The 144,179-nt window shown below is 42.3% G+C and overlaps 2 protein-coding genes across 5 annotated transcripts in view; both read right to left on the bottom strand.

The window, feature by feature from the left end:
* Nucleotides 1-29,130: 29,130 nt before the first annotated feature.
* On the bottom strand, nucleotides 29,131-110,135 carry LOC121579654 (calcium/calmodulin-dependent protein kinase type II subunit alpha). 4 transcript variants are annotated; one of them, XM_041894434.1, is made up of 19 exons: nucleotides 109,904-110,135; nucleotides 106,984-107,078; nucleotides 81,060-81,119; nucleotides 75,018-75,072; nucleotides 72,852-72,917; nucleotides 71,906-71,978; nucleotides 68,953-69,055; nucleotides 58,117-58,200; nucleotides 55,181-55,275; nucleotides 54,654-54,776; nucleotides 54,459-54,542; nucleotides 53,705-53,747; nucleotides 51,132-51,169; nucleotides 48,251-48,283; nucleotides 47,687-47,735; nucleotides 38,137-38,212; nucleotides 36,528-36,622; nucleotides 29,890-30,131; nucleotides 29,131-29,654 (listed from the first exon to the last, which is right to left on the bottom strand). In XM_041894434.1, the coding sequence occupies exons 1-18, from the start codon at nucleotides 109,963-109,965 to the stop codon at nucleotides 29,899-29,901; spliced, it is 1,467 nt and encodes a 488-aa protein (XP_041750368.1). In that variant the 5' UTR covers nucleotides 109,966-110,135; the 3' UTR covers nucleotides 29,131-29,654; nucleotides 29,890-29,898. The 4 variants fall into 4 exon arrangements, with proteins under 4 accessions (XP_041750368.1, XP_041750367.1, XP_041750370.1 ...); XM_041894433.1 differs by having other exon boundaries at nucleotides 29,903-30,131; nucleotides 109,904-110,129; XM_041894436.1 differs by lacking the exon at nucleotides 48,251-48,283.
* Nucleotides 110,136-139,818: 29,683 nt separating this feature from the next.
* LOC121579652 (arylsulfatase I-like) overlaps nucleotides 139,819-144,179 on the bottom strand; it is a 5,851-nt gene continuing 1,490 nt past the window's right edge. The window contains exon 2 of the mRNA XM_041894432.2: nucleotides 139,819-142,567. Coding sequence (XP_041750366.1) covers nucleotides 141,154-142,567 — 1,414 coding nt within the window. The 3' untranslated portion in view covers nucleotides 139,819-141,153. The remainder of the gene's footprint in view (nucleotides 142,568-144,179) is intronic.

The following is a 144,179-nucleotide window of genomic DNA, read 5'->3' as shown; positions in this document are numbered from 1 at the left end:
TGATGCAAGAAGCCACTTTACAAAAATAAAATGCATTATTATACCCATACCATTATTACAGAGAATCAGACAAATTATGCTACACTGCCTATTGGCTACTTATCTTATTCAAGCCTGACTCAAAATACAACACTGCCCCTTTAAGACAAAATAAAAAGCTCTTTACCTGACTCGCTTTTCAAAGATGCCTAGAAATGTATACGTTTTGTGCTCTTGTAGGAAGCAATCACTCCCCTATTATGGACTACAAATGATCTATAACTGAGCTAATAACTCACTAACTAGCAAAGGATTTTAACAAAATGTGCACACGTGGCTACACGCAGCTCTCGCTTTGATCTCAAAACAAGCGCATCTAATCACGACCGCTCATGCTGTAAACACAGTCCAGTTCAAATATGGCAATGGTCTATTTGCATATTGGCCTACTGCAGCTCTGATTATTTATGCCGCACTGGTCTGTGTAGAGTACGGGCTGAGTAGTGCGTGTCAATGCAATAGAATCCTACTCCGATGCGTTCTGCCTATAAGAAAATCTCTTGCATAGTTAGTTTTGTTTCGGCATGTTGCGTATCCTTACTTCAGGTCCTGAGCTACAGGCAGTTAGATTTGGGTATGTTATTTTAGGTGAAAATTGAAAAAAAGGGTCAGATCCTTAAAAGGTTAAAGGGAAACGTTAGTAGTGTTAACAGGGAAAACTCTACAACAGTGGTCAGCATCCTTTTTTGAGTCAAGATAACTTTGAGTCAAAATGCAAGCCGAGATCTACCACTCAGATTTTTTAAAATATGAAAAACTTAAGCCTATACAACATTAACCAATTAAAAACAGTACTGCAGAAATGAGGTTTGTGCAGTAAGCTATAGGCCTAATACATTATCACCGCACACTGGCTTTGCTTGAATTGCCCTACCAATGCATTGTTGTTTGGGCCATTTTTTTAAATTATATAACAAATGTTGAGGTAGGCTATATGATCACATCGGTAATAGATCTGTTGCTGTATGACTTATTTTATTGGGGTGATGGTGCCTGCATCTGATGGTCAGTCTCAGCAGAGGGTGTAAGGATTGGTGTGAGGTGTGACCCAGGTGCGTTGCAGGATAGACAGTAGACAGTAGGCAAGGATGGTGAAACAAGGATCTTTACTGGTGGTCCAAAAGCCAGGATACAAAACAATGGACTATTCACGAAAACAAATGAGAAGCACATAGGTCTCCAAAAAACAGGCTGACAGCAAACAATACGAAATACTAACTCTGACTGGAAAACACAATGACACAGAGAGAACACTTCTCGAGTACCTGTAACTCGGTCACGTGATCCGACACTGATACGTACTGCTTGTCATCAAGGAACTAGCAGAGAAAACTGAGCAAGGGAACACAGGGAAGTGAGGGCATAAATACACAGGTGAATCAGATAGACACAGGTGACACCAATAGGCAGATAATTAGTCCCGACTGTGAGTGAGGAGGTGCCTAAGGTTGTCGGAGGATGACACCTAGTGGGTCGCTCCGGAACTGCGACCCACTCCTGTAACAAAGGCAGAGAGCAGCAGACTGAGGGTCCGCCTCTCAACATCCCTCCGCTCTCCCTTTCCTCCGCTGACACTGACCACAAAGGAACACAGTCCTCCAGATGACGGCAAAACTCGAGTCGCACCAAATTATTTCATATCATGCACAAATTCATGTTGTTACTCCTATGAACAGAGAAAGTGAAATATTCCTCGATATTAAAAAAGACCCAAGCCGCTAATAATAACAACAACGCAAGCTTGTTGTAGCACTGAGTGGAAATAGGAAGAACGCGCATTTTATGGCTTATATATGTGTTGAATACAAACTGTTGACAGTGCTGAGTAAGAACTTAAACATGAACTCACTAATAAAAACAGCATCTCTTTGCAGTATGTGTTGACAGTCTCTCTCTGGTCATGGTTTTAAACGGTTTGAAATCTCACAGTATCAACTTTGCTGTAGCTTTCTTTTCTGCTTGCTACATTACTGCAGACACGGTCATCTGAGCAATCCGATTGGCCAGCGGTACGCCTATGGTGCACTTGATTTGGTCTTTGGGCCCGCAGGGAAGGCAGAGTTTGTACCTTCAGACACATGAAAGGGTTCAAAATGACAACAGTTCACCTACCCAGCACGCAGGGCAGCTGAATCGGATGCACCTACTGTCAAGAGAGAGGATTAACAAAAAATAGGAACACAAGCCTTTATCGTTGGGTTTTGTACAGAAACGTTTGGCGATCGACTAGGAATGACTTGGAGATCGACTAGTCGACCGCGATCGACCGGTTGGTGACCACTCCTCTAGAAAGTTGAGTGAAGTTCAACCTTGTTTTTCTCTCTGTGGGCTGATATTTCTGCCCTGCGTGCACAGTTTAGAGAGAACATTGCTCAGAACCATGTCCTGCTCACCAGGACCGGATTAAGAAATCATAGGCCACCATCATTTTCTGTAAGTAAATCTGTGCACCAAGATGTAATTCGATACGTGGTAAATTTACAGTTGAAGAAAAAGCCCCTTTCTAATAAAACCATAATAACATTTGCGATGAGGCATAAACTACAGTTGAGGATTTCCCCCAGTGGCTGTCGGTGCCATTTAAGATGAGGGAGGACGATATTTTTTTTTAATGAGCATGGCCTTATTTCTATTGCAGCATATTGTATGACTGTCAATCATATTCCATTCACCCAGTTCAATGTAACAGCGATAGGTTTAGGCTACTACATGATACTCAAATTGTCCATACACCCATCATGAGGTTGCTACAACCTAGCCTATGATTGAAAGTTTACAACGTAGGTGCATACAGGTCAAGAGAAAGATTTGAGGTGACAGACAGTGACACATGGACAGACAGTGGCACATTCAATACCGCCTTGCACACTCTTGTCTGCATCTAGCTGATATACTGTGTAATTATTAGTCCAACAGTTGCAAACGAGAGTTTCTATTGGTATTCAGGTATGTTTATCCCCGTTTCATTCCTTTTGCTTCCGTTTAAGAAACCTTTTTTCAACAGAATCGGCAGAATGAATACACCCCGATCACGCGTAAACACAGTTCACTTTCATAGCAGCCACGTTGTATTCCTTCTCGCATCTATGCGCTCTCCTCCTCTCACCTTTTCCCTTCGCTTGTGGACTTCAATGCACAACACATCAGCTGTATGCGACCAGGCGAAAAAACCTTTACAAGTCAAACCATATCATAACCGCTACACATAGCCTACATCGTCACCACATTAGCTAAAGTAACGTCATAGTCAACATAGCTAATAGAACTAACGCATTAGTAAACCCTCTACAATCATGCAGTAACGTTACAGTGTACAGTCAGTAAGCAGTTTAGCACTTACACCGGCGGCAATAAATTAATAAAACCAAAAGCTTACCTTGACTTGGAAGAGTTCCAGTGTTGTGATGGATAGTCATAGCCAGCTAGCTAACATAGCATCTCTCTGTTTAAGCAAGGTGTTTGAGTAGGCTAAACTAGCTAGCTGCATTTGCTAGCTAAGTAAGTGAAACTGAAAGTGAAAAAAAAATGAAGAAATATCTCTATCGATTTTTCTATTGCTTCTCCTTCATTTTGGAATAAATTAATTTGTTCAGAACTGTTCAAATATTGTCTTTCTCTCTCTTTGAGTCAACTACTCACCAGATTTTATGCACTGCAGTGCTAGCTAGCTGTAACTTATGCTTTCAGTACTAGATTAATTCTCTGATTGTGGTGATGTGATTTGTCAAGCGCAGGAGGGTAAATCACAGAATAACAGGTTTATTCCGTTGACACAGCAGTACGCAGCAATGCGTCAAACGGCTACACCATGGTGTTACCCTACAGAGTGGTGTTGAGGCTACTGTAGCCCTTCATTGCAAAACAATGTGTTTTAATCAATTATTTGGTGACGTGAATATATTTAGAATAGTTTTATCTAAAAAGCATAACTTTTGAAATGTTTTACAATTTAAATTTTTATGAAATTCAGTGAGGAGGATGTTCCTCCCCTTCCTCATTTAGGGAGGCTCCACTGGTTTCATTTACAGAGGGACTTTACAGTTAGTGCATACATATATATACAGTGGGGAGAACAAGTATTTGATACACTGCCGATTTTGCAGGTATTCCTACTTACAAAGCATGTAGAGGTCTGTACTTTTTATCATAGGTACACTTCAACTGTGAGAGACGGAATCAAAAATCCAGAAAATCACATTGTATGATTTTTAAGTAATTAATTTGCATTTTATTGCATGACATAAGTATTTGATCACCTACCAACCAGTAAGAATTCCGGCTCTCACAGACCTGTTAGTTTTTCTTTAAGAAGCCCTCCTGTTCTCCACTCATTACCTGTATTAACTGCACCTGTTTGAACTCATTACCTGTATAAAAGACACCTGTCCACACACTCAATCAAACAGACTCCAACCTCTCCACAATGGCCAAGACCAGAGAGCTGTGTAAGGACATCAGGGATAAAATTGTAGACCTGCACAAGGCTGGGATGGGCTACAGGACAATAGGCAAGCAGCTTGGTGAGAAGGCAACAACTGTTGGCGCAATTATTAGAAAATGGAAGAAGTTCAAGATGACGGTCAATCACCCTCGGTCTGGGGCTCCATGCAAGATCTCACCTCGTGGGGCATCAATGATCATGAGGAAGGTGAGGGATCAGCCCAGAACTACACGGCAGGACCTGGTCAATGACCTGAAGAGAGCTGGGACCACAGTCTCAAAGAAAACCATTAGTAACACACTACGCCATCATGGATTCAAATCCTGCAACGCACGCAAGGTCCCCCTGCTCAAGCCAGCGCATGTCCAGGCCCGTCTGAAGTTTGCCAATGACCATCTGGATGATCCAGAGGAGGAATGGGAGAAGGTAATGTGGTCTGATGAGACAAAAATATAGCTTTTTGGTCTAAACTCCACTCGACGTGTTTGGAGGAAGAAGAAGGATGAGTACAACCCCAAGAACACCATCCCAACCGTGAAGTACTGAGGTGGAAACATCATTCTTTGGGGATGCTTTTCTGCAAAGGGGACAGGACGACTGCACCGTATTGAGGGGAGGATGGATGGGGCCATGTATCGCGAGATCTTGGCCAACAACCTCCTTCCCTCAGTAAGAGCATTGAAGATGGGTCGTGGCTGGGTCTTCCAGCATGACAACGACCCGAAACACACAGCCAGGGCAACTAAGGAGTGGCTCCATAAGAAGCATCTCAAGGTCCTGGAGTGGCCTAGCCAGTCTCCAGACCTGAACCCAATAGAAAATCTTTGGAGGGAGCTGAAAGTCCGTATTGCCCAGCGACAGCCCCGAAACCTGAAGGATCTGGAGAAGGTCTGTATGGAGGAGTGGGCCAAAATCCCTGCTGCAGTGTGTGCAAACCTGCTCAAGACCTACAGGAAACGTATGATCTCTGTAATTACAAACAAAGGTTTCTGTACCAAATATTATGTTCTGCTTTTCTGATGTATCAAATACTTATGTCATGCAATAAAATGTAAATTAATTACTTAAAGATCATTCAATGTGATTTTCTGGACATGCAAATCGGCAGTGTATCAAATACTTGTTCTCCCCACTGTGTATATATATATATATTTATTTATTTATTTTAATACTTTCCACACAGGGGGAACATTTGTTAGCATTCCTGAAAAAAACTATGCCTTTTAAAAAGGCATTTCATGCAATTCTAAGTCATTTACATGATAGAAGACATTAGCTTAATCTTTTTTAATACCAAACAAATGACTGAAATAAATGGCTACTCTGACACTGACAACCTGAGATCAATCTGGTCTTGAATTCAAACAAACAATAGCTCAGGCCATATATATATATATATACAGTGAGGGAAAAAAGTATTTGATCCCCTGCTGATTTTGTACGTTTACCCACTGACAAATAAATGATCAGTCCATAATTTTAATGGTAGGTTTATTTGAACAGTAAGAGACAGAATAACAACAAAAAAATCCAGGATAACGCATGTCAAAAATGTTATAAATTGATTTGCATTTTAATGAGGGAAATAAGTATTTGACCCCCTCTCAATCAGAAAGATTTCTGGCTCCCAGGTGTCTTTTATACAGGTAATGAGCTGAGATTAGGAGCACACTCTTAAAGGGAGTGCGATTATTCGCAAATGGAAGAAACACAAAATAACTGTCAATCTCCCTCGGCCTGGGGCTCCATTGAAGATCTCACCTCGTGGAGTTGCAATGATCATGAGAACAGTGAGGAATCAGCCCAGAACTACATGGGAGGATCTTGTCAATGATCTCAAGGCAGCTGGGACCATAGTCACCAAGAAAACAATTGGTAACACACTACGCCGTGAAGGACTGAAATCCTGCAGCGCCCGCAAGGTCCCCCTGCTCAAGAAAGCACATATACAGGGCTGTCTGAAGTTTGCCAATGAACATCTGAATGATTCATAGGAGAACTGGGTGAAAGTTTTGTGGTCAGATGAGACCAAAATCGAGCTCTTTGGCATCAACTCAACTCGTCGTGTTTGGAGGAGGAGGAATGCTGCCAATGACCCCAAGAACACCATCCCCACCGTCAAACATGGAGGTGGAAACATTATGCTTTGGGGGTGTTTTTTTGCTAAGGGGACAGGACAACTTCACTGCATCAAAGGGACATCAAATCTTGGGTGAGAACCTCCTTCCCTCAGCCAGGGCATTGAAAATGGGTCATGGATGGGTATTCCAGCATGACAATGACCCAAAACACACGGCCAAGGCAACAAAGGAGTGGCACAAGAAGAAGCACATTAAGGTCCTGGAGTGGCCTAGCCAGTCTCCAGACCTTAATCCCATAGAAAATCTGTGGAGGGAGCTGAAGGTTCGAGTTGCCAAACGTCAGGCTCGAAACCTTAATGACTTGGATAAGATCTGCAAAGAGGCGTGGGACAAAATCCCTCCTGAGATGTGTGCAAACCTGGTGGCCAACTACAAGAAACGTCTGACCTCTCTGATTGCCAACAAGGGTTTTGCCACCAAGTACTAAGTCATGTTTTGCAGAGGGGTCAAATACTTATTTCCATCATTAAAATGCAAATCAATTTATAACATTTTTGACATACGTTTTTCTGGATTTTTTTGTTGCTATTCTGTCTCTCACTGTTCAAATAAACCTACCATTAAAATTATAGACTGATCATGTCTTTGTCAGTGGGCAAACGTACAAAATCAGCAGGGCATCAAATACTTTTTTCCCTCACTGTATATATATATATATATATATATATATATATACAGTACCAGTCAAAAGCTTGGACACACCTACTCATTCCAGGGTTCTTCTTTATTTTTACTATTTTCTACATTTTAGAATAATAGTGAAGACATCAAAACTATGAAAAAATTGGAATTTGAACATATGGAATCATGTAGTAACCAAAAAAGTGTTAAACATATATATTTTATATTTGAATTTCTTCAAAGTAGCCACCCCTTGCCTTGATGACAGCTTTGCACACTCTTGGCATTCTCACAACCAGCTTCATGAGGTAGTCACCTGGAATGTTCTTATTTTCCAAGATAATCCATCCACATGACAGGTGTGGCCTATCAAGAAGCTGATTAAAAAGCACAATCATTACACAGGTGCACCTTGTGCTGGGGACAATAAAAGGCCACTCTAAAATGTGCAGTTTTGTCACACAACACAATGCCACAGATATTTCAAGTTTCAATTGGTATGCTGACTGCAGGAATGTCCACCAGAGCTGTTGCCAGATAATTGAATGTTAATTTCTCTACCATAAGCCACCTCCAATGTTGTTTTAGAGAATTTGGCAGTACGTCCAACTGGCCTCACAACCGCAGACCATGTGTATGGTGTTGTGTGGGTGTACAGTTTGCTGATGTCAACGTTGTGAACAGAGTGGCTCATGGTGGCAGTGGGGTTATGGTATTGACAGGCATAAGCTACGGACAACGAACACAAAGTACTGAGTAAAGGGTCTGAATACTTACGTAAATGTGATATTTCAGTTTTTTATTTTTAATACATTTGAAAACATTTCTAAAAACCTGTGTTTGCTTTGTCATTATGGGGTATTGTGTGTAGATTGATGAGGGAAAAAAAACCCAATTTAATCAATTTTAGAATAAGGCTGTTATGTAACAAAATGTGGAAAAAGTCAAGGGATCTGAATACACTGTATGTCACCCTTTGAGCATGTTTGGGATGCTCTGAATCGACGTGTACAACAGCGTGTTCCAGTTCCTGCCAATATTCAGCAATTTCGCACAGCCATTAAAGAGGAGGGGGACAACATTCCACAGGCCACAACCAACAGCCTGATCAACTCTATGTGCAGGAGATGTGTCACACTGCATGAGGCAAATGGTGGTCACAGCAGATACTGACTGGTTTTCTGATCCACGCCACTACCTTTTTTTGAAGGTATCTGTGACCAACAGATCTGTATTCCCAGTCTTGTGAAATCCATAGATTAGGGCCTAATGAATTTATTTCAATTGACTGATTTCCTTATATTTACATTTTAGTCATTTAGCAGACGCTCTTATCCAGAGCAACTTACAGTTATTGAGTGCATACATTTTTCATACTGGCCCCCGTGGGAATCGAACCCACAACCCTGGCGTTGCAAGCGCCATGCTCTACCAACTGAGCTACAGGAGGGCCAGTATAAACTGTTATATAAACTGTAACTCTGTAAAATCTTTGAAATTGTTGCATGTTGTGTTTATAATTTTGTTCAGTATATTATAGGCTACAATAGGCTACTAAATAACATTTCCAGTGGCACACTGACTCACCTAATAATGAAGATGAAGCCATAGGCTACTACTCACGGTGATGGCCGATGCACAGGTCTTGGCAGTAGCCTATCTCAATATGAGTTAGGCTACTTTGAAAAACAGTGCTGCTGTTCACAAAAAAATGGGAGTTGTTGAGAAATTGTTTTTCTATTGGTTCTATAGACAGATTAGCCTTCTCTTTTCAGCAGTAGGCATTTGCTTTCCGAACTGTACGTTTTACCCGCGATTGTATTTTGACAATTGCAAAAGGCAAAAAGACAGCAGCAACCAACCATAGAAATATAATCCATAGATGGCAGTTCCCATTCACGTCAGGACTGGCAGCCATCGCTAGCTACCTAGGGTAAGAGGTTCCAAAACCCTTCTATGGATTATATGTCCATGGCCACAACGCAACAAGCTGTATATTTGGCACACATGCTGGCCAAATTGCAGCCTTCCCGACTGTAGGTAACCGGTAACTGCCAAAATAAAGGAAACACTTGAGTAAAGGAGGGATACAAATAATGTGTTATGGCAGGGTTCTTCAATTCCGGTCCTGGAGGGGCGAAACACTTCAGTTTTTTATTTCTACCTGGTAGTTAATTGCACTCACCTGGTGTCCCAGGTCTGAATTAGCCCCTGATTAGAAGGAGAGGATGAAAAACAGAGGTGTTTCGGCCCTCCAGGACCGGAATTGAAGAACCCTGTGTTATGGTGTGGGGTGCATTTTCCTGGGATGGTTTAGGTCCACTTGTAGAATCTATCCCGAGGCGCATTGAAGCTCTTCTGGCAGCTCGTGGTGGCCAAACACCCTTTTAAGACACTATGTTGGTGTTTCCCTTATTTTGGAAGTTACCTGTATGTGGTTGTGATAAACTTTTATCCACAGTTATTTTTTATAAACGATTGATCCTCTGTGGCTAAATTATGCTTTCTGGTTTATTTTGAACATTGAGAGCGGGCTCCTGTGGTTGGACAAATTTATTTTTTATTATGTATTATCATTTTCTATTTCTTGCCTCTTGGGCCCTCTATGTGCTTGGGCCAAGCCCCAGACTCACACAATTGATCAGTCACATTTATTTATTATGCAGTTAATGTATTTATTTTTTATTAATCAGTTACCCAATTACGGCAGGGCCCCCCAGTTACCCAAGAGGGCCCCCTACCTCCTCTCCTCCCCCCATCTGATGATTAGCACAGCGGCAGCAGGCAGCAGCAGGCTGTCTACACTCATTGAGAGCGGGCTCCTGAATCCTCCTGTGGTTGGCAGTTGCAGTAAAAAATATATATATATATATAATGGGACCCATGTCGTCCAAAAAGTTATACTTTTGAATCATTTGTCCATAGAACATTCTTCCAAGAGTCTTGATGATCATCCAGGTGCTTCCAGGTGCTTTTGGCAAACTTGAGTCAACTTTTTGGACATGGGTCCCATTATGCCTGGCGAAAACCAAAGACTGCATTCTACAGTAAGAACCTCATGCCAACGGTCAAGCATGGTGGTGGTGTGATGGTTTGGGGGATGCTTTGCTGCCTCAGGACCTGGATGACTTGCCTTCATAGAAGGAACCATGAATTCTGCTCTGTATCAGAGAATTCTACAGGAGAATGTCACGCCACCCATCTGTGAGCTGAAGCTGAAACGCAGCTGGGTCATGCAGCAAGACAATGATCCAAAACACACAATCAAGTCTACAAGAAAATGGCTAAAAAGCAACATTTGAAGTTCTGGAATGGCCCAGTCAAGGTCCAGACCTAATCCCAATTGAGATGTTGTGGCAGGACTTGAAACGAGCAGTTCATGCTTGAAAACCCACAAATGTCTCTGAGTTAAAGCAGTTCTGCATGCAAGAGTGGGCCAAAATTCCTCCACAGCGATGTTTGAGACTGATCAACAACTACAGGAAATATTTGGTTGCAGTCATTGCAGCTAAAGGTGGCACAACCAGTTATTGAGTGTAAGCAGGAAATTACTTTTTCACACAGGGGAATTGTGTTGCATAACTTTGTTAATTAAGGCCTTCCGAGTGGCGCAGCGGTCTAACTCACTGCATTGCAGTGCTTGAGGCGTCAATACAGCCCTGGGTTCAATCCCAGGCAGTGTCACAGCCAGCTGTGACGGGGAGACCGATGAGGCGGCGCACAATTGGCCCAGCATCGTTCGGGTTAGGGGAGGGTTTGGCAGGCCAGGATGTCCTTGTCCCGTTGCGCTGTAGCAACTCATTGTGGCGGGCCGGGCGCCTGCAAGCTGACTTTGGCTCCAGCTGTACAGTGTTTCCTCTGACACATTGGTGTGGCTGGCTTCTGGGTTAAGCAAGCAGGGTTGTGCGTACAGGAGCTACAGTGATGGGACAAGACTGTAACTACCAATTGGATATCACGAAAAATTTCTTAAATAAGTATATATATTTTTTGTTATTTGTAAACTCAGGTTCCCTTTATCTAATATTAGGTTTTGGTTGAAGATCTGATAACATTGAGTATCAATAATTTGCAAAAATAGAGAAAATCAGAAAGGGGGCAAATACTGTATATATTTCCTTTTTTTGATTCCTCTTGGGCCCCCCACAGGCCTGGGCCCAGGAGTTTCAGCCCCGGTAAGCCCCTGCATAAACCTGCCCTGCTGCTCAGCTCACCTTTCACTTCTTCTCTCCATAATGAGCAGGCTGACCACAAGCCAGGCCTAGCTGAGCTTCTGCGCTTTAGAAACAGCTACATTAAAAGCTGTGGTGTGGCAGAGGGACACTGCTCATGTAGTTCTGTTTCGTTTTGAGTCACTCTGCAAAACATTAACTCATTAACCACTCAAATATAGAATAACCTGCTAAGCCATGCAATGCATTTTACACTCTGGGCCTAGTTTAGCTAGTGTGGTTTCCCTTGCACTGATGAAGCGCATCAGATGTTTAATTTTTACATCAGAAGTGAATCACCTCGGACACTTTTACAACATCTTGCTATAACAGTGAACTTGCAGTGCAAAGTATCGTTACCTTTTTCTGATGCATATGATTCAAAATGAAAGCCATTTCTGAAAAGACAATTAACGGTGCAATGGAAGGCATTTTATTTTCTTAAACGTAATAGTCTGGCTACTGTACAACTGAGGTGCAACCAAACTGTTTACAGCAATGGGTTGCAAACTGGTAAAGTGTATTAAGCAATTATAGTAGCCAATATGCTGTGAGACATGAGGTAACCTGTATATGTGTTTTTCGGAGGTTATGAGGTCATGATGATTCATTACTGAAGGAAACACTTCTCCTTCTAACTTTACTGTAACCTGACTAAAGTATTTCCAGTACAATAGCAGGATGTGTGAACATGGTAGCTTAGTGGTTAAGAGCGTTGTGCCAGTAACCGAAAGGTCGCTGGTTCTAATCCACCGAGCCAACTAGGTGAAAGATCTGTCGATGTGCCCTTGAGCAAGGCACTTAACCCTAATTGCTCCTGTAAGTCGCTCTGGATAAGAGCGTCTGCTAAATGACTAAAATGTAAAACAGAACTGCATTGTTATTCATAGAGAAACTGAGGGAGACGATTTATAAAGCAACAGTATTTATTAAAGTATATGTACATATGAATCATGTAAAAAGGGTTTTCAAGTTGAAAAAGTTTGATATGTTAGAAAATATTACAGCAATTTTGAAAACTTTGAAAATGTCATACTTATGCTATTTTGACAATCATCTGATACAGCGTTTGAACAAAGTAATTTTCACAATCTCAAAACATGGTTCTTGCAAAAAAAAGATAATGCAAAATTCATGCAAAGTTGGAAAGAGACAGATTTCTGTAAGGATAATTAAATGTGTGTATGAAAAGTTGGGCTCATGTAAATATACAAATTATCATTAAAATGATCTAATCAGGCAAGTCGCAAAATAGGAATGAAGTCAACTGTGTTGACATGTTAAATCAAAGTGCTTTGTAACATTATAACTAGTGGCAACTGAGCTGCTACCACCTTAAAGGAGACGAAACCTTAACTTTGCTGGAGTATTGAAACATGGTTGTGAGGATATTGGGACAGATTTAAAGTGTACTGAAATATTCATCCTGAGGTGTTCTGAAACATATGGTTTGTTGTAACACCACTGAAGAGTTGCGCACTAACCTGGAAAAGGTTGAAAACACTATTATAGTTTTGAGTCCTGTGTAGTGCAGAATTAATCACTTCTCTTTTGGTGTTGCCACTCAAAAGCTGCTAAACACTATGATGGTGTTTTGAATCCTGTCTAGTGCAGAATTAGATCCCTTCTTCTGGAGTTTCCAAATACTGTAAATGGGAGTCCCTCTTATTGTATATTCCCTGTTCTTATGTGGTGTGTTGATTAACCCATCATTGGACAAATGTACAGTATTATGCTCAAACAAAGGACACAAGAAAATATAGTTTTGTAAAAGTAAGTTAATACGTTTGTCCAGGATAGTACAAAATTACTTTTTCAAGACATGATTAAAGCTTCAAATACTTTATTTTATTTGCAAATTATTAAATAACAAAACATTAACAGGTCTTTAACATATTTATATTGATAAAGACATTTCAAAGATCAATAAGGTATTTATATTATTCTGAAAAATCAACAGAAATGTGGCATTATATTTCACATTCATGGGGGAAAAAATGGAGGCAATGACTGCTAATGTAAGAAGTAGCACTCATAAATAACTGGTACAAAACTTCAGCCCAGGGCTCAATGCGATCCACCAGTCATCATTATGCTAATGTCCTGACCTGAGTCTTTACATTCATATGATGGTACAGTATATGGCATTGCAGATTCATCAGATTAATTGAATCACAGTACAGTTGAGTTGGCATTAGTCTGTGATCCTGGCGCCGACGAAGATGGCGGCCTCGCGACTAGCTCTTAGGAAACTTTGCAGTATTTTGTTTTTTTATGTAAATTTTTTTACATTATTAGCTCAGAAAGTGTTTTGCATCATTACATACAGCCAGGAAAAACTATTGGATATCAGAGCGGCGGTAACTCACCAGCATTACGACCAGGAATACGACTTTCCCGAAGCAGATCCTTTGTTTGCTCTCCCCAGGGCAACTGAACTGATTCCAGCGGCTGACCCAAAACATCGCCGGCGGAGGAGAGGCACTCGGAGCGGCCTGCTGGTTCGACTTAGGAGGCGCGCACACCACCCACCGCTTCCGAGTATATTACTCGCTAATGTTCAATCTTTGGTAAACAAACTCGATGAACTCCGGGCAAGGATTTCTTTCCAGAGAGACATCAAGGCCTGTAACATACTCTGTTTCACGGAAACATGGCTTTCTTGGGATATTCTGTTGGAATCGGTCTAGCCAGACGGGTTCTCAGTTCATCGCGCAGACAGGAATAAATATTTCTCCGGGAAGCAGAAGGGCGAAGGTGTGTGCTTCATGATTAACGACTCATGGTGTAATTGTAGCAACATACAGGAACTCGAATCCTTCTGTTCACCCGACCTAGAATATCTCACAATGAAATGCCGACCATATTATCTCCCAAGATAATTTTCTTCGGTTATAGTCACGGCCGTGTATATCCCCCCTCAAGCTGATACCACGACGGCCCTCAAAGAACTTCACTGGACCTTATGCAAACTGGAAACCACATATCCTGAGGCTGCATTTATTGTTGCCAGGGATTTTAGCAAAGCAAATTTGAGGACTAGGCTGCCGAAGTTTATCAACATATCGACTGTTGCACTCGCGCTGCCAAAATCCTCGACCATTGCTAATCGAACTTCCAGGATTGTTATAAGGCCCTCCCCCGCCCTCTTTTCGGCAAATCTGACCATGACTCCATTTTGCTTCTCCCTTCCTATAGGCAGAAACTCAAACAGGAAGTACCCATGCTAAGGACTACTCAACGCTGGTCAATGAAGTGCTTTGAGAGACTAGTCAAGGATCATATCACCTCTACCTTACCTGTCACCCTAGACCCACTCCAATTTGCTTACCGCCCCCAATAGATCCACAGACGATGCAATCGCCATCACACTGCACACTGCCCTATCCCATCTGGACAAGAGGAATACCTATGTAAGAATGCTGTTCATTGACTACAGCTCAGCATTCAACACAATAGTACCCTCCAAGCTCATCATTAAGCTAGAGGCCCTGGGTCTGAACCCCGCCCTATGCAACTGGGTCCTGGACTTCCTGATGGGCTGCCCCCAGGTGGTGAAGGTAGGAATCAACATCTCCACTTCGCTGATCCTCAACACTGGGGCCCCACAAGGGTGCGTGCTCAGCCCCCTCCTGTACTCTCTGTTCACCCATGACTGCGTGGCAAAGCACGCCTCCAACTCAATCCTCAAGTTTGCAGACGACACAACAGTAGTAGGCTAGATTACCAACAATGACGAGACCGCCTACAGGGAGGAGGTGAGGGATCTGGGAGTGTGGTGCTAGGAAACTAACCTCGCACTCAACATTAACAAAACAAAGGAGATGATCGTGGACTTCAGGAAACAGCAGAGGGTGCACCCCCCTATCCTCATCGACGGGACCACAGTGGAGAAGGTGGAAAGCTTCAACTTACTTGGCGCACACATCACCAACAAACTGAAATGGTCCACCCACGCAGACAGTGTGGTGAAGAAGGCGCAACAGAGCCTCTTCAACCTCAGGAGGCTGAAGAAATTCGGCTTAGCACCTATAACCCTCACAAACTTTTACAGATGCACAATTGAGAGCATCCTGTCGGGCTGTGTCACCGCCTGGTACGGCAACTGCACCACCCGCAACCGCAGGGCTCTCCAGAGGGTGGTGCGGTCTGTCGAACGCATTACCGGGGGCAAACTACCCGCCCTCCAAGACACATACAGCACCCAATGTCACAGGAAGGCCAAAAAGATAATCAAGGACATCAACCACCCGAGCCACTGCCTGTTCACCCCGCTATCATCCAGAAGGCGAGGTCAGTACAGGTGCATCAAAGCTGGGACCGAGAGAATGAAAAACAGCTTCTATCTCAAGGCCATCAGACTGTTAAATAGCCATCACTAGCACATTAGAGGCTATTGAATCACTGGCCACTTTAAGAAATGGAACACTAGTCACTTTAATCATGTTTACATATCTTGCACTACTCATCTCATATGTATATACTGTATTCTATTCTATAATATTCTACTGTATCTTAGTCCATGCCACTCTGTCATTGTTTGTCCATATATGTATATATTCTGAAATTCCATTCCTTACTAGTTTTGTGTGTTTTAGGTATATGTTGTGAAATTGTTAGATATTACTTGTTAGATATTACTGCACTGTCGGAGCTAGAAGCACAAGCATTTCGCTACACCCGCTATAACATCTGCTAAACACATGTATGTGACAAATAACATTTGATTTGATTTGATTCTATTTGATCCCAGTCGGCTTTGGTTAGGATTGGCCAGCCTATGGGTAATGTAGTATGCATGTATTTTTTTCTGCAGGGAGACAGAAATTGCTAATAATAACAAGCAATAATGATAGTACATAAGTGCATAATTACATTATCAAAAGCTATAACATTAATACATTGCAATATGAATAGAATTACTAAACATATCAATACCAATATGCAAAAAGCATACACGTGATTAAGCTATGCAAATATAGCATCAAGATAACAAAATTAATCTCAAAAGTGGGATGCAATAACATGTGGTGTGGTAGGCCAATGCTAGAGCAGGCTAAAATGGCAGTGGCTATTTAGTGTAGCATATAGCATGTGGGGTATGCATCAAACAGTAGATAAAACATATATAATTAGGAGGCAAACAAGCCAGCAGTATTAACTAAAAAGCAGGCCTTCATTTGCATAAAAGTGCACGAAGGTGCACACAATGAAGTGTCAATTAACTACAGTAAATGTAGCATCAAGAAAACTGATCAATGAATAAAAATGGCTGTTTTGGTTGGACTATTAGCATTAGCGTCCAAAATGCTACACAAAAGAAATGTTCTTATTGAGTGAATTCCATTTCCTTCAATCTGATAACATTTTGCAGTGTTTTCATTGACGCATACCTTCTTTCATCTGACGTTTGGTGTGATCTCATCTGTCTGAGTTCATGAAGGACCCGAATACAGGGAAGAGTTTGCTAGAGGGTACACCTGCCACGAATAGGGCATCCACCTCCATGCCGCAGACTGGGGGGATTATGAACAGTACAGGAGCACAATGTTTGAAGTTCACATTTTGCCTTTAATCTAAACATGTGTCTTCTGATATGAAGGTATGAAAAAATAAAGGTGGAATTTCACAGAATAACATTCTCCTTAGGCCCTATTCAGACTTGAAATAAGTTGATTTAACATGGACATAATAAGTAACTTTTTGGATGACTGACCAAATTCACATAGAATGTGAATTATAGATCTGTCATTCTCATTGAAAGCAAGTCTAAGAAGCGGTAGATCTGTTCTATGTGCAATATTTATGTGCTTCCCGTTCTTAAGTTTAGTTTTTGCTTCTTTTACTTTCGGTTTTGTACACCAGCTTCAAAAAGCTGAAATTACAATATTTTTGGTTATGGAAAAGATACTTCACAACGGTTTAGATGGTACAATGATTCTCTACACTATACTTGCTTGTTTTGTCACATAAACTGAAATTACGCGAACTATTAGAATTTTAGCACCCAGGAAATGGCGGTGTGATTTCTGCTTAGTGCATCTTTAAGTCTACTTATCTCAAATCGAAATGGTGCCCCATGTGATCAGCGTAACAAGGGTGGTTCAGCACAACACTTTTAGTCCTAAAGAATGACTGAGTGGACTGAGGCAGTGTTTTGACAAGCAGGAAACCCGGGTTCACATCCACCTCACATGAATACTAGTGATAATGGCCCACTTTATAAATGTGACCTCTGCCATAACTTACATAGCCCTAAACATTTTGATTGTAACATTATTTATAAATGCTTGGCAACTGTAGCCTATAATTAGCGCCAAAGTCTACCCTAGGAAAAGTATTCAATTCCCAGCACCTTCTTTAAAATGTTCATCAAAATATTGACAGAAAATGTAATCAATATTTATAACCAATCAATATTTATGCTATAAATCATTTGCAATTACAAATAATTGATTTTATGAGAGACACAGTCTGCCAAAATATTATTTTTGTGTTTTGATGCTGCCTTTTACATGCACTGAAACACCAGAAGTTGTTTCCACAACACTCTCTTAAAAAACACAATTATTCAGATTGAAGAGCCACTTTGGGTGTTTCAGAGTACTTCCATTCTGTTTTGAAATACATTCAGTGTATCATAACACTTACATTGGGTTTACATTCAAACACCCTCCAAACACTAGATCTCAGCTAAGGTGCATTACCTTTCATGGTTTTACTACACAATGATGGTGTTTTGTGTCTTTCTATTTTAATAGTTTACCTGGGCAGGCCAGGAGTTGAATAGGGGAGTTGCTGCTGCTAACTTCGTTCTGAACCTTACTGGTCAGGTCTCCTGTCGTATCACTCTTCGGTGTGATGACACTGCTCTGGTAGTGGTCATCATAGGTTACACTCCTGGTCAGTGTCAAATACACTTATGGTATTTTAATACTGTAGATATAATACTGGCAGTTAAGTTTTAATTATCTCCCTCACTAGGATGCATGAGATTTTGTATATCAAAGGTTCTGTACCTTGTATCTCAAGTTGCAATATCTGGTGAGCTAGTCCCAGACTGTTTGTGTGTGGTGGAGAGTGGAGGGCGGATTTGAAAGTGAAGATTGAACGTTATTGCTGTAGCGCTAGTGGTGTAGTTGCTGGTGTGTGTGTGTGTGTGTGTGTGTGTGTCTGTGTGTGTGTGTGTGTTTGGCTAGTGAGTGAGCACTGTGAGCGATAGTGTTAGGCTGGTTTTGAGGGTTATTCGTCGACACCCTTATTGGACATTATAGCCTGTTAAACAATTGTTGTTGAGTGATTGTGGAACGCCATTGTCACGCCCTGACTCTGAGGACTTGCATTTGTTGAGTCAGGGTGTGTATTTTCCGTGTTGTGTGTATCTATGTTGATTTCTATGTTTTAGATCTAGTATGTGCAGATCTATGTTGGCCGGGGTGGTTCCCAATCAGAGGCAGCTGTAGCTCGTTGTCTCTGATTGGGGACCATACTTAAGAAGCCTTTTGGCACCTGTTAGTTGTGGGATCTTGTTCCGTGTGAGGTATGTTTGTGTGCTACCTTGGACTTCACGTTTAGTTTGTTGTTTTTGTCGTGGGTTTATTCGTGTAAATAAACATGTATGCTTATCACGCTGCGCCTTGGTCCTTCTCGTTCGTAAACGATCGTGACAGCCATACTGTCACCAGTTCTCTCTGTCTTGCAGTTCTTATGTGGACGTTTCCGGGTGGAATTGACGCTACTCCCCTACATGCTTAGAAAAAAGGGCTCGAAAAGGGTTCTGCAGCTGTCCCTATAGAAAAACCCTTTTTTGGTTCCAGGTAGAATATTTTGGGTTCCATGTAGAACCCTCTGTGGAAGATAGCACCTTTTTTTCAAAGAGTGTAGAAGTCTGAACCAGTGCCACAGCCCATTCCTGGACTGAGTAAACCAACCTGGGCCTACAGATTACAGTGGGGGTGTCATAAAGGGGGTGTCGTTATATTGTTATTTTTCTGTGTTTCTTTGTCCAAATACTTGGATTATTTGCAACTATTTTATAAGAGACAAGTGTCCACAATACAATTAGTAACCTGGTTCTGTGTGAACCAGGTTGCAAGCTCCCACCAAATTGTAAAGTACCTGTGTGCTGTTATTGTATGGAAAGAGTTCCTAACTCTTAGCAAACTTAAGTGGCGTAGTGTTGGCTACACTTATTTCTCTACCGCCTCACATTCTGCTGATTTAAAATGTTACATTTGATTAACTTATAGTAGGTTAGATTTTGTAAACTTTTTTTTAACAACTAAAATATAGTTTTGTCTTAACTTTTATTATCATACGAATATAATCTTGTACCGTTATCACTGCAAAAATATACGTAAGAAAACACAAATGATATGAATAGCTCTAAAAACGTTAAACACTGTAAAAGATGTACAATGTATTTATTTATCTACAGCCCCTCATTAACAATATATTATATAACAATTGTAAATAAGTGTTTTAACACAAATAAACGTTGGTAGAACAATGTGGTTGCCTCAAAATAAGTAAAGGATTACATTTACAGTATTATGTTGCGGCTCAGTTTACAAGAAATGTTCAGATGCTTTCTCTCAAGCAATGAAGCTCTCCAGCACCCTAGTCGGGATCCATTCAAACATTGAAATACAGGAAAATTGATAGCATGGTTTTAAGGAAACATTTCTAAATACTTAAAAATTGGCATACCATTGTACCATACAATAGAAAAGTTTATACTTATTCATCTTAACAAACTCAAAATGACATGCAGTGCGTCTTTCTGGTTGACGTCTCTTTATGTTCACTAGTTCAATGGTCTGTCTGATCAACTCAACCAGGGCATGCATGCACAGAATGTTCAGTCAACCCTTGTCTTAGTTCTGCTTTAGAAAGTTACGTGTGGTTAAAATGTCTACCCTTGAGTCTATGGGCTGCCTGCCACATCCGGGTTCCCAGCCATTTCGATCTGTCCATACTCCACCATCTCTGTGGCAGGGGGCTTCTGCTTCCTTTGCTTGTTTATTGTCACATCAGCGTATACAAGATCCTCAGCCTCGTTAATGCTTTCTGAAAAATGGAAGGAAGAGGAAAGCTGTTGTACAATCTGGACATGTTGTATGTTCTGCACAAAAGTACAACTTTTTTTTATTTTACCTGAAGTATCATATCTGGATCGTAGTTTCTTGCATAGATGGTTCTTACCGACATACAGTGCAAGAAGTAGTGTGAGAGTTCCAACAGTCAAAGCCACAGCCACTGTCACAGCTACAAAAGGAAACTGGGAAGAGACAACTAGAAAGAAAACATCAGTACACGTTTGCATGATTCATGCAAATGAAATGATTTGTACTCTTAATTCAAAAGGTGGGAATGAAGTCAATTGTCCTGACATTACCTGGGCAGGCCGGGAGATCAATTGAAGAGTTGCTTCTGCTAACATTATTCTGAACAATGCAGGTCAATTCTGCCATATCACTGCTCTTCAGTGTGACAGCATTGTAGGCTACACTCAGAGTCGTGCCGTTCATGGTCCAGCTGTACTGAAGACCATCTCCTTCTGAGGAGCATGTGACCATGGTCTCTCCATGAGGCAGACAGAAGTGAGACAACACTGGCACTGACACTGGGGCTGACAGACACAAACACAGAGACACTATATAATCTACTGATTCATACAAAATGTATATCTAAAGCATTACAGTCTTATGTCTTAACAATATCCTCTTCTGTGTAGTATTACTGCTGCCAAGTATGCAGTATAAACCTATTGAAGTACTGACATCCTGGCGACCTTTCAGAAATCCCCCTCACCAGGAAAAGGATGCATTAAGTATTTAGGCCTAACTAAAAAACAAAAAGGTTTTGTACCTTGTATCTGAAGTCGAATGTTGAACCAACGCAACAGTGATCCCCTTGAGTTATATATATCCATTTGGTAATCTCCAGAGTCATTTTCCAAGACTCTGTCCAGCCTCAATGTTCCATTATTAAAGAACTCAGTGCGATTCACAAACTCCGAGTGCAATTTTGATTTCCAGCCTTTACCAATATTGTATTGCAGAATGCGTTTATCACCTTTCTTCAATCGTATTTCTTCATTACTACAGTCTGCAGTCAGGTGAAAGGACAAAGCTTCTCCCAAAGACCCATAGCATTGATGAGTTCCATTCCCGTGAGAGACATTACAGGCCGTGGCACCAACTGTGGAGTAATTATTTTAGGTCAGCATGTTAGTGCATGTCTGTTTGCATTAATGTACTGTAAGTCTGAAGGTAAATTTAAGTGGAAAATATTTTTTTAAATAAAAATATAACAATAGCACAATACAAAATATTCATATTTATGTTAAGCAAATATTTTATATACAGTGCCTTCAGAAAGTATTCACACCCCTTGACTTTTTCCACATTTTGTTGAGTTACAGTCTGAATTTAAAATGGATAAAATTTTGATTTTGTGCCTACACACAACACTCCATAACGTCAAGGTGGAATTATGTTTTTAGACATTTTTACAAATTAATTAAAATGAAAAGCTAAAAAGTCTTAAGTCAATAAGTATTCAACCGTCACACCCTGATCTGTTCCACCTGTTTTTGTGCTTGTCTCTACCCTCCACCAGGTGTCTCCTACTTTCCCCAATTATCCCCTGTGTATTTATACCTGCGTTTTCTGTTTGTCTGTTGCCAGTTCGTCTTGTCCTGTCAAGTCTTACCAGCGTGTTTCCCGTGTTTCCAGTGCTCTAGTTTAGGTTTTTCTTAGTCTTCCCAGTTCTAACCTTTCTGCCTGTCCTGACCCTGATCCTGCCTGCTGTCCTGTACCTGCCTGACTCTGATTTGGATTACAACTCTTGCCTGCCTTGATTTACCTTTTTGCCTGCCCCTTGTACTGTAATAAACTCTGAGACTCGTACTATCCGCCTCCTGTGTCTGCATCTGGGTCTTAGCCTGAGCCTTGATATTCAACCCCTTTTTTATGGCAAGCCTAAATAAGTTCAGGAGTAAAAATGTGCTTAACAAGTCACATAATAAGTTGCATGGACTCACTCTGTGTGCAATAATAGGCTTTAAGCTTTAACATGATTTTTGAATGACTACCCCATCTCTGTACCCCACACATACAATTATACGTAAGGTCCCTCAGTCAAGAAGTTAATTTCAAACACAGATTCAACCACAAAGACCAGGGAGGTTTTCCAATGCCTCGCAAAGAAGGGCACCAATTGGTAGATGGGTAAACATTTAAAAAGCAGACATTGAATATCCCTTTGAGTATGGTGAAGTTATTAATTACATTATGGATGGTGTATCAATACACCCAGTCACTACAAAAATACGGGCGTCCTTCCTAACTCACTTGCCGGAGAGGAAGGAAACCACTCAGGGATTTCACCATGAGGCCAATGGTGACTTTAAAACAGTTACGGAGTTTAACGGCTGTGATAGGAGAAAGCTGTAGTTACTCCACAATACTAACCTAAATGTCCGAGTGAAAAGAAGGAAGCATGTACAGAATCAAAATATTCCAAAACATGCATTCTGTTTGCAATAAGGCACTAAAGAAAAACTGCAAAAAAAAATGTGGCAATAAATTAACTTTATGTCCTGAATACAAAGTGTTATGTTTGGGGCAAATCTAATACAACACATCATTGAGTACCACTCTTCATATTTTCAAGACTGGTGGTGGCTGCATCATGTTATGGGTATGCTGGTCATCGGCAAGGAGTAGGGAGTTTTTAAGGATAAAAATAAACGGAATAGAGCTAAGCACAGGCCAAATCCTAGAGGAAAACCTGGTTCAGTCTGCTGCTTTCCAACAGACACTAGGAGACAAATTCACCTTTTAGCAGGACAATAACCTTAAACACATGGCCAAATATACACTGGAGTTGCTTACCAAGACGACATTGAATGTTTCTGAGTGTCCTAGTTTTGACTTACATTGGCTTGAAAATCTATTGCAAGACTTGAAAATGACTGTCTAGCAATGATCAACAATCAACATCACAGAGATTTGATAATTTTTTTAAAGAATAATGTTCAAATATTGTACAATCCAGATGTGCAAAGCTCTTAGCGACTTACCCAGAAAGAGTCGCAGCTGTAATCGCTGCCAAAGGTGATTGATTCAGGGGTGTGAATACTTATGTAAATGACATATTTCTGTATTTAATTTCCAATAAATTTGCAAAAATGTCTAATAACATGTTTTCACTTTGTCATTATGGGGTATTGTGTGTAGATGGGTGAGGAATTCAGGCTGTAACATAACAACATGTGGAATAAGTCAATGGGTATGAATACTTTCTGAAGACACACAGTTATTGATTATTTATTTAACAGTGAACCCACTCTTATAGATATGTGCTGCTTTTTCTTTTGGTAATCATAGAAACTGGATTAGCAGAACATTGGATTAGCAGAACATTTTCAACAATTAGCATAATTTGCAGATTGTTTTGGTTTGTTTGATTGTTATTATGGCTTGGCTAGGCCTTATACTCTGTTCTGTAATATAATGTCTTACCTTGTGTTGCTGCTGTCACTACCAGAACTATAATTATCAGGGGATCCATTTCTCTTTTGCCTGCACGAAATTAAGAGGAGTGAAATTAAGCATAGATCTCAGAGGAGAAATTAGCTTCAGAAAGGTGTCATTTGACTTAAACTGATCAACATGTGATGAAACTCTACAAATCAAAGACAGGCTTGTAGACAAGACAACGTGCTTGTTTGTCAGGGCGACAGACAGACTTTGCCCGTGCACATGCATGCTTGATGTGAATAGCAAACCATAAGTAACCTACTGTGCTTGCTTGCAAACTTTGTATTTTATTCCACTTAACATGGTTAGGCATTTATAACATATTCTTTAATGCCGATTGTCTAAAACATAATCCAAGGAACACAATCACTGTGCTGCCATATTTATAGACCTATCGAAGGCCTTTGATATTGTCGACCATTCACTACTCATTCGAAGGTTGTCTGAAATGGGCCTCAACCAGGAGTCTTGCAAGTGGTTTGGGAACTATCTGTCAGACAGGACACAGTGTGTGCTTTCTGATGGTTTCAAGTCAAGTTACCTTAAGTTATATTTCTAAAGGTGTCCCGCAGGGGTCGATTTTGGGATCTGTCCTCTTTACTATTAATATTAATAATATTGATCTATCTGCAAAAACTGCTGACCAGGCTATGTTAGACCTGCAATGTGATTTGTTGCCTTGCAGAAAGCCCTTGTTGATTTAAAATTGGTACTTAATGCGGGACAAACTAAATGTATGTTGTTTTCTAATTCTCATAGAAATATTTCAGATGGTTTACACATTTATGCATTGGATGGTTTTCTCATTGAGCAGGTTCCCTCCTCTAAATATCTGGGCTTTTTGATTGACAAAAATTGGACATTTAAAAAACATACGGATAAGCTAGTTAAGAAGCTGAGATTTAAAGTAGGCTTCTTTTATAGCAATAGATCATGCCTCTCCCTAAACAGCAGGAAGCAGGATGTACAGGTAGCCTTCCTGCCAGCTCTTGATTATGGTGACACCATTTATCAGAATGCAGAAGCCACTACTCTAAAACCCTTGGATGCAGTGTACCATAGTGTGCTACGCTTAATCACAGGTGACAGGTGTAATACTCATCACTGCATCCTTTATCAGTCGGTCGGCTGGACCTCTCTAAATTCCCGTAGATCACTTAACTTCTCCCTTTTTGTTTACAAAGCTCTGCTGCGCAAGCATCCAACATGTCTCACTTCTCTGTTAAATTAGAAAAATACGAGGCACCAAACCTGCTCACAGGGTTGGTTAACTCTTGAGGTCCCGTGTGTCTCTACCAACCTAGGTAAATCAGCCTTTAGCGTCAATGCTCCTATGTTTGGAATCATTTACAAACCTCATTACATTTTGAATCCCTTGTGCCAATAGGGCAATTTAGAACGCAGATGATGGATGAATTCACTGAGGTTTGTGTGGAAACTATACATAGAAAATGTTTCAGCTGCCCACGAGGCCTTAAGACATACAGGCAACAATCTGGTCACTGGCTAGTATGAGCGGATGTCAAGCATCACACACTGTTGCTGTATCTTGTAGTTTATTTTTGCTGTTTTATTGCATTATCAAGTTGATTTGTGAATTGTTTGTTCTCAGGGCACAATTGAGAATGAGACCCTGGTCTCAGTTGGGCTCCCCTGAATAAATACAAGTTACTTAATTTCTAGGCAAATGGTCCAGCATCGTCTGCCAAACTTTAGTATAAATGTTTTAATTTCCTTTCATCCTAGCGCAAAATCCATAGCCAAAACCTTAAAAATCTCCTGATACCACTGTGTAATCCCAGATTCTTAAAACATGGTCTATATTGTGTTTTTCCCAAGTGCATTGGTTGGTTTTTTAATCCAAATTAAATAACTGTTACTGTTTTTTCTTAATAAAGATTTTTTAAATTAGCAATGGTACCTTGGGAAGGTTAATTCTGTATGGGACAGTTTCCTGAACCGAGAGTAATCCTAGTCCAAAGCATTATCAATAAAGAATGTCCATTGAAATAGCTTTTCAGTCCAGGACTAATGTGTCCGGAAAACCGGGAAAGCATTCATATATATATTCAACCAAATAATGTCCCATTGTATTCGCAAATTATGATTAATTGCATGCATTTTATAGTAGCCTGGATCCTACATTATCATAGATTTCAGATAGACCAGTCTTTTTCCTCAAGTATCAACTGACATATCCATATAACTCATGCAGTAACTGTATAACTCATTAGATAGAGAAAATGCATACACATATACTGACCAGAATACCTTACCAAAGTCAAAATGGCAAAAAGTCCTGGAGTCCTGGAGTGAGCAAAATGTATGGTACCGTAGAGAATTGTTATGCTCTTTGAATAGCTATCATCTCTTCTACAGTGTGAAAATAAATGTGTGACGATTGACATCCGCTCATACTAGCCAGTGACCAGATTGTGGCCAAATTTGCTGCCTGTATGTCTAAAGGCCTAATGGGCAGCTGAAACATTTTCTATGTATAGTTTCCACACAAAAAAGAGATCATAAAAGTCCAAATATACAGTTAAACAGATCTTTCCATTTGTAAGGTGTTTCTTAAGTTAAGTTAGGTGTCCTCAGGATTATTCTGAGTTAGACAAAACACAAATGAAACAAAACGTTAATGAAACTAGTTTCATGCAAGGTAACAATACATCTTCATGCAAGCCTATGTCAAGCACACAGTTAGATTTAGTGGTATCCTGGTCTTTTGGGGAAAAAAGACTGGGATTCCACAAAAAGACTGGGATACCACATATAAATGATTAGACAGACTTTGTGGATTACAGATGGAATAGCATGCTTTGATTAATATTGTGCTTTGTTGAAAAACACCATTAAAGTTAAAGTGAATAAAATCTGGACTAGTTCTGTGTTAGATGTGCAGTCCTATACACAACAAGGACTCTAATATACACATGTAATAACAAGATGCTCTACTTTATGGCGCTTCATTCAAAAACAACATTAACTTTCATCTGGGTCTCAATAGAGGAAGGAAACCAGATACCGTAGGCCTAAACATGAAAACAGAGTGGAAGGAGCACCAAAGTGTAACTGGAGTGATGGGTCTCATTTTCCATCTCTCAGAAGTGGTTTCATAAAACTCGCCCTGCTCAAAGCGTGGAGCAGTTTGAAAAGAAATGGCATCCTGCTTTGAGAAAATAGGTCACACTCAATCGCCTTAAGGTCAAAGTTTCTAAGAAAGATCAAAGAAAGTAACATTATTCCACAGCAACAGGAAAGTGTCTTGATAATCAAATCAATGAAATTCATAAAAATAATACTATGATTGAAGGCCTATAGATCACATTACTAAAACGCTGATCACTTAAAACACTGTAAAAGATGTGCAATACATTTACATTATAATATGCTTTTATTTACAGCCCCACATTCACAATATATTATATAACAATTGCAAATTACTACTTTGACCCTTTAGAAAATGTCTTTTTCTAAACACACACACACATCAACTTCAGTACATTTCAAACTTGCATGCCTCAAAAGAATGAAAGTGTCACTTATCCAGAATAATAAAAAGCATACTAATATGGCGTGCTCCTATACAGTGCTCCTGTCAATGGTGCGAGGAAAGAAACAACAGCAACATCAGAGCAACAGTGTGATGGAAGTTCTTATGCTGTATTAAAGCGGCAGTAGGCCTGGCCATTATCACAATAAGAATAAACTACTGTATAAAACAAGTATACAATCTGTAGAATCAGTTCTAGAAAAGACACAGAGAATTTGGCTTTTGGGGTTCTTGGAGTATCCAAATATTTTGAGGAAAACGTGTCATATTCAGCAAATTTGTTCACAAATTGCTTTACAGTACAAAGTGTGATATAAATCTATATTGAACTGCCAATAGTATACAACTTTGAAAAAAATTATCAAAATTCAATTCTGGCAGTTTTTCACAGCACTATCAAACATTCTGTGAGGAATTCATTATTAGCACATAGGGAAACAAATACTGTAGCTTATAGAGTTTATATAACTTTCAAAATTGTCCAATTTTTACATTCTTCTGACAGTAAAAAGATAAAATAATTGTAAAATCTCTGAGAGTACATCTGAAATGTCACATTTAACAAATTTGAGGACTAGATACCCAAGCAGAGAGAACCAATGCTCATTTTACACTTGCATGCAATATACTGTGATTTTAACACTGGAGAGTAAAGACATGGAAGGAATGGAACACATCAACAAAACAAAGTCACTTAAAATCATTGCCATTTTAAAATCCACACCAAATCTTTATCAGAACACGCTATTCAGTATTTAAAAAAACAATCTAACTTATTGCAGAAAATCCTGGGGTAGTGTTAGTGGTCTTTTGCAAATTGCTTCTTACTTTGGACTGTAGTAGGCAGAATACTGTACTTTACACTGTCCGTTGCAAGTAAGTTAAACTGCTCTAACAAGCAAGAGGGTTTGTATTGATAACACTAAAAGGTAGGGAAGATCTATATACCCACAGTCCTCATTGGAAGAACCTAAAGAAGTGCTTTGATATTACTTCCACATACAGTACTCTACCCATGTTAACCCTCCCGTTGTCCTAGGGTCAAAATGACCCGCCACTGTGTTGAACCAACTTTATTTAATTTTTATATTTTTTGGATCATTTGTGAGAAGGAGGCAGTGATACTTTCTTTAAAGTCTCACTGCCTCCTTCTCACAAATGATCCCAAAAATAGAACAATTTAATAAAGTTGGTTCAACACAGTGGCGGGTCATTTTGACCCTAGGACAACGGGATATAGCTGTTTCTGTAGATGTAAAGATGTGTTTGTGTATAGTATTGAAGCACAGAAATTGCAGTTTGTTGCCCTAGTCATATAATCACATGAGGTGAGTGGATATTCAGACCAGCGGTCCACCATTTAACCATTTAAACCTGTGAGGGGAAAGTACGGTTTCCTCTGTTGTCTACGTTAGATGTGGTCGAGGCACCATGATCATGGGGTGGTGGATTATCAACTGTGGAATACACCATTAGACATTCATAATCTAAAGGAACATTTCACTGTCTGTGAACGCTTGCCCACTACTCATAATCCAATCCATGTCAAGTTAACAAACATATACAGTAGATATTTTGGCTTCAATGATACAGGGTACATCTTTAATGTTTCCATCATAGCTTTCAAGTCCGGGTTCAGAGAATTGCATTGCTGTGGGTAACGGTATGGTGTAAGTGCAACTGCATTGAAAAGGCCAAGTCACGTGTAAAAAAATCTAGGTGGCGATTACGGCAACTGCTTTAGAGATTCAATCCTACTCATATATCCATTTGTACTAATTGTGCCTCTGCCAAGAAATATGACAAGAAAAAAAGAAAGTCAGAGCAGAGACAGAATTACAAGGGCTGAGATGTTCCTGAAACGCACAGCATATATACATACATGAGAGCCTGACATGGTGTGACATTTATGCGATTTGCTTGTGACGAAGTTGAGAGGAGTAAACTGATTTCAAGTAAAGAGATGAGATGCAGTGGGCTCGTGGTTCCTCAGGCCGGTCGGTGGGCGTCCCTCTGTGTCCCCACGCAGCCAGCTGGTTCCCCACCAGTGTCACTCAGAGAGACGTCTCACTCAAACCCTCCCGCTCTGGAGCTCAGCTGGGCACAGGGGAATAGACAGAGAGGTTAACTTACCTCATTCAAAAACAAATAGGAGGGAATAGAATATATGAAAAAGAAACATTGAAAACATATTACAGTAGTCTATGCCTGTCTAGCTAACGTATCTCTGACATTGAGTAATAGTAGGCCTGCATGAAATTGCTACAGCTCCCACCAGATGGCAGGCACTGATCTGAGATGAGTGTCTCCAGTACAGACAGTAGACACTCACCAGACTGACTTACTTGGTGATGGCGGAGGGTGATCCGGAGCGGTGGAAGTGGACTATCTGCCACTTGCCATCGCGGCGGTGCCAGATGCGTGTCTCCTCAGACTGGGCGGTGCGAGGCATGCCGTTGGTGTCGATGTACTGGGTGATGCGGATGTAGGCGATGCAGGCAGCTTCCTCCCCTATCAGGTGGATGTGGGGGTTCAGGATGGTGGTGTGGACAGGCTTGCTGTTCTTAGACCACACTGGGGGAGGAGTAGCAAACACATAAGACAATGGTTAGTCAATGAATAAGTCATTCTATGACTACAGGAATGTTCACAGTGGTTTATGACTTGGTGTGCTATATTCTCTCTCACACTGATGATGTCGCTGTTCCATTATCAATGCTTTATGGAATTTACATTTGAGAGGGTTCATTAATGTCTCTCTCAGCCTGCCACGCTCTCATTATGTTTCTCTCCCTTTCTCTCCAGTTCTCTCTTCGTCACGTTCTCTCTTCCTCTTTCTCGCTCTGTCATTTTCCCAATTAGCCAATCAAGCCCATTAGAGCCGTTTCCACTGCCCGAGAGAACAGTGGCTGATATGAGAGGATTAGAGCGGAGCAGGGTTGGTCCATTACTCATCACAAATGAGAAATCAGGGAGCAAATGAACCAAAAGCGTGCTGTCGGCAGCCACGGCTGGCTACAGCCACTGCATCGGCTAATGAGCACTATATTCACTTACAGAAACTGGCCCCAAGGTTCTGTTCTCCACAACTTCCTGTAATCCTGTAATTGCCACCTTGGTGGTTTACTCCTGCAAATGTCTTTATAATTATTTGTTTTAAGTGTTTTTTATGTGCATTGTTTTTTATAAAAAACTTCATAAAGCCTTCATAAATACTACATAAATGTGTCACAAATCACACATTTATGTCATGCTCTATAAAGGGCATAACTGTGTGACATAACCACCTATGTCAAATGTGATATAACCATGTGTTTTATAAAGGGTGACATAAGCAACGCTTTATAAATCATATTAAATAGGCTTCACAAAGCATTTATAACCTTGTCATGCATCTTGGAAGAGCATTGCAACGCCAGGATAGTGGGTTCTATTCCCGGGATCATCCATACGTAAAAATGTATGCATGCGGGCCTGCCGAGTGTCGCAGTGGTCTAGGGTCCCCTGTAGCTCAGTTGGTAGAGCATGGCGCTTGCAACGCCAGGGTTGTGGGTTCGTTTCCCACGGGGGGCCAGTATGAACATGTATGCACTCACTAACTGTAAGTCGCTCTGGATAAGAGCGTCTGCTAAATGACTTAAATGTAAATGTAAATGTAAGGCACTGCATCGCAGTGCTAGCTGTGCCACTAGAGATCCTGGTTTGAGTCCAGGCTCTGTCGCGACCGGGAGAACCATGGGGCGGCACACAATTGGCCCAGCGTCATCCAGGGTAAGGGAGGGTTTGGCCAACAGGGATGTTCTTGTCCCATCGTGCACTAGCGACTCCTGTGGCAGGCTCGGTCGCCAGGTGTACGGTGTTTCCTCCGAAACATTGGTGCGGCTGCCTTCCGGGTTAAGTAGGCACTATGTCAAGAAGCAGTGCGGCTCGGTTGGGTTGTGTCCGTACGGGAGGTGCAGCGATGGGACAAGACTAACTATTAATTGGATACCACGAAATTGGGGAGAAAAAGGGGGTAAAATACCAAAAAAATAAAAAATGCATGACTGTAAGTTGCTTTGGATAAAAGCATCTGGTAAATTGTATCTACTATATTATATTACTCCAAAACATTTATAGGATTGCCCAACCTCTTTCCCTCTTGGGTGCATAGCCGATATTGAATGTGATCTCAACTTCCCCCCAAAATGCTGTGCTGCAGGATGACACACACTCTAAAGTGCAGTCATGCATAGCAAAAAACATTTGTAGGACCTTTTAAAATCCGTTTTAATTTTTTGCCTAATTCCATTTTGTTTCCCAAATTTTGTTTTCTCAGTTTTGTTTTTCCAGGTTTCGGATTTCCCCCATTTATTTCTGGTTGGCCCAATGTTTTTCACACTTTTTAAGTAGAAAAACAACTAAATTATATTTTCTTTGTTCACAACAGTGAACAGTCCCCGAAATCGGGCACTAGAATTACATAAAATAATAGTTACAGTGCATCCGAAAAGTATTCAGACCCCTTGACTTTTTCCACATTTTATTACGTTACAGCCTTATTCTAAAATGTATTAAATAAATGTTTTGCCTCATCAATCTACACACAATACCCCATAATGACAAAGCAAAAACTGTTTTTTAGAAATCTTCGCAAATGTTTTAAAAATAAAGAACAGAAATACCTTATTTACATAAGTATTCAGACCCTTTGCTATGAGACTCGAAGTTGAGCTCAGGTGCATCCTGTTTCCATTGATCATCCTTGAGATGTTTGTACAACTTGATTGGAGTCCATCTGTGGTACATTCAATTGATTGGACATGATTTGGAAAGGCACACACCTGTATATATAAGGTCCCAGAGTTGACAGAGCAAAAACCAAGCCATGAGATCAAAGGAATTGTCCGTAGAGCTCCGAGACAGGATTGTGTCGAGGTACAAAAAATGTCTGTGGCATTGAAGGTCCGTAAGAACACAGTGGCCTCCATCATTCTGAAATGGAAGAAGTTTGGAACCACCAAGACACTTCCTAGAGCTGGCCTCCTGGCCAAAATGAGCAATCGGGGGAGAAGGGTCCAAGATTGAAATCTTGGCCTGAATACCAAGCGTCACGTCTAGAGGAAACCTGACAACATCCCTAAGGTGAAGCATGGTGGTGGCAGCATCATGCTGTGGGGATGTTTTTCAGCGGCAGGGACTGGGAGACTATCGGGGAGGGGGATAAATGGAAGATGGCCTTCAGTACGATGTCTGGGCCCTACGAGTACTTGGTGAAGCCTTATGGATTAGCCAATGCTCTGTCGGTATTCCAAGCGACCGGGAGCTCCTGGCGGTGAAGTTGGCAGTAGAGTGGAGACACTGGCTGGAGGGCGTCACAGACCCATCCTCACAGACCATCAGAACCTGGAGTACATACGGAGAGTGAGGCGGCTGAACCCGTGCCAGGCAAGGTGGTCCCTTTTCTTTCTAGATTCAACTTCACCCTGTCATACCGCCTCGGTTCAAAGAACATCAAAGCCGATGCCATGTCCCGTCTCCATGATTCGGGAGAGGTTCCTGTCCTGAGTGCACCCATCATACCGCCCTCCCGGATCTTTGCCCCCATGCTTTGGGACATAGATGTGGACATCCACCAGGCTTTGGAGAGGGAACCCGCGCCTGCTACCTGTCCTCCGGAGCGCACCTACGTTCCCACGGAGGTAAGGGATCGGCTATTGACCTGGGCACACACATCCCTTGCCGCTGGACACCCTGTTATCACCCGCACCACTCAATCCATCTCCATTAAGTACTGATGGCCCACCTTGGCGCAGGACGTCACCCGCTATGTCAACTCCTGCTCCGTATGTGGCCAAACCAAATCTCCCCGGCACGCTCCAGCAGGGAAACTCTTTCCCCTCCCGGTGCCTCAGCGGCTTTGGTCCCATCTGTCCATAGATTTTGTTACTGATCTTCCCATCTGAAGGCTTCACCACTGTTATGGTTGTTGTGGACAGGTTCTCCAAATCTTGCCGTTTTATCCCTCTCTCTGGTTTCCCTACTGCTCTCCAGGTTGCTGAGACACTGTTCCAGCTGGTCTTCCGGCACTATGGTCTTCCGGAGGAGATCGTCTCCAACCGTGGTCCCCAATTCATGTCGCGGGTATGGAGAGCCTTCATGGAGAAGCTGGGGATCATGGTCAGCTTCATATCTGGGTACCGGCCTCAGTCCAAAGGGCAGGTGGAGAGGACCAACCAGGAACTGGGGAGGTTCCTGAGGAGTCACTGTCAGGACCAGCAGGGGGAGTGGGCCTGGTTCCTTAACTGGGCGGAGTATGCCCAGAACACACTTCATCACACCTCCACCGGGCTGTCTCCCTTCTTTTTTTTTTTATCAACTAGCTAGCTGTTTTGATTTGAAATACCAGCCTAGATCTTCCTAGATCATCTCATCGCCTGGAGCCATGTGTGTAGTTTTCTGTACATTGCTTCGGAATGGTTGCTTCAACTGCTGGACTGAGGTTTTTTTTCAATCAGAGGACTTTCAGCTGCATTTCTGCTGCTTTTGATGTGCTTCTCACCTGTGGTAACCATGGAAACTAAAGATGCAACTAGACACTGGTACACACGGGAGAGCCTGCTTCTTCTAAGACATCAATTCTACTCTCCACCAGGACTGAATGGGATGATGGATATAGTCAAGTCACAACAGCAATCCCATGTTTGGATAGGAAAGCCCAGGAAGCGAGGGAGAAGAGGGGGAGTGAGGCAGAGGCTAAGGAGACTCGCTGTGACTAACTCTGGTGGAGGGGGTGGTCGCTCCACCATCCGAGGCGGAGGCCCAACGCTGCGTGAAGATGGACAGTGTTGAACCCCTTGTGGGAGAGCGGACAGAGGACCAATCAATTGAGTCAGCAGCCTTCCTTGGTGAAAAGGAGAACTCAGGGGGTGAACTCAACCAATTGCCCCAAACGGATCTTCCTGAGGTAGACTCTTTCAAGCCCCTCGCCTCCAGAGATTTGCATTGTTTACATCTTAATGTACGTAGTCTACTGCCAAAAATAGATGAGATTCTGGACTGGATAACATCCCAGCTAGATTCAAGAGTGATGCTGCTGATCGTATTGGACCTTACGTAACCCTCAAAATCAAGAGGTGAAACATGCAAGAGTTGTTCCTTTGTGCAAGAAAGGAAGCAAAGTTGAACAAGGGTACTACAGACCAGTGTCAATCTTGAGTGTGTAGTCAAAGGTTTTAAAAAGAGCATTCCATGAACAGATCCTAAAGTCCATTGATGACCATAACATTTTACATGACCTTCAGTCCAGTTATATATTCTACCGACACTTGTTTACTATACTTGACAGATTTTATCAAGCAATAAATTGACAAGGGCAACTTCTTTGTAATGCTGTGAACCATGATATTTTGTTGTACAAACTGAAAGCAATTGGTTTTGGCACCAACTCCTTATAATGGGTGAATCCATACCAAACGGATAGGGTCCAAAGGGCAGGACATTGTCTGATGCTAAGGAGATCAAATGTGGTGTCCCCCCAGGGGACCATTTTGGGGCCTTTGCTTTTTTTGTTCTACATAAATGACATGGACTCCGCCTATTCATGCCCTCTGTTCCTGTATGTTGATGATTCTGCCCTCTTGGTTTCACATAAGAATAAGGAGACCCTAAGCAGCGAACTGACTAAAGTCAGTAAGTGGTTATCTGACAACAAACTGTCTTTGCATCTAGGCAAGACAGAATGTATCCTGTTTGGTTCCAAACACAAAGAGCTAAACTCTTCCAACTTCTCAGTCAAGTGTAATGGTGTAGCGGTGAAGGAAAAATGCTCTGTTACACACTTGGTATGTGAACTGGACCACCACATGATAGGTGAACTCATGGCTCTGAAGGTCATTGGGAAGGTTCACTCCAGGACAAAGTTCCTGGCAAGGGTAGCCAAGTTCTTGCATACAGAGACTATGAGGACCCTGGCAACATCTCTGATACAGTGCCACTTTGACTATGCTTGTATCTCATGGTTCAGTGGCATAACAAAAAATCTGAAAGACAAATTTCAAACGTCCCAAAACAAACTAATGAAAATTATACTCAAGCTCAGCCATAGGACGCACATTTGTCCTAATAATTTCAGGGAACTGAACTGGCTTCCAGTTGATCTGGTGGTGCAGATCAAACTGTTGATGTTTTTTAAAGTTATAAATGATCTTGCCCCCAGTTACCTGTCTGGTTATTTTAATTTCATTAGAGACTCTCATAGCCATCACACCAGAGCCAGAGTTGCCAATATCAGACCACTGCGATATAGGAGCATGGCTGGAAAAATCTCTTTCCTTAACACTGCTGCAGAGGAATGGAATGGTGTACCAAACCATATCAAATCCATCCCTACGCTAGGGAATTTTAAGATCAACTTTAAGAAATGGTTTATGGGCAAAATGCTTTAAAACTGCACAGGCTTAGAGAAAGTATAATTGTTTCAATGAATGTTACTTGGCAATCAATTTTATATTGATGAGATGTATTTGAGATATTTTGTTTTCATGTTATAATATTGTGTATATTTTGTTTTCATGTATTTTCATCAAGCATTTTGTGGTTGTATTGTGTTTAAAATGGTAAAATAAAATAAAATAAAAGTCTTAACCACATCTAATGAAATATAAATTGCATTTTGTCACTTATTATGGATACTGTTAGCTAGAGGTTATGGGCACAAAGGGGTTATTAAAGTGCATTCCAAAGATAAATTATACTATAGTGTCACTCTCTCCCTCACTGGGACAATAAATGGGTTGTTACTGCTGTATAGCAATAGTTTTATAGTCCTCCTGTGTACAGCCCTGGGATTTGATTACATATCCTTTCAAATTCAACACAGTTTTCCTATAGCGTGAAACTGTCTGTGTATAATGTAAAATGTATATGTATAATTTCAAAAAATATATGGTAGGAATGAAGGGGAGGCAGGGAGGGAGCAGAGCAGCTTACAGTTCTCAAAGTAGAAGCGATGGAAGTCCAGGCCCTCCACCAGGTTACCCAGAGCCTCTGGCTCAAACGCTGTCACACTGGGGTCACACATCTTCCTACAGGAGGAAGAGACGAGAGAGAGAGAAAGAAAGAGAGAAAGAAAGAAAGAAAGAAAGAAAGAAAGAAAGAAAGAAAGAAAGAAAGAAAGAAAGAGAGAGAGAGAGAGAGAGAGAGAGAGAGAGAGAGAGAGAGAGAGAGAGAGAGAGAGAGAGAGAGAGAGAGAGAGAGAGAGAGAGAGAGAGAGGGAGGGGAGAGAGAGAGAGAGAGAGAGAGAGAGAGAGAGAGAGAGAGAGAGAGAGAGAGAGAGAGAGAGAGAGAGAGAGAGAGAGAGAGAGAGAGCGAGAGAGAGAGGGGAGGGGGAGAAAGAGGAAAAAAGTGAGACAAAGAAATAGAGAGACAGAAGCAGACAGACAGAGTCAGGGATAGAGACAGTAAGACAACGGGAGAGAAATAGAGCAAGGGTTATCTTCTGTTCTGCTCTTTGAAATGCTTCAGTGAAGCGATGAGACTGACCCTCCAGTCAGAGCTGCTCATGCAGTATTTTGGGGCATGTGACTCACTCGACACAGTGTAAAAAAGTGCAGTGTTTTCCATTTCCATGGCAGATCGCCTCCTGCCCTGGATGGGAATTTTATACCCTCGGTTTTGAACAGGTGCTCTGATGACCCCCTGGCTGCAAGTTGTGACAGACATGCGAGGGACAGGCTGGGGGGTTGTTACTTCACTCAGAATGCCAAGTTTGGAGAAAAACTTGCTGCTGAAGAAATCTATATCTGGCACTGCGCAGTGGGCTGGGGGAGAGTCACACTACTCAGGCACTTCAAGATGGGATATTGGGATATTGAATTGATCACTTTGACCATTTACACATTTCTAGAGCTGCATATACTGAAATAAAACGTTATTCATATGGTTCACATGGAATATCTTACCATGCAGCATATGTACATCAAACTATTCATGATCAAGGGATCAGCTTGTTTAGCCTCCAAATGGCCTTGATTGGTCATGCAGACAGTTTTTTCCCCTCCTTGATTAGAGGAATTTAGTTCCAGACAAATGCACTGGGACTGATGCTCTATCTCTAAATCAGTAAGGACATATACCTAAGCAGTTTTCCCCTCACAACCACCTTAATGCCATCTTAGATTAACGTCTAAACCCTGAGTTATCAATTACACTGTTACAATTGAGCTAATCAGACTCTATCAGTGGAATTTCACTGAAACAGATTGTTACCAACATATGTTTCTATTCCATCTATGTTACTTATCTGCACTCTTAGAAAAAATGGGTTACCTGTAACCTACAGGGTTTCTTTGACTGTCCCCATAGGAGAACTCTTTGAAGAACCCTTTTTGGTTCCAGGTAGAACCTTTTTGGGTTCCAGGTAGAACCCTTTCCACAGAGGGTTCTACATGGAACCCAAAAGGGTTCTATCTGGAACCAAAAAGGGTGCTCCTGTGGGGACTGCTGAAGAACCCTTTTGGAAACCTTTTTTCTAAGAGTGTACAGCAAGACTGTGAGTGAACAGCAATGGGAAGGTACAGTATATGGTTTGTTTACTTACGTGTAGCTCTCGAAGTCTCCGTTGCTGATGGCTTCTATAAGCTGCTCTGTCACCTTGATGATCTCCTGTTTCCTCACTGTGAAACACAGACACAGCTCAGACACACAGCTCAAATGCACGGCACAAACACACAGCTCAAACACACGGCACAAACACACAGCTCAAACACACAGCACTAACGTACAGCTCTGCACTGAAACTACTGACAACAATCACCATGATGAATGGGACTGCAGTAAAATTCATTACTTTCCAATATGCCTGGCACTAGAAGAAATACATTTGATCCCTCCTTCGTAAAGCCCTGGGATTTGATTATATATCCTCTAAAATTCAACACAGTTTCCCTGCAGCATGAGACAATCTGTGAGGTACCATTTCAAATATACAGTATATAGTAGGAGTAAAGTGTGTGTGTGTGAGTGTGTATGTGAACATGCATGCATGTGTGTGGCCGTGTGTGTGTCCGTGCCTGTGTGTGTGTCCGTGTGTGTCCACGTGTGTGTCCGTGTGTGTGTGTGTGTGTGCTGCCTGCTGCCTCCCAGTGCTTTGCTGAGTGTGAGGGGGAATGTTCTCTGCCCACACGGAGAGCTGCTTCTGCCGCGAGAGCTTTACTCCCACCAGCTCTGGGTCATAGCTCAGAGTTTGGAAAGCAAGGTCGCGCCTTGCATATGGTAAAGAGGGGACGCTAACAGGGGTTACATCCTCACAGTTTGCCCTCCTAACTCACTTTTCCTCTTCAGTAAATACAGAACTGATAGAATTATATTTTGCTCTCTTTCTCTATAGCCTTCCTTCAGCCCCCTAACACCTCCTCCAACCACTGCAGAGAACACTGTTCTATCTCTCGTCTCACCCACTCCGCCCACACAGTTTCTCTCCATCACCCGAATCGCAGCTCTGCCACATGTATCTCCCTCCTCCCTGGAGAAATCACAATGCAATTTTCTGGAACTACTCTTGTGGAAGGAGATAAAGTGTTGAAATGTATACATTTGTTTCCAAAAAAATCAATGAGCTTCTCTAGTCAAAGAGGAGCATTAACTCACAGGCCCTTCTATTCTACACTCTTAATAATAAAGGTGCAAGTTGGAACCAAATAAGGTTCTTGAGAGCGATGCCAGAAGGGAACCATTTTAGGGTCTCTGAAGAATCATAAATGGGATGGTTCTTTGAAGATCATTTCAGCCCTCCAGGACCAGAATTGAATAGCCCTGCTGTACGGCTTTAAGCCTTATTTGCATATCTCCCAGGGTGCCTTTCGAGTTTATCTTAGAGTTACCAGTACCACACATGTCTATGTTTGCTAGCGACAGAGACATGGTGGTTGCATTCATTCATTTTCAGTCCTGTGGCCTTCACCAAGTGAGATCCTAAGTGAATATGTTGTCATTAAAATGTTATTATTTAAGACAATACAATACATATTTCATAAGGCCTTCTTTTGAGGGTCTAGTTTTACCCTAATACAGTGGCCTGAGACTCATAGTTTACAAGCCACATCAGATCTGCAAGTCACATTATGCTGTCTTGCAAAGTGATGTGTAATTCTTATTGGAATCCAGCCAGAGTGGGGATATCTAACATTTAGATTTTTTATTCAACCGCAACCAATTCAGAATGACTGCCATTGTTTGGAAGACTAATATATGAGACTACCTTAAACATCTAAACTGGAACAATCATTTCAGTAATGGGTGCGATAAATCCAAGTAACAGATTGGAATATTTTAGAAAAATGTATGTTATATATATTTGAGTAGCATAAGATTAATTAATCAATCAATGTTCATGCAAAAACATAGATACTAAAACAAACAATTGGAAAAATCTATCTGCAATAGAGCATGCTGGGAAATGAATGTATTGTAATATATGTATGAATGTGTTGTAATGTTTTTAAAATTGTATAACTACCTTAATTTTGCAGGACCCCAGGAAGAGTAGCTGCTGCCTTGGCAGCAGCTAATGGGGATCCATAATAAATACAAATACAAATATGATAATGATGGGCATGGTTTTGGTTAAACTCTGGTCATAGAGAGCAATAGTAATGGCATATTTTTGTAGGCACTAACTCCGTCATGGCTTGTTGGCCAAAGCCTATGGTAAAAGTCATGGAGTTTTTTTACGGTTTTTGGAGAAACACCGAAAATAAGATCTGTGGTAAACACAGGCTTAGGAGATCTTATGCGTTTTGTTCTATGAGATAATCTTCATCAGCTAACGTAACTTTTTGTGAATTTTGAAGCATTTATGTAATAAAAAAAGCACATAAATGCTGAATAATTCATAAAGGTCATGTTAACTGACTGATATTATCTCACAGAATATTCAATCTCTCCCTATCCCAGTCTGCTGTCCCCACATGCTTCAAGATAGCCACCATTGTTCCTGTACCCAAGAAAGCAAAGGTAACTGAACTAAACGACTATCACCCCGTAGAACTCACCTCTGTCATCATGATGTGCTTTGAGAGTCAAGGATCATATCACCTCTACCTTACCTGCCACCCTATACCCACTTCAATTTGCTTACCGCCCCAATATCTTGGGGTCTGGGAGGGAGAGAGAGAGGGATGAGGTTGGGGAAGGGAGGCTATTATTACCCCTCCAGATTACAAGTAAGTCAATTTCAGCCCCTGGATACCAGATAACTAATTTACCCTGGGAATCAGCTGGATCAGCTAATATAACAAGGAAAACCTGGCCTGGTCTGGTCGGGTGAGGTTGTTTCTTCTCTAGCGGGAGGTAAGCTTGGCTCCTTATATGGTGTCGAGTAAAGCTTAAACCATGTATTTAGATTGTAGGTAGTTATTGTAGTTAGGTATTGTAGGTAGTTTATCTAGGTAGTTATTGTAGGTAATTATTGTAGGTAAGTATTTTTATTCGGCTGAGCCCGGTGAAGCACGAGGCTAGCTAACCCACTACCTGGACCAATAAGCTAGCTAGCTAGCGGGTAGCTACTGGTAACTATTAGCAACTGTGGATAGTTGTTTCCAATGTTATTTCACGCTTAAGAGTACCTGTATTATGCCAGCTAGTTACCTACCATTCAGCTGTTTTTCTAACCTCATTATCTGAAGCGTTAACGTTAGGTAGTTAGTAGCTACTGTACTCGAAATGTAGCTAGCTTGTTGCTACCTGGATAGCTAACTAAACAATAGCTGGAACGACCTAGCTGTAATATTTGGAGATGCTTTCTCTCTGTTAGGACAGACGCGAACTGGCTGAATCAATTCAGTGGCTAGCTTTGCACTTAACTGGCTAACAGTAGCTACTAAGGGTAAGTTATAACCTACATTTATTTTTGTTTTGTTTTTACATACTGGTAACAAGAGTTGTTCAAGGGAATTCGGGACATGGGTGACTAGTTAACGTTAGCTTGGCTCTCTCTGTGTGTTTCGTGCCGTCGGAGGAGGGGTGGTTCGTTGGCAGAGAGCAATGGCTAGCTAGTATGCTAACTATTCTAGCTAACTAACTGGCTGAATAAGTTGACGACGTACTCACTCAAACTGTCAAAACTATCCCAAAACTTTACACAACGTTAGACACGGACATGAATGATCTGTTTGGCGTGTTAACACACTGGTTTGTTGTAACCGAGTATTGGTGCTAAACCGTGTTATTGGAGGCTGGCATGCTAGTTGGCTATGGCATCATAGGATTCGGTGCCCTGGACGGTTTTCACGGAAGAATACTGTACCAAGTTAGCTAGCTGAATAAACTAAGTTAGAGTCTATTCCTAGAAAACATTGAACCGCTGTAGTTTACAACAATTATAATTTCTAAAGTGGAAGTTGGGAGAGTTATATTTGAGTGTTTCAGTGAAACATAAGTGAGGGAGGCCCCGCTCTCTCACTTTCCCAGATGTTTAGTTCATTGCATTCCGATCTCCTTTGCATTATTGTAGCCTTTTTCTGTAGCCTGTCAACTACGTGTCTGTCTATCCCTGTTCTCTCCTCTCTGCACAGGCCATACAAACGCTTCACACCGCGTGGCTGCTGCCACTCTAATCTGGTGGTCCCTGCGTGCACGGCCCACGTGGAGTTCCAGGTCTCTGGCAGCCTCTGGAACTGCCGTTCTGCGGCCAACAAGGCAGAGTTCATCTCAGCCTATGCTACCCTCCAGTCCCTCGACTTCTTGGCGCTGACGGAAACATGGATTACCACAGAAAACACTGATACTCCTTCTGCTCTTTCCTCGTCTGACCATGTGTTCTCGCATACCCCAAGAGCATCTGTTCAGCGCGGCGGTGGCACAGGAATCCTCATCTCTCCCAAGTGGACATTCTCTCTTTTCCCCCTGACCCATCTGTCTATCTCCTCATTTGAATTCCATGCTGTAACAGTCACTAGCCCATTCAAGCTTAACATCCTTGTAATTTATCACCCTCCAGGTTCCCTTGGAGAGTTCATCAATGAGCTTGACAAGTTCCTTTCCTGAGGATGGCTCACCCCTCACAGTTCTGGGTGACTTTAACCTCCCTACGTCTGCCTTTGACTCATTTCTCTCTGCCTCCTTCTTTCCACTCCTTTCCTCTTTTGACCTCACCCTCTCACCGTCCCCCCCTACTCACAAGGCAGGCAATACGCTTGACCTCATCTTTACTAGATGCTGTTCTTCTACTAATCTCACTGCAACTCCCCTCCAAGTCTCTGACCACTACTTTGTATCCTTTTCTCTCTCGCTCTCCTCCAACACTACTCACTCTGCCCCTACTCCGATGGTAATGTGCTGTCGCAACCTTCGCTCTCTCTCTCCCGCTACTCTCTCCTCTTCCATCCTATCATCTCTTCCCTCTGCTAAATCCTTCTCCCTCCGATCTCCTGATTCTGCCTCCTCAACCCTCCTCTCCTCCCTTTCTGCATCGTTTGACTCTCTATGTCCCCTATCCTCCCGGCCGGCTCGGTCCTCCCCTCCTGCTCCATGGCTTGACAACTCATTGCGAGCTCACAGAAGAGGGCTCCGGGCAGCCGAGCGGAAATGGAGGAAAACTAGACTCCCTGCGGACCTGTCATCTTTTCACTCCCTCCTCTCTACATTCTCTTCCTCTGTTTCCGCTGCTAAAACCACTTTCTACCACTCTAAATTTCAAGCCTCTAACCCTAGGAAGCTCTTTGCCACCTTCTCCTCCCTGCTGAATCCCCCTCCTCCTCCCCCTCCCTCATCCCTCTCTGTGGATGACTTCGTCAACCATTTTGAAAAGAAGGTTGACGACATCCAATCCTCATTTATTAAGTCAAATGACACCGCTGGTCCTGCTCACACTGCCCTACCCTATGCTTTGACTTCTTTCTCCCCTCTCTCCAGATGAAATCTTGCGACTTGTGACGGCCGGCCGCCCAACAACCTGCCCGCTTGACCCTATCCCCTCCTCTCTTCTCCAGACCATTTCCGGAGACCTTCTCCCTTACCTCACCACGCTCATCAACTCATCCTTGACCGCTGGCCATGTCCCTTCCGTCTTCAAGAGAGCGAGAGTTGCACCCCTCCTCAAAAAACCTACACTCAATCCCTCCGATGTCAACAACTACAGACCAGTATCCCCTCTTTTCTCTCCAAAACTCTTGAGCGTGCTGTCTCTAGCCAACTCTCCTGCTATCTCTCTCAGAATGACCTTCTTGATCCAAACCAGTCAGGTTTCAAGACTGGTCATTCAACTGAGACTGCTCTTCTGTGTGTCACGGAGGCTCTCCGCACTGCTAAAGCTAACTCTCTCTCCTCTGCTCTTATCCTTCTAGACCTATCCGCTGCCTTTGATACTGTGAACCATCAGATCCTCCTCTCCACACTCTCCGAGTTGGGCATCTCCGGCACTGGTCACTCTTGGATTGCGTCCTACCTGACAGGTCGCTCCTACCAGGTGGCGTGGCGAGAATCTGTCTCCACACCACGTGCTCTCACCACTGGTGTCCCCCAGGGCTCAGTTCTAGGCCCTCTCCTATTCTCTCTATACACCAAGTCACTAGGCTCTGTCATATCCTCACATGATCTCTCCTATCATTGCTACGCAGACGACACACAATTAATTTTCTCCTTTCCCCCTTCTGATAACCAGATGGCGAATCACATCTCTGCATGTCTGGCAGACATATCAGTGTGGATGTCGGTTCACCACCTCAAGCTGAACCTCGGCAAGACGGAGCTGCTCTTCCTCCTGGGGAAGGACTGCCCGCTCCATGATCTCGCCATCACGGTTGACAACTCCACTGTATTCTATACTATTCTACTGTATCTTAGTCCATGCCGCTCTAACATCGCTTGTCCATATATGTACATATTCTTTATTAATTCCTTTGTTTGTGTGTTTTGGTTATATGTTGTGAAATTCAAATTCTAATCAAATCGATTCACATTTTATTTGCCACATGCGCCGAATACAACAGGTGTAGACATTACCGTGAAATGCTTACTTACAGCCCTTAACCAACAATGCATTTATTTTTTTATAAAGAAGTAAAATAAAACAACAACAACAAAGTGTTGAGAAAAAAGAGCAGAAGTAAAATAATCTGGGTAGCCATGATTAGCTGTTCAGGAGTTTTATGGCTTGGGGGTAGACCAACTTAATGATGGTGTTGGAGTCGTGCCTGGCCATGCAGTCATGGGTGAACAGGGAGTACAGGAGGGGACTGAGCACACAACATTTTTAGATATTACTTGTTAGATATTACTGCACTGTCGGAGCAAGAAGCACAAGCATTTCGCTACACCCGCAATAACATCTGCTAAACACGTGTATGTGACCAATAAAATTTGATTTGATTTGATTTAGAACAAAATATATAAGATCTCCTAAGACTGTGTTAACCTAAGACGTCAATTTAGGCTTCATCCCAAAACCTTATTCTTTCCCCATTAATTTTCCCCATAGGAATGGCTGAACGAACCTGAGGTAACTCATTTCCTGTTTTTAGGACTACAAGCTGGCGAGCTCTATTAACACCAACACTGGGGTTATTTTACACCACTGAATCAACACTAGAAATGTTACACTGAAGAATAAACACTAGTCAACACTGGCCAATTTGCTGTGTGCTAGGAAAGGGACACTTCTGCAGGCTTCCATACATTTCAAGAACCTTCTAAACAAATCAAATGTTGTTTGTCACATGCTTCATAAACAAGAGGTGTAGACTAACAGCGAAATGCTTACTTACGGGCCCTTCCCAACTACACACACCAAAAAAAAATAGAAACAGTAATTTATTTTTATTTTTAGAATTCTGAAGAATTAAAGGTTCTTTATTGGGCAAGAGTTCTCCAAGGAACCTTAAGAGCTGAGGAAGAACCATTGAATAACTTTTATTAATTGTTTCAGTGTAGTTGGAAAGAGGTGGAGGTTTACTGAGAGAGAAGATACTCTTTTTATCTACTTATTCCCATTCCCTAGAATACGGAGGCTCAAACTAATGACATAAGCAAAAGCAATGCAACTCCCCCACCAACCGTTATCTAACAGACTTACTCATATTCATTCATGAGGGTACTGCCTCAGTCAATATATAAAATGGGAGTCAATACAGTAGCTATTTGTATTGCTTTATGAACTGAAATGTTTTCACAGTAGTCAGTCGTCATGGTAGACCTGTCTCAAAAAACATACAGCAGACATTTTTTTATGTGCTCGCCCTCTCTGTCAGTCAGTAACCATGTACAGGACATTGGGAAAATATTCAGACCCCTTCCCTTTTTCCACATTTTGTTACGTTACAGCCTAATTCTAAAATGGATAAAAAAATGTTCCTCATCAATCTACACACAATACCCCATAATGACAAAGTGAAAACAGTTTTTTATAAATATTAACCAATTTCTTAAAAATTTAAACAGAAATACCTTTTTTACATAAGTATTCAGACCCTTTGCTATGAGACTCAGGTGCATCCTGTTTCCATTGATCATCCTTGAGATGTTTCTACAACTTGATTCAAGTCCACCTGTGGTAAATTAAATTGATTGGACATGATTTGGAAAGGCACAAACCTGTCTATATAAGGTCCCACAATTGACAGTGCATGTCAGTGCAAAAACCAAGCCATGAGGTCGAAGGAATTGTCCGTAGAGCTCCGAGACAGGATTGTGTCGAGGCATAGATCTAGGGAGGGGTAGCAAAAAATGTCTGCAGCATTGAAGGTCCCCTAGAACACAGTGGCCTCCATCATTCTTAAATGGAAGAAGTTTGGAATCACCAAGACTCTTCGTAGAGCTGGCCGCCCGGCCAAACTGAGCAATCGGGTGAGAAGGGCCTTGGTCAGACAGGTGACCAAGAAGCCGATGGTCACTCTGACAGAACTCCAGAGTTCCTCTGTGGAGATGGGAGAACCTTCCAGAAGGACAACCATCTCTGCAGCACTACACCAATCAGGCCTTATGGTAGAGTGGCCAGACGGAAGCCACTCCTCAGTAAAAGGCACATGACAGCCCGCTTGGAGTTTGCCAAAATACACCTAAAGGACTCTCAGACCATGAGAAACAAGATTCTCTGGTCTGATGAAACCAAGATTTAACTCTTCGGCCTGAATGCCAAGCGTCAAGTCTGGAGGAAACCTGGCACCATCCCTACGGTGAAGCATGATGGTGGCAGCATCATACTGTGGGGATGTTTTTCAGCGGCAGGGACTGGGAGACTAGTCAGGATCGAGGGAAAGATGAACGGAGCAAAGTAGAGAGAAATCCTTAATGAACCTGCTCCAGAGCGCTCAGGACCTCAGACTGGGGCGAAGGTTCACCTTCCAACAGGACAACGACCCTAAGCACACACCCAATACAATGCAGGAGTGGCTTCGGGACAAGTCTCTGAATGTCCTTGAGTGGCTCAGCCAGAACCCGGACTTGAACCCGATCGAACATCTCTGGAGAGACCTGAAAATACCTGTGCAGCGACGCTCCCCATCCAATCTGACAGAGCTTGAGAGGATCTGCAGAGAAGAATGGTAGAAACTCCACAAATACAGGTGTGCCAAGCTTGTAGCGTCATACCCAAGAAGACTTGAGGCTGTAATCACTGCCAAAGGTGCTTCAATAAAGTTCTGAGTAAAGGGTCTGAATACTTATGTAAATGTGATATTTCTGTTCTGTAGTTTTAATAAATGTGCAAAAAATTATAAAAACCTGTTTTTGCTTTGTCATTATGGCATATTGTGTGTAAATTGATGAGGGGAAAAAACCATTCTATCCATTTTGGAATAAAGGCTGTAACGTAACAAAATGTGGAAAAAGTCAAGGGGTCTGAATTCTTTCCGAATGCACTGTAAGTGGACTATAACTGAAGTAAGAGTGAACCCATTCATAGTGTGTTATGCTGGTGTTAGGGTTATTTATAGCATTTTTGAATGTCACTTTCTGAGCCAGAGAAAGCCATATCTCAACAGCTATTTGTGTGTGAGTGAGTGAGCGTAACATACAGTACATGATGCTCGTAGGGTATCTGTTTAGTTTAGCAGAGATACTGTATATTCCTCCTGAAAGCTGTCACCCTGTCCTATTAACACGTCTAGACTGCTAGTGGTGTGGCTGTGAGAGTTGAGAGGAGGGGATAACCTTACCTCTGGTGTCTTCGTCCTCAATAGTGGTGTTGGTACTTTCAGAGGATTCCTAGAAACAACACACAGACAGGTTCAGAGATTCACACTCAATTACAGCAGCTGTTGTTCTCTCCACACAAGGGTGAGTGGAAGATCCGAGTCAACACACCACACACACACACACACCTCAGACAGACAGCCATCCTCCTCCCTGTCTGCACCTTTAAGAGAGAGAGAACAGGCTATTTGGTTAATCAGAGGTCTGGGTGGTAAGAGGAGTAGGGAGAGAAATGGGAGGGAGGAACAGGTGGGAGGGAAACACCTAGAGAAGGAGATGGGTTACCCCACGATGACCTCCACCCCAAGAGCATATAAAAAAGCAGCGGGATTAGGCAACGTTAGAGATGGGATGTTCACACACAAAAATAAAAAAAGAAAGTCCAGCTCCATTTTGAATGACAGCTTTATTCGCTTGTTCTTTGGTTCGTTTGGATTTTTAAAAGCTATTATCACTTTCCCTGTTAGGCGGAAAGCCGAGCACGGCAGAGACGCGCGGTCAAGAGGGTGGGGGGATATCACACTCACCATCAGCTGGACGCTGGAACTGGACTTCCTTTTCTGGAAGAGAAATGAGAAGAGGTTAGACAGGAACACACAGAATGAGATGGAGACGGAAGCCAGGGAGCAACAGAGGGAGGAGAAGGAAACCTCCATGCTGCAGAGGGATGACGTGTGTGTGTGTGTGGGTTTGAGGCTGAAGGTGTTTGTGTGTGTTTGGGGTTCGTATTGCCACGGTGCCCTTGTCGTCTCCCCCGGACACCTAGCTGAGCCGTCTGGTTGGCAGGCCGTGTGGCGGTGTGCCAGTGTGTCATGTAGGAAACCTCCGGGCCAGGCAGGGCTGTGGTCAGAGAGGAATGCCTTTGATAAGGCAGAGGTGGCAGGTCTGAGTGGCCAGCACCATGCCTCACTAATCCCAGTATCAGACACCCTGGAATGGACTGGCTGCTCCTTAAGGTCCCCGGGGGAACTGGGGGATTACCACAGGTGGAGCGTATCCCTGATACATGTACAGTATCAGTCAAAAGTCTTGACACACCTACTCATTCCAGGGTTTTTCTTTATTTTTTACTATTTTCTACATTATAGAATAATAGTGAAGACATCAAACCTATGAAATAACACATATGGAATCATGAAGTAACCACAAAAGTGTTTGTGACAGCAACTTTGCCTTGATGACAGCTTTGCACACTCTTGGCATTCTCTCAACCAGCTTCATGAGGTAGTCACCTGGAATGCATTTCAATTAACAGGTGTGCCTTGTTAAAAGTAAATTTGTGGAATTTCTTTCCTTCTTAATGCATTAGAGCCAATTGTTGTCTTGTGACAATGTAGTTGTGGTATACAGAATATAGCCCTATTTGGTAAAATACCAAGTCCATATTATGGCAAGAACAGCTCAAATAAGCAAAGAGAAACAACAGTCCATCATTACTTTAAGACATGAAGGTCAGTCAATCCAGGACATTTCAAGAACTTTGAAAGTTTCTTCAAGTGGAGTCGCAAAAACCATCAAGGGCTATGATGAAACTGGCACTCATGAGGACCGCCACAGGAAAGGAAGACCCAGAGTTACCTCTGCTGCAGAGGATAAGTTCATTAGAGTTACCAGCCTCAGTAATTGCAGCCCAAATAAATGCTTCACAGAGTTCAAGTAACAGACACATCTCAACATCAACTGTTCAGCGGAGACTGCGTGAATCAGGCCTTCATGGTCGAATTGCTGCAAAGACACCACTACTAAAGGACACCAATAAGAAGAAGAAACTTTCTTGGGCCAAGAAACACAAGCAATGGACATTAGAACATTGGAAATCTGTCCTTTGGTCTGATGAGTCCAAATTTGAGATTTTTGGTTCCAACCGCCGTGTCTTTGTGAGACGCAGAGTAGGTGAACAGATGATCTCTGCATGTGTGGTTCCCACCGTGAAGCATGGAGGAGGACGTGTGATGGTGTGGGGGTGCTTTGCTGGTGACTGTCTGTGATTTATTTAGAATTCAAGGCACACTTAACCAGCATGGCTACCACAGCATTCTGCAGCGATACGCCATCCCATCTGGTTTGCGCTTAGTGGGACTATCATTTCTTTTTCAGCAGGACAATGACCCAACACACCTCCAGGCTGTGTAAGGGCTATTTGACCAAGAAGGAGAGTGATGGAGTGCTGCATCAAGTGATCTGGACTCCACAATCCCCCGACCTCAACCCAATTGAGATGGTTTGGGATGAGTTGGACCACAGAGTGAAGGAAAAGCAGCCAACAAGTGCTCAGCATATGTGGGAACTCCTTCAAGACTGTTCGAAAAGCATTCCAGGTGAAGCTGGTTGAGAGAATGCCAAGAGTGTGCAAAGCTGTCATCAAGGCAAAGGGTGGCTACTTTGAAGAATCTAAAATCTATTTTCATTTGTTGAACACTTTTCTGGTTACTACATGATTCCATATGTGTTATTTCATAGTTTTGATGTCTTCACTATTATTCCACAATGTAGAAAATAGTAAAAAAAATAAAGAAAAACCCTTGAATGAGTAGGTGTGTCCAAACTTTGGACTGTTACTGTATATAGTAACTCACACACACTAACTCACAGAGACACACTGATAATACTGGAACAGACAAACAACACCAACAAATAGACAAACTCTCCTTTTGGCTCTCAGACAGATAAGATGTCCAAGCACTAATCTCATTAGCTACCTATCTAATTGACAATATGCTGAACATTGAATTATGTTGCAGCAAAGCATGTTGTTGAACAGAGTTGATATGAATCTTCTGTTCCCCGGTGTACTACTGCATATGTTGGTAGGGGAATTAGTCAGGAAATGTGTGCGTTTACATCTTTGTAAACATAAGGACTCATGTCAAGAAAGATGACTGAACTTGGACTGCTTCTCCGCCAGCTGTCTCTGTGCATCTGAACAGTGTGGCATGAGGTCAAAACTAAACATAACACCTCTCCACTCCACCTCCCAGTCTCACTCCAAGGCATGGGGCCGAGACAATAGACTGTGTACAGGGGCAAACACACAGGGAAGCGGGGGCTATTAGCAGCTCCAGTTCTGCACACTGGGACTGTACTGGAGGAGATCAGGGCTTTGGGTGGGGCCAGCATGTTCAGAGAGAATGGAGCAGACAGTCAAACTCCCATAATCCTATATTGTACTTGGATCTGTGTTCACACGTTTTCAAAGAGCATGTTTGATTATTCCGTTTTGCAGTGAAGGTTTGATGTGAAAATATCTTTCACCTTTCACAAAATGTTGAATAACGTCCAGATTTTGAAATGACAATGGTCTATCGATAGCGTGTGATATATACACTAAAAGGCTAGCCTCCAAAAGTCCTCCTCCAGGTCAGGTTTATTCCACTGTGAGAAGAGAACCCTGTGGAGCTGGAGTCCTACCTTCACACCATCCGTCTTCTTGTTGGCCTTGTTACCTCCTGCGCGGGACACAAAGAGAAACAGGGACAGGGCGATCAAACAGGGCACAAAAGCCCAGAAGAGGAGGGCGAAGGGCATGGCCAACACTCTCAGTCAAATGCAAAGAGTTAGAAGAAAACGGAGTAAATCAGATCCATATGTCTCCTGGGAAATAAAATGTGATATTTTCTTCAAATCAAGCCCTCTTCCTGATCTCCACAGATCATAAACTCGATGAGACAGTCATATTGCCAAAGAGTCAATAGGAGTTTCCAAACCAAGCGGGTTGTTGAAGATTCTCTCAGGTCATTCAACTGGTCAAACAAGAGTTTTTAGGGAAATAAAGCACAAAAAAAATTAAAATAATAATAATAATCCAACGGTTTACTCTATTGTGTAACACCAGAGGTTCTGGCGATCCAGACTGGGCTCTGCTACAGAGCCTGGCCGGGTGGCTGAGAGGGATCCCTGATATAGGAGCACTTGAGATCGGGAGATAGCATGGGCACATTCCAGCCCCACTCCCTCACTCTCTAAAGTTTGGTTGTGACCAATAAAGGACACCACGTCCTGTTGTTCCTAGTGCTCTGGTCCAGTTTGTTACCCGCTCCCTCTACCTATCCTCTTCCCCTCCTCCTCCTCCTCGTCTCTGAGCTGGAATCATTTATTTTATGTCCTCTTCCTGAGAGCTGAGCCAGGGTGTTTCCCCCACTTTATTTTCATCAACATGGCTACTAATTTTAGCCCTGGAGTGGGCCTGGGCCATGTGGAGCATAGCCTCTCGTCAGCTGGGGCGTAGCCTGATCCCCAGCCTCGCAGCCCACTGGCACTGTGACCCCACTCTCTCCTGCTGCTGGGGTGTGTGGCTGTATGCCGATGGGATTTCCCCCTGGTCTGCTCCCGTCTGCAGTGGAATGGCTCTGGTAACCCCAAGCACTGGCCTGAGATCCGCTTTCCGTACCCTAATCCAAATCGCAGTAATTATCATCTTAAAAGCAAATCTGGCCTTGGACCAGCGTTTATACAGCACTTCCGACCCACCCCAAGCATAATAGGAGAAGTTAATAGGCTCGGAAAAAAAGCTATTAAAAGCTTAAAGGGGAGATTTGGCTCCAGCCACAATATCTGGATAGCGGGGGCTTTGTAAATAGGCATGAAGCTGTAATCTTGCCGTATGCAGTATCTGTGGACTGTAGTTCTCAACAGCTATCTGGAGGGTAAAGATAGACTGGGAAAAAGGGAAAGATGAACGGTAGTGCTTAGAGGTGCTGAGATGGTTTTAAGTCCACAAGGCATCTAGGGTCAGTGCTGTGGGGGTTGGCTTTCAGACAGAATTTCCTGGCAGGTGGGAGATATGGGGTGGGGGTCTATTCCTGACTGGTATGAGAATGCGACCCATGTAAAGATGGCCCCTCACTGCTATTACTTTCCCCTGTTGTCCCCTTCAGGTCCACGTATTTAATATAAGAATGGTTATGTGGAGCTATGAGGGGAGATAAACTCTGCTGGATGGAGATTGGTAGAGATGTGTAAACTGTGAGATTGGAAGGGGATCCCTCCATCTCTACGTCGGTGAAGGTGCCTACATTGATCCTGGGATTGTATGGCCTTATGTTGTAAGGGGAGCCTGCCAAAGACACATACAGTAAGGCTACATGCCAGATGGAACTCCATCCACGTTATTTCGAAACAATGTTCAACTGTGACTCCTTCATTAGAGGATTTTGACAAAATATTGCAGATTACAGCAACATAGGGATGGTAAATAGTCACATTATGTTCCACTAGTTCAGTGGTGGATTCCATGGCACAGAACCATCTGATTGAAGTCATGGAGGGACTGAGGACCCAAAAGCAGATGGCTCAGCCACAGTAAGTGGGTTGTGATGACAACAACACATGCACCTTTGTCAATCAACAATCTACATTGTGATAACAACTAGCCTTTTAGTTAACAGATGGACAGCCTCTTCTAGCCTCCCTATTATCATTAAGCTATTGCTTTACAGACTTAACACAAACTGTCCTTGAATGATTTTAGTCTCTGGAGAAAATTAAATGTCCTACAATGTGTCCGTTTTGAACAGAAATCACAGACATCATTCCAATGAATGTGACAGGGAATGTGTTGGTATATCCGGACCAAAGTGTCTGACAGGGGAGTGTCAATTGGCATGGGGAAGTGTCCTGATGCATGACCAGTGAGTTCCACAAGCTGTCATCATCTCCTCCCTGCTCTATGGGCTTGGAGCCCCCCAGTCTAGGAGCAGCCATCTGAGACCATGTCACTCCCCTAGGATAGTGACCTCCCTAGGGACACCGTTAAGCTGTCCTCTAGTCTGTAGCTCAGTTGGTAGAGCATGGCACTTGCAATGCCAGGGTAGTGGGTTTGATTCCCAGGACCACCCGTACGTAAAATAAAAAGGAAGCATGCATGACTGTATGTTGCTTTGGATGAAAGCGTCCGCTAAATGGCATATTATTATTATTAAGCCCACTCTCACTCAGGAATGGAGAGGAGGAACGTTCTGACAAGGCACCTCTACATGACTTACCAGAGAAGTTCCGGGTCGCCAACATGGTGGTGAGAATGGCACCCTTTAAACAAAGAGAGATGGATCGTTACATAAGATGAAAAAACAAAAGGATTCCTAAAAAATTACAGTTTATAATGCCACAGTGTTCTTGTTGCCAACCAAGCTTGGCGAGAATATATTGTTAACATCTTGAGTAGGTTGCTTACATGTAATATCAACAGCTTGGATTGCTGCTTACTGTCAAGGTAATGACCTAGAGTACTTCAACAGTTGCTATGTCTTAACAGCACCAAATAAAATGTGCATTGGCAAACTCTATTCAAAAAGCAGTGGGTATTACTGCATGAATGATATCACAATTCAGTAGTTTTAAGGTGTAGGTTGTTCAGATTTTCTAAGTGGAAGCTGAATGTATTACAATTAAATGGTTCTGCCTAAAAGGGGTTGTGTAAAAGGGCAAACACAAAAACTGTACTGACAAAACCAAATGCATTAGACAGTTTCCATGTGAAACAAATGAAACAAAGAGACGTCCTCTCATCTTGACTCGTTTAATGAAAGCCATTTTGCCTCAATAGATCGCGCCACGAAGGCCATTTTGCCTTGATAACATTTCCGTCCTCATTCAAACCGTCCTATTGGACTGAAACCCCCATCACTAGTGGCATAGTATGTCTGATATTTTTTCCCTACTCTGGACAATACAGAGATTACCATGTCATGTTCCAGTATCATATCTACACTTCATTTTGCTCCCAAAGCTCTACTATACCTTCAGCTTCCTTCTGGCGTTGAACTTTTTAAGGCATTCCACCGTCTCCTGTCTGTGCATGCAGGAGGCCACAGTGGAGCGGTGCTGTAGACAGAGAGAAAACGAGAAACAAAAGTCTGGTTAGACACAGGGCCGAATCTTACTGCACATTGTGATCATTGTGAGAATGTACGGATGTGCATGCTCTGTACTCACTGAGATCCACGGGTGCTTGAGGACCTCAGAGGCTGTGATGCGCTTGGCAGGGTTGATGGTCAACATCTTGTTAATGAGATCCTTGGCCTCTGGTGTAACAGTGTCCCACTCCGGCGAGGGGAACTACAGTATATATATAAGAGGAGACATAGCACAGAGCTGATGGCCTTTACATATACATAAATCATGGGAATTAAAGCTGGTGATTATATTCGAATGAGCGAAAATCCATTTTCCAAACGATTTTCCAAAGTCTGTAGGCAGAGCAGAGGAATAAGAAAGGGTGCCATGGGATACTATGACTGTAATTGAAGAAGAAAAAACATGCAGATCTTTTTTTCCTACCAGCAGAAAGCCACCATTATACCAGGCACTGAATTTAAGATGATTAATCTCCTTGGAAACTGGTGCGTTACACAATCCTGGAGAGACACTGCATTTCAACTGTTCCCCAGCAGCCGTGAGCAGTAAAGTAATGGAGGGGTATCGTATTGTTAAGAACAGGAGCTAGGAGGGATGTGACTCACATCGTAGGCCCCAGCCTTGATCTGCTGGTACAGTCTGTGTTGGTCCTCATCCCAGAATGGAGGGTAGCCCACCAGCAAGATATACAGGATCACACCTGGCACAGACATCATACATCACTATACAATAGGAGACTGTTCATCACTCTAGTTACTCAAGAATGAACTAGCATATATCACATACATCTCTCTATCTTTGGTGAAAATAAAAGGTTCTGCAGAAATCGATACTTCTGAACCTTGATCCCTCACATATGTATGTATGTACAGTATGTGTGTGTGTGTGTATGTGGTTACATTAATATCTCTGAGCAATTGTATTAGTATAAAATAATATAATTTCCCAATTTTTTTGAGCATTCAATATAGTTAGTATTTGTATTATTTATTTATTATTATTATTATTATTATTATTATTATTATTATTATTATAAAAAATGTTTTGCTCCTCTTTATCAAGGGTGCCAATAATTTTTGACTTGACTGTATGTCTTCCATACACCCCTCACTGCCAACTCCCTTGCCCTCGGTATCTCAGATGGGTTAACCATACACACAGTGGGGTGCACATATGGATCCAGTTCCGTATGTAATGTCAGGACATTAAAAATCTGAGAATGAACCCCTACCCATTTCATCTCCCCCTTCCCATACTGTAGCCCCCCTCAGCCATCAACCTTATGTCTCTTGTGGCTTCCTCTCACTCCTCCGAAGCCAACGAAGCTCACAGACCCATTGGCCATGAAGCCCACGTGCATCTCAAGGTGAACAGCAGCCCAAGGCCCATATCAAAAGGCAGGGAAATATAGCTGTGCATAGCGATGAGCCTTCTCCTGCTTCAGAAGACCAATGTGCACAGAGTGATAATTGATTTACATTTTTTATCAAACCACATGGTTAAACTGCTCATTCTAGATTATGCCGGACAACAACCTCTCCCTCAACGTCAGCAAGACAAAGGAGCTGATCGTGGACTACAGGTAACGGATGGCCGAGCACGCCCCCATCCACATCTACAGGGATGTAGTGGAGCGGGTCAAGAGCTTCAAGTTCCTCAGTGTCCATATTGCTAAGGAATTAACATGGTCGACACACAACAACACAGTCGCGAAGAAGGCACGACAACGCCTCTTCCCTCTCAGGAAGCTGAAAAGATTTGGTATGAAAAGATCTTCAAAAAGTTCTACAGCTGCACCACTGAGAGCATCTTGACTGGCTGCATCACCGCTTGGTATGGCAACTGCTTGGCATCCAACCGCAAGGCGCTAAAGAGGGTAGTTCATTCGGCCCAGCACATCACTTAGGCCGAGCTCCCTGCCATCCAGGACCTCTATATCTGGCGGTGTCAGATGAAGGCCCTAAAAAAGACTCCAGCCACCCAAGTCACAAACTGTTCTCTATGCTACCGCATGGCAAGCGGTACCAGTGTACCAAGTCTGGAACCAACAGGACCCTGAACAGCTTCTACCCCAAGCCATAAGACTACTAAATAGTTAACCAAATAGCTACCCAAACTATCTGCATTGACCCTCTTTGCACTAACTACTTTGACTCATCACATACATTGCTGCTAATGTTTATTATTTATCCTGTAGCCTTGTCATTTTACCCCTACTTATATGTCAGTGGACGCTCCTCAGGGGAGGAAGGGGAGGACCATTGGAAATGTGTCCACTATAAACTCTCGTTTGCAACTGTTGGACTAATGATTACACCCTATATCAGCTAGATGCAGGCAAGAGTGTGCAAGGCGGTATTGAATGTCACCGTCAGCCCATGTGTCACAAAAAAAAAACATCCTCCCTCATCTTAAACGTCACGGACCGCCACTGCTATATGTACAGTACATAGCTAGCTCAATTACCTCGTACCCCAGCACATTGACTCGGTACTGGTACCTCGTGTATATAGTTAGTGTTACTCATTGTCTCTTTTTTTCTATATTTTTCTCTCTGCATTGTTGGGAAGTGCCTGTAAGTAAGCATTTCACTGTTAGTCTCCACCACAGGAGGCTGCTGAAGGGAAAACATATCATAATAATGGCTGGAAAAGTGCAAATGGAATGGCATCAAACACCTGGAAACCATGTTTTTGATGTATTTGATACCATTCCAGTGATTCCGCTCCAGTCATTACCACGAGCATGTTCTCCCAAATTAAGGGGCCACCAACCTCCTGTGGTCTACACCTGTTTTTTACAAAGCATGTGACAAGTTTAGCTGCTCAGCTCAATGTGAAAAGTCCCAGTACCACTACATATTGTCAATGTTTATATATGATTTATTTGATATTGATATATACATTCAAGGTTAAAGTTGTCCACACATCGGGAATAATTTAGATCGTCTATCTAAATAGACCAAAGGATGGCCAATTGGAGCGTGAATTCTGCCACCTTGTTGACACAGAGGCCTGTGGTACAGTATGTACATAGACATACACTCTTAGGAAAAAAAGGTGCTATCTAGAACCAAAAACGGTTCTTTGGCTGTTCCAGGGAGAACCCTTTGGTTCTAGGTAGAACCTTTTTGGGTTCCATGTAGCACCCTTCCCACAGAGGGTTCTACATGTAACCCAAAAGAGTTCTACCTGGAACTAAAAAGTACCCTTTTGGAACCCAAAGAGTGGAGAGAGAGCTCAGATCAGATCAACGCACTGCTGCCTTCTCTCCTCTGCTCTGACAGAGAGCATATCTCTGAACCTTGGGATGAAACCGACAGACCCCCATAAATAAACTGGTGCACTAAATCATAGGTTTAGTAGGTTAGAATATGAAGCAATCCCCAGTCTGGCCAACTGAGATAACATAAAGCTTGAGATGTATAAATGAGGAAACTCATCACACCAGGTGTGAAGTCTTTTCTGTAGGGAGTAGCAACTCAGACGTAGACAAAAACAAACAAGGAAAGAGGTGGATATCTGAAAGTCGTCCTGCTTACCGCATGCCCACAGGTCCACAGCTTTGCCATATGGGTCCTTCCTCAGGACCTCAGGAGACAGGTAGCCAGGTGTCCCTGCAAAGCCTGCATCACATCCAGACAGAGGCAGTGAGTCACAGATAATACAGCTCAGTTGAAAATCAAATGCTAGTCAATAAGCAATGGGAAAACATGTCGAGATGCTTTTTCCCAGTGGAGATAAAGTTTATGAATTGCCTGGATGGGCTGTGAGACAGTGGATGCGGATTGATAATTCAAATGGAACCGCAGGCATTATCAGTGGATTATCTTGAATAACTCTTGAATAACATCCAGGATCCAAACTGACCATTTTATACATCTCTAGGAGGGATACTCTCAGTGAAAGTAAAAGAACAGGGTTATAAAGTATAGTATATCTATATAATGCTCTAAATACTGGCATCGTAATGCTATACAATACATAGTGATATAGGCTTCGATCAAAGGCACATGTTGTTTTATGTGTGAAGTGACACTAACCATATCAATCCATTATATACTGTAATACAGTACAGTAAAGTGATGAGAGATAAGCACCTTAAAATTCTTGAATGCATAGAATACTTCAACCTTCGGAGCAATATAACAAAGAAAAGACAGAAGTCTTCCTGGAGCCCTCAACAATGGATAGAAAATCCATTGAGCACAGTGTTAAAGAGATATGCTCTGATAATTATCTTCTCCGGAATGTAAGAGAGAGTAATTAACTTAATAACATCATCCACAGGTTCCTGGGGCCACCTGCCTCACATTTCTCTCAACAGGGCTTCATTTGTGGTATGCAGTCCATATCCTTATTACCTACCCTAACCAGACAGGTTTCTAACGTTCTAGTGTAAGTCTGGTCATTAACTCTTTCTGAGGGGTGATGAGACCTTTATTTCACTCTTGTTTTAATGATTCACATCGTCTTCTCATGTTCCAGCCTTGTTTTGTTCCAGACATTGTGACACAGCAGATTCACTAAACTAAATAAATTTGCCCATGGGAGAGACTATGGATTGCAAAGCATGTGAAATGATTATCACTGACAATTAACAAGGTTGCTTGCTACTTGGATAGATTATGGATTATATATCAATCATCAAACAGAGAAGAAGAATACATTCTTCCATTTATTCTCCAGACCCATGGAACCAGCCTGGGGTTTGACACACTGTCAGCAAAGGAAAGGTTGAAATATCGAGACTCATTTCCATGAATGTGTATGTGTTGGGTTGGGTAAGTTACTTTCTAAATGTAATTAGTTACAGTTACTAGTTAGCTGTCCAAAATTGTAATCAGTAACATTACTTTTGGATTACTTTCAGTTACTTTCCCCTTAAGAGGCATTAGAAAAAGACAAAGGATCCAAAGGATCCATCATAGGCATGTGTTGTGTCATCATAGTGGTCTCTGACTTGTGGTCAGACTCGCTCAGGTGGAACAAACATAAAGCTGCACCATTTTCTTCAATTCTGAATTGAATTTCATTGAGAAAACAGAAAGGTTTCATAATGTATATTTCTGCAAAAGTAATCCAAGAAGTAATCATTTAGTTTTTCAAAAGTATCTGTAATCTGACCACAATATTTTTGCTAGTAACGTAACTGATTACAGTTAAAACAAGTTTTTTTAATCAAATTACATGTAACTCCTTCCATGTAATCACTTACTCCCCAACCCTGATTATAATGAGCAGCAGAGCTGGATGTGACAGCTCCACCAGGCCCCCAAAGGATTTAGAACATCATCCTGATCTAAGAGAGGTGTGTCTTTAAAAATGAATTGTGGGTATTGGATAAGTGTCCTCTGGTTCATTAAAAATGAACTGAATTCTAAAAGACATTCCTAGTTCCTAGTTTTAAAACATTTATGGGTTGTTCAACCAAATGAGTGCCTTTTGCGTCTGTTTAATATTTTAAGTAGAAATTGTGCACCAATGTTTAATTTTAAAAGGCTGATATATTCAATGATGTGCCCTTTATTATAGACCACAAAGAGAATTCGATAAATCAGATTTGTAATATGAAAAAATACTTGCTAAAGTACCAAAAATCAGCATTTTCAGTATTCGTGCACCCTCTGTGACTTCCAGGAAGAGTTTAACCCACTTAACCCTAAAGTTTGTAAAGATCTAGTTATATTGTTGCTTTGACAAAGTCATTTCTAAAGATTATTATTTATATATGTGATTAGTGATTTCAATTTTTTTGATTCATTTTAAGTCAACCCTGTTACATGAACTGAACTCTCGTTTTAATATGGTGAAACTATACCTTTTTAAATATTTTTTTCAAAAGAAACATTGAATGTCTAATAGTGAAATCATAGTGTGAAAGCAGGTGAGCTGGTTCTACTCTTTTTGGCCATTTGTTTTGGTGGTGGAAAACTAGTGGGTTGAGCATAACACGTCACAATCCTGTTACCCATAGATAAACAGAAATGAAATGATTTTAAAGTTGTTGTTTTTTTTAAGCTTGCAGTCAATTGCCCCTCCCTGTTGCACACAACAAGTTTCCATTTACCCTGTCACAAGGGGATTTATGTCTGATTTAATAAAGATGCACTATGCTGAAATCCCTCCACCATTACCTGGTTGCTAAAATTCTAATAGTTCAATTAATTTCAGTTTATGTGACAAAACAAGCAAGTATAGTGTAGAGAATCATTGTCCCTCTAAACAGCTGTGAAATGTATTTTCCATAACCAAAAATATTGTATTTTCAACTTTTTGAAGCTGGTGTACAAAACCAAAAGTAAAAGACACAAAAATGAAACTTAAGAACGGGAAGCATAGAAATATCGCACATAGAACAGATATACCGCTTCTTAGACTTGCTTTCAATGAGAATGACAGATCTATAACTCACATTTCTATGTGAACTTGGTCGGGTCGCCCAAAAAGTTACATATTGCAGCTTTAAGATTAAATCATCAACCCTGTTACGGTCAACGCTGTTACGGTCAACCCTTATACAGTGGTTTGCAAAAGTATTCACCCCACTTGGCATTTTTCCTATTTTGTTGCCTTACAACCTGGAATTAAAATGGATTTTTGGGGGGTTTGTATCATTAAATTTACACAACATGCCTACCACTTTGAAGATGCAAAATATTTTTATTGTGAAACTAACAAGAAATAAGACAAAAAAAAACAGAAAACTTGAGCGTGCATAACTATTCACCCAGACCCCCCCTCCAGCTCCTTCAAGTTGGATGGGTTCCGCTGGTGGACAGCAATCTTTAAATCATACCAGGGATTGTCAATTGGATTAAGGTCTGGGCTTTGACTAGGCCATTCCAAGACATTCCCCTTAAACCACTTAAGTGTTGCTTTAGCAGTATGCTTAGGGTTATTGTCCTGCTGGAAGGTGAACCTCTGTCCCAGTCTCAATTCTCTGGAAGACTGAAACAGGTTTCCCTCAAGAATTTCCCTGTATTTAGCGCCATCCATCATTCCTTCAATTATGACCAGTTTCCCAGTCCCTGCCGATGAAAAACATCCCCACAGCATGATGCTGCCACCACCACACTTCCCTGTAGGGATGGTGTTCTCGGGGGGATGAGAGGTGTTGGGTTGATGGACAAAAAGCTTAATTTGAGTCTCATCTGACCAGAGTACCTTCTTCCATATGTTTGGGGAGTCTCCCACATGCCTTTTGGCGAACACCAAACGTGTTTGCTTATTTATTTCTTTAAACAATGGCTTTTTTTCTGGCCACTCTTCCGTAAAGCCCAGCTCTGTGAAGTGTACGGCTTAACGTGGTCCTATGGACAGATACTCCAATCTCCGCTGTGGAGCTGTGCAGCTCCTTCAGGGTTATCTTTGGTCTCTGTTGCCTCTCTGATTAATGCCCTCCTTGCCTGGTCCATGAGTTTTGGTGGGCGGCCCTCTCTTGGCAGGTTTGTTGTGGTGCCATATTCTTTCCATTTTTTAATAATGGATTTAATGGTGCTCCGTGGGATGTTCAAAGATTCAGATATATTTTTTCAACCCAACCCTGATCTGTACTTCTCCACAACTTTGTCCCTGACCTGTTTGGAGAGCTCCTCGGTCTTCATGGTGCCTCTTGCTTGGTAGTGCCCCTTGCTTAGTGGTGTTGCAGACTCTGGGGCCTTTCAGAACAGGTGTATATATGCTGAGATCATGTGACACTTAGATTGCACACAGGTGGACTTTATTTAACTAATTATGTGACTTCTGAAGGCAAAGGGGTGAATACATATGCACACACCTCTTTTCCGTTATTTATTTTGTATAATTTTTTGAAACAAGTTATTCTTTTCATTTCACTTCACCAATTTTGACTATTTTGTATGTCCATTACATGAAATCCAAATAAAAATCAATTTAAATTACAGGTTGTAATGCAACAAAATAGGAAAAATGCCAAGGGGGATAAATACTTTTGCAAGGCACTGTACTTTATTTGGCACTTAATAGGCACTTACTAAAGTCATTGTTTAATTAAACCTCTTGAGATGGGATTTTTTTGTATTAAGTTGCACATGATGATGATAGAATGAAACCAGTTCAAAGTAGGGTGACCCAAATATGACAAATGACTGTAGTTGGTACATTGATAAAGTTTGATCATAAAGTTACTGGTCCCCTCCCCTGTGTCAAACACTTGGATTCAGGAGGCAGGCATTAGGATTTACTTTTGGCTTCATGCAACGTCACAAAATAGGTCTGGCTGTACAGGTCTGGCTGTACAACCGATTGGCAAACATACTGCAAATTGAGAAATTATGTGACTAAACTGAATAAAAAGAAGAAGAAACTACACAATGAAACAAAGATAAATGACCATAATTATGGTAAAAAGCTTTGGAGCACCTTAAATGAAATTTTGGGCAAAAAGGCAAACTCTGCTCCATCAGTCATTGAATCAGATGGCTCATTCATCACAAAATCCACTGATATTCCCAACTACTTTAATGATTTTTTCATTGGCAAGACTAGCAAACTTAGGCATGACATGCCAGCAACAAACGCTGACACTACACATTCAAGTATATCTGACCAAATTATGAAAGACAAGCATTGTAATTTTGAATTCCGTAAAGTAAGTGTGGAAGAGGTGAAAAAAGTATTATTGTCGATCAACATTGACAAGCCTCCGGGGTCTGACAACTTGGATGGAAAATTACTGAGGATAATAGCAGACGATATTGCCACTCCTATTTGCCATATCTTTAAGCCTACTAAAAAGTTTTATTTTTATTTTTATTTAACCTTTATTTAACCAGGTAAACCAGTTGAGAACAAGTTCTCATTTACAACTGCGACCTGGCCAAGATAAAGCAAAGCAGTGCAATAAAAACAACAACACAGAGTTACATATGGGGTAAAACAAAAAATAAAGTCAAAAATACAACAGAAAATATATATATAGTATGTGCAAATGTAGCAAGTTATGGAGGTAAAGCAATAAATAGGATATAGTGCAAAATAATTACAATTAGTATTAACACTGGAATGATAGATGTGCAAGAGATGATGTGCAAATAGAGATACTGGGGTGCAAATGAGCAAAATAAATAACAATATGGGGATGAGGTAGTTGGGTGGGCTAATTTCAGATGGGCTGTGTACAGGTAAGCTGCTCTGACAACTGATGCTTAAAGTTAGTGAGGGAGATAAGAGTCTCCAGCTTCAGAGATTTTTGCAATTTGTTCCAGTCATTGGCAGCAGAGAACTGGAAGGAATGGCGGCCAAAGGAGGTGTTAGCTTTGGGGATGACCAGTGAGATATACCTGCTGGAGCGAATACTACGGGTGGGTGTTGCTATGGTGACCTATGAGCTAAGATAAGGCGGGGATTTGCCTAGCAGTGATTTATAGATGGCCTGGAGCCAGTGGGTTTGGCGACGAATATGTAGTGAGGACCAGCCAACAAGAGCGTACAGGTCACAGTGGTGGGTAGTATATGGGACTATGGTGACAAAACGGATGGCACTGTGATAGACTACATCCAATTTGCTGAGTAGAGTGTTGGAGGCTATTTTGTAAATTACATCGCCGAAGTCAAGGATCGGTAGGATAGTCAGTATTACGAGGGCATGTTTGGCAGCATGAGTGAAGGAGGCTTTGTTGCGAAATAGGAAGCCGATTCTAGATTTAACTTTGGATTGGAGATGCTTAATGTGAGTCTGGAAGGAGAGTTTACAGTCTAACCAGACACCTAGGTATTTGTAGTTGTCCACATACTCTAGGTCAGACCCATCGAGAGTAGTGATTCTAGTCGGGTGGGCGGGTGCCAGCAGCGTTCGATTGAAGGGCATGCATTTAGTTTTACTAGTGTTTAAGAGCAGTTGGAGGCTACTGAAGGAGTGTTGTATGGCATTGAAGGTCATTTGGAGGTTTGTTAACACAGTGTCCAATGAAGGGCCAGATGTATACAAAATGGTGTCATCTGCGTAGAGGTGGATCTGAGAGTCACCAGCAGCAAGAGCGACATCATTGATATACACGGAGAAAAGAGTCGGCCCAAGAATTGAACCCTGTGGCACCCCCATAGAGACTGCCATAGGTCCAGACAACAGGCCCTCCGATTTGACACATTGAACTCTATCTGAGAAGTAGTTGGTGAACCAGGCGAGGCAGTCATTTGAGAAACCAAGGCCATTTAGTCTGCCAATAAGAATGCGGTGGTTGACATACACAGAGAGCTAACATTAATAATATGCATTACAATCTCTGCTGGCTCAAAGTGGAGGAGAGATTGACTTCATTACTACTTGTATTTGTGAGAGATATTGACATGTTGAATGCACCGAGCTGTCTGTTTGAACTACTGGCACACAACTCGGACACCCATGCATACCCCACAAGTTATGTTACCAGAGGTCTCTTCACAGTCCCCAAGTCCAGAACAGACTATAGGAGGCGCACAGTACTACATAGAGCCATGACTACATGGAACTCTATTCCACATCAAGTAACTCATGCCAGCAGTAAAATTAGATTTAAAAAACAGATAAAAATACACCTTATGGAACAACGGGGACTGTGAAGTAACACAAACATAGACACATGCATACAAACACACGATAACATACACACTATACACACATGTACACATGGATTTTGTGTTATATATATGTGGTAGTAGAGTAGAGGCCTGAGGGCACACACTTAATATGTTGTGAAATCTGTTATGAATATATTGTAAAGTTTTTAAAATGTATAACTGCCTTAATGTTACTGGACCCCAGGAAGAGTAGCTGCTGCCTTGGAGATCCATAATAAATACAAATACAAATACATAATGCCGGAAATGTAATACACCAATGGTTTGATAATTTCAATATGTACCATCAACACATGTCTGCCTATAACTTGCTTTGGCTTTGTTTACAATCCGTAAGCTCAAGCAGAACATACTCCCAAAGATACTGGTAACCTTTCATCTGTGGTGTGACTGTTAGCTAGCAAGCTACTTGCTAGCATGCCAGCAAAAGCACACTGTGTTGTGACTGGATGCCATAGTGTAACTTTATTTTCTGAAGAATGAAGACATCCGACAGCAGTGGCTGCTTTTCATTTCGGGTGGACAGGCTGAACGGAAAATTACGATCTGGTCACGCATGTGCAGTGCACATTTCGAGTGAAGTTGCTTTATCAATTGGGGAGAGCATTTGACGGGTCTTGCCAGGAAGCTTATCCTGAAGACGGATGCTGTACCATCATTGACAGTGGATCTTGCAAGCGGTGACCATAATGTAAGTATCAAAGTTTGATAATTTTTCAGGGGGTTCTGCAACATCCTCAGCACCCCTACTTCCCGCGGCTATCATAAAGCCTCTCGTGTAAAAGCCAAACCTTGACCCAGAATTGTTTTGTTCACCGGACATTTACAACTATCGGCCTATGTCAAATCTCCCATTTAAAAAAAGCTTTTGCTCAGCAACTCAATGCTTTCCTGAAGAGAGTCTGGTTTTAGACCCCATCATACTACTGAGACCACACTCGTGAAGTTGGTAATTGTCCTTTTAACGGCGTTAGACCAAGGCTCTGTGTCTGTCCTTGTGCTCCTAGACCTTAGTGCCGCTTTTGACACCATTGATCCCCACATTCTTTTGGAGAGATTGGAAATCCAAATTGGTCTACGTGGACAAGTTCTTGCCTGGTTTAGATCTTATCTGTCGGAAAGATATCAGTTAGTCTCTGTGGTTGGTTTGTCCTCTGACAAATCAATGGTAAGTTTCAGTGTTCCTCAAGGTTCTGTTTTAGGACCACTATTGTTTTCACTATACAGTATATGCTACCTCTTGGTGATGTCATTCGAAAACACAATGATAACTTTCACTGCTATGCAGACGACACACAGCTGTACATTTCGGTGAAGTCCCAAAATTGCGTACTCTGGAAGCCAGTATTTCAGACATAAGGAAGTGGATGGAGGCAAATGTTGTACTTTTAAACTCGGACAAAACAGAGATGCTAGTTCTAGGTCCCTAGAAACAAAGAGATCTGCTGTTTGATCTGAAAATTAATCTCAATGGTTGTACAGTTGTCTGAAATAAAATGGGAAGGACCTTGGCGTTACTCTGGACCCTGATCTCTCTTTTGATGAACATATCAAAAATATTACAAGAGCAGCTTTTTCCATCTTCGTAACATTGCAAAAAATCAGAACGTTTATTGTCACTTCAAGATTAGACTACTGCAATGCTCTACTCTACGGCTACCCGGATAAAGCACTAAATAAGCTTCATCTAGTGCTAAAAATGGCTGCTAGAATCTTGACTAGAACCCAAAAAAAAAGATCATATTTCTCCAGTGCTAACCTCTGGCTTTCTGTTAAGGCTACGGCTGATTTCAAGGTTTTAATGCTAACCTACAAACTATTACATGGACTTGCTCTTACCTATCTCTCCAATTTGGTCCTGCCGTATATACCTACACGTACTCTACGATCACAAGACGCAGGCCTGCTTATTCCTAGAATTTCTAAGCAAACAGCTGCAGGCAGGGCTTTCTCCTACAGAGCTAAATTTTTATGGAATGGTCTGCCAATCCATGTGAGAGACACAGACTCGGTCTCGACCTTTAAGTCTTTACTGAATAATCATCTCTTCATCAGGTCCAATGAATGAGTGTAGTATGGCCCAGGGGTGCGAAGGTGAACAGCAAGACAATGGAGTGACAAACCCCCCTTGCTGTCTTTGCCTGGCTGGCTCCCCTCTCTCCACTGGGATTCTCTGCCTCTGACCCCATTACGGGAACTGTCACTGGCTTGCTAGTGCTCTCCCATGCCATTTCTAGGAGGCGTGCATCATGTCTTGCCAGGCTTTTTTTGTTGCTATACTCGACTTGAGTGGGTTGAGTCACTGACGTTATCTTCCTGTACGGTCTTGCGCCTCCTCGGGTTCTTGTGGTGGGGGAGATCTTTGTGGGCTATACTCCGCCTTGTCTCAGGGTAGTGGGTTGATATCCCTCTGGTGATGTGGGGGTTGTGCTTTGGCAAAGCGGGTGGGGTTATATCCTGCCTGGTTGGCCCTGTCTGGGGGTATTGTCGGACGAGGCCACAGTGTCCCCCGATCCACCCTGTCTCAGTACTCAGTATCTATGCTGCATTCATTTATGTGCCGTGGGGGCTAGGGTCAGACTGTCCTATCTGGTGCATTTCTCCTGTCTTATCTGGTGTCCTGTGTGATCTTAAGTATGCTCCCTCTAATTCTCCCATCTCTCTCTCTCACTCTATCCCCTCCCGGAGGACTTGAGCCCTAGAACAATGCCTCAGGACTACCTGGCCTAACGACTCCTGGCTGTCCCCGTCCCCAGTCCACCTGGTTGTGCTGCTGATAGAGTTTCTGCTGTTTTGCCTGCGGCTATGGAACCCTGACCTGTTCACCGGACATTCTGCTCCATGCGTCTTTGAACACAGCACAGTGCCAAGCGGCAGGCTGATGAAACATCTGAAAGAGAGACACTGTGAGAAATGACTGAGGACATCCTCAGACAGACATAGAAAACCACAGCATTGGGTCAGCAGAGAGAGACTTCCATCCTGGTTTAGACAGAGCTCCTATCCCAGGGGCTCATGGGATTGGCTGGATTAAAAATCATAGATTTTCTGTGACCTTCATGTCTTTAGGAGGCACTGTAACTAGCTTTCTTACAATTTGTGATGAATGAGTGTGTTGTTGCAGAAATAAATAGGCCTATGAGCACCAGCCCCTGGAAAGGTCTGAGCACGGCCCTGTTCTTGACCTAAGGGCACCAATCATAAGGCAGCACCAGTCAGTCAGTTAGGTTATTTAGAGCAGAGTGATGAAAAATGAGCTGTGCCTAACCTATTCTGACAAGATGGTTTTACACAGCAGGCCTCACCACTAATGAGTCAGGATGGCGCTGTGGTGACATTTCTACTTCTGGATGGCAATTCATAAATAAAACAAGCAGAAAGCAGCCCGTTTTCTCTTTCCCCTGTGGTAGTCATGACGCTGTGGAAGTTGTTTTTTCCTAACCTTGATCGTGTTCTTTTATGATATTTTTCCCTTTGTTTTTAGTTGTTGGTATTTCTCCAGAGTAGCTGTTTCTTTTTTTGAGGATGTTCGAGGCAAAGAGTTGTTTGATTGGATTCCACAGGAGTCTTTTAATTATTTATTTCCCTCTGAAGGTTCAGACTGGAATTCTTTGTGCTCAGAAAACTAATTATTCTTCATTCATGACTCTATGTGTCCCCCTATGCAGTTTCCCTGCTGATTATACATCCTAAATCTTGCATAAGTAGACATGCTTTAGAAGCCAGTCCATATTTGCATTTCAGTTTTTGTGTGTGTGTGTGTGTAATTACGATTCATATCAGCCATTAGCCATTACCGAACCAGGCTTGTTGTTCCCCCTCAACCTCGATGGCCAGGCCGAAGTCTGCCAGCTTCACTGCAGCTCCCTTGGACTTGGAGGCAAGCAGAAGGTTCTCAGGCTGGGTACAAAGAGAGAATAGCCAATCAGTCAGTGAGAGGAGACAAGAGACCTGAGCACAAGCAGGAATACGGTGGCAGACAGACATGATTCTGGGCCAGAACACACACACACACACTCTGCTACTGCTATGAGATGTTATCTACCCTCTGATACACATAGACATACACCACACACACACACACACACGTACACACACGCACAAACACACACACTTAACATCCCAGCCCACACAAATCCATTTTAGCACTCCATCTTCCCTCAGGGAGATGTAAAACGATGTGAATGGAACATTTATCTCTGGGGCAGGAGGAGGGTATCTTTGTACAGGAATGTGTTAGTGGATGTTAATAACAGTGTGAGTGCTGAAGCAGTCTGTAAGAAATATAAAAAAGATGGAATAAACAAAAATGTACCTTTGAAAGATTGAACAAGAAGGCTGCGTTTACACAGGCAGCCCAACTTTGATATTTTTTTCATTAATTGGTCTTCAGATCAGCTCTGAAAAAGATCTGATGTGAAAAGATCTGATGTGATTGGTCAAAAGACCAATGAGTTGAAAAAAGATCAGAATCAGGCTGCCTGTGTAAATTCTTAAACTGTATTGATATTTTCTCATGATGACTTTGTGCTTTATTGATTTCAAGTCCAGGCAAAAAGAGTGTGGGGTTATGGATAGCGGCACTTGAACATGTGTGATAATAAATGGGACAGTACTGGAACCAACCCTGTGCTTTATCTGTCCCTCATTGACACTACTGTAAGGTTCTGTATTTATTTTCTTAGTCAACCTTGTGTTCTTGAACGTAGCCCTGTTTCTTTGTGTTCTTGAACATAGCCCTCTTTCATTTCACCTGTGTTTGTTACTCACCTGGTCTCATTAGCTCCTTATTTAGTTCAGTTCATTCTGTTTGTGCCTTGTGAGGTATTGTTCGTTTTGACTCTACTAAGCCTTTTCATAGCTCGTTTGTGAGAACCAGTTATAGCCTTCAGTCCTAGTTTTGATTCTCCTGCTTGTTTGCCTACCTGTGTATGACCATTGCCTGCCTGTGATCACGATTCCTGCCTTTTGCGAAGGCGTAATAAACACCTTCCGCGCTCTGTGCGTGAATCTACACCTTTTTCTCCCTGAGTATTCATTACAACTACAACATTGCAGATACTGTATCACACACCAATGCTTTCTGATATGATGGAGATGGTGTGAGGGTTTGTTGCCGCTTTTACTGTAAATGAGAAACCACACTCTTTTAAGGGTCCCTCGAGCTGACATTGAGATATGAAGTACATGTACTGTACATGATAAGTTGACAACAGAACAATGGATTGATGGTTGTTGCATTGTAAGTGAATGCCTATTCAATCAGGTCAGCAGTGACATCCAGACTCCAGACATATGGAACAGACAGGACCAAACAGAGTGTTATCACGGTCACACAACCCCAGTCATGACTTTGAGTTGCAATCACCATCTCAGGTGATTGTGGCCTTTAAGCTAATCAGGCTTAATGGGACATGATGATGAGAAAATAAATATGTATACTGATTGACCGCTACAGCACGTTGTATTATCAAAATCGGTTTTAATAAATGTTTTGCCTGGACTATAAATCATGAGAAAATATAAATACAGTTTAAGAATGCAGTTGAGACTGTAGAGAGTTATGGCACACAAGAGGACGAAGTCATGAGGTGAGGCAGGTCAGGAGTCTTTAGTAACACCTGACTCAATGTGGGGACCAGAGGAGGTGACAGGTGGATTCTCTAATCAACCACCCATCAAGTCCCAGCTCCACCTGGACTGACCTGCTATGAACTTGTGGTGCTGAACCTCCCAAAATAAATGTCCCTGAATTGAATAAAGTATGACTTGAGCACTACAGAGGTATTGACAAAGTTATTATTTGCCCATATGCTGCCGACTAAACCTTATGTTGTATGACTAGTTCTCCCTCTTCCTCTCCTCCTCCTCCTCTTCCCATCAGACCTCTGTGAGAACAGCGTGGGGGTGTGATGGCTAGAAACAGATTTGCTAACATCCCATCCCATCTCATCCCACGCTCCCTCCCCACTGTAACCACAGTGCAATTATGTCACACATTTCACAGAGGTGGTCCTCTCAGAACCATTCAGTAGCAACAAAGCTTCTAATCACAGCCCAAATGGCCTGTTGTCCGCTGCCTGAGCAAACATTGAATACATAGATGTGTCCTTAAAGGGGTAATCTGCAGTTGCTACATCCATTTTTGGACTAACAAATTAATGATATACTGTATACCCATTGATTCTTGAAGAATATAACTTATAAATGCCTCATATGAGCTTAGTTCAACTGTCGTACCCCACCAGAACCCAAAATATAAGCTTGTTTTACTCCAACGTTTGCAAAGTAAACGTAAACAAACCCTGTATAGCTTCAAAACATGGTTCAAACTATACTTTTGATATCATGGATGGTGACTCCTTGCATCCATAGCTCCCTCTATGAATTTGAGAGTGGCTACGTCTCTCCATCCGCATCCCTCAGCTTTTTACCGAAACAGCGGCAGGCAGACCGCTTTGTTATTGTTTCAACTGCTGATTGTCGCTTTAAGGTTCAAATTAAAGAGTCTGGATGACTAAAATGAATGGTTGAAATGTATTTCAATTAATGAAAATATCAAACAAATATATAATCTAAAGATTCTGGGTATAGTTTCTTTAAATTCAAATCCAATGTGTTTAACGGAATTTTGATACACAATCAAATGACAACAATGTCATCAAAGTTAGTATATTGCAGTGGATAAACAGTCTGTGACTGTGCCAAATACCGTCTGTGTCTTTTAATTTATTCCTTATTAAATCTTACCTTGAGGTCCCTGTGAACGACTCCCATCTGATGACAATGAAGCACTGCCTCCAGAATCTGCTGAATACAATGACTATGAAAGGAGAGAGAGAGAAAACAGAAAGACTGAGTGGGCTGGGAGTTCGGCGGCGCTAAATTGAGTGCTATTGAAAATGGGCTTTAATTCAGCATTAATCCACACAGAATTTTGGGAGAAAATTGTTTATGCACCTCTAAAACGATACAAGACACACCGAGACGTTAGATATGTTCATTCATTTTTCTAAAGCTGTCGATCAACACAGTAGCATGGGCCAAAGCCTGTCTGATGAGTTTCTGCATGTTGGGCTGGGCGTCAGTGGGAGGCTAATTAGCCACTACACTCAGCTGTCAATCAAGCAGTGGAGCAGCGAGAGCCCGGTCCGCAGAAACCCGGAGTGAAACGTGTACATTGATTGGAGGTCGCTCCGACACCTCCGACACCTCCACAACCATCTGTTTCCATTTGATTCTATTCATTAATTTGTTTTGTAGCCCTGTCGCTCTGTCACTGCAAATCAATGGCCCAGTCAGTATCTTTCACTGGTTAGGTGAAGTGGGAAGACGCTCTATCCATGAATGGGCTTATACAGGTAAAGCTGTTCAATCCAAATGAACAGTCCAATAATTAAAGAAAAGAAAGAAAGGCCTCTGACTGACTACATCACAAAAAAGGGTTGTAAAGCCTTGAATGTACAGCATATCAGGGTTTTCTATCTATGCCTTTAGGTCCTCTCTAATCTCTCTGGTTTGGGAGTGCTGTGACCTCTGTATAATTCACTTAATTTAATACATGTTACACTTCAAGTTATTACGTTGAAGTCTCTAAATTGCTTTTCTCACAGATCTGATTTTGGGTGTATGCTGTGCATGCCGTGTGTGTTTGTTTTTGGGTGTATGCTGTGTGTTGTGAGGTGGTTTCACTGACCTGGCGTCGGCCTCGCTGTAGTACTCTCGAGCAACAATGTCTTCAAAGAGCTCCCCGCCCGTGACTCTGAGGAAGAGAGGGGATTGTTAGGCGGCCTGTCTCAAGAGGAGAGCAGGTGACCTGGAGCATGGAGCCAACGTGAGAGAAATACACCCTTCCCTGTACCCTTCATATCAGCCACTAAGACACATTGACAACTGAGTGTTGACATGGAACCTAACAGGCACCTCAATGGTACCTTTCTGACGTGAGAAAAGGCACAAGCAGTTGTCTCACTGTTGCAAAGTACAGACTATGTACCCTTTAAAATATGAATTTTATGTGTTCACGGCAACACATACCAGCTTGTGTAATGTATTGCAATGAGTGCAAGGGTGTGGGTGCTGACATTTCAAAGTTCAAAGCAGCCTTCAGTGTGGGAAAATTGCCTTGTCAATTTGTCAGTATGATGAACTCCATGCTCCCATTTAATAGGTGGGTGTGAGGCCATCCATCCATCAGACAGCCTCCACTAAGAGAGAGCCTGTGAATCCCAGAGCAGAGCTGCTGCTGCTGCATGGGAGAAATGTTGCACCTGGGAGCTGGGAGCTGGTTCCTGCGGTGCTGGTGAGTCACTGTCGCCCTGGGACACAGCCAAATGCTACCCAGTCATGCCTTCATAGGATACACACATAGACTGGCACACACTGACCAAGTATCGCCAAATATATGAATGTGGTACAGCATGTAAGCATACACAACATTATCGATAATAATAAGTAGATAAAGTTAGATATTTGTGGACCTATTTTGTAAACCTGCTAGTACAAAATGATTGGGCTCTGACAAAGCAGTTTGCTCCAAAATGTGTCAGCTTTAAAGAATATCCAAGATGACTTAGTTTGTATTTTCATAGTCTCTCATTTGTGTCCTTTTGAAACCTTCAGTAAGTATCTGTGTCTGATCTCATAGAATTAAAGGCCCAATGCAGCCATTTTTATCTCAATATTAAAACATTTCTGGGTAACAGTTAAGTACCTTACTGTGATTGTTGTCAATCAAAATGATCAAAAATAAACAAAAATAGCTTCTTAGCAAGAGCAATTTCTCAAGCAATAATTTTTCTAGGACTGTCTGGGAGTGGTATGAGTGGGGAGGGGAAAACTGAAAATTAGCTGTTATTGGCAGAAAGGTTTGGAACTCTCTTTCTTATTGGTCTATTAACAAATTCACTGCATGGTGATGTCACCAGGCAGGCCAAAACTCCATCCCACCACAACAGGCTGAAATTTCAGACAGTCTTTTCAAACAGCTCTTACTCTAAAAGGGCATTATCATCATTTTCACAATTTCGCAGCATTTTTCCAACCTCATAGTGTGAAAATATATATAAAACAGGGAAATCACATGTTGGACTGCACTGGGACTTTAAGCAAATGTGATCTCTCTGATAGGGCACAATAATCAAAGAGAATATATGGAGTTGTGCTTATGTGACTGCTTCTTAACAATACCTTGCTGTTTCAAATCAGTTAAGAACAACTTGCATTGTCATCTTCTTATGCAACACTTTGTCCTGCTGCTCACTGTCTCACACGTACAAAGCTGTTTTTCATTCAGAGACATTAACAGGGAAGAGGCAGGTAAAAGAAGATACCTCGTAACAGATGCAAGAAGAATTCTCTTAAAGTTACAATACTGTAGTACTTTTCCAATGTTAACATTTCCAGTTTCTGTAATGAAAAGCATTCAACACCTCCAGGGGACTGTAATCAATGTTTTGCAGACTGAAATCAACAGTTCTTTGAAAGGCATTGAAAGGTATTACAACATTAGAGTGTTTAAAATGCTTCTAGTAGTGACTTTTACAGAACTATGATGGAGCACTCAAACGGAGTACACTCAGCACTACTGGGCTCTTTAGCCATAATTAGCGGTTAGAAACCACAGCCTATAGTGTATAGCTTACTGAGGAGCTTATTGAATTCAGGACCTCTACTTATATTAATGGTTCCGTCTTACACAGGCTGCTCTGATCAGTGTGAGTAGGACACACATCAAGACTCACATCAAGCTACCTTCCAGACTAGAAGAATCATTGTGTCATTAATGTCAAGCCTCCCCGCTGTGTGTGTGAGAGCAGATGGAACAGTGCTGTAGATAGATTCACTGCAGTGCATTACTCACAGGTCAAAGATCAGGTAGTGATGCCCCTCCTCCGAGATGCTGTCATGAAGACGCACTGGATGGAGATAAAGAGAGAAAATAAGTCAACGTGCGGGGATTGAAAGCGTTAATATTTCCCACATAGACTGCATAGTCAATAAACTTCAAATGTCTAAATCACACATCTTAATCACCCAGTCCACTGCATATGTCAAATCACAGTGTCCCACATTCCCCAAAATAAACTATATGGCCAAAAGTATGTGTACACATTGTTCAGCCACACCCATTGTTGACAGGTGTATAAAATCGAACACACAGCCATGCAATTTCCATAGACAAACATTGTCAGTAGAATGGTCCGTACTGAAGAGCTCAGTGACTTTCAATGTGGCACTGTTATACGATAACACATTTTAGTCATTTAGCAGACACTCTTATCCAGAGCGACTTACAGGAGCAAGTAGGGTTAAGTGCCTTGCTCAAGGGCACATCAACAGATTTTTCACCTAGTTGGCTCGGGGATTAGAACCAGCAACCTTCCAATTACTGGCACAACGCTCTTAACCACTAAGCTACCTGCTACCTTTCCAACAAGTCAGTTCGTCAAGTCTCTGCCCTGCTAGACCTGCCCCGATCAACTGTAAGTGCTGTTATTGTGAAGTGGAAACGCCTAGGACCAACAACAGCTCAGCCGCGAAGTGATGGGCCACACAAGCTCACAGAACGGGACCGCAGAGTGCTGAAGCACGTTGCGTGTGAAAATCGTCTGTCCTCTGTTACCGAGTTCCAAACTGCCTCTGGAAGCAACGTCAGCACAAGAACTGTTCTTCGGGAGCTTAATGAAATGGGTTTCCATGGCCGAGCAGCCTCACACAAGCCTGAGATCACCATGCACATTGCCAAGCGTCGGCTCGAGTGGTGTAAAGCTCGCCGCCAATGGATTCTGGAGCAGTGGAAATGCGTTCTCTGGAGTGATTAATCACGCTTCACCATCTGGCAGTCCGACGGACTAATCTGGGTTTGGCGGATGCCACGAGAACGCTACCTGCCTGAATGCATAGTGCCAATTGTAAAGTTTGGTGGAGGAGGAATAATGGTCTGGGGCTGTTTTTTATGGTTCGGTCTAGGCACCTTAATGAAGGGAAATCTTAACACTACAGCATACAATTACATTCTAGACGATTCTGTGCTTCCAACTTTGTGGCAACAGTTTGGGGAAGGCCCATTCCTGTTTCAGCATGACAATGCCCCGTGCACAAAGTGAGGTCCATACAGAAATGGTTTGTCGAGATCGGTGTGGAAGAACTTGACCGGCTTGCACAGAGCCCTGACCTCAACCCCATCGAACACCTTTGGGATGAATTGGAACGCTGACTAAGAGCCAGGCCTAATCGCCCAACATCAGTGCCAGACCTCACTAATGCTCTTGTGGCTGAATGGAAGCAAGTCCCTGCAGTAATGTTCCAACATTGAGTGGAAAGCCTTCCCAGAAGAGTGGCAGGGAAGGGGGGACCAACTCCATATTAATGTCCATGATTTTGGAATGAGATGTTCGACGAGCAGGTGTCCACATACTGTTTTCAAGAATATCTAGGTTTTGATTATAAGTAGGCCTAACTGAAGGGATGTGGTACACACTGTTCATTAATTACTTTAGTCAAGCTTAGATAGTGCTTCTGGTGTCCTGTTGCTGTCCTTATGTTATCTCCATGATGGAGAGAATCTCTCTCTCTCTCTCTCTCTCTCTCTCTCTCTCTCTCTCTCTCTCTCTCTCTCTCTCTCTCTCTCTCTCTCTCTCTCTCTCTCTCTCTCTCTCTCTCTCTCTCTCTCTCTCTCTCTCTCTCTCTCTCTCTCTCTCTCTCTCTCTCTCTCTCTCTCTCTCTCTCTCTCTCTCCCCCCTACCCACCAGTGCCCAACACACTCCTCCCCTCCCCCAGCAGGCAGCGTGTTGTGCTGCTCCGTGTGCCTGTGTGTGGGCGTGTATGCACTGAGAGAGAGGGAGAGGACACGTGTGCGTTTGTGTGTGGGTGCAGAGATAGAAAGGATAACAAGTGGAAGACTGCGGTTTGGATACCTTCACCTGCCAACACCAATGCATAGCAACCGTCTCACCATTACATAAGCCTGAAACAGCAATCTCACTTCATTCCCTGAAAATACTTTGATTTGCATTCGCCACTGTCAACATTGCTAAACAACACCCCCACTAGTTTTTGTCTACACTTAAAGCATGTTTTATTTCCTAAAAACTGCAGAAATCCCATGCTAAACAGAGGTATAGAGAGGGAACTTTTTAAAAGAGGTAATGGAAGTAGCGACATCCTAAATGTCCTCATCCATTTTGATAGCCTTGTGATCCTGAGCTGCTGTTTTGTATGAGTGCACAGAGAGGATCTCGCGGAGGAAAAGGCCAATCTGGTGTTACTGACTGATGGTGGTGCTTTTGGCCTGTCACTGTCTGTGTTTGGTTCCCTTGGCAGGGCTTTCCATATCAGCAGAGAGAACACTCTTCCCTCTGTTATGGGATGTGACTAGGTTAAGTCACTAAAGAGTATATTTCTTGAGAGCTCTTGATGGAAATCTTTGATCTCAGCCTCCTTAAGAGTCTTTCCTTTACAAATCACTTGTCCAGGCTGTTGTTATCAATCTATCCCTACATGAAAGGTTAAATGAATAGAGATGTGTTTGGGTTGTTCTAGAATTACGGTGGCATTTGGGCATGGCATTTATTGTATTTTACCATAATGATAACCAGTAGAAGTAGTAACACCAACGAGACATTTTTGGTAAATTAGGATTTTCTGAAATCTAAAGTCATGAAACCTTTAAAAATAATTTACAAAAGTGATATGATTAATTATTTTGCTCACAATGTTATTTCCCTTCATTTAATTTGACACACCAAATTATCAATGACATTTTTCAGATGTATGAAAATTAAAAGGGTTTGATTAGCTAATAATTTATTTAATATAGACCCCTCACCTTATAACAGTTTGCCACTGGAGAGAATGCTCAAGGTCCTTGTATATCTTTGTAATCAGGCAGTAACACCAATGACATAAAACTGAAGGACACACATTATACTAGTAAAAATAGGTATTTTAAAAGCCTTTGTTTCTATTGATCTATACAATATATTAAATACTTTTGTCATAGATAGATTTCTCTAAATCCCAAAAACATATCACTACACCTCTACACATCACCAGTCGGACAAGCCAATTTACTAGCCCCCAGTAGTTTCTACAATGCATACAAATAGATGTTTTGCGGTATAACGGACTTACATATGCTTTCTTATTAAATAACTGTAAAATAAAATGGAAATGTATGCTTTGTCAATTTTTTGTCATTTTAAAGTGTTTTTACATGGTGTCAAAGTCAAAGGACAGCATTTACCACCACAATTCAAGAAGGAATTCTAGCTTAATGGGATGGGATGGCTAAAGTACTTTGTCTCTCCCACAAAGCATTATGACAACACAACAAGGAAAGCTTTATTACACGGGTGAGAGCCTCTACACTGATACATTTACATTTACATTTTAGTAATTTAGCAGACGCTCTTATCCAGAGCGACTTACAGTTAGTGAGTGCATACATTTTTTTCATACTGCTCCCCCGTGGGAAACGAACCCACAACTCTGGCGTTGCAAACGCCATGCTCTACCAACTGAGCTACACAGGACTGATACGTCAATTATCCCTAGCAGTAAACAATACCTTCACATGTGGCGACATCATCGTATAGGTAGGGACTGCTGTCAATCCACCAAGCATGATAAGCATGAGCCTTTAGGAAATCTCCAAACCATTATATGGGTGTCACTGGCATAATGGGTTTGAGTGGTTCTTCTACAAAATCCATTCCCAGGAATCGCACTATTTACAAAGAACAGGCGTATTCTGTGACTATTGAGAACCAAACGTACCAAACTTGGCCCCTAGCCCTTGGCGTGTTGAGCCTGAATTATGAGTATCAGAGCCAATTCATCCAACACGTTGGTTCTCTCCTCTCCTGGATCTATGTGGGCGGACTTCGGCTCTTTGACGAATAACCGCCCCCGGTTACTGCAGAGGAAGGCTGCCATGTAAAGAATGTGCCGATAAACAAAACGAGTCACTCTCAAAGCTGCAAAGTCAATTTGGAGGATCTAACTGCTGCTCTGCACCGTCTCAACCAGCATGGTGGATGTAGGAGCACATGAAGATCGCTGGATATGGGCCAGTTCTTTAATAGCCTGTGATGGTCGGTTAGGCTCAGGGATAGAGAGCACAGGATGAGGGCAGTGTGTCTCAGTGCATCCAGTTGATTCAGAAAAAGGCAGCTAGCTTACGTCAGAGCCTATACTTTACAGAACTGGGAACTTGACTTCTACATTGACAGGGGAGAGATTGACGCTGATGATCTTTATCCTATTGAGCTGCAGTCTGCGCAGGCAAATTTCCCACAAGGGCTTTAAAATGCATACACGGCCACAGGGGCAAATCTTCAGCGAGATGACAGCAGATAATGTATTCCTTTCCTCCCAGTCTGTCTGTTGAGGAGCAGGAGGAATCCTGTTCGTGTTGATAGAAGGCTGGATGTTTCAGCTTCCCCCTGTCTCTATCCCTCTCCCTATCACTGACAGATCACAAAACAGCATACAAACTTATCTGAAGGCATCCACAGGTCATACTCGTGTTGATTCTCTCTCTGACCACTCAGAGGCTGGGTTAGACATACAGTACAGTCGAGTCGTACTCCCTCTCTTCCTCTGTCATTCTCTCTCTCTCTCTCTCTCTCTCTCTCTCTCTCTCTCTCTCTCTCTCTCTCTCTCTCTCTCTCTCTCTCTCTCTCTCTCTCTCTCTCTCTCTCTCTCTCTCTCTCTCTCTCTCTCTCTCTCTCTCTCACACACTTCAAACAGATGAAAATATCTTTGGATTAATAATGCAGATATATTTACAATTTAGTAATTTAGCAAAGCAACTTACAATTATTGTATTCATCTTTAAATAGCTATTTTTCCTCAATAAAGAAGTTATCAACAAAGTCAGTGCTATTAGGAAAAGACAAGTGAAACTTTTTTTCAGGGGGGGATAAGACTGAGATGTCTTATTTAAGATACTTTTTGAAGAGGTGGAGTTTCAGACGTTTTCGGAAGATGGGCAGGGACTCTGCTGTCCTAGTGTCAGGAGGAAGCTCGTTCCACCATTGGGGTGCCAGGACAGAAAAGAGCTTGGACTGGGCTGATCGGGAGCTGACCCCCGTAAGGGGTGGGACGGCCAAAAGTCTAGAGGTGGCAGAACGGAGTGCTTGGTTGGGGTGTAGGGTTTGAGCATAGCCTGAAGGTAGGGAGTGGCAGTTCCTCTTGCTGCTCCGTAGGTAAGCACCATGGTCTTGTCGTGATGCGAGCTTCAACTGGAAGCCAGGGGAGTGTGCAGAGGAGCGGGATGACATGGGAGAACTTCGGAAGGTTGAACATCAGGCGGGCTGCGGCATTGTAGATAAGTTGCAGGGGTTTGATAGCACAAGTGGGGAGCCCAGCCAACAGAGAGTTGCAGTAGTCCAGACGGAAGCAGGCGGGATGCATTACTAAACACGAATGGGTGTCTATTCATCAGTAAATTACACATTGTGGTTCTTAGTCGGCTCTGACGGTGCCACGCCTCAGGCTGTCACAGAGTGAACCACAACAGTCAGCTAGCTGTCTGTCTCTCTGGATGACTGTCACACTTTCACTGGGTGCATGATTCTGCTCAATGGAGGCAGATTACATCAATGCTATACTATAGTGAACTATAAGTTTACTATGCTCCCAAAAGAATCTGACCCAAGGTTAGTGACTTATCTTTTTGAAATGTCCCAATCTGAACTACTTAATATTAGGTAGTGTTAAAGAATGTATATAATGTAACACATTGGAAAACGAATATCGTGGAATCAGCCAATCAATGAGACAGAATAACGAAAAATAATTTGAATGGATCATAGCGCTTCTGAGATACACTGAAAGAGTGGGAGTAGGATGAAGAAGCCAGCATGACCTGATTGGCCTCCAGAACTAAAGAACTCACCAATGTTTGAGTGCTTCAGCAGTCGGCAGATCCTGGCCTCTCTGTCCAGCTTCTGGTGATCTGAAACCAAGCACACAGACATGTTCATAATGCAGAATACAGTATGTCTCTTTCCCAGAAATTGGCCTTTTGTCAGGTTCCTTGTCAAATACAATGTACAGAACTGTGTAATAATTCAACTGTCAGGCCAGGGCTGGTCTGGCTCTGGTGCAGCAGCTCTGTGATGATGGAATGTCTATGGAGCTGGTTATCTGCAGATAGATGGCTAAGATGGCGCCGACAGAGGGTGCCTCGACTCGAGCTCCATAGACAGTCCAGCTGTTTTTTCTAGTGTTTTTCTCTAATTTTCTTAATCAGTTTGTTTCGTGATTACCATTTTCATTCTTTTATTTCACTAGTCCTGCATGTTGGAGCTCGAAGCCTAAGATTTTCACTGTACCCTACAATAACACCTGCAACCCTGTACATGTGACTATTCAACACTCTGTTTCTCTGAATCTGAAATCATTCTAGACCTCAGCTGAATCTGATAATGAATAATGTGGCTGATGAGCAAGTTGAGACAAAATGACTTGGTGTTACCTTGGATTGTAAACTGTCATGGTCAAAACATATTGATTCAATGATTGTAAAGATGGGGAGAGGTCTGTCCGTAATAAAGAGATGCTCTGCTTTTTTGACACCACACTCCACAAAGCAAGTCCTGCAGGCTGTATTTCTATCTAATCTTGATTATTGCCCAGTCACATGGTCAAATGCTGCAAAGAAGGACCTAAAAAAGCTGCAGCTGGCCCAGAACAGAGTGGCACGTCTTGCTCTTCATTGTAATCAGAGGGCTAATATGAATACTATGCATGCCAGTCTCTCTTGGCAAAAAGTAGAGGAGAGACTGACTGCGTCACTTCTTCTTTTTATAAGAAACATTCATATGTTGAAAATTCCAAATTGTTTGCATAGTCAACTTACACACAGCTCTGACACACACACTTACCCCACCAGACATTTTCACAGTCTCCAAATAGTATTATATAGAGCCATGATTGCATGGAACTCCCTTCCATCTCAGATTGCTCAAGTGAACAGCAAACCTGGTTTCAAAAAACAGATAAAGCAACACCTCTAAGCAAAGCAAATGTATGTAGTTCTGTCCTTGAGGTGTTCTTGTCTATTAATGTTCTGTATTATGTCATGTTTCATGTTTAGTGTGGACTGCAGCAAGAGCAGCTGCTGCTTTGACAACAGCTTTGACAATAAAATTATCTGTATGGTCCTTCAGTCAAGCAGTGAATTTCAAACACAGATTCAACCACAAAGACCAGGGAGGTTTTCCAATGCCTCGCAAATGAAGAGCACCAATTGGTAGATGGGGTAAACGTTTTAAAAAGCAGACATTGAATATCCCTTTGAGCATGGTGAAGTTATTAATTAAACTTTGGATGGTGCATCAATACACCCGCTCAGGGATTTCACCATGATGCCAGTGGTGACTTTAAAACAGTTACAACGGCTGTGATAGGAGAAAACTGAGGATGGATCAACAACATTGTAGTTACTCCACAATACTAACCTAATTGACAGAGTGAAAAGAAGAAAGCCTGTACAGAATAAAACATATTCCAAAACATGCATCCTGTTTGCAGTAAGGCACTAAAGTAAAACTGCAAACCATTTGGCAAAGAAATTAACTTTATGTCCTAAATACAAAGCGTTATGTTTGCGGCAAATCCAACACAACACAATACTCTTCATATTTTCAAGCATGGTGGTGGCTGCATCATGTTATGGGTATGCTTGTCATCGACAAGGACTGAGGAGTTTTTTAGGATAAAAAGAAAGGGAATACAGCTAAGCACAGGCCAAACCTGGTTTGACTTAAATAGGCTTGGAAATCTATGGCAAGACTTGAAAATAGCTGTCCAGCAATGATCAACAACCAACTAGACAGAGCTTGAATAATTTAAAAAATAACAATGTACAATCCAGCTGTGCAAAGCTCTTAGAGACAAACCCAGAAAGACTCACAGCTGTAATCACTACCAAATGTGATTCTAACATTTATTGACTCAGGGGGTTGAAGGCACTGTAGATGCTGATGGTTAACAGTGCTGGTAATGGTGTGGGGTGGTGTATAATGAGGGTGTGGTTGGCAGGGTGGGAGGAAGGGGGTGATGGTGGGCATGGTGCAAAGGAGGACGTTCGGGAAGAGAGAGAGGTCACATCGCCACGAGCCACTTTCCCCACTAATGAAAGTGAGGGGGAGTGCAGCCAGCGAGATAACAATGCCGCTTTGCCAAATAAATGCTACCTTCCTGTCCGAGAGTGGGGGGCTTTCTGCAGTATTAATGAGCAATCCAAATTGGCAGATGAGGAAGAGGAGACCCCCTTTTCCCTCCTAATTTCTACCCCTCTGTTCATACAGCCCTTCACTGTCTGCACAATCTGTAGAGCTCAATCAGGGATGGAGAAGGGCTGTATCAGTCCTAAAGTTGTGCAAAAGCATTGCCCCTTTATCAAGTTCATGATCGAATCGGAGATGAGATAAACCAAGCCTCCTCCATAATCCAGGATTTTCTTGTGTGAGCAGGAGCTTCACAAAATCCCATGTGCTGTGTAGCAGCTACATTTATCACTATCAATAAGTAATGTTTCAGTAATTCCACAATTAGCCATATAAGATATGAAACAAATATAATCTAATTATTTAATTCTATAATATTTGCTGTTGTACGAGGGTTTTAATAAGTGTATGACAATCATCCCTCTATACAGACCTCCTGTACTGTATCCACTGTAATGTATAAGCAAAGATATGCTCTGGACTTGGTGTTGCTAAGCAACCCTGCGCAATATACCAAAAATAGAATTATAAGATATATGAGTTTTAAAAAACTACAGAGGGAAAACTCACAGCAAATTCAGTTATCTAACCCTGTACAAATCCTCTAATAGGGAAGAATTCAAATAAAAGCTTCAACAGCACTGAGCACAAATCAATGGCAATATACGAAAGTGTGAGACTACAATGAACCTTACAAAACAATTTCCCAATAATTTTTTACCCAACAACAATCAAACAGCAAATGACATAAGCCATAGAAAATGATATGTCCAATACACTATGCCAGTGGAACTTTGTACAGTATTATTGGTGTTCACTGTTTAGTGAATGGATTTACAACGTAACATACAGTACCAGTCAAAAGTTTGGACACACCTACTCATTCAAGGGTTTTTCTTTATTTTTTACTATTTTCTACATTGTAGAATAATAGTGAAGACATCAAAACTATGAAATAACACATATGGAATCATGTAGTAACCAACAAAGTGTTAAACAAATAAAAATATATTTTATATTTGAGATTCTTCAAATAGCCACAGTTTGCCTTGATGAGAGTGTTGCACACTCTTAGCATTCTCTCAACAAGCTTCACCTGGAATGCTTTTCCGACAGTCTTGAAGGAGTTCCCACATATGCTGAGCACTTGTTGGCTGCTTTTCCTTCAATCTGCCGTCTGACTCATCCCAAACCATCTCAATTGGGTTGAGGTCAGGGGATTGTGGAGGCCAGGTCATCTGATGCAGCACTCCATCACCCTCCTTCTTGGTAAAATAGCCCTTACAGAGCCTGGAGGTGTGTTGGGTCATTGTCCTGTTGAAAAACAAATGATAGTCCCACTAAGCCCAAACCAGATGGGATGGTGTATTGCTGCAGAATGCTGTGGTAGCCATGCTGGTTAAGTGTGCCTTGAATTCTAAATAAATCACAGACAGTGTCACCAGCAAAGCACCCCCACACCATAACACCTCCTCATCCATGCTTTACGGTAGGAACTACACATGCAGAGAGACTCCAGACCAAAGGACACATTTCCACCGGTCTAATGTCCATTGCTCATGTTTCTTGGCCCAAGCAAGTCTCTTCTTCTTATTGGTGTCCTTTAGTAGTGGTTTCTTTGCAGAAATTCGACCATGAAGGCCTGATTCACATAGTCTCCTCTGAACAGTTGATGTTGAGATGTGTCTGTGACTTGAACTCAGTGAAGCATTTATTTGGGCTACAATTTCTGAGGTTGGTAACTCTAATGAACTTATCCTCTTCAGGAGAGGCAACTCTGGGTCTTCCATTAATGGTGGCGGTCCTCATGGGAGCCAGTTTCATCATAGCGCTAGATGGTTTTTGCGACTGCACTTGAAGAAACTTTCAAAGTTCTTAAAATGTTCTGTTTTGACTGACCTTCATGTCTTGAAGTAATGATGGATTGTCATTTCTCTTTGCTTATTTGAGCTGTTCTTGCCATAATATGGACTTGGTCTTTTACCAAATAGGGCTATCTTCTGTATACCCCCCCTACCTTTTCACAACACAAATGCATTCCAGGTGACTACCTCATGAAGCTGGTTGAGAGAATGCCAAGACTGTGCAAAGCTGTCATCAAGGCAAAGGATGGCTATTTGAAGAATCTAAAATATAAAATATATTTTGATTTAAAAACATAAAAAACATTGTTACTACATGATTGCATACGTGTTCATTCATAGTTTTGATGTACAGTGCCTTGCAAAAGTATTCCCCTTGGCGTTTGTCCTACTTTGTTGCATTAAAACCTGTAATTTAAATGGTTATTTATTTGGATTTCATGTAATGGACATAAACAAAATAGTCCAAATTGGTTAAGTGAAATGAAAAAAATTACTTGTTTCAAAAAATTCAAAAACACAAATAACGGACAAGTGGTGCGTGCATATGTATTCACTCCCTTTGCTATGAAGCCCCTAAATAAGATCTGGTGCAACCAATTACCTTCAGAAGTCACATAATTAGTTAAATAAAGTCCACCTGTGTGCAATCTAAGTGTCACATGATCTCAGTATATATACACCTGTTCTGAAAGGTCCCAGAGTCTGCAACACCAATAAGCAAGGGGCACCACCAAGCAAGCGGCACCATGAAGACCAAGGAGCTCTCCAAACATGTCAGGGACAAAGTTTTGGAGAAGTACAGATCAGGGTTGGGTTATAAAGAAATATCAGAAACTTTGAACATCCCACGGAGCACCATTAAATCCATTATAAAAAAATTGAAAGAATATGGCACCACAACAAACCTGCCAAGAGAGGGCCGCCCACCAAAACTCACAGACCAGGCAAGGAGGGAATTAATCAGAGAGGCAACAAAGAGACAAAAGATAACCCTGAAGGAGCTGCAAAGCTCCACAGCGGAGATTGGAGTATCTGTCCATAGGACCACTTTAAGCCATACACTCCACAGAGCTGGGCTTTACGGAAGAGTGGCCAGATAAAAGCCATTGCTTAAAGAAAAAAATAAGCAAACACATTTGGTGTTCGCCCTAAGGCATGTGGGAGACTCCCCAAACATATGTAAGAAGGTACTCTGGTCAGATGAAACAAAAATTGAACTTTTTGGCCATCAAGGAAAACGCTATGTCTGGCACAAACCCTACACCTCTTATCACCCTGAGAACACCAGTGAAGCATAGTGGTGGCAGCATCACGTTGTGGGGATGTTTTTCATTGGCAGGGACTGGGAAACTGGTCAGAATTGAAGGAATGATGGATGGCGCTAAATACAGGGAAATTCTTGAGGGAAACCTGTTTCAGTCTTCCAGAGATTTGAGACTGGGACGGAGGTTCACCTTCCAGCAGGACAATGACCCTAAGCATACTGCTAAAGCAGCACTTGAGTGGTTTAAGGGGAAACATTTAAATGTCTTGGAATGGCCTAGTCAAAGCCCAGACCTCAATCCAATTGAGAATCTGTGGTATGACTTAAAGATTGCTGTACACCAGCGGAACCCATCCAACTTGAAGGAGCTGGAGCAGTTTTGCCTTGATGAATGGGCAAAAATCCCAGTGGCTAGATGTGCCAAGCTTATATAGACATACCCCAAGAGACTTGCAGTTGTAATTGCTGCAAAAGGTGGCTCTACAAAGTATTTACTTTGTGGGGGTGAATAGTTATGTACGCTCAAGTTTTCTGTTTTTTCTTGTCTTATTTCTTGTTTGTTTCACAATAAAAAAAAAATGCATCTTCAAAGTGGTAGGCATGTTGTGTAAATCAAATGATACAAACACCCAAAAAATCTATTTTAATTCCAGGTTGTTAGGCAACAAAATAGGAAAAGGTCCAAGGGGGTGAATACTTTTGAAAGCCACTCTATTCACTATTATTCTACAATGTAAAAAATAGTAAAAATAAAGATAAACCCTTGAATGAGTAGCTGTGTCCAAACTTTTGACTGGTAGTGTATGTACAGTATTGATTAAGACATCGACACTGACACCATGCCAATTGCTGATCTTATTTTGAAGTGCTGCATGCACTTCAACCTGTAAGGCTAATATCTAGGCAAACATGGACTTGACCCTGGATTTAAACCTACACAGTTTGTCTCCATGTAGACACACAATAAATACACTTTTGGATAGTTTGATGCCTTGAGTGATTTTCCCAGAGCTAATACACATTTTGGTGTGATGCCTTTTTTTAAAAATCTAAAGCCAGAATAACAGCTCATTCACAGCTGATTTGGGTTAAATGTTCCTCCTGGCCTAGCGGTACATTATCAGAACGCTAATGAGCCTCCTCTGCTACTCAGCCAGATGTCTTTCCCAGCTCCATGCAATCCATTCTGTTCACCATTACACCTGAGGGTCCCCAACCCAAAAGTCAGTCTCCACATAGCAAGTAGAGATGCAGGCTTTGTGTAAATAGTAAATAGTAAATGTAAAATCCTCACAAATCATTTTGGAGCAAAGCATTTGCATGTATATTATCTCCAGAAGAAATGTCTGCCAAGTTTGCCATAGCCAATTACAGAGGCACACCAACTCATTAGACAGTAACTTCATTATGTGCATCATATTATTGTGATGTGATTTTATGCATGAGGAGGTCATATTAAAGGAGTGGGTTACTTTTTTTAACCAAATCTCTATTTTTGATGTAAAAGGCACGTTATAGAAGTGTCCAGAAGCTTGTTTTTCAAGATTTCATTTGGTTTTGAGAAACTTACCGCACCAGCAATAGACTTCCTATTGCTCGTTCTGCAGTATGGGGGCCATCGGTAAATATGACTAAAGTCTCCATAAAATACCCAAATACGTCCTTTTAAGAAACGGCAAATGTTGTACCTTTCATACTAAGATGTTTTTCCGTCAACTTTACCATACCACCAACTTTTCTTCCGCCTTTTCTTTATATCTGAAAGGTATTGCCAGTATCAAAGCCAAAACTTATAATTCTGCCAAACAACCTAGCAATAATTTCAGTAAAGTTTTGTCTACAGCTTAGTATGAAACGTAGCCGCAATGTTGAGGCGGCATTGGCACCACTACGCTCCTAAAGAGTAACTTGAATGAAAAAAAAATGTTTTCTCGAAAACCAACTGTTTTTGGCTTAGTTATAGTGAAACACGTAAATTCTGACAGTTCGTTGTCATTTTGACAGTTCGTTGCAAAAGTGATATCTTTTGGTATTTTAGTAGTACATCTATCTCTTTTTGCCCCTAGCAGTTCAACTCTACCATTGAAATCGTGATGTAGGTGCCTCTTCGTCATCTCAAAGGAGGGGTTCGGTATTTAATACAGTCCCTTCTGGTAAATGCTGCTCATGATCATCTTGTCTAGTTGTCTCATTTATTAGAACATTTTGCCATAGTATGTAGTTTAACAAGTGGATTATTTTGCTCCCAGTCGCTTAGTAGCCTAGGCCTGCTCCCGACCAAAAGCCTGTGACTCAATTTGAGATTTTGTTTCACTGAATCTCTATTTGTTTAATTGGTTACTGTCTGTGCAAATTAGTAAAGGTGGTATAGCTAATCTATTTGTTTGCTCATCTGTCACTCATCAGAAACATTTAGCATGCAATAATGTAGCCTAAATCAAGAATATTATTTGTATTTTATTTTGTTATATTCCATTATAATTTTACTATAAAATATATGTCTGTTAACTGTGATTGGGTAGGTGTGTCTTGTCTGTTTAATGAACCAAATAATGAACTATTGATTTCATTTGGATGGCAGCCATGGCAAAACAGACCCGTAACATAGGCCTAATTATACTCAAAATATGCTATTCTATTCTTTTGAAAATACATTTTATTAGTCTTATGTTTCTTAGGACCTGCCTAAACGAATGAATAATGACATTTATTTTTGATGGTGTATATTCTCAATGGATTTATTAAAATAGACACCCACCCACATCGGCACACCACTACTACCACGCTTTCCCGGCATGCCTGCATGCGCACGGGAGGTATAAAAAGTGTATGCAGGCAAAAAATGTGATAAAAATGGGCTTGCTTGTAAGGGGTCATATAAACATTGGGCCAAAAAGATTTACAGGCAAAATACCGGAAATCCTATGCGAAAGCAGTAATAGAGAGTCAAACATGGCAGGTAGACAGTCAGTAGGTAGAGAGTCAGTAGGGAGAGTCAGTAGGTAGAGAGTCAGTAGGGAGAGTCAGTAGGTAGAGAGTCAGCAGGTAGAGAGTCAGTAGGTAGAGAGTCAGTAGGGAGAGTCAGTAGGTAGTCAGTAGGGAGAGTCAGTAGGTAGAGAGTCAGTAGGGAGAGTCAGTAGGTAGAGAGTCAGCAGGTAGAGAGTCAGTAGGTAGAGAGTCAGTAGGGAGAATCAGTAGGGAGAGTCAGTAGGTAGAGAGTCAGTAGGGAGAGTCAGTAGGTAGAGAGTCAGTAGGGCGAGTCAGTAGGTAGAGAGTCAGTAGGTAGAGAGTCAGTAGGTAGAGAGTCAGTAGGGAGAGTCAGCAGGTAGAGAGTCAGTAGGGAGAGTCAGTAGGTAGAGAGTCAGTAGGGAGAGTCAGCAGGTAGAGAGTCAGTAGGGAGTCAGCAGGGAGAGTCAGTAGGTAGAGAGTCAGTAGGTAGAGAGTCAGTAGGTAGAGAGTCAGTAGGGAGAGTCAGTAGGTAGAGAGTCAGTAGGGAGAGTCAGCAGGTAGAGAGTCAGTAGGGAGAGTCAGTAGGGAGAGTCAGTAGGTAGAGAGTCAGTAGGGAGAGTCAGTAGGGAGAGTCAGTAGGGAGAGTCAGTAGGGAGAGTCAGTAGGTAGAGAGTCAGTAGGGAGAGTCAGTAGGGATAGTCAGTAGGTAGAGAGTCAGTAGGGAGAGTCAGTAGGTAGAGAGTCAGTAGGGAGAGTCAGTAGGTAGAGAGTCAGTAGGTAGAGAGTCAGTAGGTAGAGAGTCAGTAGGTAGAGAGTCAGTAGGGAGAGAGTCAGTAGGGAGAGTCAGTAGGTAGAGAGTCAGTAGGGAGAGTCAGTAGCTAGAGAGTCAGTAGGGAGAGTCAGTAGGGAGAGTCAGTAGGTAGAGAGTCAGTAGGGAGAGTCAGTAGCTAGAGAGTCAGTAGGGAGAGTCAGTAGGTAGAGAGTCAGTAGGGAGAGTCAGTAGGTAGAGAGTCAGTAGGTAGAGAGTCAGTAGGTAGAGAGTCAGTAGGTAGAGAGTCAGTAGGTAGAGAGTCAGTAGGGAGAGTCAGTAGGTAGAGAGTCAGTAGGGAGAGTCAGCAGGTAGAGAGTCAGTAGGGAGTCAGCAGGGAGAGTCAGTAGGTAGAGAGTCAGTAGGTAGAGAGTCAGTAGGTAGAGAGTCAGTAGGGAGAGTCAGTAGGTAGAGAGTCAGTAGGGAGAGTCAGTAGGTAGAGAGTCAGTAGGGAGAGTCAGTAGGGAGAGTCAGTAGGTAGAGAGTCAGTAGGGAGAGTCAGTAGGTAGAGAGTCAGTAGGGAGAGAGTCAGTAGGGAGAGTCAGTAGGTAGAGAGTCAGCAGGTAGAGAGTCAGTAGGTAGAGAGTCAGTAGGGAGAGTCAGTAGGTAGAGAGTCAGCAGGTAGAGAGTCAGTAGGTAGAGAGTCAGTAGGGAGAGTCAGTAGGTAGAGAGTCAGTAGGGAGAGTCAGTAGGTAGAGAGTCAGTAGGGAGAGTCAGTAGCTAGAGAGTCAGTAGGGAGAGTCAGTAGGGAGAGTCAGTAGGTAGAGAGTCAGTAGGGAGAGTCAGTAGCTAGAGAGTCAGTAGGGAGAGTCAGTAGGGAGAGTCAGTAGGGAGAGTCAGTAGGGAGAGTCAGTAGCTACAGAGTCAGCATGTGCTGAGTCTGCCACCCTCCCCTTCCCCTCCTTCCCCTACCCTTCCTACTGCCTATACCTCCCCTTCCTACTCCCTCTTCACTCCCTCCCTCCCCTCGCTCCCTCCTCTCTCTTCCCTCCCTCCTTCCTCGCTTTTCCCTCCTTCCCTCCTCTCTTCCCTCCACCTCCTCCCTCTCAGGTGAATCAGCAGGTCCACGCCAGGTCCTCTGAGGGCCCTTCAATCAGGCTGCACACAGCAGTCCAACACGGCCTCTCCTTGTTGTTTAAATGATGTGTCACCGTTCGCCCTTCACATGAGAGCCCAGTAGGAGGACATGGTCAGAACATCGAGCCAATGTCAGAATCTTCTGGTGGTCAATGTCAGTGTCACAATGCTCTGGTACTAGTGATGAGATATGTAGTGTAGCTCTCATACAATAGAATGGTTTTGAAATATTGATACTCAATACAATACACAACACTACCTATTTAAACTCACCAAATGGCATTGTAAATATCAAGCAAGTGGTGCTTATCTGGAAGACCAGTATCTCAGGTAAACTCTGGAAATATCAAAGACCATTTAAAATGTACAATATACATTCCTCCTAGCAATACAAGTACATTTCACCCATTTTAAGCACATGTATTAGCATTGATGTTGTCTTCCATTGAGCCATCAGTTGGCTCAGGAGCCTTTCCTTCAGCAGCTCAGGTGGTTGTTATATGGGCTGTCTCACAACCAATTGAAGAAAAACCTTTGATGACTCTCAAAGGCAGGAATTGTTACCTCATTAATATTAATGCATCAGAACGTTTGATTCATCACAGTCTTTCTCAGTAAAGTCTCCCACGCAAGACACAAAGTGACTTGGTATTACAAAGAATGTGCACATTTCACAAACTCCCACCACGGGGAAGGTATACAATTGTGTAACTCTCCCACCTTGGTGACTAATGCTGTTCAGAAACACTTCAACAAATGTGAAGCAAAAGACCTGGAAAGCCAAGTTTACAGTCAATGCTTCATCATGACACTTAACAAAGTCTGAATCATGGCCACATAAAATGCATCGTCTTGAACAGACAGTGACCCTTAAAATCCCCTAATAGGACTGATGGTGCTGGGCTTTAGTGGAAAAGGAATGGATAAAATAAGAATCTATTGTGCAGAGGAGGGATGGGAGACCGGGTGAAATGGGAGTTGTGTGTCAGGGATAAAGGAGAGGAGAGGAGGATGATACAGTACAGCAACCTGGACTGGTAGACGTAACATAGTAAACATAAATCCAGAGCACTCCAATTAGTATTATATGCTACGTTTCGTATGTATGTATTAGTTTGTGGATGTCCATCATCCATTTTGTATGATATGTTACGAATTCCATTGTTATCTAGGTGGCTAGGTGGCTCACGCTAACGTTAGCTAGGTGGCTTTGGGGTCAAGGTTTAGTATTAAGTTTAGGGTTAAGGTTAGGGTTAGGAGTTAGGTTAAGGGCTTTGGGGAAGGCTTACCTAACATGCTAAGTACTTGCAAAGTAGCTAAAAAGTAGTAAGTAGTTTCAAAGTTGCTAATTAGCTAAAATGCTAAAGTTGTCCGTGATGAGATTCAAACATGCAACCTTAGGGTTGCTATTTGCATTATACGCATACCCAGCCACCCCACTTCAGTTTTTGTTTTAAGTAACCTTCTCTCTTATGTAACATACCAAACGTAACATATCATGGTAATTTGAGTGTCCCGGATTTACATTTTATTATCTTACGTCTATGAGACCAGACTATGTACAGAGGTGGGACAGGGTGAGGTTGAATAAGGCAGCAGTGAAGGCTCCTCAGTGGAGGAAGGGGAACGTTTTAAAAAGTGATCCTTTTTAGACAAAACTATACTAAATATAATCACGTCACCAAATAATTGATTAAAACACACTATTTTGTAAAGAAGGTCTACAGTAGCCTCAACAGCACTCTGTAGGGTAGCACTATTGTGTAGCCGGAGGACAGCTAGCTTCCATCCTCCTCTGGGTACATTGACTTCCATACAAAACCTAGGAGGCTCATGGTTCTCACCCCGTTCCATAGACTTACACAGTAATTATGACAACTTCCGGAGGACGTCCTCCAACCTATCAGAACTCTTTCAGCATGAACTGACATGTTGTCTACCCAATCAAAGGATGAGATAATTAATCTAGTACTGAAAGCATAAGCTACAGCTATCTAGCACTGCAGTGCATAACATGTGGTGAGTAGTTGACCCAAAGAGAGAGAAAGACAATAGTTGAACAGTTTTGAACAAATTAATTTATTCCAAAATGAAGGAGAAGCAAGAGCGAAATAGAGAGAGAGAGAGATTTTGTCATTTTTTTCACTTTCAGTTTCACTTAATGTTACTTAACTAGCAAATGCAGCTAGCTAGTTTAGCCTACTCAAACACCCTGCTCAAACAGAGGGATGCTATGGTAGCTAGCTGGCTATGACTTTCCAACTCTTCCATGTCAAGGTAAGCTTTTGTTTTTACTCATTTATTGCCACCGGGGCCCACCGGTATAACTGCTTACTGACGTTACTGCATGATTGTAGCCGGTTTACTAACGCGTTAGATATATTAGCTATGCTGACTATGATGTTACTTTAGCTAATATGGTGACAACGATGTAGGATTTGTGTAGCGGTTTGCCTTGGAACGTTTCTTTCGCCTGGTCACATACAGCATTGAAGTCCACAAGCGAAGCAAAAAGGTGAGAGGAGGAGAGCGCATAGATGCGAGAAGAAATACAACGTGGCTGCTATGAAAGTGAACTGGTGGTCCTCTGTAGCTCAATTGGTAGAGCATGACGCTTGTAACACCAGGGTAGTGGGTTCGATCCCCGGGACCACCCATACGTAAAAATGTATGCACACATGACTGTAAGTTGCTTTGGATAAAAGCGTCTGCTAAATGGCATATTATATTAACTGTGTTTTCGCGTGATCAGGGGTGTATTCATTCCACCGATTCTGTTGAAAAATGTTTTCTTAAACGGAAGCAAACAGAACAAAACGGGATAAACATACCTGAATTTGTCCAATAGAAACTTATTTACAACTCTTGGACTAATGATTACACCCAATATTAGCTAGATGCAGGCAAGAGTGTGCAAGGCTGTATTGAATGTCACTGTCTGTTCATGTGTCACTGTCTGTCACCTCAAATTTGTCTCTCGACCTGTGTGCACCTACATTGTAAACTGTCATTCATAGGCTAGGTTGTAGCAACCTCATGATGGGTATAGGGAAAATTTCAGTATCATGTAGCAGCCTAAACCTATCGCGGTTACATTGAACTGGGTGAATGGAATATGAATGACAGTCATCCAATATGCTGTAATAGAAATAAGGCCATGCTCATGAAAAGAAAATCGGCCTCGCTAATCTTAAACGGCACTGACCGCCACTGTAAGGCAGTAGGCTTCACAGCTGAAGTGAGGGGGCCAAGGAAGCTGTTCTTCTTAGAATCAATCTTTAACCAGGGGATGAGGACCCAACAACATGCTCAAACCAGTTGGATTCTGCTGACATTGTAGCTAGCTAATTAAAACTGGATCAGTGTTTGCCCCTTGTTTGAGAGGAGTGAACCTGGGCCCAAGCTGTTACCCTGTTACCCTGCTGAACTGTAGGAATGTATAGGGGAGATTGTCAGATTACACTTGTCGTCATGGCTGTGCTTCCATTCCCTGACAGTCTGCCACAGCCTAATGACTTCAGATGTGAGTTGCTGCTGAACAAAGGAGGCGCTGACGCTTTCATGCCTCCGCAGGCAACAGTGTTCTGTGTGTCGACACACAGGCAGTGAGTGGGTGTGCGTGGCTGTGGTACACAGTCACTTCTCTCTCACTGATGATGACCTTGTCTTTGTCAACTCTGAATTTACTTTTTGTTCAGTTGTTGACTACAGCAGTAGTTGACTTAGCTAACTTAACAGTCATGGATTTTGGCCGGGGTCACAAGAGTTCAGGGCTTGCTGCTGTGATCTGTTCAGGAATCGTAACGATGATTAGGGAATTTCTTTAATTTGTATTGTTATTTTTATTTTAGCAGGGAGTACTATTGAGACCAAGGTCTCTTTTGCAAGGGATCCCTGCATTGCAAGATCAGCAGCAATTACATATTAAAAGTTAGACACAAATACTTAAATCAAGGCAGAGCATAGGAAACACCAAAAAATACAGAAATACAATTATAAAAAACAAGCACATTCCTCTGTTAATCTGAATGGCCAAAAAGCCATTAAATGCCCAAATTAAGATGAACAGTTTACAACACACGGCCATGATGTTTACATTTCATGTGGCTGTTAGCAATGTAAAAAGTGTAGAATTGTAATTCAGAAATCTTACATCAAAAACATTGTATGTTTGTTTTCAAGTTTAAAAAAAGCTCATACATAATGAAATATTGTGACGCAGATTAAAATATATCACATAAAACTGTAGGTACAGTACAGATCTAAGTGAAGAGATGGAGGAGATCCCCATTGCCTATTTATTGTTCATTTCATTCTCAGAAGTAAGAAGTTACCTCAGGCTAGAATATCCTCCATCCGGTTAATACAAGACCCACTCTCTCTCTCTCTCTCTCTCTCTCTCTCTCTCTCTCTCTCTCTCTCTCTCTCTCTCTCTCTCTCTCTCTCTCTCTCTCTCTCTCTCTCTCTCTCTCTCCCTCTCCCTCTCTCTTAATAGGCCGACAGAGAGGGAGGAGAGGAGAGGAAATCTTTCATGAATAGCTCTGCTTGTCTTTTGTCTCTTTCTCTGCTGCACTCCTCTGGTTCAGTGCACTTTCTCTGCCAGTCTGCCCGCCAGCAGCTCAGTGATACAGTGCAGCTACATGGGTTCGATGTGGAGTCATGCTCCCTGCACTCCACCACCTACACACTCTGTAACTTGCTTGTAAAAGGAGATTCAGCCAAATCAAAAATGTATTTCACCCAATACTGCTTTTGAATTGATTGATCAGCCTAACAGCCAAGGCCCACTATATAGAGCTTGACAACATAGGTCTACCACCACTCCATGGATTTCCCTCAGTAATGCTACTGCTATGCTGTAGCTACTCTAAGTACAAACCCAAATACTGGCTCACCAGGTCAAAAGACTATAGGTGGCAGTAAGATTATGTAAATATGTAATTTGCATTAACTAATTCCTGCATACTCCCTGCCCTTGCTATGTACTACTTGTGTATTATTTCATGTCAACATGTTTCAGTTGAGTGGTATCACTCAACTGCTGCTGCTGCTCCGGCTCAACCCCAGAAAGCCAATTCAGCTCAGCACCACGCAAAATTAATGCAAGTGGATGCAGTCTGACAGACGTCAACTGCTTGACAGCCTTACAGTGTTTCCCAAGGAGACATGATGAGTGTTGATTTATTTTAATTTTTTTGTTTTTATTAACCCATCCACCACCACCCCTCTCCGGAGGACACATATCTTGTTTGTTTTTTTTACAGCTTTTCTGCTACATATACACTACCAGTCAAAAGTTTGGACACACCTACTCTTTCAAGGGTTTTTCTTTATTTTTGCTATTTTCTACATTGTAGAATAATAGTGAAGACATCAAAACTATGAAATAACACATATGGAATCATGTTATAACCCAAAAAGTGTTAAACAAATCAAAATATATATTTTATATTTGAGATTCTTCAAAGTAGCCACCCTTTCCCTTGATGACAGCTTTGCACACTCTTGGCATTCTCTCAACCAGCTTCACCTAGAATGCTTTTCCAACAGTCTTAAAGGATTTCCCACATATGCTGAGCACTTGTTGGCTGCTTTTCCTTCACTCTGCGTTCCGACTCATCCCAAACCATCTCAATTTGGTTGAGGTCGGTGGATTGTGGAGGCCAGGTCATCTGATGCAGTACTCCATCACTCTCCTTCTTGGTCAAACAGCCCTTACACAGCCTGGAGGTGTGTTGGGTCGTTGTCCTGTTGAAAAACAAATGATAGCCCCAATAAGCGCAAACCAGATGGGATGGCGTATCGCTGCAGAATGCTGTGGTAGCCATGCTGGTTAAGTCTGCCTTGAATTCTAAATTAATCACAGACAGTGTCACCAGCAAAGCACCCCCACACCATAACATCTCCTCCTCCATGCTTTACGGTGGGAAATACACATGCGGAGATCATCCGTTCACCCACACTGTGTCTCACAAAGACACGGCGGTTGGAACCAAAAATCTCCAATCTGGACTCCAGACCAAAGGACACATTTCCACTAGTCTAATGTCTATTGCTCGTGTTTCTTGGCCCAAGCAAGTCTCTTCTTATTATTGGTGTCCTTTAGTCGTGGTTTCTTTGCAGCAATTCGACCATGAAGGCCTGATTCACACAGTCTCCTCTGAACAGTTGATGTTGAGATGTGTCTGTTACTTGAACTCTGTGAAGCATTTATTTGGGCTGCAATTTCTGAGGCTGGTATCCTCTGCAACAGAGGTAACTCTGGGTCTTCCATTCCTGTGGCAGTCCTCATGAGAGCCAGTTTCATCATAGCCCTTGATGGTTTTGGCGACTGCACTCGAAGAAACTTTCAAAGTTCTTGAAATGTTCCGTATTGACTGACCTTCATGTCTTAAAGTAATGATGGACTGTCGTTTCTCTTTGCTTATTTGAGCTGTTCTTGCCATAACATGGACTTGGTCTTTTACCAAATAGGGCTATCTTCTGTATACCACCCCTACCTTGTCAAAACACAACTGATTGGCTCAAACGCATTAAGAAGGCAAACATTTACTTTTAAGAAGGCACACCTGTTATTTGAAATGCATTCCAGGTGACTACCTCATGAAGCTGGTTGAGAGAATGCCAAGAGTATGCAAAGCTGTCATCAAGGCAAAGGGTGACTATTTGAAGAATCTCAAATATATCATATATTTTGATTTGTTTAACATTTTGTTGATTACTACATGATTCCATATGTGTTATTTCATAGTTTTGATGTCTTCACTATTATTCTACAATGTAGAAAATAGTAAAAATAAAGAAAAAACGTTGAATGAGTAGGTGTTCTAAAACTTTTGACCGGTAGTGTACATACATTTTACATACACATTTTACATACATGGTGCTTTTATATAAAGCAATCACATAACAACAATACATTACCAAACATAAGCTCTTTAATCCCACACTTCAGCCACTCTCAGCCCATCTCAATATCTCCATAGACCACCCTCGTTTGGTTTCCATGTGCCATATATCTTTCAATTGTGCTGTGATGTTTTAAATACATTTTGAACCTTTCTAATCATATAACTTGCTGAAGGTCGTCGGGTGCGGTTGTGTCTCTCTCTGGCGGGAGGTAAGCTTGGCTTATATGGTGTCGAGTAAAGCTTAAACCATGTATTTAGATTGTAGTTAGGTATTGTAGGTAGTTTATCTAGGTAGTTATCGTAGATTATCGTAGGTTATTGTAGGTAATTATTGTAGGTAAGTATTGTATTCGGCTGAGCCCGGTGAAGCATGAGGCTAGCTAACCCACTACCTGGACTAGGTAGCGGGTAGCTACTGGTAACTATTAGCAACTGTGGATAGTTGTTTCCAATGTTATTTCACGCTTAAGAGTACCTGTAATTATGCCAGCTAGCTGCCTACCATTCAGCTGTTTTTCTAACCTCATTATCTGAAGCGTTAACGTTAGGTAGTTAGTAGCTACTGTACTCGAAATGTAGCTAGCTTGTTGCTACCTGGATAGCTAACTAGACAATAGCTGGAACGACCTAGCGAACAGACGCGAACTGGCTGAATCGATTCAGTGGCTAGCTTTGCACTTAACTGGCTAACAGTAGCTACTAAGGGTAAGTTATAACCTAAATTTGTGTTTCGTTTTTACATACTGATAACCAGAGTCGTTCAAGGGAATTCGGGACATGGGTGACTAGTTAACGTTAGCTTGGCTCTCTCTGTGTGTTCGTGCCTTGGGAGGATGGGTTTTTTCGTTGGCAGAGAGCAATGGCTAGCTAGTATGCTAACTATTCTAGCTAACTAACTGGCTGAATACATTGACGACGGACTCACTCAAACTGTCAAAACTAACCCAAAACTTTACACAATGTTAGACACGGACACGAATGATCTGCTTGGCGTGTTAACACACTGGTGGTTTGTTGTAACCGAGTATTGGTGCTAAACCGTGTTATTGGAGCCTGGCATGCTAGTTGGCTATGGCGTCATAGGATTCGGTGCCCTGGACAGTTTTCACGGAAGAATACTGTACCGAGTTAACTTCCTGAATAAACTAAGTTAGTCTATTCCTAGAAAACATTGAACCGCTGTAGTTTACAACAATTATAATTTCTAAAGTGGAAGTTGGGAGAGTTATATTTGAGTGTTTCAGTGAAACGTAAGTGAGGGAGGCCCCGCTCTCTCGCTTTCCCAGATCATTCCGATCTCCTTTGCATTATTGTAGCCATTTTCTGTAGCCTGTCAACTATGCGTCTGTCTATCCCTGTTCTCTCCTCTCCGCACAGGATATACAAACGCCTCACACCGCGTGGCTGCTGCCACTCTAATCTGGTGGTCCCTGCACGCATGACCCACGTGGAGTTCCAGGTCTCCGGCAGCCTCTGGAACTGCCGTTCTGCGGCCAACAAGGCAGAGTTCATCTCAGCCTATGCTACCCTCCAGTCCCTCGACTTCTTGGCGCTGACGGAAACATGGATTACCACAGAAAACACTGCAACTCCTACTGCTCTCTCCTCGTCTGACCATGTGTTCTCGCATACCCCAAGAGCATCTGGTCAGCGGGGTGGTGGCACAGGAATCCTCATCTCTCCCAAGTGGACATTCTCTCTTTCTCCCCTGACCCATCTGTCTATCTCCTCATTTGAATTCCATGCTGTCACAGTCACTAGCCCATTCAAGCTTAACATCCTTATCATTTATCGCCCTCCAGGTTCCCTTGGAGAGTTCATCAATGAGCTTGACGCCTTGATACGTTCCTTTCCTGAGGATGGCTCACCCCTCACAGTTCTGGGTGACTTTAACCTCCCTATGTCTACCTTTGACTCATTTCTCTCTGCCCCCTTCTTTCCACTCCTCTCCTCTTTTGACCTCACCCTCTCACCGTCCCCCCCTACTCACAAGGCAGGCAATACGCTTGACCTAATCTTTACTAGATGCTGTTCTTCTACTAATCTCACTGCAACTCCCCTCCAAGTCTCCGACCACTACTTTGTATCCTTTTCTCTCTCGCTCTCCTCCAACACTACTCACTCTCCCCTACGCCGTCGCAACCTTCGCTCTCTCTCTCCCGCTACTCTCTTCTCTTCCATCCTATCATCTCTTCCCTCTGCTCAATCCTTCTCCCTCCAATCTCCTGATTCTGCCTCCTCAACCCTCCTCTCCTCCCTTTCTGCATCCTTTGACTCTCTATGTCTCCTATCCTCCCGGCCGGCTCGGTCCTCCCCTCCTGGTCCGTGGCTTGATGACTCATTGCGAGCTCACAGAACAGGGCTCCGGGCAGCCGAGCGGAAATGGAGGAAAACTAGACTCCCTGCGGACCTGGCATCTTTTCACTCCCTCCTCTCTACATTTTCTTCCTCTGTTTCTGCTGCTAAAGCCACTTTCTACCACTCTAAATTCCAAGCATCTGCCTCTAACCCTAGGAAGCTCTTTGCCACCTTCTCCTCCCTGCTGAATCCTCCTCCCCCCCACCCCTCCTCTCTGTGGATGACTTCGTCAACCATTTTGAAAAGAAGGTTGACGACATCCGATCCTCATTTGTTAAGTCAAATGACACCACTGGTCCTGCTCACACTGCCCTACCCTATGCTTTGACTTCTTTCTCCCCTCTCTCTCCAGATGAAATCTTGCGACTTGTGACGGCCGGCCGCCCAACAACCTGCCCGCTTGACCCTATCCCCTTCTCTCTTCTCCAGACCATTTCCGGAGACCTTCTCCCTTACCTCACCTCGCTCATCAACTCATCCTTGACCGCTGGCTATGTCCCTTCCATCTTCAAGAGAGCGAGAGTTGCACCCCTTCTCAAAAAACCTACACTCGATCCGTCCGATGTCAACAACTACAGACCAGTATCCCTTCTTTCTTTTCTCTCCAAAACTCTTGAGCGTGCCGTCTTTAGCCAACTCTCTTGCTATCTCTCTCAGAATTACCTTCTTGATCCAAACCAGTCAGGTTTCAAGACTGGTCATTCAACTGAGACTGCTCTTCTCTGTGTCACGGAGGCTCTCCGCACTGCTAAAGCTAACTCTCTCTCCTCTGCTCTTGTCCTTCTAGACCTATATGCTGCCTTTGATACTGTGAACCATCAGATCCTCCTCTCCACACTCTCCGAGTTGGGCATCTCCGGCACTGGTCACTCTTGGATTGCGTCCTACCTGACAGGTCGCTCCTACCAGGTGGCGTGGCGAGAATCTGTCTCCGCACCACGTGCTTTCACCACTGGTGTCCCCCAGGGCTCAGTTCTAGGCCCTCTCCTATTCTCGCTATACACCAAGTCACTTTGCTCTGTCATATCCTCACATGGCCTCTCCTATCATTGCTACGCAGACGACACACAATTAATCTTCTCCTTTCCCCCTTCTGATAACCAGGTGGCGAATCGCATCTCTGCATGTCTGGCAGACATATCAGTGTGGATGACGGATCACCACCTCAAGCTGAACCTCGGCAAGACGGAGCTGCTCTTCCTCCCGGTGAAGGACTGCCCGTTCCATGATCTCGCCATCACGGTAGACAACTCCGTTGTGTCCTCCTCCCAGAGTGCAAAGAGCCTTGGCGTGACCCTGGACAACACCCTGTTGTTCTCCACTAACATCAAGGCGGTGACCCGATCCTGTAGGTTCATGCTCTACAACATTCGCAAAGTACGACCCTGCCATACACAGGAAGCGGCACAGGTCCTAATCCAGGCACTTGTTATCTCCCGTCTGGATTACTGCAACTCGCTGTTGGCTGGGCTCCCTGCCTGTGCCATTAAACCCCTACAACTCATCCAGAACGCTGCAGCCCGTCTGGTGTTCAAACTTCCCAAGTTCTCTCACGTCACCCTTCTCCTCCGCACACTCCACTGGCTTCCAGTTGAAGCTTGCATCTGCTACAAGACCATGATGCTTGCCTACAGAGCTGTGAGGGGAACGGCACCTCCGTACCTTCAGGCTCTGATCAGTCCATACACCAAAACGAGGGCATTGCGTTCATCCACCTCTGGCCTGCTGGCCCCCCTACCTCTGCGGAAGCACAGTTCCCGCTCAGCCCAGACAAAACTGTTCGCTGTTCTGGCACCCCAATGGTGGAACAAGCTCCCTCACGATGCCAGGACAGCGGAGTCACTCACCACCTTCCGGAGACACTTGAAACCCCACCTCTTTAAGGAATACCTGGGATAGGAAAAGTAATCCTTCTACCCCCCCTTACCCCACCCCCCAAAAAAATAAAAAATAAAAATAATAATAATTGTAAAGTGGTTGTCCCACTGGCTATCATAAGGTGAATGCACCAATTTGTACGTCGCTCTGGATAAGAGCGTCTGCTAAATGACGAAAATATAAATGTAAATGTATGGTATCCACAGATTGTTAGCTAAAGATGAAAACCTTTCCTACGAGTATTATTATATTATTTATTGACTGACTATGGCTTTCCAAATCGCCCATCACTGCTACTTGTAATGTTAATTTTAAGTGAATATTGTGATTTTTTAAACATTCCTGAACCTGTGACCAGAAACAAGCTACATAGGGGCAATACCAGAATAAATGATCTAGTTATTCTGTCTCTTCGCAGCAAAATCTACAGAGCTGAGATTGTTGTATGCCCCATATATTTAGCATTCTGTTGGTAGCAATAATTTTGTATAATAAGTTAAATTGAAAACTCGAAGTGTTGAATCAAGTGTTGATTTTTGTACCAGTTCATAAACCATGTGCCATGGAATCGGTACATCGAAAATCTCTTCCCATTTATTTTGCAACCTGTATGGTGCAGCTGTCAACATTTTTGTCCTCAAATGAAACTGGTATATTTTTCTATTTATGCCTATTCCTTTCAGCCAATTTGTATCTTTAATATATGGCAGGCAAACAAGTTCCCTACCTTCTCCCTTTTCCACTTGCCTCCTCCATTTTTGTGGTAATGCTGCAATCAGTTGGGTATACAGTTGAAGTCGGAAGTTTGCATACACTTAGGTAGGAGTCATTAAAACTTGTTTTTTAACCACTCCACAAAATTCTTGTTAACCAACTATCGTTTTGGCTAGTTGGTTAGGATGACACAAGTAATTTTTCCAACAATTGTTTACAGACAGATTATTTCACTTATAATTCACTGTATCACAATTCCAGTGGGTCAGAAGTTTACATACACTGAGTTGACTGTGCCTTTAAACAGCTTGGAAAATTCAGGGAAATAATGTCATGGCTTTAGAAGCTTCTGATAGGCTAATTGAGATCATTTGAGTCAATTGGAGGTGTACCTGTGGATGTATTTCAAGGCCTACCTTCAAACTCAGTGCCTCTTTGCTTGACATCATGGGAAAATCAAAAGAAATCAGCCAAGACCTCAGAAACTAAATTGTAGACCTCCACAAGTCTGGTTCATCCTTGGGAGCAATTTCCAACCGCCTGAAGGTACCACATTCATCTGTATAAACAATAGTACACAAGTATAAACACAATGGGACCACACAGCCGTCATACCGCTCAGGAAGGAGACACATTCTGTCTCCTAGAGATTAACGTACTTTGGTGCGAAAAGTGCAAAACAATCCCAGAACAACAGCAAAGGACCGTGTGCAGATGCTGGAGGAAACAGGTAAAAAAGTATCTATATCTACAGTAAAACGAGTCCTATATCGACATAACTTGAAAGGCCGCTCAGCAAGGAAGAAGCCACTGCTCCAAAAGTGCCATAAAAAAGCCAGACTACGGTTTGCAACTGCACATGGGGACAAAGATCATACTTTTTGGAGAAATGTCCTCTGGTCTGATGAAACAAAAATAGAACTGTTTGGCCATAATGACCATCGTTATGTTTGGAGGAAAAAGGGGAAGGGTTGCAAGCCGAAGAACACCATCCCAACCGTGAAGCACGGGGGTGGCAGCATCATGCTGTGGGGTTGCTTTGCTGCAGGAGGGACTGGTGCTCTTCACAAAATAGATGGCATCATGAGGAAGGAAGATTATGTGGAGATATTGAAGCAAAATCTCAAGACATCAGTCAGGAAGTTAAAGCTTGGTCGCAAATGGGTCTTCCAAATGGACAATGACCCCAAGCATACTTCCAAAGTTGTGGCAAAATGGCTTAAGGACAACAAAGTTAAAGTATTGGAGTGGCCATCACAAAGCCCTGACCTCAATCCTATAGAAAGAAGAACCGACTTATTGTAGGAAGCTTGTGGAAGGCTACCCGAAACGTTTGACCCAAGTTAAACAATTTAGAAGCAATGCTACCAAATACTAATTGAGTGTATGTAAACTTCTGACCCACTGGGAATGTGATTAAATAAATAAAAGCTGAAATAAATCATTCTCTCTACTATTGTTCTGACATTTCACATTCTTAAAATAAAGTGGTGATCCTAACTGACCTAAGACAGGTAATTGTTACTAGGATTAAATGTCAGGAGTTGTGAAAAACTGAGTTGAAATGTATTTGGCTAAGGTGTATGTAAACTTCCGACTTCAACTGTAAGTATGGATTGAGCAGCCATTCCCATATATTTTTGATAGCTGCATATGTGACATAACTCCACTGTTTATATTCATAATATCAATAATAAATATAATACCATTTTTAAACATTATTTCCATTGATTGAGCTAGGATGGATTCCTTTGACTTGAGTGAGTGCGTGTGGCGTGCGTGTGGCATGCGTGCCATGCATGTGTATATTATCTATAGATTTTTATTAGGGCTGTCAAATGATTAAAATTTTTAATCAAATTAATCAGAATTTTCAGTGGATTAATCATGATTAATCACTATTTGCAATTACACCTGAATCCTAACCATTTTTTTTCTGAAATGCATACCAAAAGATAAATAACAGGACACAGATACATAATTTTCATATTATGTCTGTTTATTAACACAGCCAAATAATGGTGTTTTAAATCAAGCTGAAACATACTACACACCATAATATTTGTCTTTGTAATGTTCCATCACTTCCTCTTTGGCATTCCTCTTAACCAGGATGTACAATTTACAGTATTCAATTGAACAGAAAGCAATAAATGTAGTCTAATCATAACAGTGACCTACCACATTTTTGCACAATTTGAGTCATCTGTGGAAAAAAACATTTTCAATAAAACTTTTAAATCAAACCAAAGAACAATCTTTTACCTTTTCCTCCATTCTTTAATCCAGTTGCTCAAAAATCCAGTTGCTAACTACTATAACATGTTGCACTGAAACTGGTCTTTTGTTTGAACATCACCTTTCAAATCTACTGAGCTTCATCATCTTTCAGCCAGTTGCTGAGGCAAACTAACTTGTTCACATTTTCTGAAAGTAAAGCTGACCTTTTCTTGTTCACAATGTGACCTGCAACTGAGAAAAGTCGTTCACAGGGAACAGTGGTTGCAGGAGTGGCTAGATATCAAATTATCTGAGGTTGATTTTGTTAATTGCCTGCAAACATTCAGCGTGGTCTGGCGCAAACCACTTGCTGAATCTGACGGCCCAGCAAACGCATGTTTGGCGTTGACATGGTACTTCAAGCTTGAACAGCTCCGGTGAAATTGAAACTCCTTCTTACAAATCTTGCAAATAACCTTGTACTTGTTAACTGTACCATCATCATTCTTTTTATATTTGAATCCGTCAATAGGCCCACTTTGCTCACCTTGCTCCATCTCGCCTCTAGCTCCCAACCACTTTCCTGACCTGAATAATTTGTCACACTGCGCATGCGTGAAATGCGTTAAAAAAATTGACGTAATTAACAGCAAACAACTAATTAACGTCGTTAACGCGCTATTTTTGACAGCCCTAATTTTTATACAAGATATATATCGATTTTTACACTTTTATATCATACGGTACATACATTGATGAACAGCATATCAAATACAAATTGTGTAGGGGGTGTGAGTTGCTGATAACTAACGTACCTGTGGGGCATTCTGGTTCCTCCCACACTCCTACCAGACAGTAGGGGCTGCATCCGAAATGGCATCCTATTTCCTATATAGGGCCCTAGCGCCCTAGGACCCTGGTAAAAAGTAGTGAATAGGATGCCATTTTAGACACAGCATAGGTTTTTCATCTCAACAGAGGAAAACTTTGGCTGGTGTGTGGTCCCTCAAAATGCCTTGGTATATGCCAACCTGTTAATTAACGTTAAAGACGGAATACGCATTAGGGGAAACAGAACCACTGTCCTCCTTCAGCATCTCTGTTATTGTTTTTGTTTAGTGGACGAAACGGAGGCGAGGAGCGTCGAGCAGTGTGGTAAACAAATAGCAGTACGTGTTCTGCTGTTCTATCGCACGTGCAATGATGTCTGAGGGAAACAACTGTGTTTGTTGTTGTAATACCCCAAACGGACGTGGCAGTTTCATCATTAAGGATTCCAGTTTTAAGGCACCTTGTTGCCACTGACTATTATGAACTATTATGAACTATTATGAACTCAATGCTACTTGTTTGTCTCAAATTGTTTTAAGGTTATTAATTTCAATGGACCAGCAATACTAAGATTAAAGGCCATAGCAATTTGGTGTCTATGGAGAAGTATTTTACACAATAACAATCTTCTGAACAAAAACCCTCCTGTCTGCACCATAAGGTCTGTTAAAACATATTTAGGGGAGTTGGAGTGGGATAAGGGAGACTTACCCCTGGCAGAGAGCTTCTTGGTGTTGATGATCTTAGCAGCATACTCTTGCCCTGAGAGGACCTTGACGCATCTACGCACCACTGAGAAAGCTCCCCTGGGAAAAAGCAGGAGACAAAAATGCATATTGAACTGCACAGTTATGGTGAATATTCATTTAGTTTTCCAATTAACTTGAATGTAATGTTTTTGCACCTAAAATGGTTAATGCCTCATTAATTTCATGGTCAAAATTTTAACTGCAAGCTAAATGCTGACCAAGGCTATAGCACTCTTTAACAGTTTGATTGGAAAAATAAATTCCCTAACAATTGGACTGTGGGCCTTCTTTTGGAAAATGTGTCAAATACTGTGGTTGATATCTGAACTGGCATTTTGCCATTATGCATGAAACACTTCTGAGTTGTACAATAAAAAGATTGCAACAAAATCAGGCATTGACTGACAATCCCAGATAGATCAGGTTTGAATTTAAAAGACACCAACACCTTTCAAACTGAAGACAGAGACATGCTTCTGTTCCAAACCAAACTCTTTTATTCAACCATTGTGGCCTTTTCCCTTTGTGTGCGTAGCTCAAGTGGCCTTGAGGAAGGGATCAAAGGAGCCCTGTGGATTGGCTGTGTGTGTGTGTGTGTGTGTGTGTGTGTGTGTGTGTGTGTGTGTGTGTGTGTGTGTGTGTGTGTGTGTGTGTGTGTGTGTGTGTGTGTGTGTGCGTTTGTGTGTGTGTGTGTGTGGGTGCATGCGTGCGTGCGTGCGTGTATGTAGAGGGCAGACAAGACAGTTCATTCTGCCCAAACCAGATGAAACAGACAGCATCGTCTCTCTCTCTCTCTCTCTCTCTCTCTCTCTCTCTCTCTCTCTCTCTCTCTCTCTCTCTCTCTCTCTCTCTCTCTCTCTCTCTCTCTCTCTCTCTCTCTCTCTCTCTCTCTCTCTCTCTCAGAAGCACTTCCTCAAGGTAATCCTGTGGCTCTGCTCTGGAAGGATTGGTTAATTGAGTTACTGTGTTAGGAATTGCTTGTTAGTCTCGAAACGACACATGAACTTGATTGTGTGCTGCCTACTGTAATGGATCCAGATTGAGACAGGGTTTCACCCTGGCCTCTGTAACATCATGTATTTCCTCAGTACTACTGTCAGTACACATCAGGAAAAAGGCCGGTATTGGTCAGAAACAGAAGGGACACAGCCATAGATCTGTCAGTGCCATAATCATCATTGTCACTTTCATTGTCCAGATCTGTTCTGATCTGGAAAATTGCACTCACATTACATTTATTATGTCAAAATCAGACATGATGTGTGCCCAGCACAACCATCACCTGTGAGAGTAAAGCGTTAACAATATATATATATATATATATATATATATATATATATATATATATATATATATATATATATATATATATATATTACATTATGAAATATGTCCATGTCAAACTATTGGATTGCCACTCCCAAATTAAATTATGTAAGCAGCTTTGGCTGTGTGTGTGTGTGTGTGTGTGTGTGTGTGTGTGTGTGTGTGTGTGTGTGTGTGTGTGTGTGTGTGTGTGTGTGTGTGTGTGTGTGCGTGTGTGCGTGCATGAGTGTGAGAGAGACAGAGAGAGAGTGAGAGAGCGAGTGAGAGAGAGAGAGAGAGAGAGAGAGAGAGAGAGAGAGAGAGAGAGAGAGAGAGAGAGTGGGAGTAGCAGTGTGGGTGGGGGCCAGTAAGGGTCTGGAGACCCTTTCTGTAGATGTGTCACAACTCTCAGATGGTTGAGCACTCTGTGTTCCTTAGCATACATACTGTACTGTATACATCAAGGTACAGTATAATGCTCTAAACATAAGGGGCACATCAAGCATTTCATGTAGCACCATCAAGCATTTCATGTAGCACCATCAAGAATTTCATGTAGCACCATCAAGCATTTCATATAGCACTATCAATAATTTCATGTAGCACCGTCAAGCATTTTATGTAGCACCATCAAGCATTTCAATCCAGCACAATTTAACATCTCAAGCACAAACACCTATATATCTGAAATAGTGAACTAACAATTAACACAATACACATAGAATAAGCTAATTCAATGTGTCCTCTTTCCATTTCGATTGGTAGAGAACAATTCAATATTCTTTGACTTGGTGTGAATTCTCTGAGAACTGTCAGACGATCGACATCAATGAGCTGTCTCGTAGCAGCAGATAATGGGAAAGAAGGAGAATGTGTGTTTTGTGTGAGTGTGCAGGCATGTGTGTGTATGTGTGTATTACCACTAGAGGATGAATGTGAACCACCGAGCACTGATATAAAATATTAAAGCCTCGTCTTCTCGCCTCATTCCGCTGAATCTCCAATAAGACACTCAGTGACATCATCCAGCTTCCTCTGATAACAGTTAGCTACTTACAGTTGTGTCTTCTGACTGATGATGCTCCTCTCTCAAGATGCACTCCATTAAGCTAAATTGAATTTGTCAAGAGTTCTGAAATAATTATCAGGCGAGAAATGTATTTCGTGTCACATTGTTCCATCAGAACTGAGACCTTTCTCCCTGAGTTTCCACTTCCACCTGTTCCTTCTTAAACTCTCAGCACCAAGCCACTCTCTCTCTCTCTCTCTCACTCCTCTGTTTTATCCCTTCATCATTCTCTTCATTCTTTCTCTCCCCTTCTCTCATAAAAATTCAATTTTGTCAGCTAAAATACCTTTCCCCTCTCCTACCATAAAGTGATTCCTCAGAAGCGTAATGTTATTCAGTTCTGCCACCAGATATTTAATCAACCCTGCCTCCCTCACTGGCGGTAAACATATGCCTCTGACTCAAACTGAACAAATAGGTCATCTTTCATTGTCACACAAGCCCGAAATGCAATTCCAGATACCACTTTGGATGAGTTAAAAATGGTCAAATCTCCGGTGGAACTTACTTGCCCAGTTCCTCAAACATCTGGAATTCCTCAGTGAAGCGGGTGCAGGTAATGGTGGCCATGTTGGATCTGAGGTGATGGGTTTCAGGTGGTCCTTGCCTTTAGTCGAATGTTTTGTGGAAGCGGCAGATAGAGGATGGTTGGAATCCTTGATGAGAGCCAAGCGTCTATCACTTTCCTGATCTACGGAGTGGAAGTGAATGGGGGATGCTGGCTGACAGGTTTGCTCCAGCATTTCACCCGCCCGCTTCGCTTGGTTCCTCCAATCGCAGCTCTGACTGCACTCCTGAATACACAGCCCCATTGTCATGGCAACTGCATCCCCATCCTCTCCAAGCGCACTTCACAAACAGACAGGCAGGCAGGAGAGGAGGTAGCTACACACGCTGGCGTTCAAACAGTGCACACAATTGGAAAAGCACACACACGAGCACAAACACATATAAACACGTGCATACACTCAAATACTTACCAAAGTGTAATATTAATGCAATCATCAATTCCATATACAGCCATTTCAATCCACTAATGTAACTAATCAAGCAATCAATCAAGCCCCAAAGATATTAAGATATCAATAATTAACTTTTGATTAAGGAATAATTGATCTTTCTATTGCTTTAGCTTGAATATATTTCCCTGATGTACAATTATGAAAATAATGGCAAAGCTTGGAAGAAACTCTATGACCCAACAATGAATACAGAATAAGACAGAATAGAGGAATCATCTACTTTAGTTATAGCCTATAAATTAATGCATCACATATCATGGCAAAGTGACCAGACGCTATTCGAGTGCAAACCATGTCACATACAGCCTAAAGGGATATAGTTATCCATGAAGTACTGTATTTGTCATTGATGATTCCTTCATACCCCCTTTGTCAATCACAACCTATTGAGTCACTAACACATTAAGGCCACTGTGAACCTGCAGACCCCATAGGGAACAGACTAAAAACAAAAAACTTAGGGCCTCCCAAGTGGCGCAGCGGTCTAAGACACTACAGACCTGGGTTTGATCCCAGGCTGTGTCGCAGTCGGCCGTGCCCGGGAGACCCATGAGGCGGTGCACAATTGGTCCGGGTTTGGCCGGCCGGGATGTCCTTGTTCCATCGCGCTCTAGCGACTCCTTGTGGCGGGCCGGGTGCATGCACGCTGACTTCGGTCACCAGCTGTACGGTGTTTCCTCTGACACATTGGTGCGGCTGGCTTCCGGGTTAAGGGAGCAGTGTGGCTTGGCGGGGTCGTGTTTCGGAGGACGCATGGCTCTCGACCTTCGTCTCTCCCGAGTCCGTACAGGAGTTGCAGCGATGGGACAAGACTGTAACTACCAATTGGATATCACAAAAAATGGTTGTTTAAATGTTGTTGTTTTTTTATCTACAAACAGCTTGACTAGGTCATTCCTTGTTGGTGACATACACAGTCGGTCTCTGACACATTTAGGAGATTCATTGAGATTTCATCACTGCCCGGACCCCCTCCACCCCCTACCATCCAGGGGCTCAGTTGGTAGAGCATGATGCTTGCAACACCAGGGTTGTGGATTCAATTCCCACGGGGGAACAGTATGAAAAATGTAAGTCACTCTGGATAAGAGTGTCTGCTAAAATGTTAAATACTGACACTCCTGCTAAACAGAACCCTGGGGGGATACAACAACAAGGTTCCACTCTAGTCCCCTCATCTAACTCCAGCAGATCGCTGGAGGGCTTTGTGAGTGAATCACTTCTGTTACAGGCCACGGCCACGTGTCAGCCACACAGCTTTGTTCCAGCTACTGCCTTTTGTTGTTCTGCCTGGGGTGAAAGCATTTCTGTCAAGCCTGGACAAGGCTGAGCATTCATGGTCTGCTGGGTGGGAGAGCATCTCCTCAGAAAGCAGGGGATGAGAAGGAGGGGGGCAGTGTTGGCAATACAGTCTCAAGGTGGAATACAGTCTCAAGCTGTACAATCTCAACTTACAACCTGTACAACCTCAACCTTCAACCATATGGTTGAAAGTTGAGATTGTACAGCATGAGACTGTATTACACCATGTTCATTATTGAGATAGAACGTTTACTGTGCCTTCAGAAAGTATTCATACCCCTTGACTTATTCCACATGTTGTTGTGTTACAGCCTGAATTCAAAACAGATGAAAGATAATTTTTTCTCACCCATCTACACACAATATCCCATAATGACAAAGTGAAACATGTTTTTAGAAATGTTTGCTAACTTATTGACAGGCGCACTGGAACAAACATGCACACGGGGAAAATACCCCGGCAATACAAAATACTGAGCTCAACCGAGCTACTAATTCTCACAATGAACAATCACCCACAAGGACAAGGGGGGCAGAGGGAACACTTAAACACGTACTAATGAGGGGGATATGAACCAGGTGTGTGTAATTGAGAAGACAAGACAAATGGAATGATGATATATGGAGCGGCAGTGGCTAGAAGGCCGGTGACGACGAACGCCGAAGCCTGCCTGAACAAGGAGGGGAGGCAGCTTCGGAGGAAGTCATGACAGCATGTTAGAATCCCATTTGCCAGCAATTACAGCTGTGAGTCTTTCTGGGTAAGTCTCTAAGAGCTTTGCAAACTTGGATTGTACAATATTTGGTTGTTGAACATTGCTAGACAGCCACTTTCAAGTCTTGCCATGGATTTTCAAGCCGATTTAAGTCAAAACTGTAACTAAGCCACTCAGAAACAATCAATGTTGTTTTGTTAAGCAACTCCAGTGTAGATTTGGCCTTGTGTTTTAGGTTATTGTCCTGCTGAAAGGTGAATTCGGTTTCCAGTGTCCGGTGGAAAGCAGACTGAACCAGGATTTCTTCTAGGATTTTGCCTGTGCTTAGCTCCATTCCGTAAATTTTTATCCTGAAAAACTCCCCAGTCCTTAACAATTACAAGCATACCCATAATAGTTGTATGTACAGAGATGAGGTAGTCATTAAAAAAATCATGTTAAACACTACTATTGCACTCAGTGAGTCCATGCAACTTATTATGTAACTTGTTAAGCACATTTTTACTCCTGAACTTACACTATATATTTAAAAGTATGTGGACACCCCTTCAAATAAGTAGATTCAGCTATTTCAGCCACACCCGTTGCTGACAGGTGTATAAAATCGAGCACACAGCCATGCAATCTCCATAGACAAACATTGGTAGTAGAATGACCTTTCTGAAGAGCTCAGTGACTTTCAACGTGGCACCGTCATAGGATGCCACATTTCCAACAAGTCAGTTTGTCAAATTTCTGCCCTGCTAGAGCTGCCCCGGTCAACTGTAAGTGCTGTTATTGTGAAGTGGAAACTTCTAGGAGCAACAACGGCTCAGCCGCGAAGTGGTAGGCCATGAGCGGGATCGCCAAGTGCCGTAGCGCGTTGCACGTAAAATTCATCTGTCCTCGGTTGCAACCCTCACTACCGAGTTCCAAACTGCCAGCAACGTCAGCACAATAACTGTTCATTGGGAGCTTCATGAAATGGGTTTCCATGGCCAAGCAGCCGCACACAAGCCTAAGATCACCATGCGCAATGCCAAGCGTTGGCTGGAGTGGTGTAAAGCTCGCCGCCATTGGACTCTGGAGCAGTGGAAATGCGTTCTCTGGAGTGATAAATTCCGCTTCACCATCTGGCAGTCCGACAGACCTGCCCCAATGCATAGTGCCAACTGTAAAGTTTGGTGGAGGAGGAATAATGGTCTGGGGCTGTTTTTCATGGTTCGGGCTAGGCCCCTTAGTTCCAGTGAAGGGAAATCTTAACGCTACAGCATATAATGACATTCTAGACGATTCTGTGCATCCAACTTCATGGCAACAGTTTGGGGAAGGCCCTTTCCTGATTCAGCATGACAATGCCCCGTGCCCAAAGCGAGGTCCATACAGAAATGGGTTGTTGAGATTGGTGTGGAAGAACTTGACTGGCCTGCACAGAGCCCTGACCTCAACCCCATCGAACACCTTTGGGATGAATTGGAACGCCGAATGCGAGCCAGGCCTAATCGCTCAACATCAGTGCCCGACCTCACTAATGCTCTTGTTGCTGAATGGAAGCAAGTCCCCGCAGCAATGTTCCAACATCTAGTGGAAAGCCTTCCCAGAAGAGTGGCAGGGAAGGGGGGACCAACTCCATATTAATGCTCATGATTTTGGAATGAGATGTTCCACATACTTTTGGTAATGTAGTGTATTTATTTATAACAAAGGGGTTCAATACTTATTGACTCAAGACATATCAGATTTTCATTTTTGATTAATTTGTAAAGATTTCTAAAAACATAATTCCACTTTGACATTATGGGGTATTGTGTGTAGGCCAATGACAAAACATCGCAATTGAATACATTTTTTATTCAGGCTGTAACAAAGCAAAATGTGGAAAAAGTCAAGGGGTATGAATACTTTCTGAAGGCACTGTTAAATAATATTTTTTATTTATTTAGCCTTTATGTGTTCTTTATTTTCAGATGATTACTTATTGTTAGTTCACTTTAATGTCCAGAGTTCTCAACCGACATGGAAATGTATTGTACATTTTGTCTATTTATTGTCTTTAATATCAATACTCTGGATGATTCATATTGACTATACAGCTAGAAATATACCATAGCACCAACATTTTCCAAAACAGAGATATATTGTTCTTCGGTTGAAGGTTTACCGTTAGGCATCAATCTCCTCTTTGATTGACACCTGCAAATGACTTGGTTAACACAATATGCTGTATAAACTGAGTAAGAAATGGGTAAGGAATTAGTTAGGAAACTCTAGATCATCAACTAGATTCAGCCGCGGGCCACATTTTTCTTGAGCCGATGTCAGGGGGCCGGAACATAATTATAAATAATTTGTAGACTGCAAATTGACCGCAAGAAGCCCAAACAGATATATATATATATATATATTATTTGACTTAAACATAATCAAATCAAACCTTGCTTACACTTGTATACGATCACATCGTATTATACGTGGGAATACTTGTAACGAGATTTCCAAAATTAAAATCACTTGGAGCTGATTTCCTGTTGTTTCTTACAGTGTTTTTTGTCCAACAATGAAAATGTTTTGTACAGAAAACTTGGGGCCAAAATAAAACCACCCACGGGCTAAATTCGGCCAGCTGGTCGCCAGTTACGGAACTCTGCTCTAGAGAATGGAAAGGGTTTGGATCTAAAAATATGGAGAAAATTTACTCTAAAACGTTCTCTCTGCTGTCAAGAGGGGTGCAGCTAAAAGGTTTTGCTCACAAGGTGGGGGGAGCCCCCCAACAAGGATAGGGCCAGCTCTGACCCTGAGTTGCCCATCCCTGATCTAGATGGATATAACCCATTTTAGCATGGCATTGCCATTAAGGGCTTTCACCATTTTAAAGTAGTCAACTGGGTGGGGATTCCTATGGGTTGGGAGCAATCAGCCAATGCACAGAGCATTATATTCTTCTTCAATTTGGGTTGCCTATGGTTAGTAAATTACTACTTTAAAATGGAGATAGCCTGAATGGCACTGCCTGTGCTGTAACAGATGCCATAATAGCACAGATACAAAGATGAGTCCTCTATCTAACTCTATGGATGAAGTCAGACCGAGCATCTCTATCTGTGCAGCTAAGGACAGAGCTAACCCACAGATGGATTGATACAGGCTGGTCAGTGTTGATCCTCATCTGCAAATCCCAATCTCATGAAAGCCTTTGCCAGGGCATATGGGATGAATGTTAGGTTCAGTCCCTCAAATCATGTTCAAACACACCTCTTCTCAACAGCCATCTCAAAGACATTAGGCCTAGATTTGGAGTGTGCCAAAGACTCTTTAAAAGCTCCTCTTGGACAGGAGTTCTGGCATTGTGGATCTGGAATGTTTTTATAGTTATTTCCATCCTTCTTTACCAAATAGAGTAGGTTTAAATAAAGAGGCTCTGGCGATGCACATTGGATTGATAAAATAATTTCATATTATTTGATGTCTTCATTAAGAAGAATTGTTTGGAATATTTCCTCATGGCAAATCTACTCAATGAACTCAGATCCACCATTGGTTTCTGGCAGGCGGCCTATCACCTCAATCAGAGCAACCTGCTCATGTTGATATTCGTTTATAATGTGCCTAGAACACACGTCTATTCAGGCAACTCACAGAGCTGCTAATTTGCCTCGTGGTGAGAAGAGGGGCTTTCAAGGACTCTCAAGGTGCATTAATCAGGGTTTCCCAAACTCGGTCCTGTGTAGTGCTACGGCACAAACAAAACATGCACCGGGGGGGGGGGGCAGGACCGAGTTTGGCAAACCCTGCATTAAGTCACCAAACATCATAATTGCCCCCTGTTGAAGACATGAGGCGCTAATGGAGTGGGGTATAACACAAGATCATTACTGTCCCCAAGTGTTGACAGGAGGTATGACACACATCAATGAGTTGAATCTATACTGAACCAAAATATAAACACAGCATGCAACAATTTCAACTATTTTACTGAGTTACAGTTCATGTAAGGAAATCCGTCAATTGAAATGAATTCACTAGGCACTAATCTATGGATTTCACATGATTGGGCCTCCTGTAGCTCAGTTGGTAGAGCATGGCGCTTGCAACACCAGGGTTGTGGGTTCGTTTCCCACGGGGGGCCAGTATGAAAAATGTATGCACTGTAAGTCGCTCTGGATAAGAGCGTCTGCTAAATTACTTAAATGTAATTGGGCACGGGCGCAGCCATGGGAGGGCATGGGCCCGCCCAGTCAATTGGATTGAGTTTTTCACCACAAAAGGGCTTTATTACAGACAGAAATACTCCTCAGTTTCATCAGCTGTCCGGGTGGCTGGTCTCAGACGATCCCGCAGGTGAAGAAGCCGGATGTGGAGGTCCTGGGCTGGCGTGGTTACACGTGGTCTGCGATTGTGAGGCCGGTTGGACGTACTTCCAAATTCTCTAAAATAACGTTGGAGGCGGCTTATGGTAGAGAAATTAACATTCAATTCTCTGGCAACAGCTCTGGCGGACATTCCTGCAGTCAGCTTGCCAATTGCAAGCTCCCTCAAAACTTGAGACATCTGTGGCACTGTGTTGTGTGACAAAACTGCACATGGTGGATGGATTATCTTGGCAAAGGAGAAATGCTCACTAACAGAGATGTAAACAAATGTGTGCACAAAATTGGAGAGAAATAAGCTTTTTGTACGTACAGAACATTTCAGGGATATTCTATTTCAGCTCATGAAACATGGGACCAACACTTTACATATTGCGTTTATATTTTTGGTCATGTGAATCAAGGTTCACATATCTAATTTGATGACAGGTTTTCTTAGGCCTAATTAATGTCTTACAAATTGTAATTTAAACAGAAACAGCTTTAGATCACAAGGTCTACACTCTTAGAAAAAAAGGTGCTATCTAAAACCTAAAAGGGTTCTTCGGCTGTCCCTATAGGATAATCCTTTGTAGAACCCTTTTCGGTACTAGGTAGAACCCTTTTGGTTCCAGGTAGAACCCTTTTGGGTTCCAGGTAGAACCCTTTTCACAGAGTCATGGTCCTGCACACCACTTATACAACTACAACTGTTAAATACACACTATATATTCTCACTTGTCCTGGTTTTGCCTTGAATAATAGGAGAGGTAAAGATAGAAGTGAGGACATAGACTGCAATGAGTGTGAGCTCATAGAGGGTGAATCATATAACAATCCTGGAAGGAACAAACAAATGTCTTGCAATTTATCAGTGATACGAAGATGCATTTCTATGCCCCATTTCTGGCCTCCCTAAAGGAGATGAGTAGCTGAATCTATTGCCTACATAGGTGTGTGTGTTTCGGCTGCCTCCTAACAAGTTGTGCTATTGTTGTATGTTCACGAGCTTCACTCAGTCAGTACCTCTACCAGGAAAATTCCAACATTTCCATGGCAACGCAAAGGTATGAGTCATCATCACTTGATCTCTGGAGCACAGCTGGCCCTTCTCTCTCTCCCTGTCTTTCTTTCTCTGTTTATGTATTCTGTGTGTGTGTGTGTGTGTGTGTGTGTGTGTGTGTGTGTGGGTGTGTGTGTGTGTGAAATTAAATCTAAAAAGGGATTCAATTAGATTTTTTCACTATAGATCTACACAACCTACTCCACATTTTCAAAGGGAAAGAAAATTAAAGAAATACAAATAAAAGACGTTGGCGAGTGGGTAACCCGCCTCTACCATCCGTTCTATTGGCCAACGTGCAATCACTGGAGAATAAACTGGATGAGCTCCATTCGAGACTATCCTACCAACAGGACATTAAAAACGACGACACTGATAATATACAGGTTTTTTTTTACCCCTTTTTCTCCCCAATTGGTAGTTACAATCTTGTCCCATTGCTCCAACTCCCTTACGGACTCGGGAGAGGCGAAGGTCGAGAGCCATGCGTCCTCCAAAACACGACCCTGCCAAGCCGCACTGCTTCTTGACACACTGCTCACTTAACTAGCCGCACCAATGTGTCAGAGGAAACACTGTACAGCTGGCGACCGAAGTCAGCGTGCATGCTCCCGGCAAGGAATATACAGTTGGCTGGGTTTTCCGTGCATCAGCAGGACAGAACAGCTACATCCGGTAAGGTGGTGGTGTGTGTCTATTTGTCAATAACAGCTGGTGCGTGATGTCTAATATTAAGGAAGTCTCGAGTTATTGCTCGCCTGAGGTAGAGTACCTCATGATAAGCTGTAGACCACACAATCTACCAAGAGAGTTTTAATCTATATTTTTCATAGACGTCAAACCGATGCTGGTACTAAGACCGCACTCAACGAGCTGTATAAGGCCATAAGCAAACAAGAAAATGCTCATCCAGAAGCGGCGCTCCTAGTGGCCGGGGACTTTAATGCAGGCAAACTTAAATCCGTTTTACCTCATTTCTACCAGCATGTCACATGTGCAACCAGAGGAAAAAAACTCTGGAACACCTTTACTCAACACACAGAGACACGTACAAAGCTCTCCCTCGCCCTCCATTTGGCAAATCTGACCATAATTCTATCCTCCTGATTCCTGCTTGCAAGCAAAAACTAAAGCAGGAAATACCAGTGACTCACTCAATATGGAAGTCGTCAGATGACGCGGATGCTACGCTACAGGACTGTTTTGCTAGCATAGACTGGAATATGTTCCAGGATTCTTTCGATGGCATTGAGTAGTTTACCACCTCAGTCATTGGCTTCATCAATAAGTGCATCAACGACGTTGTCCCCACAGTGACCGTACGTACATATCCCAACCAGAAGCATTGGATTACAGGCAACATCCGCATCGAGCTTAAGGCTAGAGCTGCCGCTTTCAAACAGGCAAAGCGTCAATACAGGACTAAGATTGCTCTGACTCTTGTCGGATGTGGCATGGCTTGCAAACTATTACGGACTATAAAGGGAAACCCAGCCGAGAGCTGCCCAGTGACGCAAGCCTACCAGATGGGCTAAATGCCTTTTATGCTAACTTCGAGGCAAGCAACACTGAAGCATGCATGAGTGCACCAGCTGTTCCGGACGACTGTGTGATCACACTCTCCGTAGCCGATGTGAGCAAGACCTTTAAACAGGTCAACATTCACAAGGTCGCAGGGCCAGACTGATTACCAGGACGTGTACTCAGAGCATGCGTGGATCAACTGGCAAGTGTCTTCACTGACATTTTCAACCTCTCCCTGACCGAGTCTGTAATACCTACATGTTTCAAGCAGACCACCATAGTTCCTGTGCCCAAGAAATCGAAGGTAACCTGCCTAAATGACTACAGCCCCATAGCACTCACGTTGGTAGCCATGAAGTGTTTTGAAAGGCTGGTCATCGCTCACAGCAACAGCATCATCCCGGAAACTGTAGACCAACTCCAATTCGCATACTGCCCCAACAGATCCACAGATGACGCAATCTCAATCGCACTCCACACTGCCCTTTCCCACCTGGACAAAAGGAACACCTATGTGAGAATGCTATTCATTGACTACAGCTCAGCGTTCAACACCATAGTGCCCACAAAGCTCATCACTAAGCTAAGGACCCTGGAACTAAACACCTCTGCAACTGGATCCTGGACTTCCTGACGGGCCGCCCCCAGGTGGAAAGGGTAGGCAACAGCACATCTGCCACGCTGATCCTCAACATGGGGGCCCCTCAGGGGTACATGCTTAGTCCGCTTCTGTACTCCCTGTTCACCCACAACTGCGTGGCCAAGCACGACTCCAACACCATCATTAAGAATGCTGACGACACAACGGTGGTAGGCCTGATCACCGACAATGACGAGGCAACAACAACCTCTCCCTCAACGTGAGCAAGACAAAGGAGCTGATCGTGGACTACAGGAAAAGGAGGGCCGAACACGCCCCCATTCACATCGACGGGGCTGTAGTGGAGCAGGTCGAGAGTTTCAAGTTCCTTGGTGTCCACATCACCAACAAACTATCATGGTCCAAACACACGAAGACAGTTGTGAAGAGGGCACGACAACGCCTTTTCCCCCTCAGGAGACTGAAAATATTTGGCATAGGTCCCCAGATCCTCAAAAAGTTCTACAGCTCCACCATCGAGAGTATTCTGACCGGTTGCATCACCGCCTGGTATGGCAACTGCTCAGCATCCGACCGTAAGGCACTACAGAGGGTAGTGTGTAAAGCCCAGTTCACCACTGGGGCCAAGCTTCCTGCCATCCTGGACCTATTTCCTAGGCGGTGTCAGAGGAAGGCCCAAAAAATTGTCAAAGACTCCAGTCACCCAATTCATAGACTGTTCTCTCTGCTACCGCATGGCAAGCAGTACCGGAGCGCCAAGTCTAGGTCCCCAAGGCTCCTTAACAGCTTCTACCCCCAAGCCATAAGACTGCTGAACAATTAATGGCCACCCAGACTGTTTGCATTCACGGTAAGGTCTACACCTGTTGTATTCGGCGCATGTGACAAATAAAATTTGATTTTATTACTTGGTGGAAGCATTTTTGGCAGCCATTACAGCTGTGAATCATTTTGAATACGATTTTACCAACTTTGCAACTTTGCAAAACTCTTAGGGCATATCCATTGTTAGTGTCAAAGTCTCTCATGCTCAGTAGATGTGTTTGGGAATCATTGATGGACAGCAATATTCAATTTAAGTCAGGACTGAGACTGGAACATTCAGGAACACTCAACACCTCTTGGTAAGCCATTCTGATGAGTCTTTGGCATTAACATTTGTGTAATTGTCCTGTTGAAAAATAAAACTCAAGACTACAGTGGGTTTTCCTATAACTTTTTACCTGGGATTTGCTTCTAAAATATTTGTTTTTATCCTAACAAACTCCCCAGTCCCTGCTGGTGACAAGCATACCCATAACATGATGCTGCCGCCAACATTCTTGAAAATACAGAGGAATAAAGAGGATAAATACAAAGGATGTACTGTATGTCCAGTCAGTTGTGTAGATCGGTAGCAAAGAAATCAAATTGATCCCAAAATCTGAAGGCTGTGCAAGGGGTGTGTAGACATTCACTAGCGACTGTAACTTGACACATGTACAAGTGATTACACAGATAACTGTAGTTTCTGCTTTAACAGTCTTCCAGTTCCACCGCATCAAGAGCAAAACCCCACAACAAGTCCTAAATAACTTCCTCCACCCTTTAATTGAATGACATTCACTGGCCTATCTAATCACCCCATTTTAGAACTGAATGCCATGAGTTCCCCAGGGAGTCCCGAGGCTCCTTCCTGCAGTTCTGCTCCTGTGGAGCTTGGCTACCTGACAGACAGGATCAGCATCAGTGGTACCTCTGCGATGCTAGGCTCAGTGTCTCCAAGAGAGCTGCCCATTGACATTTATTCCTGATCGGGGCCTCCAGTGGAGACTTGTTCCCTCACTGCCTACTCAATGGAGAGCTGTCACACTGTCAACACATTGGACGTAGATGTTAGAAGACTTTAGAATAAAAAAGTATGAAGATTTCATTTCATATAATAGAAATACACTGAGTATACAAACATTAAGAACACCTGCTCTTTCCATGACATAGACTAACCAGGTGAATCCAGGTGAAATGTATGATCCCTAATTGATGTCACTTGTTAAATCCACTTCAATCAGAGTAGATGAAGGGGAGGAGACAGATTAAAGAAGGATTTTTAAGCCTTGAAACAATTGAGACATGGATTGTGTATGTGTGCCATTCAGAGGGTGACTGGGCAAGACAAACAATTTAAGTGCATTTGAACGGGGTATGGTAGTAGGTGCCAGGCGCACCGGTTTGTGTCAGGAACGGCACTGCTGCTGGGTTTTTCACGCTTAACTGATTCCCATGTGTATCAAGAGTGGTCCACCATCCACAGGACATCCAGCCAACTTGACACAACCGTGGGAAGCATTGGAGTCAAAATGGGCCAGCATCCCTGTGGAACACTTTCGTCACCTTGTAGTCCATGCCCAGACGAATTGAGGCTGTTCTGAGGGCAAAAGGGTGGGAGGGTAGAACTCAATATTAGGAAGGTGTTCCTAATGTTTGGTATACTCAGTGTATGTGGCTAGGGCAGTTGCGGTGACCACATTACCGCCACACTTGCGGTCACGAGTCATGAAGGCAGTCAAATTCCAGGTGACCTTTTAGTCACGGTAATTAGGCTTCTCCAAGCTCTGATGCTGCTGATGGTCATTAGTAGCCTACCAAACTTGCTAACTTCCTGGTAATCAGCACTCTATTGTCCCTCTAATCACTCTAACATCAATGCAAATGTATTCAAAAATCGAATCAAATATTTCTATATCTTATGCTATTGCGCGAGAGTGATGGCCTCTATTAAAAAGAGGAGGATCCCATCAGCTTTCTATAGATTAGGCCTACTATATTTATTTCTCAACTTTCCTAATATTAAGCACATTGTTTATCTTTACAACAGGAGTATAGCCTACCTGGCTGGCATGAAAGTGAACCATAGGAAAAGCATCCTCCATTCGCTATTTAAGTACATACAGTTGAAGTCGGAACTTTACATACACCTTAGCCAAATACATTTAAATTCTGTTTTTCACAATTCCTGACATTTAATCCTAGTAAAAATTCCCTGTCTTAGGTCAGTTAGGATCACCACTTTATTTTAAGAATGTGAATTGTCAGAATAATAGTAGAGAGAATGATTTATTTCAGCTTTTATTTCTTTCATCACATTCCCAGTGGGTCAGAAGTTTACATACACTCAATTAGTATTTGGTAGCATTGCCTTTAAATTGTTTAACTTGGGTCAAATGTTTTGGGTAGCCTTCCACAAGCTTCCCACAATAAGTTGGGTGAATTTTGGCCCATTCCTCCTGACAGAGCTGACAGAGCTGGTGTAACTGTGTCAGGTTTGTAGGCTTCCTTGCTCGCACACGCTTTTTCAGTTCTGCCCACACATTTTCTATAGGTTTGAAGGCAGGGCTTTGTGATGGCCACTCCAATAACTTGACTTTGTTGTCCTTAAGCCATTTCGCCACAACTTTGGAAGTATGCTTGGGGTCATTGTCCATTTGGAAGAACCATTTGCGACCAAGCTTTAACTTCCTGACTAATGTCTTGAGATGTTGCTTCAATATATCCACATCATTTTCCTTCCTCATGATGCCATCTATTTTGTGATGTGCACCAGTCCCTCCTGCAGCAAAGCACCCCCACAGCATGATGCTGCCACCCCCGTGCTTCACGGTTGGGATGTTATTCTTCAGCTTGCAAGCCTTCCCCTTTTTCCTCCAAACATAACGATGGTCATTATGGCCAAACAGTTCTATTTTTGTTTCATCAGACCAGAGGACATTTCTCAAAAAAGTACGATCTTTGTCCCCATGTGCAGTTGCAAACCGTAGGCTGGTTTTGGAGCAGTGGCTTCTTCCTTGCTGAACGGCCTTTCAGGTTATGTTGATATAGGACTTGTTTTACTGTGGATATAGATACTTTTGTACCTGTTTCCCCCAGCATCTTCACAAGGTTCTTTGCTGTTGTTCAGGGATTGATTTGCAATTTTCGCACCAAAGTACGTTCATCTCTAGGAGACAGAATGCGTCTCCTTCCTGAGCGGTATGACGACTGTGTGGTACCATGGTGTTTATGATTGTGTACCATTGTTTGTACCGATGAACGTGGTACCTTCAGGCGTTTGGAAATTGCTCCCAAGGATAAACCAGACTTGTGGAAGTCAACAACAAAAAAATTCTGAGGTCTTGGCTGATTTATTTTGATTTTCCCATGATTTAAAGCAAAGAGGCACTGAGTTTGAAGGTAGGCCTTGAAATACATCCACAGGTACACCTCCAATTGACTCAAATGATGTCAATTAGCCTATTAGAGGCTTCTAAAGCCATGACATCATTTTCCTGAATTTTCCAAGCTGTTTAAAGGCACAGTCAACTTAGTGTATGTAAACCTCTGACCCACTGGAATTGTGATAGAGTGAATTATACAGTGAGGGAAAAAAGTATTTGATCCCCTGCTGATTTTGTACGTTTGCCCACTGACAAAGAAATGATCAGTCTATAATTTTTATGGTAGGTTTATTTGAACAGTGAGAGACAGAATAACAACAAAAAAATCAAGAAAAACACGTCAAAAATTTTATAAATTGAATTGCATTTTAATGAGGGAAATAAGTATTTGACCCCTCTGCAAAACATGACTTAGTACTTGGTGGCAAAACCCTTGTTGGCAATCACAGAGGTCAGACGTTTCTTGTAGTTGGCCACCAGGTTTGCACACATCTCAGGAGGGATTTTGTCCCACTCCTCTTTGCAGATCTTCTCCAAGTCATTAAGGTTTCGAGACTGACGTTTGGCAACTCAAACCCTCAGCTCTCTCCACAGATTTTCTATGGGATTAAGGTCTGGAGACTGGCTAGGCCACTCCAGGACCTTAATGTGCTTCTTCTTGAGCCACTCCTTTGTTGCCTTGGCCGTGTGTTTTGGGTCATTGTCATGCTGGAATACCCATCCACTACCCATTTGCAATGCCCTGGCTGAGGGAAGGAGGTTCTCACCCAAGATTTGACGGTACATGGCCCCGTCCATCGTCCCTTTGATGCGGTGAAGTTGTCCTGTCCCCTTAGCAGAAAAACACCCCCAAAGCATAATGTTTCCACCTCCATGTTTGACAGTGGGGATGGTGTTCTTGGGGTCATAGGCAGCATTCCTCCTCCTCCAAACACGGCGAGTTGAGTTGATGCCAAAGAGCTCAATTTTGGTCTCATCTGACCACAACACTTTCACCCAGTTCTCCTCTGATTCATTCAGATGTTCATTGGCAAACTTCAGACTGGCCTGTATATGTGCTTTCTTGAGCATGGGGACCTTGCGGGTGCTGCAGGATTTCAGTCCTTCACGGCGTAGTGTGTTACCAATTGTTTTCTTGGTGACTATGGTCCCAGCTGCCTTGAGATCATTGACAAGATCCTCCCGTGTAGTTCTGGGCTGATTCCTCACCGTTCTCATGATCATTGCAACTCCACGAGGTGAGATCTTGCATGGAGCCCCAGGCCGAGGGAGATTGACAGTTATTTTGTGTTTCTTCCATTTGCGAATAATCGCACCAACTGTTGTCACCTTCTTACCAAGCTGCTTGGCGATGGTCTTGTAGCCCATTCCAGCCTTGTGTAGGTCTACAATCTTGTCCCTGACATCCTTGGAGAGCTCTTTGGTCTTGGCCATGGTGGAGAGTTTGGAATCTGATTGATTGATTGCTTCTGTGGACAGGTGTCTTTTATACAGGTAACAAGCTGAGATTAGGAGCACTCCCTTTAAGAGTGTGCTCCTAATCTCAGCTCGTTACCTGTATAAAAGACACCTGGGAGCCAGAAATCTTTCTGATTGAGAGGGGGTCAAATACTTATTTCCCTCATTAAAATGCAAATCAATTTATAACATTTTTGACATGCGTTTTTCTGGATTTTTTTGTTGTTATTCTGTCTCTCACTGTTCAAATAAACCTACCATTAAAATTATAGACTGATCATTTCTTTGTCAGTGGGCAAACGTACAAAATCAGCAGGGGATCAAATACTTTTTTCCCTCACTGTAAGTGAAATGATTCCAAGTCCTAACCGATTTGCCAAAACTATAGTTTGTTAACAAGAAATTTGTGGAGTGGTTGAAAAACAAGTTTTAATGACTCCAACCTAAGTGTATGTAAACTTCCGACTTCAACTGTAGATGACACGTATTTTTTCCCGCTACCCCTGTTTCGAGACAGCTGCATGACAATGGTCCATTCTAAATCAAAACAAATTTCACACATATCCTATTTATTATGAACTGGGTGGTTCGGTTACCTGAATACTTATTGGCTGACAGCCATGGTATATCAGACCATATACCATGGGTATGACAATTTATTTGTACTGCTCTAATTACGTTGGTAACCAGTTTATAATAGCAATAAGGCACCTCAGGGGTTTGTGATATATGGCCAATATAGCACGGCTAAGGGCTGTGTCCAGGCACTCCGCGTTACGTAGTGCCTAAGAACAGCCCTTAGCCGTGGTATATTGGCCATATACCACACCTCCTCTGGCCTTATTGCTTAAGTATATGTAAAGACAAGATTAAATCAAGAATAGTCTGATGGGTGACAATATTAGCCTATCACTTGTGAATTATATAGTATCACCTGTGAATGATGTCCAGCATAAGAAACTGCCTTTTCTATTGCGACTTTTTCGAATCAGAGTCGCACACCTCATGTAGCCTAGCCCATATGCCTATATGTTTTGATAAGGTTTGTATCACAACCAAAGTGGCAAAATATCTTCTTAAAATTAAGCACTTTAATCTGCTTTACAAGGGGTTTAGAGCCTAACTGGCATACCTAAGCAGCGCGTGAGTTTCAAGTTTGGGGAAGATAATTTTCACCATAAAAATACACCTTTATAATAAAAGCATTACATGCATAATCGCATTTGCGGGCCACTTTTGATAATGGTGTTTTCCCGCTAATGGAACATTTGTGCTTATAGCCTACTGCCATGTGCACATTGCTGCATTTATAATGTGAAGAAATAGCCTAATAGTTTGTCAACATTTTAAGCTAAACGTTCTGATCTGTTGCGTCAGCCACATTGTGTATTTTTTTTATGCTAGTGGTTGTATTAATTTGGGATCTATTGCATCCCACAACTGTCCCAGACTATTTTTGGAATATTTATTTCTCGCACATAATCGAATAGGTCGGCTTTTGATTGACATAGTGCTTTTGCTGTTCGTTAGGCCTACTCATCTTGTTACTGACGAAAAGTAAATGTGGACAGTTCTTCTAATATCTTCAATTTGCACCTCGGAATTGGATAAGGACGTGCAGTTGCGTCCCCGATGTGTCTGTCTTCACTTGTAGCCTGTGAGAAAGACCCGATCAAGTGATGGAAAGCCATGTGATTGAGAGGCGCTTCGGATTGCGCAGCACTCCGGGAAAAGGGCACAACACAGCACTCCCGGGCCAAGGGCAGAACGGCCACTGGCCGCAAAAGGCATGGATTTGTTTTGAGTGCATTACGGCCACAAAGGGGATGGCGCTGTGAAATTCGAGGCATTATCAAGTGCTTGTCAAATTGTGAATGAGAGACTAATGAAGTGTGTACAGCCTGTGCAAAAAACAAAGCAACTTTTTTCAAATCATCATTAGAGTCGCATCATGCAGCTTTACAATGTATTAAAAATCAAAACATATAGCCCAACATTTGTAGAACAACTAAAGTTAAATTAATAACTAAATTAAACATATACAGTTTTAGAACACCTACTCATTCAAGGGTTTTTCTTAATTTTTACTATTTTCTACATTGTAGAATAATAGTGAAGACATCAAAACTATGAAATAACATATATGGAATCATGTTGTAACAAAAAAAGTGTTAAACAAATCAAAATAGATTCTTCAAATAGCCACCCTTTGCCTTGATGACAGCTTTGCACACTCTTGGCGTTCTCTCAACCAGCTTCATGAGGTAGTCACCTGGAATGCATTCTTAATGCATTTGAGCCAATCAGTTGTGTTGTGACAAGGTAAGGGGTATACAGTCGATATTAGAATCTGCTAAATGAAGTAATGTAGCCCACAGCCATTTGGCATAGCCACATCAGGAGCTAACATAAGGACAACTCAGAGTATGCTATTATGTTCTTCTGAAATAGACTACATTTTCTTCATATCATGCTTCTTTAGACCTGTCTAAAATAAATAATGGATTTATTGTGAAGGTGTAGGCTATATTAAATGGATTTATTAGACTTTTTTAAATGTAGATGTTCCAAAGGTCTGCATCAGTGGCTTGTAGGCTATGTGTGGAAGCCAGGAGATGCTAAATGTGTTTATGTTAATAAATGGTCAATTACCGTGAGACCGACAGTTATTTGCTTGACAATCACCGGCTGACGCAATTTTGTGACCGCCACAGCCCAATATGTGGCTATTTATTAGATTTACTGTACTATTATTGGTGAGGAATGCTCTGTAGACAAAAGTCAAGCTGAGGTCTAACAAGTCTGAGCAGATCTTTCCACTCCAATCGTACTATGATTGAAAGGCTGTGCGTTATGTAGAGGAAAATGCAGAGGTGCGTGAGAGCGAGTCAAGGCATAGGTCAAGTCTGACTATCCCCCAGGCTCCATGATGCTAATGATGCTGAAGAGTGTAAATCACATGAACATCAACTTTGTTGACAGCCTCAGTTATGTACTGTATGTTTCTACATTGCAATGGACCATAACCTTGTTCCCCCACTATTGCATGTTGCCACTCGCATGAGAAACTGCTGGTGTGCAAGATGAAGTGCACTACAATCCAGAAGCTAGGAGCCTGTTGGATCTGCTAGTCCAAATTATTAGATTACCTCTGGATGAGATCATTAGCTATGATTACTGACAGGAAACCTACCTACTACTGAACCAATGACGTAGTAAGCAGGTCAATATAACGCTAACATGTAGGCAGTCTGTGTGTGTGTGTGTGTGTGTGTGTGTGTGTGTGTGTGTGTGTGTGTGTGTGTGTGTGTGTGTGTGTGTGTGTGTGTGTGTGTGTGTGAGCGAGAGAGAGAGAGAGAGATGTCAGAAGCCAGTGGTACACAGGTAGCAACAGGGGTTGATGTGACTGTGTAACTGAAGTCAATAGTCCAAACCCAGTCTCCAGACCACCAGTGAGCAGAGAACATTCTTTGGCAGTTCTAGTCAATAAAGCATGGTAATCTGAGATGAGGCTGAGGCATGACAGCACGGCAGAGTGCTGGATCGGATTAGGAGACTTTGAGGTTGAGTTTGTCTGCAGGGCCTGTGAGTGCAGCCAGGGCTACAGCATACCATATAATCAAGTTATAAAAGAGAACTGGCAGGCAATGAGCTAGCAGTGTAAAACCTGTTCTTGACTGAAATGTCCTGAAATAAATCTGCCTCAGTCATAAGGAGCGAACCACAATGATGAGAACTAGGAAGTTAGAGTCCTAAACAAAGAACATAGAGAGTGAAAGAGGCATGAGTCACTCAGCACAGTCCTCCCCACTGGGCACACACTGGTTGAATCAACATTGTTTCCACGTCATTTCAATTAAATTACATTGAACCGACGTGGAGTAGACGTTGAATTGACTGACGTCTGTGCTCAGTAGGTCTACTGACAAGTTAAGAACTGCACTGAGCTAAGAACTTCAACAAGCATATTTTCTGAGAGCTCACTAATAGAAATGTTCCATCATTCTGGAAAAAAATCATAAATCATCCTCTACCACATCCATCCATTTCCCTTTAGATGTGTCTAATATTCCTAGCAAGGAATTGACAATAACAATTAACAATTTTCTATGAAGATATTCTAGAGGGCTGTTAGGAGTATTATCATCATGGCTGGTGTTTAAAGAGCCACTGAACAGGTCTGTTTATCTGTTGCTCATTTGAAAAAACAAGATTTCAGTCTTGGAGGTGTGTTTCCTGACCGATGTCAAGTTTGGTTAATGATGTTTGTCCCCTATGAGACACTGTAGACGCGGAAGCCTATTTCACTTCGTCAAAACCCCCGAATGAATCTAAGATACTGTAACTCAAGAAATATGTAATTAATTTAGACGTTTTTGCCAAGGATGTTTTTGTTGCGCAATTTTCCATCTAACTAAGGTGTTTGGTTCAGTATTTCTCAATTTAAAAAAAATTGTAAACGAAGTCGGAGCTGCTGGGCAGGTCTCTCTCACTGTCTATGCTATTGGATAGAGAGCAATCACCGCAACTATTCACCCCATGTTATTGGGCAAATGGACATCGTGAAATCAAAACCCAACCTTCATTTACCAGTTGTGATGCACGGAGGTTCCAAACTCTGTTTAAGACGAGACAGACTTTATGACCAAAATTATCTTATTTACACTTTGTAGTACATTTTGTCATTAGAATAACTGTTTCAGACTTATATCGATGCCACATACTGTAGGTCGTTTTCAAAGGGATTCTTTACTTTTTAAAGGCAGTCGCTCTTTAATGCCACTGAATGGGGGACAGCCATTATTGTGTCATTGTGGAGATGACTTCTCTGAGGGGATTATTAATAGGAGGTGGTGAGATGTACAAATACACCCGTCTAACAAATCCTAATAGGAAGTGGATAGCACAGGAGAGATAGTGTCTGAAATACACTCTTGTCATTATGTGAATCATGCCAATTTTACACCGCCCATGCTCCTTTTCATACTGGTAAAGGTCATAGGAGGATTGTAGCTCAAATAGTAAAAGCTCTTCACATTGTAAAAGATGACATATGGAATTGTTTTAAGATGGTCATACTATGGATCATTTAGCTATTTGATTTTGAATTTTAGGACCCTTTTAGGTATCAAAAAAACCTTTACTACTATAGCCCAGATAAACTCATTGCATAACACATTCAGACATGGCAAAAAAGACAGTAAAAAACGAAATCAGAAGAATCAAGGTTTTGAAGTGTTTTTTGTATATCTAGGAGATATAAGAAAGCTCAGGAAATATTTAACCCCTTTTTTGGGTAGGCACAAAACTACCAAATACAGGTATTTGTTTGTTTGTGTGTGTATGTGTGTGTTAGATAGATCCCTGGGAGGAAGCGATGAGGGGGATATCATTAAAAAACCTTAACCAGCTGCCTGCTTGGCCCCCTGCCAGGAAACTCTGCTGAAACCATAACATTATTTATTGTAAATATATGCCCTAGCAGCCCTACCCTCCCTAGGCTACTTGCACTCTAGAAGAGCTGAATAAATTAAAACGGTATTCTCCTTTCGCACTTTGTTGTAGGCTACAATCACCTCTTCCATTACATCCTGTCTAGTTGGCCAATAAAAAGGAATAAACCCACTTTTGTAGATGTTGTACACGTGAAATTGGGTACAACGGATGTGGTGGATTGCGACACATCCAATGCAAAAAAAACTAAAGACAGACCTCCACAAGTCTGGTTCATCCTTGGGAGCAATTTCCAAATGCCTGAAGGTACCACATTCATCTGTACAAACAATAGTACGCAAGTATAAACACCATGGGACCACGCAGCCGTCATACCGCTCAGGAAGGAGACGCGTTCTGTCTCCTAGAGATGAACGTACTTTGGTGCGAAAAGTGCAAATCAATCCCAGAACAACAGCAAAGGACCTTGTGAAGATGCTGGAGGAAACAGGTACAAATGTATCTATATCTACAGTAAAACAAGTCCTATATCGACATAACCTGAAAGGCCGCTCAGCAAGGAAGAAGCCACTGCTCCAAAACCGCCATAAAAAAGACAGACTACGGTTTGGAACTGCACATAGGGACAAAGATCATACTTTTTGGAGAAATGTCCTCTGGTCTGATGAAACAAAAATAGAACTGTTTGGCAATAATGACCATCGTTATGTTTGGAGGAAAAAGGGGAATGCTTGCAAGCCGAAGAACACCATCCCAACCGTGAAGCACAGGGGTGGCAGCATCATGCTGTGGGGGTGCTTTTCTGCAGGAGGGACTGGTGCACTTCACAAAATAGATGGCATCATGAGGAAGGAAAATGATGTGGATATATTGAAGCAACATCTCAAGACATCAGTCAGGAAGTTAAAGCTTGGTCGCAAAGGGGTCTTCCAAATGGACAATGACCCCAAGCATACTTCCAAAGTTGTGGCAAAATGGCTTAAGGACAACAAAGTCAAGGTATTGGAGTGGCCATCACAAAGCCATGACCTCAATCCTATAGAACATTTGTGGGCAGAACTGAAAAAAGCGTGTGCGAGCAAGGAGGCCTACAAACCTGACTCAGTTACACCAGCTCTGTCAGTAGGAATGGGCCAAAATTCCCCCGACTTATTGTGGGAAGCTTGTGGAAGGCTACCCGAAACGTTTGACCCAAGTTAAACAATTTAGAAGCAATGCTACCAAATACTAATTGAGTGTATGTAAACTTCTGACCCACTGGGAATGTGATGAAAGAAATAAAAGCTGAAATAAATCATTCTCTCTACTATTTTTCTGACATTTCACATTCTTAAAATAAAGTGGTGATCCTAACTGACCTAAGACAGGTAATTTTTACTAGGATTAAATGTCAGGAATTGTGAAAAACTGAGTTGAAATGTATTTGGCTAAGGTGTATGTAAACTTCCGACTTCAAATGTATACCTTTTCTGGGCTTGAGCCCAATGATATTAAATGGATAAATCAATTTCTGATAGAAAAACCGAAAATATTTAATAAGTTGCCAGATTCAACCAAGAACGTTGTCAGCTATCCCAAGCCATTAAACTATCAATTTACATCTACTTTACTGAACAGTTGCAGATAAGAGATAATGGCCCGAGTATTCTTCCTGGACATTTTGTTTTTCTTGGATGCCTCCGATTAGGTCAGGAGATACCGGTAATTACTTTTGGAGATGACGAGTCTTTCTGTATCCACTCCTCTAACACTCTTGAGTCTTTTTGAAAGCCACAGTAAATACTTTGATTTACTACTACAGTTGAGTTGTTTACTTGGTTAGCTTCCTGAAAGCTTGTGTCATGCTGTTCTTAGGGAAATTGGAAGACGGAGAGCAGAGTCAGTCTAAAACTGTAGTGTTTTGGTGAATACATTATTTATAGTGTGTAGAAGGAGTAGGCCCCAGTTGTGTTTAACCTTTAACTGCAGTGGGCTAAATCAGGGTCACACAGAGTGTTTCTTGGTAGTCTTAAACAAATCTACTTTGAAACAAAAGTATACACCTCACACACATGGTTTTGGGCTTAGAAAAAAGAAAACACCTGTACCATGTCAGATATAGAGTTGAAATGTATTCCGTTTTTGAGTTTGCATCCCAATATTACACTTTATATACAGTGAGGGAAAAAAGTATTTGATCCCCTGCTGATTTTGTACGTTTGCCCACTGACAAAGAAATGATCAGTCTATAATTTTAATGGTAGGTTTATTTGAACAGTGAGAGACAGAATAACAACAAAAAATTCCAAAAATGTTATAAATTGATTTGCATTTTAATGAGGGAAATAAGTATTTGACTCCCTCTCAATCAGAAAGATGTCTGGCTCCCAGGTGTTTTTATACTAGTAACGAGCTGAGATTAGGAGCACACACTTAAAGGGAGTGCTCCTAATCTCAATTTGTTACCTGTATAAAAGACACCTGTCTACAGAAGCAATCAATCAATCAGATTCCAAACTCTCCACCATGGCCAAGACCAAAGAGCTCTCCAAGGATGTCGGGGACAAGATTGTAGACCTACACAAGGCTGGAATGGGCTACAAGACCATCGCCAAGCAGCTTGGTGAGAAGGTGACAACAGTTGGTGCGATTATTCGCAAATGGAAGAAACACAAAATAACTGTCAATCTCCCTCGGCCTGGGGCTCCATGCAAATACTTTTTTCCCTCACTGTACATCACAGAAGACTGAAATATAACAAAACCGTTTGACATAGAAACACCTGATTTTCGGCGGGTGTTTTAAAATAATGTTTATTAATTATGAAATTATGAAAAATATGAATAACATTCCACCCATGAGGCCACTAGGTCATTTGACTGCAGGAAAGGGCTATGAGGGCCAAACAGACCTTTGTGTTTAAATTCACTGCTAAGAGCTCCGCTTACAGTACTTTCTTGGTAGACTTCTGAATAAATAATTAAAGATGCACTATGCAGAAATCGCTCCGCCATTTCCTGGTTGCTAAAATTCTAATAGTTCGCCTAATTTCAGTTTATGTCACAAAACAAGCAAGTAGAGAATCTTTGTACCATCTAAACCGCTGTGAAATATATTTTAAATAACCGAAAAGTTTGTATTTTCAGCTGTTTGAAGCTGGTGTACAAAACCAAAGTAAAAGATGCAAAAACGAAACTTAACAATGGGAAGCATAGAAATAGTGCACATAGAACAGATCTACTGCTTCTTAGACTTGCTTTCAATGAGAATCACAGATCTATAACTCACATTTCTATGTTAATTTGTTTGGGTCTCCCAAAAAGTTACATATTGCAGCTTTGAAGTGGTAGATCTGTTCAACCAGGAAATGGCCTAGCGATTTCTGCATAGTGCATCTTTAACTACAGAGTTTAATGGTTTCCATTGGAGACAAGACAATATCAGCACAGCCCCTTAACAACTTTTTCCAGACTGTTGTGACATTAAGAGAGCAATCGGAAAATAATAACTACGGACTAAGCATTTCACCAACACTCTTCTTTTCAGTTTTCATTAGGTTGTGCACAGTTGCCTACCCAACCTGGTCTCAGAGCATTTCATATCATTCTGTACTTAAATCTGTGACACTCCATTTAATATGATATGTTAAATTTCGTATGGTATGTATTAATTTGTGGATGTCCATCACCCATTTCGTATTATATGTTACGAATTACAATTCATAATTTATGTTACGAATTTGCAAAACATACTAAATGTTACGAATTTGCAAAACATACTATATATTATGAATTTGCAAAAACAAATTATAGCTAGGTGGCTAACGTTAGCTAGCTGGCTAATGTTAGCTAGGCTAGGGGTTAGGGTTAGGAGTTAAGGTTAGGGTTAAGTTTAGGAGTTACGTTAAAGGGTTAAGGTTAGGGTTACGGGAAGGGTTAGCTAAAAGGGTTAAGGTTAGTGTTAGGGGAAGGGTTAGCTAACATGCTAAGTAAATTAGTTGCAAATAGCTAAAAAGTAGTAAGTAGTTGAAAGGTTTCTAATTAGCTAAAATGCTAAAGTTATCCGTGATGAGATTCGAACTTGCAACCTTTGGGTTGCTAGACATTTGCATTATACATCCACCCAACCACCCCACTTTAATTTTTGCCTTAAATATCCATCTGTCTTATGTTACCATACCAAACATAACATATCTTACTAATTTCAGTGTCCAGGATTTATATTTATGATGTTACGTCTAGTCTATGCGACCAGGCTGGCCTACCAGCTGGTGTAGGATGACATACAGTCCCTTCAAGGAGGTGACTTGTATAACCCACCAATGGTCTGTGTCTGTTGTCAAGGTGAGGATGTCTGTGGTTTTCACAAAGAAGTGAAGAGGAATATGACATTAGGGTGATTCCTCACAAAGCTAGAACAAAACAAGATCATGATTTTGGGGATTTTCACGAAATGTAATCCATAGAAGAGTCCTTTGGAGGAAGGATTGTTCACATATATTTGACATTTGTATCTTAAAGCATAATTGGGAAATAATTCATTGAAGTTGGAATATTTGTGACATTTTGGCCTTACCTAAATGTCTATTAAGTCCGTTAAGACTCAATAATGTGTCATCTGTAGGTGCTACAAAGCAGAAATTGGTCTCATATGAAGCTTCACATCTTGCTCTGTAATTTGAGTAGTATTTTCTTACATTCATTTATAATTATTGACCAAAAAACATGTATTTGGCTTATTTTTCCAATATATTCTTGAGCATAATATACTCTGGATGCATATCAAAGTTCTGGAGTGGATCTCTGCTACTTATAGAGAAATTATCCAATTTGTAAGCATTACCAAAAAAGTGAATGTAAAAATTGATTAAAAATGGTCACCCTCTGCTGGTGATTTGCAGGATGTGCAATGTAAAAAGGAGGGCTGTGATTGGTTACACTAGCTACAGTTGAAGTCAGAAGTTTACATACACTTAGGTTGGAGTCATTAAAACTCGTTTTTCAACAACTCCACAAATGTCTTGTTAACAAACTATAGTTTTGGCAAGTCGGTTAGGACATCTACTTTGTGCATGACACAAGTAATTTTTCCAAGAATTGTTTACAGACAGATTATTTCACTTATAATTCACTGTATCACAATTCCAGTGGGTCAGACATTTATATACACTAAGTTGACTGTGCCTTTAAACAGCTTGGAAAATTCAGGAAAGTGATGTCATGGCTTTAGAAGCTTCTGATAGGCTAATTGACATCATTTGAGTCAATTGGAGGTGTACATGTGGATGTATTTCAAGGCCTACCTTCAAACTCAGTGCCTCTTTGCTTGACATCATGGGAAAATCAAAAGAAATCAACCAAGACCTCAGAATCAAAATTGTAGACCTCCACAAGTCTGGTTTGTCCTTGGGAGCAATTTCCAAACGCCTGAAGGTACCACGTTCATCTGTACAAACAATAGTATGCAAGTATAAACACCATGGGACCACGCAGCCGTCATACCGCTCAGGAAGGAGACGCGTTCTGTCTCCTAGAGATGAACATACTTTGGTGCAAATCAATCCCATAACAACAGCAAAGGACCTTGTGAAGATGCTGGATGAAACCGGTACAAAAGTATCTATATCCACAGTAAAACAAGTCCTATATCGACATAACCTGAAAGGCCGCTCAGCAAGGAAGAAGCCACTGCTCCAAAAGCGCCATAAAAAAGCCAGATTACGTTTTGCAACTGCACATGGGGACAAAGATCATACTTTTTGGAGAAATGTCCTCTGGTCTGATGAAACAAAAATAGAACTGTTTGGCCATAATGACCATCGTTATGTTTGGAGGAAAAAGGGGAAGGCTTGCAAGCCCAAGAACACCATCCCAACCGTGAAGCACGGGGGTGGCAGCATCATGCTGTGGGGTTGCTTTGCTGCAGGAGGGACTGGTGCTCTTCACAAAATAGATGGCATCATGAGGAAGGAAAATGATGTGGATATATTGAAGCAAAATCTCAAGACATCAGTCAGGAAGTTAAAGCTTGGTCGCAAATGGGTCTTCCAAATGGACAATGACCCCAAGCATACTTCCAAAGTTGTGGCAAAATGGCTTAAGGACAACAAAGTCAAGGTATTGGAGTGGTCATCACAAAGCCCTGACCTCAATGCTATAGAAAATGTGTGGGCAGAACTGAAAAAGCGTGTGCGAGCAAGGAGGCCTACAAACCTGACTCAGTTACACCAGCTCTGTCAGGAGGAATGGGCCAAAATTCACCCAACTTATTGTGGGAAGGCAATGCTACCAAATACTAATTAAGTGTATGTAAACTTCTGACCCACTGGGAATGTGATGAAAGAAATAAAAGCTGAAATAAATCCTTCTCTCTACTATTATTCTGACATTTCACATTCTTAAAATAAAGTGGTGATCCTAACTGACCTAAGACAGGGAATTTTTACTAGGATTAAATGTCAGGAATTTTTATAAACTGAGTTTAAATGTATTTGGCTAAGGGGTATCTAAACTTCCGACTTCAACTGTATGTGTCCATTAACTTGTCCAGTGATTTTTTTTTGTCGACATTTAGAAAGTTCACATAGAAAATAGATGCAACAATTGCCTGCTACAGTGCGTTTCATTTAAACTGTCTAGTGTCGATAAAAACAGCTGAACGTAATGACATCACACAAACAAAAACAACTTTTTTTGCAAAAACCTAGTGTCTAATAAAAATGAAGTGGTTGAAGTGTTTCCATAATCCATTTAGGCAGTTTGCACATTAATAAATTGGCGACAGCCTGTATGCCCTCCCACCTATCTGTTTAATGTCTCAGGTAGCCCACAAAAGTCAGCATGGATAGAATGCAAGAGTAAACTAATATTTGCCGTATTCTAATAATTCTCATGTACCAAATTAGCCTATTGCCACGGTCCGCGCTAAGGTGAGACTTGTACTCCTGTAGATCTGAAATAATTGGATGGTGAAACTTGCATCCAGCCAACCAGAAAAGCAAGGCGAAGCAATTCAGGCATTCTTGAAAGTCAAGACAATCTTTGTCCTGCAAAGAAACATTATTTTCATAGTTGAAAAATAGATTTAGCAAGCAGTAGGCATTGTGGAGTGGAGCTTTATACAGTGCCTTCTGAAAATATTCATACCTACCCCTTGACTTATTCCACATTTTGTTGAATTACAGCCTGAATTCAAAATGGATTAAACAGATTTTTTCTCTCTCACACACAATACCCATAATCACAAAGTGAAAAAAATTTTTTTTAAATATTTGCACATTTATTGAAAATGAAATACAGAAATATCTCATTTACATAAGTATTCACACCCCTGAGTCAATACATATTGGAATCACCTTTGGCAGCGATTACAGCTGGGAGTCTTTCTGGGTAAATGTCTAAGAGCTTTGCACACCTGGATTGTACAATATTTGCCCATTATTATTTTCAAAATTCTTCAAGCTCTGTCAAATTGGTTGTTGATCATTGCTAGACAATCATTTTCAAGTCTTGCCATAGATTTTCAAGCAGATTTAAGTCAAAACTGTAACCCGGCCACTCAGGAACATTCACTGTCTTTTTGTTAAGCAACTCCAGTGTAGATTTGGCCTTGTGTTTTAGGTTATTGTCCTGCTGAAAGGTGAATTCATCTCCCAGTGTCTAGCGGAAGCAGACCGAACCAGGTTTTACTCTAGGATTTTGCCTGTGCTTAGCTCCATTCCGTTTCTTACTTATCTTGAAAAAAACTCCCCAGTCCTTAACGATTACAAGCATACCCATAACATGATGCACCACCACTATGCTTGAAAATATGGAGCGTGGTACTCAGTAATGTGTTGTATTGGATTTTCCCCAAACATAACACCTGTATTCAGGACAAAAGTAAATTTTTTGCAGTATTACTTTAGTGCCTTGTTGCAAACAGGATGCATGTTTTGGAATATTATTTATTCTGTACAGGCTTCCTTCTTTTCACTCTGACAATTAGGTTAGTATTGTAGAGGAACTACAATGTTGTTGATCCATCCTCAGTTTTCTCCTATCACAGCCATTAAACTCTGTAACTGTTTTAAAGTCACCATTGGCCTCATGTTGAAATCCCTGAGCGGTTTCCTTCCCCTCCGGCAACTGAGTTAGGAAGGACGCCTGTATCTTTGTAGTGACTTGGTGTATTGATACGCCAATATAAAGTGTAATGAATAACTTCACCATGCTCAAAGGGATATTCAATATCAGATCTTTTTATTTATACCCATGTAACAATAGGTGCCCTTCTATGCGAGGTTATGGTTGAATCTATGTTTGAAATGTACTGCTCGACTGAGGGACCTTACAGATAATTTTATGTGTGGGGTACAGATATGAGCTAGTCATTCAAAATCATGTTAAACACTATTATTGAACACAGAGTGAGTCCATGCAACTTATTATGTGAATTCTTACTCCTGAACTTATTTAGGTTTGCCATAACAAAGGGGTAGGTTTACATATTGACTCAAGACAATTCAGTTTTTATTTTTCATTCATTTATAAACATTTCAAAAACATAATTCCACTTTGACATTATACATTTACATTTGAGTGGTTTAGCAGACACTCTCATCCAGAGCGACTTACAGTTAGTGAGTGCATACCTTTTTCTTCTTCTTTTTTTTCATACTGGCGCCCCGTGGGAATCGAACCCACAACCCTGTTGTTGCGAGCGCCATGCTCTACCAACTGAGCTACACGGGGTATGGGGTATTGTGTGTAGACCAGTGACAAAAAAAATCTAAATTGAATCCATTTTAAATTCAGGCTGTAACACAACAAAATGTGGAAAAAGTCAAGGGGTGTGATGAATAATTTCTGAAGGCACTGTAGTTATGTGATGATTCTGCAATCATCATTTATTCGAAAAACACTGGTTAGATCATTTGTCGCAATAAACAAAGTTTGACAAAAGAAAAACCCACCCCTGTCGAATGAATAAACATTTGGTTGATCTTTAGAACATTTCTCCTATAGCTGCAGTTTCACATGTCGCAATGTTTTTTGCGACATTGCTTTTGCCGAATAAACTTCAATGGAAACCTGCCTAACATGCACATTTTTCTGTATAAAATGGACCATTACTTTAAAACTAGCAAAGATCCCACTCTGGAACGTTGATATGCCCATTGAATATATTATGTTCAACAATATATAGAAACATTTGCCTAATCAAAAATTGTACATTTTCCATGTCTATATTTTACAACATGCATTAATTAATGTCAGAAAATTATTATTGAAATCAAAATACAACTCATATTACAGAGCAAGCGGTAAGACATTATCGAGTCTTAAAGCTGCAATCGATAGCGGTGAAACTGCCATGTCCATTTGCAATATTACAATAACAAAGATGTTACTTTAAACAATTAACACAGTTTTTTTCCCTCAGATATCATAGCACATCATTGCACGCGCAATAGAAAAGTATAGCATGTACAACAAATTTTTTTTACGACGATGCTGGATGCTAATTTCCTCAAACAAAAACAATAACAAATGCGCTTGGGGCAGCCAAAGGCGCTGTTTCGCCTATTGCGGATCGCAGCTTTAAAGGAGGCCTGGGTAAGGCCAAAATGTCACAGATGTTCCAACTTCAATTAATGATTTCTCAATTATGCTTTAAGATACAAATGTCAAATATATGTCAACAATCCTTCCTCCAAAGGACCCTTCTATCGATTAAATTATATGAAAATCCAAAAAATCATGCCCTTGTTTTGTTCTAGTTTCACCCATTAGTTTCTGTTTAATTAAAACAGTACTTAGATATTCTCAAAAACATAAAAAAACAGGTCAGTTCAAGTCATTACTACTCAAATAACCCCAAGTGAGTAGGTCAACGTACTGTATACATGTTGAATTCACTTAGCTACACACTATAAATGGATCAAATAGAAAAATTGATAAACACCATAGAACCCAATAGTCCTACATCCAAAAACATATGAAAGCACAGTCAAAGAGATGCACTACAGTAAACATCGTTTTCCATTGTCACACACACACACACAAGGAGTTGCTGGCTCAGATTATTCTTGCAGTGTAAAATGTATAGGCTACTTGTGACTGAGTGTCATTGACATTCCCACCTCATATTCTATTGGACATTATCCTTGTATTCAGTTTCTTAAAAAAGGATCTCAGTTTGCACAGCTTGCATTTCTTCTTCTTCTTTTTATTCCTCCCTTTCTTATAGACCCCGTTCCATTTTGGCTCGTCCTCGTCCCCCCCGACCCACGGTACCCAGGCGCCCCCGTTGCGGTCTGGGTTGGCCCGGGGGTCGTCGTTGGGGAACCTGACAGGGACGGCAGTGCGGTTGTAGTAGGCCAGACGTGCTAGCAGCTTCTTGACCACATCAGGCCTCTGCACCGCCATGTCACTGCGTTCATAGGGGTCTCCTGTGATGTTGAAGAGCCACACAGACTTCCCTGTTCCCCCAGTGTTCCGCTCCAGGTTCCACCAGCTGCCTGGGAAGTTGGCCAGTACCTGTGGTGGGACCCAGTCTCCATGGCCCGGGTCCCCTGTTAGCAGTTTCCAGTCCCCCACCCGGATGGCAGACTGGACCGTGGTGTCCCACACATGCTGGGCCTCCTGCCCAGACCCAGACGCCAGGCCAGAGCGCCGGTGGAGTGGGTCAATGTTATGGAGGATTTCCAGGCGTGGGGACTCTTTGCCCTCACTGATGGTTGGCCATACATTGTAGCCATCAAGACCCTCAGTCAGTGACACGTTACCCCCAGCCAGACCCACCAGGGTTGGGTACCAGTCAGTGATGTGCAGGAGGGCCTTGGAAACCCTCCGCTTGTGACGCAGCAGGGGGCTGTGTACGAAGCCCACCCCACGGACCCCTCCCTCCCAGTAGGTTCCCTTACGCCCCCGGAGAGGCCAGTTACTCCCTCCAGTGAACGGCTGGGCACCGTTGTCAGTGGAGAAGATGAGCACACTGTTGCGGTAGTAGCCGTACTTGCGCAGAGCATAGGTGACATTTCGTACAGCCTCGTCTACGATGGAAACCATGGCTGCGTACTTCCTTCTGGCTACGTTCCCCATCCCGCGGTAGGGGTAGATGTAGGCCTTGGGTGACTGCAGGGGCGTGTGTACGGCCTGGAGGGAGAGGAACATGAACAGGGGCTGGTGGGATGGGTCGTGAGTGGACAAGATCTTGCGTACCCTCTGCGTGTAGAGGTGGGTGGAGTACTTGCCTCCCCGGCCCCAGGCCACTGTCTCCCCCTCGTGGAGGTCATAGCCACACAGGCCTGGTCCGTCACAAGAGCCATACGTGTAGTAGTCCACACTGCCCGTCAGAGAGCCAAAGTAGCTGTGAAAGCCTCGGCGCGTGGGCAGACACTCCTTCCTGTAGAAGCCAAGGTGCCATTTGCCCACCATGTGAGTAGCGTACCCCGCTTCCTGCAGCCGCTGTGGGAGCGTGGTCATGTCCAGGGGGAGGCAGTTGGGCTGGCGAGGCCGGATGATGGAATGCTGGAGGCCTGTGTGGATCTGGTATCTGTGTAGAGAGAAATAATGTCAAACAGCTTATCTTATTAATCTTCATTTATTATGTAAAATAAACACATTCAATGCTGGAGCTGATATTCAAATACAGTCATGATGCTGAGAACACTCTTATTGAAGATACACTTTCCTCACAGATAAGTAGGCTGTGCTCTACCAACCATTAAATTACTGTGTGGTTGGCAAAGCTTGTTTTACAGCCTGACTGCAGCTTTCAAGACATAAAAGGCAATGAATTAAGTAAATTAGTCTTTAAGGAAACTCTTCTAAACATAAGCATGTGTTTTCTGCCAGAAGTGTGCTTATATGGAGTGTGCAACAGCTTGTCACCCACCAGGGAAGGAGAAGGGTACTATTGGGATACTTTACAAGGATATGGGTGAGCGAGCAAAGGAATGTTGGAGGAATCAGAAGAACAAGTATATCCCCCTATTGAACTATAGTAAACACCACGATGGCTGATGTTGAAAAGGTGCTGCGGCCACTAACAGAAACACCAAAACATTCTAGGTAAAAGAAGAGATATATTGAAGTTTTCATCAGTCATGAACATTTACCTATTTATTTTATTGTGTAGTACTTCAGTTACATTGTACCGCACGAAAACACTTGCACCTTGTCCCTATATAACTATTGTCTGGCCACCCAGGTTCTTAGCGTGGTATGATATTTGGGTGGTCTACACTGCAGTAAGCAGACACACTCCACTTCTTTCAGACAAGCCCCTTCCTCCCACGACCCACATCAAGTCCGAATGAGCATGTGGTGAGAGAGAGTCCCCTGAGAGTTCATGTAATCGGTGACGCAGTGTAGATATACACACACCAATACAGAAACATTCCATGGCTCTATTCTCTCTCTCCCTTCCTCACAGCTTTAACAGTCAATAGGACGGTTTCTGAATGGGGTGGATGGCTATTAGGCCTTGGCCTTCTGTCCACATCTCTTTCAGGCACATAGTGAGTGTGTCATGTCCTCACTCCTGAGCCTAAAAAACAACTTTATTGCTCCTGTTCATCACCCTCCCCTGTAGGTTGTTCATTACCTGAGAGTTGCTGGGGAGACAACAGCTAATTCAATTCTTCTTAGAAACACTCTGGAGATCCAGACTCTGGGGTGAACTGTTTCTTTGCGAGAGAGATCCCCTAGTGACAGGCTACCAACCAACCCCATCACACACACACACACACAAAGTGCTCTGACGGCCCCACAGCTATTGTTAAGGATGTAGTGCAGCAGCTGTGTGGTATGTCAACATCACCACTCGTGAACAGTCGGTCAAGCAAACGCCTTTACATTGTCCTGATAAGACCTCCCAACGTTGTGAACTTTAAGAGATGTTAGGACATATCAACAAGTACAACCTACTCTGAGTACTATGATAGAGGGAATCTTTTTATATTTTTTATTTAACCTTTATTTAACTTGAGGGAATATAGCCTGTGTGTGCTTCAGACACATGACTTTGAGGAGCATTTCCTGTTGTTCCCTTTCAATTCTTTTCCTACTCGGGTGCTCATATGGTTGTGTTTATCCAGTCTTTAGCCTTCAACCATTGTTTCACAATCCTGGCCTCATCCTGCAGCTCTCCACATTGCTCTCAA

This window comes from Coregonus clupeaformis, chromosome 13 (assembly GCF_020615455.1).
Source record: "Coregonus clupeaformis isolate EN_2021a chromosome 13, ASM2061545v1, whole genome shotgun sequence".
NCBI classification, from domain to species: domain Eukaryota; kingdom Metazoa; phylum Chordata; class Actinopteri; order Salmoniformes; family Salmonidae; genus Coregonus; species Coregonus clupeaformis.
Note: the sequence above shows the minus strand (reverse complement) of the source record. Positions and strands in the feature narration are given on the sequence as shown.

Bases quoted from the DNA above. Each gene is read 5' to 3' on its own strand.
- LOC121579654 (XM_041894434.1), bottom strand. From the start codon at position 109,965: ATGGCCACCATTACCTGCACCCGCTTCACTGAGGAATTCCAGATGTTT. The intron at 54,777-55,180 runs GTGAGTCACATC...TATATACTGTAG, and splicing joins TCAAGGCTGGGGCCTACGAT to TTCCCCTCGCCGGAGTGGGA. The intron at 51,170-53,704 runs GTAAGTCATGTA...TGTCCCGCGCAG, and splicing joins GGCGACCCGGAACTTCTCTG to GAGGTAACAAGGCCAACAAG.